General features: G+C 40.8%; 1 protein-coding gene across 1 annotated transcript; it reads right to left on the minus strand.

The window, feature by feature from the left end:
- Nucleotides 1–352: 352 nt before the first annotated feature.
- On the minus strand, nt 353–109,707 carry ANKH (ANKH inorganic pyrophosphate transport regulator). The gene is made up of 12 exons (XM_026121852.2): nt 109,203–109,707; nt 52,857–53,073; nt 45,008–45,126; nt 43,799–43,882; nt 41,086–41,256; nt 40,395–40,529; nt 36,988–37,080; nt 32,994–33,089; nt 14,450–14,579; nt 13,255–13,378; nt 12,564–12,663; nt 353–10,463 (listed from the first exon to the last, which is right to left on the minus strand). Exons 1-12 carry the CDS (start codon nt 109,296–109,298, stop codon nt 10,347–10,349), a joined length of 1,482 nt encoding a protein of 493 aa, XP_025977637.1. The 5' UTR covers nt 109,299–109,707; the 3' UTR covers nt 353–10,346.
- Between the last annotated feature and the right edge of the window lie 4,597 nt (nt 109,708–114,304).

Raw genomic sequence — 114,304 nt, forward strand, 5'->3', positions numbered from 1 at the left:
CTAATGAGAATCATGCTCTCCTTTAACTACAAAGTGTCTGTTTAATGGGAGTGATAAAGGTTTTAGATTTGTTGTGGAAAAAGTACTCTGCCCATGCAAACTGCATGTTAACAAGTCTTGGAGTCTTTGTAGAAATAAAGATCTTGTCTTGCATGGTTTTATGGATACCCTTGGATTTCATTAACTTCAAGTTAAGACCTTGCAGTTGGCAGCATCATGCTCATAATTCAAAACCAACTTGCGTGTTGGATTAATTTCTCTCCAGGAGGTATGTTTTACTTGTTTGCTCCAAATGAGGAGTACTTCAGATCATGTCAGATTATAAGAATTAAGAAAACAGAAGCAATCAAAATCATATGCAAACTCTTAGAACTTTACTTAGAGTAACTAGAGTATGAAAGCTGTTGGACAATATTGGAGCACAAATCCAAAAAATAGTAAAGCATAGATCATTCTTTTTAACAATGCAAAAACATACACATCTCTATGTTAAATACATAATCAGCACGCAATTTTAATGCAACATGTACTTTTATACTTGCTGACCTTATCAGTCATTTAAAAGTAAGACTGTACAAGGTTTTTACCTTGATTGGTTTCTCTAGAGTTTAAGGAAAACCCACATTTAAAGCAAAACGAAGTGTTTGTTTAAAAAAACCCAAACTGATAGCTCTAGCACATGTACAAATTATAGAATGCAACTTTTTTGAAGAGAAATCAACTGGAATTCTACAAATACGACATAACATGATGCATGAGGTAACATTTCTTTTAAAGTCTAGGATCCCTGTACTGTAGTTCCAAATGGTGCTCTGACTTGACACCTACGGTCCTTGGAAAATTGACTTGTTCAAGTAGTCAAGGATTGTTATTAGGCATGCTTCTTTCTAAGAAGACAGCTTTGTCCTGAAATATTGAAAGAATCTGATACTGAAAGATAGTTTGAAAGAAATTTAAAAACAATACCTGGTAGGTGAAATAGACTTTTGCCTAGTTCTCAGATATACTTTTATATTACAGAAATGAACTGAAAAACATGGGGTTCTTTCTCTCTAGGAAGGTGTTAAGAGAATTGCGCTTAATCTTACTGCTAATGCAGCATCCCAAAAGTGTGGCCAGCTACTTCCCTTGCCCCTTTGCATTTAGTAAGTCTGCTGAGAACAGAACAAGACTTTGCCCTGCAGACCACTCTGTGGTCAGAAGGATGAGGTGCTGGAGACACGAGCTCCAAACAGTCCTCCCCCTCTTTCTTGAGCAAGAGTCTTCAGACTTTGTGTTGCCCTTTATTAGGATGCTGCTTCCAGACACTGCTCCCTACCCCTAATTTTTAAAGTATTTCCTTTAAACGAAAAACAAGTCAATTTTAGAGAACCCAAAGGCACAATTAGAACATTTAAATATGAATTCAGTATTTATAGGCATTTCTGTGGCACTGCTCCTTGTAGTATCCAAGCATCTTTCACCAGCATTTGTGAACTTTACAGCACCTCTCTGAGGTTGGAGAGCCTGCTATCCCTGTGTTAATACTTTATAAATGATACAGTCTTTGACTTTGCACAACTTGGTCAAAGGTGTCTTAAGCCTCTGTATTGAAACTGCATCTCCTTCAAGATGCTTTGTGAGGCACTTCTGTACAATCTGTTTTGCCTCCATGAGTTCCTGCTGTGAAGTTAGAACTGGTTCTTGGCTTCTGCTCTGCTGTTTATGTTTTCCTCAGCCTTTACAGTTTGTTTTTAGAGTGACACTGTGGCTGGCCTTGCTCGAGTATGCCAAGATGGAGAGAGTAGGATGGACGAAACTTGCCCCTTTCTCCATTGCAAAGGGTGTGGCAAAGTTTGCTGTCCTTTGTTTTCCTATCGCTATAAAGTCTGGTTTTATCTAGTGCCAGCAATGCTGCCTGATGACCTTTAAAGGTTAGTGAACCTTTCACTAAAGACGATAAACGTAGTAGTCATGGTTCTCTCTGCTAGCTTGTATGGTCCTTGCAGGATAATGCATGCTGTGGGTGCTTGCAAAAGATATTTTAACTCATTCATTTGTGGCCACCCCTCTCTCCCTGTACACACACACAGGCATGCCTGAGTACACACTTGCACACTCACTCCCCCTGCAATGCTCACTTGTTCAGCCATGCTCCCCCTCTCTGGCACTCCCAGAAACTTTCTGGCTGATACAGATGAAACAAGGATTTCTCAAAGCTTAGGAATGCTACTAGGCTCTGCTGCCCAAGTACCATTAAACATATTTTGTCTGTTCTGCCAAGCAGAAAAGAGCCCTTGGTCTCCAGTTCTGACTCCAGTTGGGAATTCCATGACCCATGGTGTTAAGACGCTCTGCCAGGGTCTTGGAACAAGTAACAAAAGCAGCATGGGGGGCTACGCCTCTTACTGCAAACTCGACTCTAAGTCCATCAGCAAAAGGCAAAGGTTTTTTTTCTCTCTCCTCAGAACAACTAGCTTTAGGTAGGATCACTGCTGCCAGCTTACTGATAATGATGGAATGACAAACCATCAAACAACAGTTTGCCAAAGGAGCTTCCCGACTTAAGTCGTGCCCCCACTCGACAGACAAGCTCTAGGGTCTTCCAGCCACGCCTATGTTTTTTATCAAAAACTCTTCATAGGTCCTGAGCTTTGAGATACAAGGCTGAGACGACAACACCAAAATCTGATCTAAAATAGCAGAGTAGCAAGACCAGTGTTCTGAAAAATGAATGCTAGACAGCTGGGTTTGATGTGATTTAAGCTTGGTTACCTTTATAATGGTGGTGGGAGTTTCTGTCCAGTTTAAAACCACAGGTTGAATTTCTCATCTTGTGCGTTTGCTGATTAATAATATACAATATATAGCAGGTAGATTTCTATTACACCTAAAGTAACTGAAGTGCACTTTGAACTACATTACTTGAAAAGTGATTAGATTTATTTTAAAAAGCTTGCTGATGGTAATAAGTAAACATAAGTCATCTACAAAAGTGCATTATGTACCTTCGCCTTTTTGGATGTTTTATTTTTGCAATTGTGTGGCATTTGCAAACTGTATGGACAAAATCAGTTGCTCAAAGTAACCAGTAAATTTATTGCCTGTAGCCTCCTAAGCCTCCTAATTGTTCCATTATAGCTTAGGAAGGATTTTTTGTTTATCTTAGTAGGAAACAATAGTAGAGTTACATTAGTGTTGCCTTGGAGAGCAAACCTCAAAGCTGAGTGATGCATGGTAATTTCAAGCTCTGCTGTTTTCTGAATATGTACATATACTCTGTTTTCCACCCAGAGTTATTTTCATTAAAAGTTAATGCAATTTTTTAATTTTTTAAAAGTTGTAGTTTTTTCTTTGCTTTTCGGTCATGTTTTTGCTGAATTATGGATAAAGCTGTTGCTCCAATTGTAAATTGCATCCTTTCCTAAGAGAGGATTTATATATTTGTAGGTAGGACAAATGGTCCTTACATAAGTGTAAGTATTCACCTTGCATTACTTGGATTACAAAGTAATTTTTTTTTTTTTAGGTGCTGCATGATGAACATGAAGAAAAGGTATCGGAGGAAACATGATGTGTACAATCACTTGCTGGTTTTAGGCTTTTTTAGTTAGAGATTTAACTGAAACAGTGCAATGCAATACTCAAATATTTTGTCAGCAGATACAATAGTTTAATTTTGCTTTGCCCTCATTGTGGGCTTACACCACAGGGTGGGAAGGTGTCTTGCAGCCAGAAAGGTTTGTCACCTGCAAAAGAAGCTGTGAAGCTCAGGTTTTTGTCTAAACATCCACACTGTAGAGCCCCAGTGGGCACTGCCTCTCAACCCTAAACTGAAACCCTGAAAAATGCAATCAATCTCAGGTCCCTAAAGATGACATGAACCTTTGTAGGTTCCTAATCAAATCAGAGAACCACTCAGGTTGGAAGGGGTCTCAGGTAGTCATCTTGTCCAACCCCCTGCTCAAAGCAGGACCAAGTTAGGTATTGGATTAAGTTGCTCATGCCGAGTTGAATTTTGAACTTAACAGACTGTTTCTCTTTGGTTTCTTCAGCGTACTAAGTTATAAATTCAGTTTTGAAATACTTGAAGCCTGGTGTTTCCAAGTGCTTCTAAGCATTCTGTGGTGCTCTGGGGATGCAGAGCTAACTTTGCTGGAAAGGTTAGGGTTGTAGCTCTCATGACTCATTCGGATATCATCAAGCAGTCAATTAGTGAATTTGAATTAATTCTTTTAATTGTTGGTCTTAAATAAAGACACCCACACAATTCCTTCTATTTCTTGACTGTCCTTTTCAGCTTAGCAAATGAAAAGTAAAAAGTCCATCAAAAAAGAATTTTGTTTTAAGCTACTTTTTAATTACTGAATTACTTGACATTCCGTCAACATGAAGATTACATTTTCCTTCTCAAAAAGCTGTCAGACAAGAATAAGGAAAGGTGTGAAGATGCTGAACTAGGAATGAAAGAAAAATTGATGAAGCAATACTAATAAATTGATTTGAGCAGTGACATGGTTTGGTAATGCTAGGGAAACTTTTTCCCTCAAGGCTGCAAAGACAAGAAAGTACCTAAAAACATACCACGGTTTTTGTTTTACTGATTGAGAGTGAATACCTTGATTATGAAATGTTGAGACCTAAGACCACTCTTTAACCATACAACTAGCTTGCACAAACTGCAGACAAAATGCCCTTCTGTTCAAGTATGTGCCCCAAGTTGAAGTTAAAGCTCAGTCACCATGGCCCCTATTTAGTCTTTGGCCTTTTTTTTTTTCAGAAGGTACAAACTATCGACAGGTTTGTTAGTGGTTTTACTGAGGAATGGATCTGCTCACAGAAAACTGAACTCAGATCTCCAAAGTAATTTATACACAAGCTGGCCAAAAAAATATTAGAGCGCTGTGAATGCCTGAGCAGGCTGTTTCCTCCCTCTTCTCTACCATTCTGGTATAATTTAGGCCCACTCTTGGACTGAATCCCTTGCTATTGTAACAGCTCTACCGTATTTCATGGCACTGTATCAGCAGGCAATCAAGGAAATTGCTTTACAGAACCCAGAAATAATTTGGAACTCATCTTGAATTCAATAGATTACTGCTAACTTAACTTATCATCATATGAGAGACAGGGGCATCCTTTTTAATGGGAACTTACTCTGCTTTAAGATATGATTCCACACTTGAATTATAGTAAAAAATCAAACATAAAGAAGGGAAATGGATAATAACATTTTATGGTTAATTCTGTATTTGGGAAATGCCAGTCTGATACCAAAATTGTGATAATTTTGTCTTTGTCTAACTAATGTTCAGGTGGTATTTCCTCAATGCAGTACTGTCAGTTACTTAGAAACAGTAAGCTATGTAATGCCTCTTAGTTGCATGTTATAAAACCTATGTATTGGTTTATTTCTGCTTAAATATTCTGAACTGTTTTCATGCTCATTTCTCAAAACTGATGGCTCCTCTCCTCTCAGAAACCAAAATACTTAAAAGCCACGTTTGACTTAAGTATTACTGATCATCCTTCAGCATTTCTCTAGTGCAGTTAAAAGGAAAATGGCAGCAATCATAGTTCTCCTATTTTCTGCTATGTTTCATGGATCTCCAAGTGATGCTGTTTTCTTTAGGTTGGATATACAATATCCATAAACTTTTCTACATTTTCCCCCTTCCCTACCATTTCAACTTATTGTTCTAAATCATTCTTTATCTTGCTGGCACAACGTCTGTTGAAAGGTCACTTAATTTACTGTTTTATATAGCTTTAAACTGCAATTTTTTTAAACAGCTTAACATTAGTTGCACATTAAGATCATGTTTATGCTTGGATTGTTGTTCCAACAAACTGCACATGGGCAGTAATGAAAATGTGTGTAAACTTGTCTCATACATACGTGTGTGTATAAATACATATATATACATGTACATATACATATGGCTTTCTAATATACTAATGGCCATGGAAACTGAGCTCGGATAACACCCAACTGCATTAAAGGCTGTCCTGATCATGTCATGAGTATAGCATTTCAAGTGGAGACAGAACTGCTGCTGCCACCTTTCAGTCCTCTGCATGGTCCCTCCTGTCTGGAGAGCCCTGCGCAGCACTAGCTGTGGGGTGTCCTTCACCCAGCCCCGCGCAGCACCCCTTGGGCAGGCTCCTGCCCCAGCAGTGCTCCCTGGCCACCTTGCTGCTGAGCGGCTAAATTGTACCTTGCAGCCTAACACAGGACGATGCCTGCAGCCTCTAAAAGCCAGAAGCTGACTGAACGCTTTTGCCTGCCCTTAAAGATGAGGCGCAATCCCACAAAAGGCTAAATTCTTGCTGTCAAATGATTTCTCCTTGTAAATCATGACCCGTCCTGAACATGTGGCATTCATTGTCTCACCCTCTGTTTAGGGCTGTTTTATGCCTGTAAACTGATGCAGTAATTCAGCAAAAAAACGAACAAGAGGTAGATATAAATCTCTCTCATTCAGAGGAAATATTGAACAGCAAAACGAGCAGAAAACAGAAGACTTCTCTGTTACTCACCCAATGCTCTCACTTAGCATAGCTGTATTTAACAACCAGACAACTTAGGGCACTTGCCTTGAGCATCTGTGCAAGAGGGATGGGTGAGCTGAGGGATGCTTGGGAAGCCGGCGATGTGTCTAAATGGTTTCAAATATTGGCTGGAAAACGTAGAGTCTTTTTCATCAAGTCCAATGCTTGGTAAGTATGAGAGGACTGTTTAGGGCAGTCAAAAAAATGCAAATGGAGATGTTTCCTCAATATCCGTAAGTCTGCAAAAGGAAAACTCAGACAAGTTAACACACTTCTATGTATATATTAATCCACTGCCTGTCAGTGTTCTTTTATTCCCTGTTGTGTGATATGTTCTCCCATACTCTAAATTATGATGTAGGATACAAATCAACTTTGCTCCTCTTTTTATTGTAACTTCATTTGTATAATTCAGCAGTTTTCCAAAAAAGCCTGAAAAGGCTAAACCTTCCCACAAAAGTGGAAACTTAACAGGTTTCTATTCAAAAATATTCACCACATAGATAACCATTTCATAAGCAATAACACAACAGAGACGGCTAAGCCATTTTACTAGAACTCAAGAAGGTCCTTTTCGGAAGGAGGCGACGTGGGACAGCATGTTCAGGAGGACTTGCCAGACAGAGACACTTGAACCTGCACCCTTCTGACACATCTGGCTGCGGCTTCAGCTGAGGTGAAGAAGTGGTGTGCCCTTCACCATCCACCACAGAAAACTGGCTATCCACCCCTGAAACACTGCAAGCTATAACCATCTCTAATCTTCACCAACCCAGCTGATTTTGCCACCAAAGGTGAGTCAGAACAGTTAGGTTTCAGGTGTGCACTGAAACTCTTGAAAATGCTGTCCACAGGCAGTACCAAAAGCTCCTGGGGTCCATGGTGCTCTTTGTGGATATGCCTTCAAGTCAAGCCTGCTGACGGCCGTATGGAGTAACTATCCAGTCTGACATGAAGTTCTGATTTGGACTTACTCATTGCAGAAACATCAACGTATTTTGTTAATCCAACAAAGCAATGTAAAGAAATACACAATGCACAGGGAACAGTATTAAAAAGGAAATGTTATGCATGTGTTGTATGTAACTACTTGAATTCTTGCCCAAATCCTACCACTCCATTCAATGTTTTGTAAAGTAAATGTATAAAGGAATATTAAGTATTATCCACACAACTGAAATTTTAACTTTTACAATGCTATTAGTTTAGCTGCGTGACCAATAATTCTGTTTTTGATATTCATTCAGTCTTCTAGCTAAAGCAAAAGCTCTAGTGTTACATTTAAATGGTTTTCAAATTTTTACTTTTGGTGCAATTCTTACCTTGAAACCTGCATCAGTAATGCTCAAAACTTTTCAAAAATACTGCTGCTTAAATTTTAGTCATGTACCAAAAGAAATATTACACAAAAATATTTTCTTGCTTTATCTCTATAGTTCCTGAAAAACTGTGTGTTGTGGGCTTGGATATAAATGTACTGGAGAAAACGCAAGTACATCAATAGAGAAGACCTTAAACGGCCACTATGATCTGTAACAGTCTATATACAAGTTACATACATGACTGTTTGAGAGTCTGTATTCATGAATGCAGATGTGTGCAGTCTACATACTGCACTACGTTAATTTGTCTGAGGGGTTTTCTCTGTGTGTGTGTGTGTGTGTGTGTGTTTTGCTTTTACTGCAATAAGGAATATCGAGTACAACCCTGTGGTGGCATAGAAAACGTGGATTACTGGGTTGAGATTCACCTTTCCAGTGCCACTGCTCATTAACAGTGCACTGATTTTTCAAATCTGTCATTCAACACAATCATATCTAAGTCATTTCTTATTGCATATGTACATGTAACAAATTGATACAAGTGTGTAAAATAAAATGTAAAGTTCATTGATACAATGCCTTTCATTATTAGCCATAACCGGTTGTTAGCCAACTTTGTAGTGTTTTAGAGACATTTTTAGCTGAACTTGGAAAAATAGGAAATGTACTGTAGCTTAAAATAAATGTACATAATATACAGTATATATATTTATACACCTGTGTATGTATATACACACATATATTGATATAACATTTAAAGTAATGTTTAGTTTTGATCGGTTTTTCTGAGGTGTTGGCACTACCTGGTAAATAATCTAGAAACTGAATTTGTCCACAGTTAAATAATCATTTCCAAAACTTAGAAAAATATACTTTCACTAAATAAGGTTTAAATTAACTGATTTCTGTATATAGCATTTAGGATAACAGCTCCCAAACTCTGGCATGAGTACATCTACAAGAACCCAAGCTGCTACAAATTGGTAATGTAAACACTGCCCCGCAGCCAAACACAGAACAGCACAGAAATACAAGCTACTGTTGCAGCCATCACTGGTGGCACCCAAACCATCTCTGGTTTGGTAACCTCTTATATAGGCTTCATTTCAACCTGATACAAATCACCCTTACAACCCTATGCTCTATTATTTAAGGACCACTTAAAACACAAAGTGCCTGTCTTCTTCTCAAAGTACAGCACTTGCTGATTTGAGCAGTGTTTAAACTTCCATGAAACTGTTCTCTTGAGTGCTAGCTTATGCTCAAGGACCCTAATTTAGGACTCGGATGACCATCAGTACTGGAGATTCATTGTATGGATTTTGATCTACTGCATAGGTAAACATAGCAAAACATACATATATGTGTATATATATGTGTGTGTGTGTGTATAAAATTTCATGGACCTACACATCGTACTGTACTATACCATGGTGTCCTGCTAAAGTTATGTTTGTTTGTTTTATTAAATATATAGGCAGCAGAAAAAAGTATCGAGCAAATTGTCCTTCAAAAACTAAAGTTAAATCAAAATAGTGGACAAGAACTTTGGTAAAGTTTGTCAATTCTTTTTTTAATTCAGTCAAACTATTCTACTGGTTGCCATCACTGTCCTCACAAGAAGAAAGTGCTTGCTTCTCTTCCGAAGAAAAAGATATGTAAGGTGGAGATTAGCTAGTCAAGAAAATTCTGAACTAAAAGCTTACAATTTTTCAAATGTTACCTATCTTCAGTGGTGGAATGAAAGCTAAATAGAGTTCTTGTCCTATGTGTATTTTATTGTATACATATATATATACAAATATATATATGTACATGTGTGTGTCTGTAGGTACATGCACACACTTTTTTACAGGGGAGAGGAACCTGTATTTCTCCACTTTCCACATGAAGACTTGCATGTTTCTCCCTATTCTATACCCTGTGCAGTATAAGCCTTGGTGATGAGGCCAAACAAAATGATAATAGTACATCATAGTACATTAAGTTATGTAGCAAAGTCATTTTCAAGCAAGTAAAATAAAGCTGTGTTTTCCAAGCTTCTTGTCTTTAGCATTTCTCATTTTAAAAAAAGGAAGGAAAAAGAAAGAGGGGAGGGAATAGGATTATGGTAGTAGCATTGAGTCAGTGGCATGTGCAAACACATGCACACACACACACATACACACAGAGCAGGGCTTTGGTTGACAAATGCAGATTGTCCAGAGAAGGTGGATGCATAAGTAAGGAAGACACTACAGCGATGCAGTTGTATCTTTTATGTTTGCATGGAGTGAGAAAACTAATTCAATTGAAAAAGAAAAAGCAAAGACCTCTTTTTAGGCCCCTCATCAGTGTGAGCATACTCAGTATGCTAGAGAATTTATCTGAAACCTTTTAAATCAAGGCCTCTTTATTACAAAAATAAAAACAACCAAAAAAAAGTATGAGAGAAGACAAGATGTTGAAGTGTCATTCCAATTGTCCCTGCAGAGAACAATTGTATCCCATCTATTATTCATTCTCTTCTCTCATTTCTACGATGTCCGTCATTTCCTCTGTGTGAGGCATGTCGGTCATGGCAGAGTCTTCACCTTCCGTAGCTGCTTCATTCTCATTCCGCTTCTTTTTCTAGATTGAAACAAGCAATCATAAGCATATGAATAATGATGAGCACAGTCCTGCAAACCCTGGGCACTGCGAGAAGGCAGGTGGGGCTAATTCTTTTTTAGAGTATGTTATTAAGAGCTAGAATATTTGTGTCATTTTCGTGGCTTGTCAGTTAGAAGGTTTGCATAACCTTCCTGGGGCTCAGCTTTCTCCTTTCTAACATGAATGCAGTAATAGAGACTTTTTTGTGCTAAGCAACATCCAAGACAGGCTTCAGCATGGCTGGAGGGAAGAAAGCATCTGGAACCTTTAACATCACAGACTGTTTATTAAAAAAAAAAAAGCAGACAAAGTATCAGAGAAGATAAGTTGCTGTAAAAAGAAAGAGAGAGAGAGAGATGGCATCCTAATTTCTCAAACGTCAAACTTCAGGAATTTTGCAAGATGTGAGCCTGCTGGCTTTTCCTGGTATCGCTGATCCACTGTGGGCCCACATCCGATCAAGGCCAAGGAATATTAGCGTCTATTTTTGGCTAGCAGGAGTAAGAGCGCATTCAAGAGGCCTATGATTCATTCAGGATGTCCTGGATTAATAAAGCTAAGAAGCATTCAGCCCCACTACAAAACAAGTTGAAGCATCTGTTCCTTATTATCCATTTCTCAGCAGGCTGACTAGTCTTACAGAAAACACTTGTAAAACTGACAAAAAAACCCAACCCACAGGTACTATTGATTCAGCTGAGTTGAGCATAGCAAAGTTCAAATTTTCAGCGGTGTCTACACAGCATTTGATCTGCAGCTCTCAAATGGTGTCCACTTAATGCTACTTTAGGTGAAAACAAGTTGATGTATAGAGCTACTAGTTGGCTCTGCCACTGTCACCCTGGCTGTTGAGGAGCTGCTGTCAGTTACATACTAATTCTAGTGAAGGAATAAATTAGGTTGGTGCAGTTATTGCTACTGCTACCTGCAGTCATCACTGCAAAAAATTAAGCACCAGATCCGCAAAGTACTCTAGGAGCTACAATTGTAACATGCAAACAACGAGGAGGTTAGTCTAAACAGAAATAAGTTGTGAAACCACAGGCCAAGAATAGCCATTTCAGAGTCTGCAGACTTTATTCTTTTATTCCTGCTCATGAAAAATATGACAAACTAAGCGTGACAGAGAACAAGGTCTTCCATTTTCTTATGCGTGTTGCATAGTTTGATCTACTGTCATGCTGATCTGCTTGCACTGTTAATAGATTTTTAATTTGTTTCAACACAAGGCTTTTAGGTATTCCATTTTCTGACTTTTTTGCTAAAAACAGAAGCGCTGGGCGTCTTTGCTTTTTCTTTCGTAAGAAGTCTAATAAAAAAAGAGGTAATACATAGATTATGTTTTCTACTCCCATCCTCAGAGTTTTGCTAGAATGACCTAGAGGGACTAACCTACACTCCATGCTATTTCTTTTTGGAACTGCATCTGGTACCTTGTATAGTGCTCTGAACACACACCTGGAATGACACGACCTGCAGGTAAAAAGACTGCTGAGATATACCCAGTTGCCAAGCCAACATTTATAGTCTGTTTGACTTGATTTAGTAGAATATTCTTTGAAATCCATGTACCACTACTGCTTTGCATATGCAGGATTGTAGTCTGTGAGCTAGGCAGAAGTATGCCTATGAGAAATCCTCCCCTCTTTAAATATTTGTAAGTTCTTAGCCTGCACTGCTGGAGGAGAATATCTTGTTTTAAGCCAATTTTTTTAGATGCCAATACAAATAAAGCAACTGTAATTTCTCCATTTTCAGCAGAGCCAGCTTTACATACACACATAAAATTAGCTTGAACGAGTAGTTGTTATGTTTACATAAGCAAGTGATGCTGTGCTATAGTAGCAACTCTACAGTGCAAAGCAGTTGGTGCTGAGAACATGATATCCATGGTGCTTTGAGGAGCAGGAAGTTTACTTCAGACCAGCTCTAGCCTGGTCCCATGGACTGAATGCCCACTAGCGATTGAAGTGCATCTTTCGGTTTTATTTCATCCCAAAGAATTCTCAAGTATATTGCATATATATCCAATATATTCATAAACTGCTTTCATCAGATTCCCCAGAGCCTACTTCTTACCTGTTTCCGATAGACGTAGCAGGCTGCTATTGCAACCATGGTGGATTCTCCTACAAAACCAGCTAGAAGGGATCCTACTCCAAGAGTGGCTCCATGAACTCTGTGAGTAGCATAAAAAAAAAGTAGTCACAGTTGGGTGCAAATCTGTGATTCATAATTTTATTTCCACTGAAATATATAATCAGTCTTTAGAAATATTTGCTTCAAAGACATGATGTACTAGCAAAGAGAAAAAATGGTATTTTACAGGGCTTTTTTTGTTTCTTAATGTGCTTCATTATTTAGTAAGGGTAACATACTGAATCAAATTCTGCACTGAGAAAAGCTGAATACAGAATTTAATATGAAATTAAAGATTGTATAAAATGCTATAGGATAGATTGTTTTCTTTAACCTCATTAACGAGCTGTTCTTCCATTAGCTTCCATAAGGGTGCACTTAACAAAACGCAAATAAATTCCCTCAGGACAAATTTTACCTTTCTGACACTTGTATATTTTTTTCAAAAGGGACTTCACTATCATGCCTCCCTAGAGCAAAGTCACACTCATAAATTTATAAATCATTCTTTTCCAGATATTGCCACTATTCAGGCTTTATATGACAGTTACTTTGTATTTGGGGAAAATGTTCAGATTTATACAACTCAGTGATAGGAAACATCAGCTCTGTGGCGAGGAGAGTGATTTACCCCAAGTAAGGCAGAACAATGAGACTAGCGATGAGGACAATGATCCGCAGCACTGAGCTGGGTGCCAGCACAAATGTCTTCTTTAGAGTCATCAGCCAACCGGTCAAGTGCGCTCTGACCGTCACTGTTCATAAACAGGGGAAGAGGGAGGGGAAGTGAAGAAAGAGAGGAAGAGTAGTAAAACATTTCAGTCATCTCATATGAAGCTTTTTCATGTAGAGAGCCCTGTTCAGAAATGACCATGGTGGACCTTGTTTCTGGTAACTTTGCCCACTGGGAAACCCTCCTACAAATGAAGTAGATCTTGTGTCCATGTTGCTTTAGTACACTGATTTTTGCAAGAAACAATTATAAACAGCAATTCTGCCAGATGAAAGAGATGTTGTCTTATAATCAATTTATTAGAAGTTCTATTCTGTTTTCTTCAATAAAAAAATATCCCCTTCCCTGGACAGAAATAGTACCAAGGAAAACCTTTCACTAAGCTCCTGTACAGTAAATGGTACAACAGCTAGTTACAAAAACTGAAACCTAGATGTACCTGTTCTTGTATGTGGAGTTTACCTTTATTGTGAAATGGTCTTGTTATATTAGCAAGCTTTCAGAAAACACTACATCAAGTAGCATTTGTTTATGAAAGTTTTAAAATTTTTGAGGGGAAACATTTTGATTACTGCTGTAAAACTTACCTGTTTCTTGAAGAGGGGCATTAACTTTTATTCTGTATTGTTTATACTGTGATGATCTCTGCAAGTGCCACTCGGACTGGCAGCAACAGGGGAGGCTAATGGAGTTGACAGTACCATGCAGTTGGTGCTAGATGCTATACCAGTTAATTGCAGTCTTGGCAGAAGAACAACACATGCCCACATGTACCATTAGTGTCATTTATGTGTGTGTTCTTGGGCAACTGCAATAGATACAATTTAGATTTTACTCTTGCTAGTGAGAAATGTAGGTATGGTAAATTTGTCTCTGTTTAATGGCAGACAGCTCTTACTGCAACATTTGTATCTTGAGAACTGATGTAAATGGCCTTGGGCTTCAGTGACAACAGAGCTGCTTTAAAAATGGTGTTGCTCACCCTAGGTATGCATTTGGCCACTCATATGTAGAGACAAGTTGGGCCCCAAGACCACACCTGAAGGTTGATCTGGGTTTTGAAGATGTGGAGTTTTTATTTTCTTGTTTTTACCTGGAACTGGGAAGAAGGAGAAGATGCGCAAAGGAACAACACATAGCTCTGCAAAAGCAAAGTCTACTCCAATTATGTCAACTAAAATCTTCTCTGAGACGTTAGGCGTCCAAAACATCACAAAACAGAGCTGTGAAAGAGAGCCAGAAGGACAACATTAAGAAATGCTTACCTTTCATAAGGGAAGCCACAATAAAAGACAGGCCCTCCTGGTTGAAAAAACATTTGTTCACTCTACTGATGGGGTTTTCTTTTGGTATTAAATGAAGGAAGAAGATGGATACAAATTAACAGTAATAATTTTGCATTTCTACGGTAGTCAGGGAACTGTAGCATGCAAAGATTAAGGTTTTCATCATTACCAAGGCCATAAAGTACATTACCATGTACTTTATGATCACCTTTAATCACCTTCTTTAACTATTATCCTGTGTTTCTGCCTCTTTGCACATACACCAGTGAAAGAAAATAACAAAACTTGCACATTAAACAACAGTCTTGACTCAACAGGTTATGAAGCAGTTGTTGTAGAATAAACAACACACCTATGCAAGTATAACCAAATATTACTTTGCTGTGTTTGAATTCTAACAATTGTAACCAGGAAGAAATTGGAGGGAAGGTTATCCCAAACATCAACAATTCGTGTTGTCTTTAACTTAAATTGAGGATGAGCAACTGCCCAAAAGTCAGGTCCAGCTTTATTGCTCTGCATAAAGAGTGGAAAACAGATTCTCACTTCTCTGAAATCAGTTGAAAATACTGGAAAAGAAAGTATCACAGCAAAGTTCATAAACACACTCAGAATGCCTTTTGCTTTGAGAAAGGTACTCAAATCAATGTTTTGCAGAGATTTAAAGAAGTTTTCAAATATTTAAATGCAATAAGACTCTAGTATACCTACAGCATATTTATACTCAGTTTGCATACAAAAATACACAGAGGACACGAGAAGCATGTTAACTTGAGAAGCAATTCGTACTCTTCAGGATTCCTTACCTACCTGACTCACATATATAAAGACTCACATATATAAAGAATTTCACAGTGCTTGCAAATGGTGGTTCCTGAAAGGTCAAATTGTCGCAAAAACACTAAGAAATGATTTTTATGGCACTCTTTCTAGTAAAGACACCTTTAGTCTTAAAAAAAAAAAAATCATCAAAACTAAAGGTTTAAACTACTGCCAAGACCTAGAGATTTGATCAAAATCTAAGATTAGGAGTTTAATCACACTGCTGTCACTAGTACTATTAACAGTATGTAATATGCCTGATATCAAGGCAAAGATGTTGAGCAGTCATAGCCCTGCAGACATAGCCCTCAGGCACAAGTCTTGTCAGGTCTTGTTATTTTCAAGACCTGTTATGTTATTTATCCCATTTTATGTTGAGACCATACATGAAAGGAAAACTTCAATGAAAAATCTGCAACAAATGGTATTGAGGTGGTACATATTTGTCTTTTTGGTCAGTACTGAGTCCATGCTCCAGTGCGGGCTGAGGGGACACTTGGCAGCTGGCACTAGTTCAGGTCACTCACCGAAGAACTTTACTGATAGTCCTTACAGGACTTTTTTATATATGCAGAGGTGCCACTGTTGCCTTCAAGTATAACTCCCTTCTCTTCGTCATTTAATTTGTTTCTGTCATTTAAAAAGTTATTTTATTCCTGATATTCTCACAGGGAAACAGATGTTAAGGAAGAGAGCTGACTGAATGGAGAACTTGAAACTTGGCATCTTCAGAGCTTGATCCTTCCTCTGTCAGGTTACAAAACCCTGTACCAGGTAAATTCTGAACATCGGCTGTAAACTGATGGCTCTGTAAGACTCTATAACCACTCTCTTATGTTTTAAACTATAAGCAAATTTCATGGTATCTAGCTTTTCTCTTACCCGTTCTCACGTCCATATGTGTTCAGATGGCTTTTAAAGTTAGTTTTCAAAGTCATACCAGCTCCAAGACAGCTGGCATATCACTCTTGTTTGCTTATGTAGCAGAAGTTGTCTTTCTATTTAGCCTACAAGTATCCAGGATCTAGGAGTTGCTCAAGGTTGGTGACTGAGTGCCTGTGGAAGGTCTTGCATTTTGATAGTCTATGCAGTAAACAAACCATTTCATGTTCCCGCAAAAAGGCTAATTTTAAATTTTCTTGTTTTTCACAATTAAACATTTTGCTAGACTAATTTGAAGCCATCTTGCAATGTACCTCCATTGCCTATTCAGAGAATTGTCAGTGGAGGAGGAGAAGAGAGGAAGGCAAGTGAGCTGAGCACTGAGTTTTTTTCTGCTTTAGCCAGCATTTCTTTCCCCTGGCCAAGCTACTTGTACAGGATACAATCGAAGCAGAGCGGACAATCAATAGGAGGGAGGCTTGCATGGTTGATAATCCAGTTATTAAAAAATCACTGTACAGTGATAGTGCAAATTCTTTCACAGTTTCAGACATCATTAGGCAGACTGTAGCGATTTGTATTCTTATTGCAAAATACTTGTAAAGCAATCATTCAGGGAATACTTTGGCAAATGTATCTTCAAAGTTCAATATACAAAATAACGTGCAAACATATCCAGTCTTCAATTGTAATCTGCTGTTTTGGTGAAAATACAGACTTTTATTTTGCTTGCACTGCACAATGCTGTAGGTATCTTACTGACCAGTAGTTACTATTACTGCAAGATTCCACACATTTGTGCTAAACAGCTGAGTTTGGCCATTGCTAGCAAGAGGCAAATACAGTTCTTCAACAGTGTTTGAAACAGTATTCTAGGATGGTTAGTTGGGCAGGCAAGTCGATGACCAAAAGCATTGTTCTCAATCCTATTCTCTTGGAAGTTAAAATTTGTTTCTGGCATTAAGAGGAACAGGGTGATTTTCTATTCAGTCATCAGTGGAGGATGGTCAGTTTGCAAACCCCCGGGTAGAGACTAAAACCCAGGTGGTGTGCAGTCATTCCTCCTCAGCAGTTGCAACCCACATTTGCACACCTCAGTGGAGAGTCAGTGCTGATAAATGGCTTTAAAGAGCACTTCTTACACAGCAGCTGGAGGGTACAGACAGCAGTGACTGCTAAGCTTAAGAGTAGGCAGTCTGAGGAGGTACGGTCTGACAGCAGAAGGCCCTGCTATTCCCATCTCAGTAGGCCTCAGTCTTTTGGTTCCAATATTGATAACTAATTTCACTTTGCTAAGAGGTTCCTCTCTGTCACCTCATGAACAGATGACACTCCCATTGCCCACAGGGTACACAGCTCCAGGAAAAAGTTAATGCTTTGTATCACGTGTTTTGTTTTGCAAGGGTCCAGAGAGGAAAAAAAAAAAAAAAAAGCCTCAGAGATTTAACTTCCTACTCAGGGATTTTCAGTATTATTTCAAAGACAAATCTGCCACATCATAGTACAGCAAACAGGCCCCTCTTCAGGAAAAAAGTAACACTGGAGAAAAACATTCAAATGAGGAAAGGAGTCTTGGTTATTGACCTATTCCAGATGAGGTATACTGAAAATAGGATGAAGCCTTAGCTTTTCATGATGCTGAGTGGTCTGTATGATATTTCTGAATACCCTGGTGGAGGATGGATACTGATCAGAAAGGACTGGCGAAAATGGTAACAACAAAAAAAAAGATATAAGTAGTCCAGTGAAACAGAGAGTGTGGCACATACAGAGATGGGATCTGTTGGAGTAAGCAGTAGTAACTTCACAGGATTCATGTCAGGAAAGATTTTAAGGAAAAGATTTACATACAGTATGTTTCTTATCTTTTTTCAGTTAGACATTCTTTTTTTTTTTTTTTTTTTCCCCTTACATCTTTCTCTATATGTCTGCGGGTTAAAAATAGGCTTGGTTAGGGCAACAGTTATACCTTCATTTAATCTAATCAAAAAAATGTGAAGATGAAACCATAAAAGCTTTGGCATAGACTAGCAACATGCTTGCATACTTCCACGCTGTGCAGCTGCAGGCTGTGACTGCAGCTGAGTGCAATGCTGATATACAGCAATGAATGTTGTACTTAAAAGCCTTGCTAAGGCTTGCAATCCTTCACGCTTTGGGAGTAAGGATTTTGCTCATGGAATTCTAGCAGCAGAATTCACTTGATTTTCTGTTATGCTATCAGTACAACACAGCATGAAAGAGTAGTTTTGTTAAAGCTTTTGATCATTTAAATGGGACTTAACTTACAAATGATGAGCACTTTAAGAATACAAGGAAAGATGAATATACAAAAAGGAGAGCAGAACAGAGAATATATAGGTCTGAATAATGTTGTTATCTCCATATAAACAACGATAACTATCTCTGCAAGCGTTTTAACCACTTGTACTGATCTGAAAGGCTGTGCTATTGGGCAAGGTGTCTTTAACAGATCCACAGTAATGAAATTTGAAAGGCTTCATTTAATGCATCAATAACTTACAGTTGCATAAGAACATGAATACAGTTGTACTAGATCAGATCAACTCTCCCCCTAGCTTAGTACCGTCTCCTTGATAGCAGTCAATGGGGGATGCCTAAAGAAAGGGTTTGAAGAACAGGGTGAATACAGAGTAAGAAATGCCCTTCCCCACTGCATCTGCTGAGCTGCTAGCTGTGTCTGCTTGAGGAATTTCTCATGGAGAAGTTGTATTTGCAGCAGTCTCTTCAGTAGCAATGAATTTATCTCATGAAGCATTAGGTTGTGCAAGCAAAATGTCTCACATGAGTGAACTTTCTTTCGTAATCCAACTGTGCATTTTGTTTAAAACAACAAAAAACAACCCCTCCCGCAAAACCAACCCTCCCCCCAAAATCCCAACCCCTTCACTTATGGCTTAGACAATCTCCAGATGTAGTTTTGCTGTCATTGCATTCTTTCATGTGCAACCTTGCTATTCTCAACCAGTAAATTCAGCATCTATGAAAGACAACGTATCCAACTATTTTTCTGTCAACAAGCCTGAGAGAATGCACCAAATCTTTGTTTCAGTGGGGACAGTATCCCAGTGCTACTGCTCAGTCAAAGGTCCCTTTAATCCCTTCTCTTAAATACACTGCATGCATTTGACTTTAATAAACGATTGTGACAAGAGAGCATTTATGAGCTTTTGTTTCAGATGTGCGTGCGAGTCTGTTTGTTAGCTTTCAAGAACTACTAGCATGCAGCCTTCTTACTGGCCCTGCATCTCCTGGAAGCTATTTCCATTTATTCTGGTTGCTGACAGGGACCTTACATCTCAGAGACCCACTACATAATGAATTATAATATATTAGGCTAACAAAGGCTATTGCCACATGTACAGTAGTCTGCAGGGTGCTAGATGAACTTGTGTTAAACACCTGTAGAATGTTGTGCATCTTTGGGGACATCCACTGATAAATGTACTGCACAAATAACAGTACAGCATTTCTAGAGAACGTCACTGCAACTCCCAGTTTCAGAAAACACTACCTGATGATAAAGACATGATATGGCTCCATGTTTCTGAAAAAGAGGCTATGCAATCTGAAAGGGATGTCTTTAAAAGTGGATTCAATGTATCAGCCTGGATATAGCCATGGCTGTGACAGATTTTACCATGCCAGAAGGGGATGGAACCGTTAACTCCCTAAAGGGCCTTCTATGATGAAATGCAGTTCATATTTTTCTACTGCAAAACAACTCTCAGCAGATATTTATTATCGCTTGTGTTCTATTGTTTGTTGAACTTCATATATTTGCAAAAGTATGCTGTGATATCAAGGTATGGCTGTCCAGGAAAGGTGTTCTACCCTAGAAGATCTAGGTACCCCTATATATCTATGTATCTACCCTAAATTGTTGTATGTATGTACTGAGGATTGCAGCTTTAATTTAACTTATGCCTTGTTCACAACCTCTCTATGCCCATTTATGCTATGTGGCATCCAATGAGGGCAGAAATTTATTTTACACCTTATTACGTATCTAAGCTTTTAATTACACCTCAGAGTTCTGAGAAGGTATCAGCAAGTTTATCACTTTTATTAATATGAAAGAATATAAATCATATGATTTTAATTATTTCGAAGTGTGCAAAAAGCAAATCAAAAGGTATCCTGAATTTTACACTGTCTAATCTCCTGATTTGCCAAACACTGGCCTCTCACTCTCCCATAAGCAGAGCTTCCATAACGTCATCTCCTCTCAGAATTTATATCACACTTTTAGAAGATGATCTTGTAGGTCTGTTTGCAAGTCAGATGCATGCCTTGTTCTAACTTGCAGCAGTGTCCTATTGAAGCATCCTATTTTGCAAGGTGTGTGGAAAACACTGATTTTGTTGAATTTGTTAGTGCTATTCTTAGGTATCTATAGCTTCACTGCACTTCAAAAATTAGTTCTCTAAATGACTGTGTAGTATTGGGGCTTATCTCTCAAAAATTTACTCTAGCATCTTAATACTAAAGCAAAAAAGCATTTCTCTTCTGTATTTTTATGATGAAGAATAAAACTAACAACTGTTTCAAATTGTTAATTACTAGTACAGAAACTGTAGAAATAGTTATTAATTGGTCAAAACCATTTTCAGACTATAATGGAAAGGTGGTTCAGTATTGAATATTTCTGTGCAACAGAATATAATTCCCTAATACCTGCTGAAGCATTCACACCATTAGGCAGTCTCTCAAGCAATTGAACAGCAATAAGGAAAATGTTCAACAGGGTTCTTACAAAGAGAAGAGAACCAATCACTCATTTCAATTTACACAAATAATAAAGGATTTTGCATTCTTTCTGTGGAAAGGGAGATCAAAAAACCTAGGGTTCATAATGAAGACATTATCCTCTGTTGATAGGAAGTCACATGTGAGCTTAAGAAGAAATACTCCAGTGAAAATCTTGTTGCTTTTAAAGACTAAGATAAAATTTAAGCATGCTGCCAAAACCTGTCATAAGGTTATCTGGAGGCTGTGCAGAGATTGCTCAGTGTGGTACCGAATGCCTGATAGGGCAGCAGAGGCCAACATCCCTGCTTGCCTGGAAGCTCACTGCATACCGAACCCAGGCGCACACCAGAAGGCACCTGCAGACTCCCATGCTCTCTTCCTCTGTAAACCATATTAGAGAGTGGTTTTCACTCAGCTACCCAAGTTTCAGCAGTATTAAGAAGCTTTTCATATACAGATTTTTAAGACCAAAATGTTGGCTCAGCTCCAAAGGAGGCCTTTAAATTTGCCCACAGTCTGGCATCCTGTTGGAATATATCATGATGATGTGTTTATGAGTCCTATAACCTCTAAGTGGACAGGAGCCTGGTCCTTCTCTTGTGTGGGAGATGTGAGGTATTCAAGACTAGCCTGGATAAAGGCCTGAGCAACCTGGTCTGACCCTGCTTTGAGCTGGTGGTTGGGCTGGAAGAACTCTTGAGGTTCTTCCAACCTGAATTATCCTGTAATCCTATGAAGCAAAAAAAAAAAAAAAAACACCCCCCCCCCCAACCTCTTGGATCCAGTAAAAATGCCAGACCACAGTCATATTTGAAAGCTGTTTATCTCAATGGTAATGACTTGAATCACAAGAACATTGTCTTACAGCGATTATCCCTCAGGTGCACACAAATCAGTACAGATTTTTGTGAACTTCGTTTTCTGTGAAGGGTGGTGTCAAGCTGAAAACAGCTGTCATGAAATTTGTCAAGCAGCAGGGGGAGCAAAAGAAACCAGAGCTTGCCTGCAGGAAAACTCTGTAACTTCACATTTTATTCTGAAATAATTGGTTTCTACAGATCTAAATCCCCCCAACCCTGACTCTCCTTATAGTTCAAAGTGATGGAGTAGGAAGATCAGTCTGGAGAAATAAAGCCAGGTCCAGCAGCTGCACAATACATTGGCTCTTGGATAGCACTAGCTTGCTGCTGCATTTACGTCCCCACCAGCTGCTGCTGAACATACTTAGGTGGTGTTTTTCAGGCTGGGTTGGGTCGCTAATTTAAGATAGCTATTATATCACCCTGTTCAATCCTGCTTCTTTTTGTTTTTACAGAAGGTAGAATATTTTACAGGGCATAGGCTCACTTTAACAAAGCTTGAATAATGCAAAGCTGGCAGATTCCTAGTCTCTCTGAAAACTTTCACAGCGTCACAGCTTAGCCATTTTCTTCTGTTCATAGTGCTTCTGCCCTGTGTTTTCTGCAGCCCTTGGATTATTCTCATTGAACTATTCTGGACTTTATTTAGCTGCTTCCAATCACGATTATGGTATCTGAGCAGAAACATGCTGCAGCGGCAATTCTTGACCCTTCCTTTTCTGCTTGCTCCAGTCACTCGTACACAACAGACTTCTTGTGTGACACCAGAGCAGTCATGAAGGAGACATCAGTCTCCACCTCACCAAACCAAACAGAATTGCTTTGTTCCAGGACAAAGGATCCATGTGGTACCATGGCCAGAACGTGGAACTCGGCTCACTGGTATGAGGATTTTAGAAAGTCACTCGCTGGTGATCCCACATCCCACCAAGCAGGCAGGTTTGAAATGATCTTTACTGAGCTAAACCTGACCTTCAAGAGGTAAAAACCTTCCTGAGCAACTGGCTGCCAACATGTCATTTCCAAATTTTTGTTTCTGTGCAAGCAACCTGAATATATAAAAAAAAACAATCTGGGAGTTCTAGGACAGGCAAAAATTAATGCAGTGAAAAATGGATCCGCTATGTCCTGCCTTGCATTCATATAATATATGATAGTAAAGTAAAAAGAATGCAAACTTAGTCCTAAAAGTTAATGCTGTTTTCTTTTTAATATAATGGTCCTAGATAGGTCTTGTGACATCTCCTTGACATAATGAGGCTGTAACAAAGGCCATTGAGGAAATAAAGCTGAGGTTGGGGGTAGGGTGGGAGGAAATCTCTTCCCTTTTTTATTTCCTTTCTTTGTGTACTCATTAGGGATCACAACCATGAATTTGGTCACCCTGGAGTTTCAGGTATTGGCATAGTCACGAAATGAGCTTGTGTCCTCTGAGAGGGACCGGTTTCTTAATGTGACCCTTCTTCCAGTGGATTTTACTGCCTCTCAGTTTTATTATTCCGTGACTCTAATGAAGCCCAGCTGTAGCCTTTGACAATAAAGTGATGCAAAGATTTAAAATGAGGACAACCAATAAAAGATAGGAGAAAATGCATGAAACTTGAACACAAGTCCAGTGACCTCAGCAATGGCTTAGACTTTTGGCTGTTTTTTTCCCACTGAATGTCGAATGTATATATGGTGGCAGCAAAAACGTCATTCCTATTCACACTTCCCTTCATTCAGCTCTAAACTTGTCTCTACCTCAATTCTGAAGCAAATGCCCACTTTGTACTGTTTCTTAAACTCAATTGCTAACTTTGCCTAAGCTTTTCTTTGTCATAAGAAGGTAGCTCTGAAAGCAAGAAATAAAACAGAGAGGGGGGAGAACAAATACCAGGAATGGAGGGATACACTGCAGTGGCTACACAGACTTTGAAGCTCTTCAGCACTATCCAGGGGAAAGTAATCATCCTCACAAGCAGAAAAGGAGATATTCAGGGAAAATCTCCTGTTGAGGAGAATTATAAGCATGTCCTGGCGCAGGTGAGGATGAACTACTACTTGAATCTGGATGAACTGAACAACATATTATAAATTACAATTGCTTTATAATTTGTGGAAGGGGAATGAGGATAAACAGTATTAAACTATGATTTGCTATTGTGTGTCTCAATTATTTTTCTAACTCTAAAGTTCCACAATCAATCAGATCTAAAAAAAAGAAAAAAAACACTGAAAAAAATCACATACTCGCTGGTCAGCTTTACAGAAGAACAAAGGCTTGCCCTTGTAACGCAGTTACACAATCCATTTTAGGAAATTTGGCTCCTCTTAGTAATCTCCCATTTGTAAAATTCCAGCACAGTGGCTGGTAACTAATGGGCTGGAACCATAATGCTGCAACTCTGGCTCATGTTCCAGGCCATGTTTACCTAAATGCAAACAAACAGCTCTAAAAATGAAAAGCAGTGATGCCATCAAAAGGCATGTTACCCTCCTCTTCCAGAGTTCAAATTTTTGGTTTCTACAGAATAGTTTAGGCTGTTTTTATTGTTTCCATAAAAATACTGTCAGAATGACGCCTACCTTAGGTGTGGCAAACCTGTTTCTTCTAATAAGGTAGAAAACCTACAGAAGTCAAGACCTCAAGATAGAAAAGATTATTGAGGTTTATAATTGGGCGTCATATTGCAGTCCCTTTTTGCAGAAATTAGGTGTAAAGCACTAAGAGGAATGACCAAATTAAGGACCTCAAAAATCATCACTTTGTTTTGAAAATGCTGTCTTCAGCTTGTGAACTGAAGAACCAGCATCATCAGGCTGGATGTCACTCTCTCCAAACTAGCAGAGCTGTAATAGCTGGGTGACTTTCTCACACAGCCACCCTCTCTCAATACACAGAGGAAAACTGTGGCATCAGATACCAGGAAATCAAAACAGTACCCCTTGATTTTCTGGTATCCCCTTCTTGGCACTTAAGTGACTTCAAATCATGGGGAAGATGGATCAGATGCTTGGTTGAAGGTCCTTCAGTGTGAGACAGATCGTGGAGCAGTGGAGTAAAAGCACTGACAGTCTGTTGCATTGGTCAGAATTTGCAAATCACTTCTTTGTGCTATTCTTGGGTTGATCTTTTCCAAACTTGATCAATTGTGTACACAGAAACCTTCTTACTCTGCTGAAATGTGTTAATGTGAGAGCTTAAACTATAGAATTGCTGTATTTTCTTGGTATCTGACATTCTAATACTGATTTCACAAGAATAGGGTAGCGGTAACTGAGTTTATTTATTTCCTTTAGGAAAGGGGAAAAATGGAACTACATTTTTTTTGTGAAAGGATGCTCACGTAACCGCTTGTGGCACATTCTATTTTAAAAAACTCCCTTGCACGCCCTCTGGCTACAGCGAAACTGCCCAAGGCAGCTAAGAATTAAAGATAATCTCCTGTCAGGTCCTGAACGCAGCTTACTGTCTCTTAGGCCTAGAATAAGACCCTTCAGGTGTTTGGTCTCCAAAGATGTAAATGAAGTGAAGTGCACAATGCTTTTGTAGGGATCTTAACTCCTTACATGCATCTTCACTGACTAAATGTAAATCTGAGTGGGATCCCAGCCATTCGCCCACTGACAAATAACAAGAGATGCATACTGCAGGGAACTGCGCTGCAGTTATGTTACACCATAGACACTCCTCTCTGCCTTCCAAAGGTTTTATGAGTGAAACAGGACCAGGTTTCCTTGGAGTCTTCCAGTATACAAACACAACTCACATTACTATTAACAGAAGCCAAGCATGCCTAGTAAGACAGCAATCATCAGCCTTGCTGCACAGATGAAGGAATTCTACCTCTGTCCTTTATCAACAAGCGTTTTATCGTTTAGCAGCACAGTGTGGCTGGGAACATCAAATAAGCCAGTGACTTATATATGTAAGAGCTTTACTCAGGATACTTTATAACATGGAAAATGAGATAACAGGTAATTGCAGAAAATCATGTGAAATGGCATATTTATTAAAATAAAGATTGAAAATTCAAGAGCGAATGAGCCTACTGCAAACTGGACAGTCTTTGGTGTCCCTCATGGGAAAAATCAGTGCTGATGGTTTGGAAATAACAAGATTTGCTGAGTTCAATTGGAAATTAAACAACTATAGAGCAAAAAAAGTTAGGCAGATGCACAGCATCAGAGCAGGAAGGTGCCAATGAGGCAATGCTCTTGCAATGATGTGTTGAGTTGGTCTTCACACACCTGGGCTCCAATTTTATCTACCAGTGCTAAAATCTCAGGGGCTGGTAGAGCCTTTGCTGATCAACAGGACAGGAGAGCTGGCAGATGGCATCCATTTGGCACTTTGCAGTTCCTAGTTTGGCATAGCCAAATCCAAAGCAGGGTGCAAAAGGTAGGGGGGCATTTGGAGCTGCCTTTTAAACAGACAAGGCTTCTCAGCCTGAATGAAAGATGACTGCTTCTTTTCTGTAGTGACTAGTTCTGACTCTTACAGAATTACCAAAAAAAAAAAAAAAAAAAAAAAAGGAAAGCAGCAACTACTGAGTGAGCCCTGTTCTCTGTGCCTTAATTCTTTAATGTAGGAGATTTCCCCCGTTACACTGGCTTGCTTGTTCTTGATTAGGTTTTTTCTTTTTTTTTCTTGCCTGGTGATTAGTTAGGGAAGATAATGGAGCAGGTGATGACTGAGAGTTAGTCACAGGATGGGATAGCTTGCAGCAAACTGTCATCAAATGGGGCAGAGACTCTCCCCCTCCCCTCTTCACAGCTGAAACTGTGCGATCCTGTCACAGGGACCCAGTAGAGGAAACATGGTGACTCTGGAGCTCTCTCTGCCATTTTAAGACTGTGATGGGGCCACTCTGACACTTGCAAGATCAGTCGAAGAGCCCATGCTCCCCAGTGGTCTGCCCCTCTCCTGCCCATGGTTATCACTGCCATAAAGGTGGGGAGAAGTAAAAGAGGCGCATAGGCAAACACGTGCTTGTGTCTCAGATGCCGCAGCTCATAACCTCTAATAGCTACAATATAGAGATAAACAAACTATATGTAACTATATTTTATATATAAATATATATGTAATAGGTATTTATATATCTATAATTACATACTATATATTAGATGAGATGACTATAACTGCCAACTGATGGCAGTTCATGCTACCACGCTGCGGCCACTTGGAAGCTGACACCATGCCTGCTTGCTGCTCCGCCAAAGGGGTTGATAACTTCCACCGAAGGAAAGCAACAGACAGTTGCCAACAGCAACTCCTTACACTACAGATGCTCATCAGCAGGAGCCCTTAGAAATCAATATGTGTTTTTCCCCTGTCACAAGAACAGGTTCAGACATGAATCTAAATGCATTACTTTCTATTTGGAAAAAAATGCAATATGCCATTACAGAATGTAATAAATGACTTAATACGTCAAGTAATATAATACAGAATGTAATATTATAAGCATTAAGCATTTTAGAGCTACCATTATATTCTTCAAGAGCTTAACTGTAAAAAGTACGACATTGATATTTATTGACACACACATCTACAACTCTCAGGCCCAAACATATGAGCGAGTCAACTGACCATCTGTTTCCTGTTAAATTCATTAAATTTAAACTTCCACTGAGATTTAAATCTAGTGCACATTACCTGGCATTTTTTGAATTTGTTTATCACAACTCAGCTGACGCATGTCAACTTGTTCAGCTTAAGTTCCTGCGTCTTCGTTTTAGTTAAAACTTTGTAGCATTTTTTTCCATCAGGAAAAATCTGTAAGCTCCACATAAAACACACACACACACACACACACACACACACACACACACACACACACACACACACACAGACACACACAGACACACACAGACACACACACGTGAGTGCGAAGGTTAAAAGCTTTCCCTCCATTCTATCTTTCGGTCTCCTCAAACAGGAGCATTCCCTTTTTTTCTGAATGAAAATCAAAGAGTGAACTTTAACAGCTGACTTGTGTTTCTTAAGCAGTGTCCGCTAATTGCACACGGCATAGCATTTACATGCAGCTAGCCGCCCCCTTAATCAGCATGCGCGTTCCTGAATGCTGCTGCTTCCCCTGCTCGTCCTTCAGTACGTGTCCGTCTCAAAGGAAAAACACGAAGCAACGCTGAACTCCCTTTTGTAACAACACTGCTGCTACTATAACTAGCTGGAGAGATCTCTGAGCTAATGAGACAAATGCTAAGGCTGTGGAGGAGTGCCCAGCGCTCCTGCCCTACGTTAACTCAGTGACAGACAGACAGCCGTGGCACGGTGCGCACAGCATGCAACCCTTTAGCCTGCAATACTGGTAGGGGAAAACCTGGCAATACATAGAGTGCCTGAGCGTACAAAGATACGACTGGCCATATGCCCTGCTCACATGTGCCACCACCGGCAGCAGCAGGTGCAGTTCCCAGGCTCCTGCCCGCCAAAGGAGCCCTCTGCTCCCTGCCTGCAAAGAGCAGGCGCTGAAGAGAAGCGAAATCGGCCCGGAAAGCCTCCCAGTTTAGAGGCAGGCGACAAAACGCTCATCATCATGGCCGGCGGCTGCTGGCAGCTTACGCTATTCAGGGAGAAGGACCTCAGCTGACTGCTGGCTCTGTGCTGTCACAGAAGGCCTGCCTTAAGAAAGAGCTCAACTGGGAGATGGGGACAGCATTAAAGAAACAAAAAAAGTAAACCAAGTAGTCTGGCATTAGGTCAGCCCTTCAGGTTACCTTGGAAAAACTCTGAATTCTGCACCACAGCATCAGTGTTGAGGGACACTGCTGCTATTCTGAGAAAAACCATGTTGAATGCTGGCCTAGTTGCTGTTACTACTGCCGTATAAGCCAGGGTTTCCCGAAATAGTGCACTCTGCACAGCCTGCCTCCGAGCACAGCTCAGGGGTGCGGGAGCAAAACTTTGCTGCAATGGAGAAATGCAATGTTTTAGTCCCCTGAAAAACTATTTGGGGATTTCTGTGCTGTACTGAGGCTGATACATCCCCCAACCTAAAGGATGTGTAGTACAAAGGCACCAGTTTTCACTTAGGTTACAACTGTACTTTGACCTAGGGACTGATTTCTAGGGCCACGGCAAGAGGTCTAGCATTGAACCAAAATGTTTTGTTCTTCAACAGCCTTATCTAGTAATGGCAGCAATACTGGTGCATGGAGCAATAGGTCTACTTGTAGAAAGAAGCATTTTTGCCAAAAGTGCCTTAGAAACAACGGTGAAGCAGTCAATAATGGCAAGTGGCACTATGCACACTCCTTGAATTGAGAGTAAATTATCAAACATGACTTACTTATTTGTCTAAAATCAGAACCATTCCCTTAACTGTATGGGAAAAATTTTCAACTGAGTGCCTCCCCTCTGCTATATGAATTTTATGTTCAATTATATACCCACACAAAATAGGACTGTTGGAAGGAGCCACCGCTTACTTATAATCAAAACCATATCAATATGACTAATCACATCAGCTACCTTGCATATTAGGTGTCTAATAGCTGCTATCTACAGCCTTTAAATGAAACAGCTTGTCTAGACTTTTTTCACTAAGCAATACAACTGATTCCCAATTTTTGAGGAAGCAGCTTCAATCCCAGGCTGATGCTTCAAGCTATGAGGCAGTACTTAGGTTCACATTCAGCAGAACACATCTGCATGCTCCCTGGTCAGCCTGGGAAGGCTCTGCTGCACCTGAAATGCTATCAAAGCAAAACCTTCAGATCCTATGAACATTAAGAAAAAAAGTCCTATGAAGATACCATGCTTTTTTTTTTTTTTTTTTTTTTTTTTAACCCTGGACCAATACTGCCACTGTCAACAAGAGTAGAAGTGACTCTGCTGCAGCTGGTTTGGGATGCTTCTTGTGCAAGCACAACTGGTCAGTGAAAAGAGGTAGGGCATTTGCCTTCCAATCCTATGAAATAGTGGGTATTCAGTGACTGGGAGGTTTCCCAGGATTTTATGCTGGGAGGCTACTTTGCAGCATGATTGCTGCTCATATTAAAAGTATGACTATTATTTTTTTCCAGTAGTTAATGGGATTCCTTCATCTCTCTGTCTTCTGGAATCCTTCTATAGAGCATCCAATGGAGAATGGACTCATGTGAGATGTCTACGTATTTCTCTTGTTTTGATCTCTTTTGATTTCTTGGCCAGCTTGGGAGAACTATTTCTCACTCTCTCAGATTGTGAAGAACATGATCTTGCGAACGATGATTTCACTAGTTTGACTGCCATTCACTGCAGCAGAGCCTCTCCAGGAAAACATGAGCAGTCACTGATGATCATGGGAGCTCAGCTAGTTCAGGTGAACTTGTGTGCCAAAGCATTTGCAGGCTCGGGCCCTTGAACCAAACTGAGTCTTTAGAGCTCATGTGTCTTTTTTTCCCCCCTGTCTATTGACAAGCAATCCTAAGAATGTGCCACTAGCAGGCAAAAAATAGAAACAGGACAGAAAAAGCAATGGACCTGGAATTTCAATGCAGATGAAATTTCCTAGGATGAGCTTATGAAAGAACTTGCCTTGCTAAATACTAAGGAGAACTTTTGAAAAAAGTTATAAAACAAAAGCCTATTGCAGTAATTAAAAATAGCTCTGCACAGGGTGGTGCTGGTAACATGAGAAACTCATGATCTATCAGAACTCGAGTAAGCTGAGAAATGCCCAGAAGGGTTAAGAAAATAATCAGTTCAGAGAAAGCTTTGAAATTGAAATAGAATTCTCAGAACAGTTTGTAAAGAGGAAAGTTTTTCCCCTTTGTGGGTCTCCGCAAATACCAACAGATTCAATCGAGGAGAACACGACCTTGGACTGGGAGACCAAGGTGAGCAGCACTAGGGAAAGCCTCAAGGTGTGTGATAGGAAATGACACGAAAATTGCAGAAAGTCTCCAGAGGATGGCAGTGAATGACACACTCACTGAAGACGTACATCTGTCACCATTATGTATTGTAGTGAGTACAAGCTGAGAGTCAGTGCTGCTGGCTTCTAAGCCATGTGGAAAAAGAGTCCAAGCTTAAATTTAGGAAATGAACAGACACCCCGCCCAGCCCCATCTCAGCACAGCCCGGGGTTGTCCCTCCCTGCCCTGGGATGCTGCAGTGGTGCTGTCTGCAGCACAGCCATGGCCTTGCCTGGCCATCTCAGATCTGCTAATAACCATCCTCGACAGAGGTACTGTTGGTCATGCAAGTCCATCCAAAGAGGGAAGATAGTAGCTTGACTCATTCCAAACACTAATGTAAATCCACCCTCTGTAGAAATACGAGTTGTGTTTACCATACTCCTCCACTCCATCATTTGCTATTATCCACAACCCTATGCAAGTTCTTTTTCCACTACTACCCGTCTTTTGCTAAACAGACTTGTGCAGAAAGAAGCTTTCTTAGAAAATGAGTATCATATGCATGCAAGCTCGTCACTTTGTAATGATGTGCGTGCAGCAAGATTTCTTCCTTAGGCTGGAAAATCAAGGAAGCATGAACTGACCTCTGATGAAGCTCTATATGGAACAGATTTGAGTCCCTTAGGCCTAAATACAACACAGGCTTCTGATCTTCAGATGTTTGTAGCTGGTTACTTTCTGAAGTCAAAAAAGAGAAAGCTGAATCTCTTATCAGGACTCACCAGGAGTTTTGTGGAACTTCTATTTTAAAGTGAAAAGACCATCTCTCTCACATCTTGCTTCAGAGCAAAATTCAAAAACCCTCTCGTGATTTTCTTCCCCTTAAATTCCATGGTAAACTCTAATAAACCAGCAACCAATGTTGATTTGAGCTGGAACTATCACTGTATCTTCAGTAATTCATCAGTCTGCTACACTTGCACACAATCACAAACTTGTTCCAGCTCCAGAAAGAGAGGCTATGCAGCTGACTGGAACAATTTTGATGTTCATTACCGTCATTCTAAGCACCTTCATAGATGAATTAAAAAAAAAACAGACTAGCTTCTGTTGATTTCTTACCTCTAATTCTACAAATCTTTGGGTATACAGCACATGACAGACGTAATACTATAGTTTAACCTACTTGAGCTTATATTTTTAATAGCATGTATTACTTTTGACTAGAAATTGGATAGATGAAAAAAATCATGCAATACTATTATGACTTAAAATTATTTAGTTTCTTTTAAAACTGCTTGTTATAAAGGAGGTGTAGTGGTAGGTTTAAAGGAGGACTGAAATGGAAAGATTAATAAATACTCCCTTTGGTATTCAGGGCCCAAGTTACTGTTACGGAATACATCTCTCTTTATGCCTTTTTAATGTTAGAGTAGGTATTTCTAACTAGAATACTGGAATTGGTCTCCCTGGCTGGAGTAAAATCACTCACACAAACCTTGCAGTCTGCAGAACTTAGCTGTCAGTCCTTGCAATTTTTTCCCAGCAATCAAGACTTAATTTTTTTTTTTCCAGTATCAGCACAGTCTCTGAGATTGCCCTTTTTAGCTCATTTTGAGAGTAAACAAAACCAACTTGCATGAAAGTACCCTTAGCATGGAAGACTTGTGCCACATGAGGGAGCAGGCACTTCCAACACACGCTACCTTTTCCATCATTTGCAGTAAATTATGGATGTCAGGGGACAGCCTGTCATTCCAGTCCACATTAGACAAATGTAGTGCTTCATTTTCCTGATAAGCTGGTTATCAGCAATTCTGCTCTTGAAAAAGGAGATAAAAGAAAAAATGGGGATCTCTGATACCTCCTTGCATCTGGAAGCTGACTCAAAATGAGAAGTAGTGAAGGTTTCAGAAACCGCCTGTTGTTTTCATTGAACAATTAAATAAAATAACTCTTGCCTTCAAGATCTCTAGTCTGAGTTACTGCTGACTGATTTTCTTAGTGCTCTAAGCACATTACTTTGGCTGCATTCCCTTTTCCCTGAGAGGAAAGCAAGAGAAAACTCACCTTTCTTGAACTGCTAGTGCTTTAGCATTAGGTACGGAAGATAATTTTCTGCTTTACATGAAAGCCAGAGGGTTGACCAAAGGTTTCTTACCGTTAAGGACAACGCCATGCAGACAAAAGTGAACTTCTTGATATGTGTCGCTGTGACGGTGCTGTTAGTGTTCACCAATTTATTGCTGGGGTTATTCTAGGGCGAGAGAGAGAGAGAGATAACGAGCATTAGCTTGGCTCCAGATTGCTGGGGAGCTGACAGCACCAGGGTCATGTGTTGGATCTGACTCTGCGTGCATGCATGCCCTCGTTTGCTTGTTTGCTTTTTAATCCAGCCTTCTGACTGAGTACTTTGTACCACCGCAGAATATTTTCCACTTAAATTGGCAATAACTGCTCATATGGTCACTGAGGGCTCAGCAATCTCCTTTTCCAAGGGGTAAGTCCTATTTAGCAAATTTCAGCTGGAAAAATGATGTTAACTCATTCTAAGGAAACACTATGTGATTTTTGTTACCTTAGTTTAGAGCTTGTAGCATGTTTTAACAGACAGGAAAAATAGGATTCCTTTCCCTTTTCCCACAGAAGGGTCCAGGATCCATACACCAACGTTAACACCTGCACTGATCCACTCAGCCAAGCAGCTAATATAAACAAAGTTCCAGGAACACCTGGCTCTGTTAATGCAGTTTAATGAACAGAACATAATTAGAACTATTAGGTGTTCCACCTTGAACATGGGCTCTGTGCTCACACGGTAGCAAATCTTTATTTAAAACAACAGCAAAAACTCTCCTTCAAATGCATAATATAGCAAATGATGCTGAAGCTTTAAAACTGACCCCAGGGAACACACTAGGACAAACTAAATGGTCTGTGAAAGGAGAAGAAGGGATATCAAAAGCCGGGTATCTTTAGGTAGCCCTACAGCAATATGCTGTAGGGTCATCTACTGCAATTACCACGGAGCTGTTTGAGATACATGGGTAAGTGCTGAACTGATAAAAATTGTACCATGAGATCTAGTACAAGACTTATTCAAACTTGATGTAATTCAGATAGAACAGCAGTATCTGTCACATGGTCATTTTGCTTTACTGAAGTTACTCGTAAGAGAAACAGAAACTTATATAAACCTATCTTGGGGGTGAACAAAAAGCATGCGAGCTCTGTGAAAGGTACACCATTTCATACACATGAGTAGCTGATGATATTTTGTGATCCAAAGCTTTTGTGGTGATCAGTGCAGCGATGGCACCTGCACAGCCCTGCTGTTCTTGCCTAGATTATCTGCTTAGAAGCTGGACTTCTGCATACAGGCAATTCATATGCTGAAGCAGGAAGCTATTCCCAAGTCTGCCCTTTTTGGGAACGCATTATGAAATCTCTCCACACCATTTTCTTCATAAGCCTATCCTTATTTCTTGTGTTTCTGAAGAAATTCTTTGCTATCATTAGTTTTTATATATGTGAAGGTGGGCTTTGCTTATCCCACTCACCACTGTATAAACAAACTTTGCTGCATGGACCAACTTTCTAATAGGGCTAAAATAACTGAAATGAAAAAAGGCACATCAAAATCCAGCCATGTAAAACAGATGTGAAGAAAGAAGAAGAGCTCTTGTAACTACCTCGGTGGTGCTAACACTGCCCTTGTCCTACTCTGCCTTTGGTCTAACTTTTGACCTTATACTCTTTATTCCTCTCTCTTGCACATTGCTCAGTTCTTAGACTGAAGCACTCGCTGTTCAGTGAATAGACTAAAAAGCCTATCCATTCCCATTTATTCATCAGATAAATAGCACTCACAACTTCTCCCACAGCCTGTGCTGTGGCTGTGAATCACATGGCACAGTCCACTAGGAATACTGGCATTATCACCATGCAGAAGTAGCAAGCAGAGCACAGAATTAGGATATTCCTGTTTTCTTCTTACAAATCAGTAGTAACTCTTATCCTTAGTGCAACTGCTAGGCCATGAAATTGCTCTGGACACAGAGTTGCATAAAAGATTGAAGCTTGACTCTGCATCTCCCTTACAAACGTGAGTAGAGATAACAACTCCCCTTTGAAGACAAGAATCTGTGACTTCTCCTGGTTAGCCACCGAGGAGGGGCATACCTTCTGGATCCCAAATCCCATTTATCAGTTAATGCCACTCATTGTGCTTCTGCAGGCCATAAGCATCACCATCTTTCTGAGTAAGTGACAGACTAAAACTGAGCCCACATGTATGCAAACTGTTTCAACATCTGAAAACTACAGCCAAGGTTTTACAAAGTCTGGAAATAAAAAGAAGTTCTAGCTGGACTTTCCTGAGAAAGCCTTAGCTTAAGAAAACAAAGCTTTTGAAAAGCATGGTGACAAGTGAATCATGTGTGATCAAGAGTAAAACAGTCCTCACAGAGATCCAAGAAAAATAACATGGGTTTCTGTTTTGGTATTTATTGTGTAAAAGGCACAGAGGAGGAATTTGCACTCATGGCTGCCAGGATAAGATACCCTTTATACGGTTGCTACTGTGTTTAGCACATTGTATGCCAAATTGCTCTTAAAACATGGAAGGAAAATCCCTATTCTAGGCTTAATTGGTAATTAGATCAATCATACCTATTTGGGCCTTATGCTAGCTTTTTCTTCCCCAACAGCCATTTGCTCCTTGGAGCTTTAGGAGCAGTCCTTTCATTAAAATAAACAAAGGAAGAAAGCATGGTCTCATCCTGGCACCCCTCAACCTCATAGCACATCTTTTGTCAGCTGAAATGAGACCTGGATTTAGGCCTCTTGATTACCGTTAATTTTGCAGGGCAATAGTTTGAAACAGTTATACACTTGACTGTAGCTCATAACACCTGAGGTTAGCAGGCTCTCTGTTTCCTGTTCCCACCCAATCTAATCTTGCAGTTTATTGGTTTTGTGTTCTACAGCTTCTTTTCAGCAGCATGACCTCCAAGAAAGCCTGTATGTTGTATTTTATCTGACATGACTATTTTAGCTGAATGCAGGCAAGTTAGTTAGGAAATTATGACTGATTTGTCTTTTCTGTGTTTTGTTTTTAAATTCTCCTTGGAAACATGGCGGATTAGATCAAACACGGCTTGCTTCAGCTGAGCCCATCCCTGACCAAGCAAGTATTTTATTTTTTTATTAATTATTTGGAACCATAAAATTCAGGTGACATGACTATTTGGCAAATAAAGAGAAGGAAGGGACTCAATATTTGAATTACAGTGCCACAGAATGCCACTTTTCTTCACACAGCAGGTGTGCCAGCAATTAGCAATTCTAAAACAAAGCAAAAAAGAGTCTAAACAAAACTAACTTGTTTACCTGCTGCACAGTTCTAGGAGCAGTCCTTGCACTCTTATGTAATTAGATGATTTGCCAACAAAAATCTTCATAGTCTTAGTCAGCTAAGTCAGTAACATTAAAATAATGTATGCTATCTTAGTTATTGTCAGTCTGTGAGATATCCTTTGCTAAATACTAATACAAATTAACCCAAACCCATCTCAGAGATACTGCAACATCTAAAGAACAGGCTGGCTCTGAAAGAAAGATGTGAGCTTTTTCACTGTCAGATACTTTGCGAGAATTTATTTCATTAGCTAAGTAGCTGTATCACATTTTAGTAAGTGAGGACTTTTTTTTAAAAAATCCTTAAAAATATGGCATCTATCTATTCAAAAGGTAGCTTAATACCTTGTAACTCAGAGACAAGACTAAATTCAAACTAAACAAAAGCCTGAAGCCACCAAAAACCATTTCATGTCAATGAGAGCTTTAAGAAAACCTTATCAGTGGGACAAGAAAAGATAGGTATCAAAAAGCAGGAGTAAAGAGAAGCAAAATCATAGTTGGCCAATTAAGGCAGCACTAGTTGATCTGTGATTGTTTTATTCTTTTAAAGAATCTACTAGACAGGATTAAGGAGGCATGAATTAACTTTCTTGGTTAATTTGTCTGATAGAAGTTCCTCTGACGTCACCAAAGCTAGCCCTACATTAAAATGTTGTACAAGGGAGAAAGAGGAGGACCACAGATGTGAAACCACACTAAAATGTATTTACCATACTCCTAACATGGGCGCTCACCTTGTCGAAAGCAGGGTATACCGCTCTAATTTCTGTCAGCCAGCCATATGGCATGTGTCCCACAGGATATGTAGCTGTCAGGATTGCCACTGCCTGTGAAAAGAGACAAGGAAACATGAACTTCATACCTTTGAGGAGGATAGTTAAACTAAAGTTGTACGCAATGTCCCATGAAGATTACCACATTGACCTCGATGGAACGGGAAAGCAGGCAGGCAAGCGGGACCTCTTCGTTTCAGGAGCACTGCTGGAGTGGCCGTCCTTCGGCCAAGCATTTTACACTCAGGAAATCATACGTGCCATGAAGCTACACTATGCAGCTCTGCAACTTCGCCATCGCTCCAGTACTTTGGGATAACATCTAATTTAAGCTGGTACGTGCCCCGCAGGAAGCTGAATACCTCCCTCCCATGTTTCTCCTCAGTTTTTTTCTCTAGAGACTCCCAAGTCTCTAGCAGCATTAAAGCTCACCACTAGAGCTCTTATTTGCTTTTTAGCGCATTCCGTAATCTTAATTTTTACACATTTTACTTGGTTAGTCACATGTAAAACAGATTAAAGTACGACAGATTGACTACGAAATAGTTATACCAATATAAATGTTAGGCCCCCGAGACTGACTGACTTCGGGTGTTAAACTGACTGCTCTGGGCTGGGAGGCCCTTAGGAGACTAAAAAAGGTCTCTGCCAGCTTCGGTGCTAATCAACCAAAATCAGACAAAAATAATTCCAGATGGCTGTTTTTAGCATGAGAAACAACTCATTATCTGAAACTTCAAAGTAGGTCTTTTATACTTTCACAAGTACAGTCAAAGATGTACATCAAAGAAGTAAAAAACCTACATATAAGTATGTATAAAAGATTTTGCTGATGTTTCCTGTTTCAGGAGAAAAAATCCAAACACAGGTACCCCAGCAACACATGCCCTCCCGCCCCCTGCAAACGAAGCTCCTTTTCTATAGCAAGTTTGGTACGATTTTCCAAAATATCCTCCCTCCTACACGTAGGAAGGGTGTTTAGGGAGCACTTCCCAAAGGTGATTGGAAATCCACTGCCATCCCAAGTCTCCCTGTTGGCAGAGCTGAAGTGGGCATCAATACCGAGGACAGCCACGACATTGCTGATCCCACACGTCGAAACGGCTGCCTGCCTTTTGCTTTCACAATCAGCTCTATTACGATTCACCTAAATTCAGATTCATTTTACACCTGGCAACTGTAGTGGTAAGAAAGACCCTTTTTAACTACTGCTGTCTCTTTTTCACTGCTAAACTTTCTACATACAGTTTCTTGGTTATCTGACCCCATTTTCCTGTTACAAATGTAATCGCTGCTCCTGCCTGGTGAATGATCTATACAAACACAGGAAAGTGACCATGTAATAAATTAGTTTTTTCCCTATGCTGTTTAAAAAAGGGGAAAAAAGTCATCAAATCCACAGAGTAAACTGGAAGAGAGAGGGGGAAAGATTTTTCTTGTAGCTGAAATCATGTTTATTGTAACTTGAGCAAGCAATTGGTTCAAAGAAAACAAACTGGAATTTTAATACAGTACCCTTTTTAATTGCAACTTTCCCCCCTCATTACTCTATTTTCAGCAGACTTTCCATCCATATGAATCCATATTGGATTAAATCAAATAAAGAATATAAAAGATATTCAAGTTCTGTTTATTTTCATGCTGATGTCCAAAAAGACTGCAAAGACGCAATAAATGCTAAAGAAAATAATACTCCACTACCTCATTCTGTATGCTAGATTCCACTTGGATTAAATTAGTGAATGTTTTAATGCTGAATTTTCTTCCAGTGTTTTTTCCACCGACTGGCTGGATCCCAAAAAACGTTCATGAAAGTTTTCCTAACTGTCTAGGAGTATTTCACAGGGGAAAAATCCTCCGTCAAAATAAACACCAAAAAAGTTATACCAAGCACCATAACGGTGTTGGCAGTCTGAACAGAAGTAGTGCAGGTTAAATCAATGCAAGTGGGCTTGTGTCCTCATGAACATGCCACACGCTAGCCCTTCATGGGGACACCAGGCCCACAGTGATAGGTACTATAGGTGCTAGCTATACTCGTGCTCCAGACACTAATGTTACCTGTGCTGCCAGCACCTCCCTTTTCAGAAGCAATTCTTACATAAATCAAATAAAGCTGAAATATGATAATTCCTGCTAGTATAAAAAGCCCAGCAAACTACCATCTGTGACATGCTAACGATAACAAAATGCAAGAGGCTGGCCACGAAATGTGATGCATCTAAAACCAAAAGTCACCAGGAAATGCAAAACTGATCTCTGCTGACCTGCTCTGGCTCCCATTGTACTGAAAACATTATTAATGCACAGACAGATCCCGGGCTTGCCCATGGAAATGCATTACATTTGCTAAACTCTCTCCCACAGCTGGGAGATTTGCACACAAATTTGCAGCCCCTGGCAACTCCTGAGTGAGTAAAATACACAGTATCATATATGACAAGTTAGCATTGCTGAGAGGACGTTTGTTAGGAATCAGCTACTTGAATTTGCCTTTTCATTTCCTCTCTTATTGTTTCTCCTATAGAAAAAATGTGAGAGATTTGCTAACAACTAAGTGGACCTAGACCTCCTCCCGCTGAAACTGGTGACAAAGGTCCCTCTGACCTCTTAAGAGGATGGGTCGGCTCATGGCAAGCATTTGGCGAAGACTCTGCATTACAACCCAAAGTCCTACGCCCACCAGTTCATCCGCGATGAGACCTCACATGCATGCACTGGTCAGAGACACTCCTTAATAGGTATTCTGGAACAGGACACATTTTTTTAATCACAAGAGCCAACAATTGGGCATGGGATTTCCACTTCTTTTATCTTAGAGAGTGCTGAGAAGTTGCTTGCTAGCAAAACCTGTAGGTGTAATCTGAAATTCCTTGGAGAAACAGGGTACGTTTCACATCTCAACCAGGAGACAGATTTTCTTTACACACTTCCATCTGTCTCTGCCTTATTCAGTGCTATGCACTGGCTTCTAAGAGCAGTACCATTTCACATCAATTTGCATAGCCATAAATATACATGACACAAAACAGTGGAACATGCGATTGCTGATGACTGTCTTGAAATCTCTGGGTTCTGAATGCTCCAGAGCATACCTATACATTGAGCTTGGAAACTTTGGACATGGGAACTGAACACATGATTCAGCGAAAAAATTCTGCTGGTCTAGTTTGGGTGAGCTCCCAGTAGGCCTGGCAGCAGTGCCCATAGTAAGAGTCTGAACAGTCATCTTTTCCAGGATAGAGAGCTCACTAAACAGAAATGTATTTAGGACAATTTTTTTCCTGCCAATATGGCTGAGCAGAGAAAGACAGAGGCAGCTCCAGGTAAATGAAAGTTTGTAGTAAAGCTGAGTCTCACTCTCTTACCTCTGTGGCTGAAGAACTGCCACCTAGGTCCCGCGAGACAAAAAGGTTGACGATGGGCCTACTTATTCGCTGAGTTGCCAAGATTAATGCCAAAGGCCACCAGAAACTCAGCATCTTCCTTATTGTAGCCTCTCCCTGCAACAGGGAGAAAAAAAACCAAAGCAAAAACCAAGTGGCTTTGAAAGCAAACAGGCAGAACTGAACCAAAAGCACAGTGAAAGGATTTTTGCTTTTCCCACTCATTGTCAGTTTGGTACATTCAGTTCAACAGTTTTCAATAGCTGGAGCCTAAAATATTGTCACCCTTGTTAGTAATACTGATTCAAATGCAGCTGTCATGGATGTCAGCAAATAATGTATAGGGTATCTACATAATTTGTTCTGGCTACCAGACAAAGATATGTAAATTCCAAGATGACATTCAAGGAGAAAGACGAATTTTGAGACGTTCTTCCCCAGGAAAAATAAGTGCCCACTTAGCTACCTTACTGCAGCTCATCCTGTGTTGTCTTACAGTATGAGAAGGCGAGAGCTCAGTACAGAGCTGCTAAGCAGAAAGCAAGTACTGTAAAGTACTGCCTCATGGGCGCTGTTGCTGGAACGGTTTCCATCCTGCCTCTTTAAGTGAAAGTGTCTTTTTTTCCTGAGCGACATAGAGGGTAGGCCCTTCATGCACTGTGTTAAGACGTACCCCCATTTCAGGTCCGCTTCTGTCAGGAATGACGTCATGTATGTTCCTGTAGTAACCGAGGCATAACGTGGTACATCGGACCAGTGCTCCCATGTAGAGAGACAAGATTGGGATCAGAAGAGGCTCCCTGCACTCCAAGTGACTGTGAAGCAAAATGGCTACAAAAACGACCTGAAGGGGAAACAAATAAATGATTAGTGATTTGCCTCCCTGTTCTTAAGGGCCCACATTTCTCCTGTCTGACTCCAAGCTAGTCCATTTGAAGCACAACCATGGCCACGTACAGTATCTCCTTTCTAGCCCAGGACACTTTGAAACTTTAATGAGGAACACGCCACCCCCACCCCCATCCCCCTGCATCTGACCATACATGAGAAGACTATGAGTTAATGTCATACAGAAGCTGTGCAAAAAAAAGCACCTGAAGGTAGTAGGCAGGCGTCAATCTAAGAGCCATAAATAGCAGAAAGTTAGCGTGCAAGCCTGGCGAGGTCCAGCAGCAGGCGTGCAGCTGAGTATCGCCCTTCCCAGGAGAATATGCTATTCTGATAAATGGAAGCTGGAGGCATACTTCTGCGGTCAGCGCCTAAGCTCTGCCTTTTTGCGTGTGTGTGCGTGTGTGTGTGTGTGTAATTAAAAGCCAGATGTTTTGAAGCATTCAACTTAGCTGTTAGAAGTAGGAAGTCCCATGTCATCCTGATATTGTACTTTTTGAGTGAAACTTCAGCATATAACCATTTTCTCTACCCAAGTGCCACACTGATGTGACTGAAATGGAAACGTTCAGGCTGAAACCGATGAACAGCTCATAATGCAGTCTCATGTGATTAAATGCTCAATCCAGAAAATGCAAAGGGCTTGATTAATGAGATAGAATTCTCTTCTATTAAGCACATAGCCTGACAGCATGCCTGTTATTCCAAACGTCTTCAGATGGGCAGGCAACTGGGAATCCAACTGCATTTGGTTCTGTGCACAGCAGGATCAAGAATAACCCTACCAGGACATGCTAGCATTCAAGTGAGTTGCACAGAATATAAAAGTCAATGTTCAGGGGTCGATTTTCATTCCTAGTATTCAATACTTCAGAAAAATCACACTGTGCAGATGTTTGCTAGGTAGATCTTGCCCTTTATGAGAATTTGCAAAACAGCTCTTTTGAACTCTACAAAAGGAATTTTTTCAGTAAATAGAAGCCAAGTCAGTCACAGAAATGTGTACATGAAGCTATGCAAGGAGAATTGACTAGTGCCTGTGCACCTACTGCTTGTGTGGGGAGCAGATGCAGGTGTGGGGAGTTCTGGAGCACAGGGAATCTCAACTTCTTGTCCTCTGGATTTGCTCTTGCTCTGTACAAGGATTCTGTCATAGGCTGGAGATAAGATGACAGGTGCCTTATTCTCCATAGCTTTGGCTTGTCACATACCCACTAGTTATTGTGTAAAGGGCATGCGTCTCATGGCCAAAATACAAACTCCAGTTTCTGTATTTAGCTGTATATGACCTGACATGCATCTAGAGTCAGCGAACTTTGTAGGTCGCGCCAGAACAAGAGCAGAGCCTGGGTGTTAAGGTCATTTATTGTAATTGGTATTATCTTCAGGGATTTAATGCAATATCAAGGAGGGGCAGAGTACTCACCAAACATAGGACAGCAGCAGAACTGAATGGTTATACCTGGTTTATGGTTTGCTCATACTTAGTGGGAGGAAAACGCTATGGAGAATTGAACTAAGTGCTGTTGGCTTCATACTTCCTTTGATGTTGTATTATTATTATGCTCTTTCCTCCCAAGTCATGACATCAGCTGGTAATAGGGCAGTACAGTCACTGATTTACAGGTGTTGGGATCTTCCAGTTGATAATGTGTTTACATATACTTAAGAAGAGGGCTCTATATTGGTTCTTAAATGGTATAACACTGGCTATCAACAAGGAGTATGAAAGTTGTCCTATGAGCATGTCTAGTACAAAGCAAAAGGATGTTTAACACCTCCCTCACAAATGGTAGTTCAAACAACATTTGAACTTCTCTGCATCACCCAGGGCTATCAACAAAGTTGGCTTCTGCTGCAGTTCTGAGTCTTCAACTTTTGGCCCAGTAACAGGAACAGTGCTATACTGGCACTCAGAAGATGGCTTACACTACTGCGTTTTACCAGATCAGGCAGCATGTGCAAAACTGACAGGTCAGCTGGAGAATCAAGCCTTCACTTCCCCACCAAAAAGCCCCATTCAGGATTTCAGTGTAACTGTGCAAAGCACCACACAAATGCACATGGTGGAGAAATGTGACTTTCAAAGTACTCAGCCTTCAAACCGATAGCAACCATCAGTCTTTTTGGCTGAGCTCTCTTTTTCTCAGATGTACATGTGTATATAGCTTATTTCTTAGCCATTGTAAAACAGCCTCATGGAGGTGCAGGAGGCACGGCCTTAACCTAAACAGTCCTGCTTCCCTGCTCCTGACATTGCTTAGGGCCTGACTCAAACCAGTCAAATGAGACCAGTCTCAGCAACAACTGTCAACAAAGAGCTTGCACACAGCAGGGAAACTACCGGAGAACGGCACGCTCCTCACACAGGATTGCTGCTTCTGGTGCGTTGCTCATGGCAGAGGGGGAAGGCTGTCCCTATGCAAAAGAGCCACCTCTTAGGAAAGCACTGAGTCCATAATACAACAGAAGCAGTGATTGCTAAGAGCAGTCATTACCTGAGCTATGACATCTGAGATGGAGGCACATCCCACAAGGAAACTGTACTTATGTTTCAGCAGAATGCCAGCATGGGTCCAAGCCTGAAAAGAGCGGAGTTTGGAAAATGACTGTGATATTTGCTAATGATTCCAGATCCCAAAATGCTGTTTTTCGATTGTTACATTACATGTAAACAACTTCTGAAACTCTTTCCCACCCGCGGCATTTGATGGAGCTCAGGAAAATCTTAAGGCAGTAAGGCAGAGAAAGCACTGCCGCATTTAGCTCCTTTTTGCCTGGACTGAGAGGGAGAAAGGGAACAATTTTACAGCTTCTGCAGAATTTTCTGACGTCTAATAAGAAGCTGCCTCTTCTTCATAAAAGGGATGCTGTGCAGGACTGATTAGAATTCTAAAAAATCCAAGAGAAAAAGGTTTCTCTCCATTCACCAGTTTGATGCATCTCTGAAATGTTATACTCATTGGCTTACTGAGTTATACTGAGTCTGGTCTGGAAAAGAAAACCTAATGATCCAACTTCTTTTTATCTCAGCTATCATCAGCAGTTAAAGTGCAGAAAGTGGTAGAGAAAGTGGTGGAGGCACACTGTGAAAAGATTCCCCCTTCTCAGTTTTGTACAGATGCAGAGGAACTACGAGAGCTGCCCTATTTTCATGCTGCGCAGGTAAGCGGTAAGCCAGGTGACCCTGGAGCAGCAGCCCAGCCACACATCTGGCTCCCACATCCATGCATTTGACATATACTGGACTTAGCTGTGCCTGCAAAAACTGATGGTAATGCACAGCTTTTCAACAAACTTGCTTTGAAGAAGTATTCAGCTTACTCCTTGAGAGCTCTGCAAGTGTTCTGGGAATGCGCAGCAAGTCCAACTCCTCCATAATGTATTGGAAGGAGAGAACACTTACAGACAGCTCATCACAAGATGGCCAGTGCCTTCTAGGATGCACGTACACTAACTCTGACATGGCAACTGAGGATTTTACATTTGTCATGATTTCTGGATGTTCCCAAGCCCAGCCAGGTGCATTTTCCAGGTAACAGAGGACAATGTGTCCAGGTATATGCAAAAGTGCTGCTTGCAGAGGACAAGCCCTCCTTCTGCATACCTTCAGTTTCCCATCAGGTAACTGACTTTGTAAACTAAGGTCATCATCAAAAAAAAGAGTACTATTCATATTAAAACTCAGTCCTGAATCAGGTACTCACCATGGCATCCATAAAAGGGAAGGCAGCCAGATAAAGGAAGGCCCTCCGAGTTTTACTTCCCACTGATTCATCCACATGGTGTAGCTTATTAATAATGTAATACCCCAAATCGCTATATGCTGTAGAGATACAAGAATAAGAATAAATAATAAAGCTTATGTATGGATTCTGGGTGAGATATTAAGAAATACCCAAAAGAGCACAATGCCTAGAAGCATGGCATGCATTCACTTAGCAAACAGCTGCAGGGGCTTGAAGGTACTGCAGGCTCCCCAGCTGCTGGTTATTACTGAGGAGGGCTCCACGGTTCTTCTCAAGCAGCCTTTGGCAGAGGAGTGACAACAAGCGGCTGGGCTGGAAGATTGGTACAATAAGTGCCACATCTGTTTGCTAAATGAACATGCTGGTACTCCATAAAATCTACTGCTCTTTCATTAAGCCAAGGCTTTCTTGTAGAAAAGCTGTTTCAACAGACGCTGTGCATTTAATGGAATATAGTACCTTTCAAATCCTGCAACCAGCTATTGTCATAGCAGTCTCACAGTGTTACCTGTAAACCTGCCCAAAGCTGTAAAAGGAAGAATATGAATTGCAAGAGCATGCAATAAATCACCCTCATTATGTCTCCTTACCCTGCCAGATGCTTGCCTCTGCTGGGACTTGCCTGCACACTGTACAACTGTGGGGCAGCCTCAGACAGCTGCTCCTTTCCTGCATCATTTAGAGCTGGCATCTCACGAGCTAGAAAAGGGTGCTCCATGCTACTGGAAATCAGGGGCTTGCTACTTCTAATTGCCAGTGTATTATTTTGCTATCCTGTTTCGATCTAAGATGAGAGGAATTGGTAGTGTCTGGCAAAATACCTCTTGCCAGCTCTCAATTCCCAAGGTGTTAGACTGAAGACAACACAGGTTCAGGACTTCCCATATGGCTCTCTGAAGAACTGCTTAGACATCTCTATACTGTGCTTGCTGGTACCCATCTTATCCAGCTGTTTTACTTATCCAGGAGTCCTCTCCATGATCTGAAATAACGTAAAGCTAGCTAACACTAGTCGTCCAGTCCAATATTTTGTAGTCTAAAACTAGCTCTCATAGTGAACTCAGGAGCGTTCCTGAAGATTAAACAGAATCTGCCTGTGTAATCACAAAACTGCTTTTCCCCCAAAGAGTAAAACATCCTTGCTCTTAAAAAAAAACCCCAAAACCAAAAAAACAGTGTTTGGAAGTAATTAAAGAGGAGTTTAAGTCAGCATTGTTTTGTGATGGTCTAGAGATACAGCAGTTAAACGGTTAACAGGACTGAAAAGATCTCTTTCACATCACAACCAGGCAGTGCAAACAAGCTAGTAAGGAAGAACGAGGCACCATGACAGCACTGGGAACAGAGGTGACAGTCTCATGACAATACAAAATACAGTAAAATGTTAAAATCTTCCCTTCTCCCTGTGTTGGTTCCTATCTATATGTCTTTTATCTGAACTACTATGATTAGACTTGCAGTCTCTCAATTTGCCCAGTAATCCCCAAGCTGCTTAGCTACACTTTTGAGCGACTTCCACACAATCAGACTTTTTTTCTTTCATAGGGTATTGCAGAAGAACTTTAAAATGGGACTGTAACCTTTCCTGAGTTCAGGCATGACAACTTAGTTCTTTAAGTATTCATTCACTTATTGCTAAGTGCAGTCACACATCAGCCACAGCCTTTTTTAATTTTTACGTGACTACCCGTACATCATTTTTCACTCAGTATTTTGAAAACTGTTAGGTACAGATTTCGGTACAGTAGCTTCTTGTAAACAGCTGCTTTTACAGCAGGGCAGCACACCATAGATGTTTCCTAAATAGATTTATCTGAATAAACAAGAACGAGTTTGGAAGGCATGTGAAGCAAACCATCTACGAGGTCGAGATTCACTGAGTTTCTCTTAGGTCCCATTTAAATTACTTTGAACTTCTGCTGCACAAAAAATTAAAAACTGTTGCAGGAAATGTGCTAGTCTTATATGTCCCCCATATGGGGAGAAGCAGAATCCGAGCCTAGGGACTGAGGAACCAGCTCTTGCAGAGGGGCCTCCACCAGCAACCATCACACAGCACACCGCAGAAATCTCCATTCATGCTCACTGTGAACTTCACCCTCTGCTCTCCGCCAGCTTTAAAGGAGACTTTAAAAGTAGTTAGAAAATGGGTAATAAATAATTTTTTTGTCTCTAAAAGCTATTGTGATTTATAAGTTCATTTTATGGAGTGCACTGTTACAGGAAAACCCACAGAATTAGAGGGGTCAGCGGCTGCACTATTCTCACTTTCAGGAATGGCTATTTCACCACAGGATTGTAGGTTGTTGACAGGGCACTCTAGAGGGACTTATATTACCACAGCCTGCAGCACCAAATTTTTAAGATTTCTAGGGAAATCAGCACTGTGTTCTATAAGCTTTAAAATTCTGCTTTCTCTCCACTATCCAAAAAAGTCTAACTGCAATTTTTAATGAGACTTTGATTTTGAAATCCTAATGGCTTAGCTTAAAACCTAGTTTTAAAATAGTAAACTATTTTCTTCCACATGTCATGACATGACAGTGAAAGCACGCGATCGCTTTTGCTGATGTCCATTAATGTTTCCATCCTCCGAAAGAAGGAATCAGCAAGCTGAGATTTACTGACAAATATACAGGCATGTGTCTCGGAGCTGTGAATAAAGCAGTTGCTGATGCAATTAGAACTTAACCTCGGCAAACCTTACGAACTTATTATGAAGCATGGTACAAAATTAATAGCACAAGAGGCAACAGAACTGAAGAGTATTACATGAATATAAAGCAGATGGTTGTTCCCATTCCCTTCCCCATTCCAATTAAAACAGAGAAGTCCAACTCCAAGACAAGCTGCCTGTTTGCTCTTCTGTAACTCATTTATTTTGAATGTCTATGGATTAGTTTTGCTTTTTGTGTAACAGCATTTAAACAGGAATTCTTGCTTTTGTCTTTTCTAGTTGAGTCTCAAAACTCAGAAGCTTAGGCAGTTACACTGAAATACTGTGTACCTAACTCGATCTCATCTTTTCTCTACTGATTTCTCTAATACGCTAATTAGTACTACATATACTTCAGACATCCTTGAAACAAGTGAAGTCACTCTTAATGATGCCAGTAGTCTCAAACAAATAGCTGTATCGTAGTCATTTTGGGCTGTCTACTATCGGGCATGTTATACTTACATCATAAAGAAAACAAACAGAAACTCTCACAGGAGGTCATACCATTTACTTGCAGACACTGAGCCACATATGTCAATATTAGCTTTAGCGGGCGGAAAAAGAACTCCAAAATGTTTTTGGGTTAAAGTGTGTTTTTTAGAAGCATTCCGTATTCATACTTTGGTGTCAGTTTTAAAAATAAACTATTCCTGGAGATTTCAGAAGTAAAGTTCTATTCTGCTGCTTGTCACAAGGATGGCCAAAACTGGTTCTGGTCAGGAGTCTGTTCTCCCAAGTCATTTGGGCAGACAGGAAAATGCTAATTTGTTAAAAAATTGAATTTTTAAAGGCAAACCTTCATTTGGAGATGGCACAGGGTACAGAGATTTCTTTACGTCTTTGATTAGCCTGACTTAATGCAAAAGCAAAAGCCTGTATCCCCCATGTGAAGGACCAAACGATCAGGATGTTTTGGGCTGAGTGTTTCTTTTTTGCTCATAGCAATAAATGAGTAACAGAATCAGCTTAGGAACATCTCAGTGCAGAATGATTGTTGCAATCATCTTTTTCTGTGCTCAGCTCTAGTTTTAAGATTGTACTAGTTGATTTTCCCAAATCTACCAATGTCCATCAGTCTCTGGAGCACTTCTGGATAGGCCAGCATCTCATAAGTCTCAAAAGCAGGCTGTTTTAACTTGGAAAAAAAAAAGTTGCTATCCTATAATCCACAAATGCTTTGCTCAGAGGCTTTCTTCATTCTTCCTTTGCCCTGAATACCTTGCTGGCAAGAAACTACACTTGTTGTGGGAGAAGGGTTGGGAAGCAAGTTACTGCTTTAGCAATGGCGATCTGAAGATGCTGAAGCAGGACACCTTTTCAATAAATAACATCTTATATTAATACCATTTTATCATCTTTTAGTAGGAAGGAAAAAAGAAAGCCTGGATTATATTCTGACTTGTGTTCCTGTGCTATAATCTTTTTTCCAGCACAAAATGTTTAGTACAAAACAATACAGTGGGCATGTCAGAATACAACTGACTGGAAAAAAAAGCTCAGTTTTTCATAAGCCACGCTATAATTCCCAGTCACTAGGAGATTCCAGTAGCGTTACATTGGATTTGGCTGGATTACACGCATGTCTCATTTCTCAAGCAGGTTTTTCGTGTATGTGCAGTGACCGTGCATGTGGGCAGGCCAAGAAAATTAGTGGGATTGCTAGCAACTGCTGATGTGTTCACTCGCACAACTTGTGCAGGGAGGGGCACATGCCTGCTAGCACATCAGTCATAAACGGGCACAAAACAACAGAGCCGCCCACTTGGCTATCCAGTCTGCTATGTGTTTGCCTTGTAACTAAAGTTTCAAAATTTTTTTTTGACAGTGATGACAAATGACTTCTCATCTAATGTCTAAACTGGTAGTGGTGGTGGGCAGCAGTTAAGGGTGTCTACCTAAGCAAAGAGGATGCTTTCCCAAAGTAACATCTGCCTCATCATTTCCAGAGCCTCAGAGAGCTGTAGGAAGCAATATTAATATGCAAAAAGAAATAAACAGCCGCAGTATTCTGTTTCTGCAGCTTGTAACTCCTGCTGGGAGATGGTGAGTATAGCTAGGCAGGCAGTGCCAAGAGAGTGAAGTGGAGAAGGGCTGAACAATGCTATTTGATTGCCAAAGAAAACGTCCATGTCCTTCATGATACTAGTGTTAGAAGAACTCACTTAGTATGGAGGACTTACCAGCAACACCTGTGAAATGCATGATGCTATTATAATGTTATATAAATGAATTCTCTGTCAAGCTGGTAATTTAGTGAGAAGTCATAAATACGCATCTTGAATCCTTTCTCCTACAGCCCAGTATTCCCCCACAAAAGCCAATCTCTGAAGTAGAAGGGAAACTCTTCTAACTAGTGGCAGCAGCTGTCCCCAAAATAGCACCAGGGAAGGAAGGCAGGATACTATTTGCCATTTCCAGATTGCAACTGCAAATGCAAGACCAGTCTACTGACCAAGGGTCTACAGAAGCATTTCAAGTGGGAAGGGAAGGTGGTTTCAATTCCCAGCAGTGTTATAGTGTTATGGAGAGACTGTGGTCAAGTCATTTAGTTTCTTGGTTCTTGCTGCTACCTGCATAGCAGGGCGATAGGGACTGTTGGTGAGGACTCTGCGGGCTGTTCATGGGAACGTGGAGTGGAGATGCCTGAGGCACCATGAGGTCAGAGCTGTGAGTCTGAGTTGTTTGGCTCAGCCCGTCACTCCCACAGTGGACTGCCTTTGCCTCTGTGGGGGAGCGGCACTGGGGAGCCTGGTGCTGAAGCAAGGAAGCATGAGTCAGTTAGGTAAAATGGTCTGTTTTGAGATTGTAAATAAGCAGAGGCAGCTGTTTGTGAGAAGCTGTGTGTGCAGACTGCAAATAGTCTCTATCGCAGTTGGAAATGTGGTGATTCATTGTGGTCACCGTGTTTCTACCATCACTTGTTTTCCTGCTTCTGACTTTCTGTACTCCTTATTTCACGGGGCTTTTTCTTTCCTGTTTCTTCCTGGACTTTGACGGTCCACAGCAGACAGTCATGTCATCTTCCTTAGCCCTGTGCACACCTTATGTGACAGAAATCCAGTTCCCTGAGTTGTGTTTGTTTCTCTTTTCATCTGCTGAGCATCGGTAACCTGGATTTTTGTCTCCTGTAGATAGTCTGCAATAGGCTTGCAGCTGTTGGGGAGTAGCTGCAGGTCCTAGGAGGCTGCCTGCCTGTCGCTAGACTCCTTCTCCTTCTCCTGCTGGGAAGGTTGTGCATCTGTGGGTCAGAAAAGAATAATCAGGATTTGAAACGTGTTCAAAAGAAACTTGAAACATAAAACTTGGCAACATCACCCAGGCAATTGGTGCTAGAATCTGACTAGCTCCATTCACTTGGGCGCTCTGCCAGTCTCTGATGTGGCCTTTGCATATTTCAGGCATAGACAAGTTAAAATACTAAAAAATATTTTGCTGTCTGCTACCATGAGCAGCTGAAAGCTTGTGTGAAGCCCTTTAATTCAGGACTTTAAGGCATGCTAAGTACAGTCCTTGATTTTTTTTTTTTTTTTAATAACCACAGAGAGGGCACTTCAGAGGGTCTGAACTTGGTAGGGCTCTATTTCCAGGCAAAATTTGAACACATGGATGTTTTCAATTTGTAAAATCAGCAACAGGTTAGCCCTGGCAGAGGTTGGTGATGGCTGGTGAGCACAGTACTTTACATGCTGTTGAGTGCTTATTATCATTGTAACATAGGATAAAGGTAGACAGTATAGGGTTACCATGTCAGTGGTGGAATAAAAGACATGATGGTCAAACAAACTAGAGTGCCTGGGAGGCACATAAAGCTGGTGAATAAAGTGGCACCCTGTTGAGGAATAAGAGCAGGGGACCTCCATCCTTACCAGAAGGTTCTTGTAACTGCCCATGCAGGAACTGTATGCTGACTGGCAGCACGTTTGGTACTTGAGATAGCAACAGCCTGATAATGAATAGTATACTACATCCAGCCCACTCTGTAATTCCATGGCAATTCTGGATATTGCTATCACACTTGCTTTTCTCATCCATCTGCAATAGAAAGATCCGCCACCCCAGGTAGCTCCCCCACCTCCTGTAGACACACACCCCTCCACAGGCTGTGGTTCCTCTTCCCTCCCTCTTCCCACTCCTCAGAGCTCCCTGCTTTTAAGATTGTACCTGTTGAATGCAATGCACTCTCTGCTGTTTCCTCCAGTACCTCCTGTTCCTCATGGCTGAGATATACTGGTTTCCACTCTGTGAAACGAGCTAGAAGGTGCAGAGGATCTGGTGCAGTTCTTGAAAAGGACGAAGTTAAAATCTTCCAGGTCACATGGCTCATTATTGTTGTGGTACTTGTTGATGCTTGGGTTGATATCACATTTCTCTAGTCTCTCAGGAACTTGCAAATCCTGTGGTTGCCTTCTTTTTATATTCAGTTCATTTCTGCTTGTGTATTTTCCTTGCTTTAGAGTACATTCAGGGAGCTGGTCTCAGTTTGGCTTAAAATGCTCTTAGCAGCTGTTTCTCCTACAGATTAGTTATTCAGCAGAAGTGGGTGAAGACTAGCACTAGCGGAGAGTAATGCTTGGTATTTTTAATGAGGTTGCTGACATCTGCTTGCTTGGAGTTCTGTACTGTAAGATAACTAGCAAAGGGATAGGCACAGAGGGAATACACCAATAATGCCACCAAGTTTGGACAAACAGCTTTGTCTTACACATCTTGATGTCCTGCTACAAAGTGAGTGGTGAACCCATTCACGCATGTACTGCTGTCACTGCCTACTAAGACTGAGCTATCAGCTTTGTGCAACCTGTTGATGTTGCCGGGCCGACACACCTGACAGCATGAGATAAGCAGCAAATTGAGCAGCTAGGTGGGTGAGCCCTGGAGGTGGAATCTGCCACTTAAGAACCTGTTTAAAAAGTAATAAAAATTGCATGGCTTTGGAATGGCTCCAGCCCAAGAGAGTTCATCTCCTTGGCATTTCCTCTTGCACTTACAAATGAAATCTTAAGCCTACAGATTAATCAGTTCTGAAGAACAGGTGAGGGACAGGAAACAAATTAAGAGATGTATTAGTTAAATGTGAAGTGATCTTACCTATTAATGTATGAAATATAGCAGCTACGGCTCCAGCTACAACCATGCACAAAACTGCTTTGGTCCTGTCTCGCTTGCTGTTCACAAACACCAGACCTACATTTTTGAAGTCACTCATTGGACCTGTGAAGAACTTCATCAGGGAGTACGCCAGCCCATAGCTGGCCAACATTTCCACAGCATCTTCCTTGACAGCAGCGATACCCCTATTCAAGGCCTGTTGAAACAAAGAAAGACAAAGAAAATAATGTAGCACGTGTGCAGGCACGCTGAAAAAATCTTATGCGGCCTGTTTCTGTAGGAACAAGGAAGTTCAACTCATTATTTTTGCCCTAAGTTGGCTTTTATTTCTCTGAGTTCAGAAGCAGAAAATGACTTGTGATGTAGCCAGCATGATAACCTCACATGGACAGTAAAGGAACAGAACTGAATGCAATCTCTGTTTAAGGAACTAAGGTGACTATCTATTTCTAAAGTATCTAATGGAATCCTGCTACAGCAGCAGTCAGTCTCTTTTCTTTTCAGAGTAACTTTATGACATGATTAATACATCATGGATGATACAAGACAATTTAAATGCCACTTTGAGGCCTGAGGCCTGAAACGAACCATGAATAGTCCTTGCAGGCCATCTGCCCAGGTACAAAACTCTGACATATTATGTATTGAAAATTCAGGAGCTAAAACTGTGTTTCAGTCTATTGAGCTTTTCACTACATCTCATGTAATTGTTGCGAAGAACTGGTACCATCCCATGTTTTTATAATGAAACTAGGCCAAATACGCACAGGTCTAAACATATCTGTCCTCCTTCCATGTATTTCACAAGGCCCAGATCCTATATTCATTTATATCTCTTTGTAGCATATTTAAAAAGAAATACAGTGCTTGCACTTCAAGACTTTAATTCAAATAACCTGCCAATTCATTCTAACCCTGTATTTAGGAAATTTCTGCCAATGAATCACCACGAATTAAATTGGTAATTTTTATAACTAAGGTGAACCACAGAAGGAATGCGTAACATTGCTTCAGATTCAAGCCTGCACCAAAATGCTTCTGAAATATTTAATAAAAATGACAGAATGATATATTTTATCTTCAGTGCAATAGCATTGATCATCTCATATATTTAACAAATTGTTAAAATAGGATTAGACCCAAAAAGCAAGAAGGATGAAATATGACTTATTTTCACAAGTATTTAGTTCTTATGAGTCACAGCTGACAAGTGCTGACAGGGCCACAACAACTGGGCCAGCCAGGAACATCTCTCCAATCCATCCTGCAAATCGCAGTCTATCCACTTACACGGCACTTCTAACACTGCTTTTTCTGAATGAAAAAAACACAAACTGAGTATCAGCAGGTAACCAAGATGAAGTCCTTCCATTTTAAATGTAAGTATGGTCTTTTTGTTGTAGGCTGTTGAGATTCTTTTTCTTTTTGCAATGACCATGTACGCATGCAAGTCCCATTGACTTCCAAAGAAACTGCATCTCCATGGCAGAAATTAGCATTTTTCCTACGGCTTTTCTTTTACATTCTTCCTGTAACATGTGCTTAATTTCTTGAGACTAAAGCTGCACCATCAACATAGCAAAAGAAAGTACCAACTTATCCATCACTGATAGTTGCTGAATGGTTTTTTTTGGCCATGTGCTCTGACCTAAATATGTGAGGTTCCACATACTTTCACCCTTCTTGCTCCAGTTTGTTCCTTCCTAGAAAATATTACATCTAAGATCTTGAAGACCTGCTGCTGCTATACACAGTCACTTCTGAGGTACAGATAATTCCACCTATTGCACTGATAAGCATTCAAATTATGTTCTACCTGCAGATGCCAAAAAGATGTCATTCTGTGACACTAATGGATGCATAGAATTATACCCAGACAATCTGTAGAAAAGGCTGTGGCCTGTGAAATGAATAGTCAAACTTAGCTGCCTTTTATGATGGTGCTTGTTATGATGCTGTATTTGATATCGAAGTGTATACTGAGTTATAGTCTTTTCATTTAAATTTTCTAAAGATGTTAGATCTCCCCACAGCTGTTGCCAGTAATGGGGAAACATGGTCTTCAGATTAAGCCATACAGAGGGTTCCTTGGTGGTGGCTTTTTTCCCTCTTTCCTCTTGTCCACAGTGAAAGACTTGAAATATTTGCAGCTACTCCAGTTTTAAGAGAAACAGAAAACCAGTTTCACATGGTCTAGTTTAAATGCTTCCTGTCACCTGCAAACAGCGGAAATCTTTTCAGCACAATTCACAAGCACAAGTGCTTTCCTTCCTAGCTTGGACCACTACCGAGTGTCAGAGTCGACAGGGGAAGATAGTGCCTTGGATAACTGTGGCTTCAAGAAATCAGACTCCGTCCACAGATCCTGCCCTGTAATCTCTCTGTATAGAGACAAACCTTTGCAGATCACAAGTCTCAAGCCGGTGAAACTACCTCTGTGTGGCGCTGGCCCCTTAGAACCTCAGTTTTCCACATAAGTAGGATAGAAATAAAGATCTGAGCACTCCTCCTCCTCTCTGGTTTTACAGGCTGAACTCTGATCTCTTGTGTTTGAACTAATTACAGCCAAGTATATAAATCTGAGTAATTTTCCCCAGACACATGTTGTGTACCGGGTAATGTAAACTGGCAAAACCCAAAAGGGACTTGGTAAAAGAAATGTTGCCATTAATTTATACTCCTGTGGAACAGTTGGCCGATGTGATGAAATACTCTAGAGGAAAGCCCTGGAAAAGCAATGCTCCTAAATGCTTCTTTGGAAGGAGTCTTAGGAAATGAACAGCCAATGGAGCCGTCTACAGATGGTTTAGCTTTTGTAACTTTCTTTTTCCATCTTCACTTTAAGAAGACAGTGCAAAAGACTCATCATTCTCAGTTTCCAAACACTATACAAGCACTTTGTGAGCTTTTCTACCCCAGGCACCTTACTATGTCATTATTACTGAAGCTACTGAGCTCTTATTTGCTTTCCTTAAATCCACAAGAAACCCCATAAACTTGAGAAAGCTGAGTTGGGGTGCAATACGAAAGACAAAGTCAGTTGATTTTTCATGGCATGCCAATCATGCACTTGGTAATCTTCCATTTTAATTTCCTGTTAGGTTTTCAATTAAATCTCTAATGAGGAAAGAAAATTATACACCAAGACAAATCTCCATTTCTTTTTTGTCTGACTGCATTTTATACACATTTTGTGTACACAAAAATCAATTATAAAAATTAGTCAGCAGCACGTGTATTCCATACTTGTTTCACATGCAACAGAGCATTTCTCTACAAAGATTTGTGTGACTTCTCAACTAAATCAGACAGAACTAAGTAGTAATAATAATAACAAGAACAATACTCATACAATAAGTTAGCTCGATCATACATACTTCACTTGTCATCCCACTTTCAGCTGGCTTATCCACACCAACCCTGCTGAGGGAACTAGGAAATGTAAGTGCTTGATGTAAGTGCTTGAAGAAATGCTACTGGTGATGGCACCTTCTCCTGAGTTTTTAATGAACAACTAACCTAATGTGGCAGTAGGTGAAAATTTCACAGTAAATCATTTTTTCGGCAAAAGTGATTAAAACAAAGCCACTGTCATTGTTGACCCTTCTTTCAGAAATAACAAAAGAAACATGGAATACTTCCAGGCTGAGCATGATCTGGTAGGTACATGAACAAGTTAGTCAAAGTAAGTCATATTCCTAAAACACTTCCCCAAAAGGTAGGCACCGAGCTCTATAGCTACTTCTTTGCAATGTCTTGTATAACACATTATTACCAGAAAGATGAAATCTTTACTAGAGGGCATGAGAACAACACCCTGAGTCCTATTCGTGTGACAAATTCTGTGCTGTCTCTAATGTCCACTAAGATCAGAGAAGACCAGAGTTTTTAAATTCTCATGCAAAAGATTCAAGTCAGAAAAACACCAAATAATATACTTAATGACATTTCAAATCAGTAACCACATCTTTAAAATTGCGTACTGCAGCTGGCTTTATCCTCTTAGAGGGAACATATGAGACCTTTATCAAATCTCTAGGCCATGCATAATGGATGAATGCAACAATCTTTTGCATGGAAAGACAGGGCTTTAAAAAGCAACAGTTGTGGAGAAAAATGACAGGGCCCTAGCTTCTCCAATTTTGCATGCCCTTTCAGCACTGTTCACTACTGCTGGCAGAAAAAAAGTTAGGTTCCAATCTACAGCTACACACCTCTGTGGCCAAAGAGTCAAAGTCCCTCCCTTAGGCTGCTTCTGTAAAGTTTAATCACCTCTTACATGATCCCCACCCTCCCAGTGACTGCAGGATGACTAGATTCTTTATTTCGTATTGGATTACAGCTATAAAAGCATGAAAAAAACCACTGGCAATGCCACAGCTGTTATACCACCTCTCTTTTGCTTGTAAAATTGTTTAATACCTACCTAATGCATAGAATTTCAGTAGTTTGTATCTCACTACAAGTGCACACTTTCTACTTCATTTGAAGTTAACTATTGACCATACAGTCAATACTTGACCAGTACATGTGACAGGGTCGAATTTCAAGCAAAAGCAAATAAAATCTGAGAAATAGTAATTCTTGTCACTCCTCAATTTTGCTTATTCTGGAAAAGCAGATCGTGACCTAGAGGTAGCTGTCATGTCCTTACGTCTTGTTCAGTTTGAAACTGGATTTCTGCCTGAGCTGTTTTCAAGTCTATTTTAACTATTTAGTTACCTGAGGATGATACCAGAAACCTGCTAAATTTGGCAGTAACTTGACCAAGGATACCTTTGGCTCAAGGAACATTTGTAGGAACCCTCATCCCCCCAAAACCTTTCTTCCTACCTGCCCTCCCCCAAGAAGATGGGAGAGAGCCAGTTAAAGAGCAAGCTGACGTAGGCGACAGTCTTTCTCCAGCATCCAAAAATCTCTCTCATTATAATTGTTGGCTGAGTTTTCATCTACTAAATCTTGTCACACTGACATCTTCTGTATCAAATTTACTAGTAGGCTCTGGCTGTTCTGCTTTGCACTGTCACAGTCGTACAAACGGCATTGCCAGAAGGGTACGTGACAAATCCAGGACTCTTGAAGCATGATTAAACTATTGGATCAGTGCTCCCAGAGCACTGTGCTGTTTGCATCTCTCTTTCTGGTTTGGGGTTTATTGTAAAGGCAGGAACCACGGGAAAGTAATTGAAGGGAAACTGCTACTGCCCTGACACAGGTCTGCGTAGGACTTCCACAGGCATAGACATGTAAGGGAGAGAAAACGGGGTAAAAATAACACACATTGATTTATTCTGGCTGACGAAGACTGCCAAAGCATTGCGTATGAAGAGACAGCCCCGAAGGGGTAGAGGCAATCTGATCTTTCAGCTAAAAACTCGTGACTGTTCATTATTTTATTGTGCCTTTTCTTTTTTTTTTGCAATGCTTTTATCCTCATTTAGTATCTCTGATTTTGGGTCAGCATCTGCTGCTGGTCATGTGTCAGATGACTGCAATGCTATCCAAGGTCAATTTCTGTTAGTGAACTATTAAAATACATCTCTCCTATTCCCTTACAAAAGCTTGTTTTAAGAACAGACCACTAGTTCAGGCTTTCCCTGTCCACAACGCTGGAAGTGCTGAAAACAGTTCGACACACCAAAATAATCCCCGTCCACAGCCAGAGAGCGCAGCCCTGACCCAAGTCTGAAGGAAGAAGGAGAGATACCCATGCTCGAGGGGGGACAGCTAGATGCCTGCTCAGTATATGGGGTATCTTTGGAAAGGCCGCTCTTGGAAGAGTATTAGTTCTGTCCCGAAAACCAGAACTGACATTTTTCTGTCTCTTGCCTCCTCCTAATTGAAAAGAAGCTGGAGATGCAAGCCAGGTGGCACAACTTTCCCTTGAAAAAACACTAGCGCACTAAAATTTCAATCAAATCTACCCTGCCTACTTAAGTAAGGAGAATATGACCTAGAAGAAAGCCTGTACGCCCTGTGAAACAGCAAGCAATCTATGAAGAACAGAATGCAATCAATAACAATCTTTTTTCCCCATTCACCTTCCTGAGCAGAAATGAAAAGCAAGAATGAACATTTTTGCAAGATTCCTACTCTTATCTGAGTGAGCCTGCCACTCTGTGACCACGATCAGGCTCTCAGTTTTACTTGTTGCTCTCAGAGCAATACATGAGTTTTTTTTGGTTTCCCTGAGAGCTCATCCATGAAGGTAAGCGGCATTTACGTTTATGTCATGGAAGTACAGCTACCTCCAGTCTAAGTTTATTTGTCTTCACATCTTCACTTAGAGACCAGAGACTTATTTTCTCTTAAAAGCTATTTCTGTTGTAAACCTAAGAGTATAGACAAAGAACACTGAGACATAAATCAAGACATACAAAACTGGGAGAAGGTCATCTCGCCGTCTCTTCAAAACGCACTGTGGAATAGCTATCACTTTTTCACCAAGTTCCATTTTGATTCCAGAGAGCACTAGGAAGGATGTAAACTAATATCATATGCATATATACACTTTCCTTTCCTGCAGACTCTACTCTTTCACCGCTCTGCACTACTTCTCCTTGCTGCTTTCTTTCACCAAAGATCTTTTTGCTCTTGTCAATAATTCACCTAATAGTTTCATCTCACTCCATGAAAATACTTAAGTTCCTCTTGCTTTCCAATTGTCATCCTTGCTTTTCGGTTTTCACCTTTCCTTTTCTGCTGTTTTTGGCTTTATCACAGATAGCATTTACCATACCATGTAACACTATTTTTCAGTAATTTAGATGTTCTACTCCTTTCTTTTGCATTTCTAAGTTCATGTATTACATATGAAGCTAGGCCATTGCTTTCTTTTTGCACATTATCAGTAGTTCTCTAAGTGGTATTTTTTCAGATAAGGTTACCTAACACTCCTGATTACAAGTTCCTGTATTTAGTGTGAGTCTATTTTTTTGCCTTAAAAAAATCAGACTATGGCATAGATTCAAATTAAAAAAAAAATTAAACCAAGCAAACATTTTAAGGCATAGCAGAGATTGCCTAGGCTGAAGTGTTTAAGGTATCAGGGGAACAAGGAAGCTCTGTCATTAGCTCACATCAAAAGGGAAAGTGCTTCTCTTTCCATGGACTGAAGAAGCAAAGGAGCAGTACCTCAACAGATTTCTTTCTCTCAGGAATAGGTTTCTTTCTCTCAGGAGCTGTGAGGTGATTTATTCTCCTATCCTGGCACTTGTGGAAAGTCTACTAGAGGCCAGATCAGCAAAGTTTACTTTTACCGCTTCAGCTGTCTTATTCCTGTCCACTTCCTACTCTTTGTTAGTGCTTCAGATCCCATATTCTCCTATCTGGAAGACAAATACCTAAGACAAATAATTGACTACCTACCTAAAACTGACAACTACCTAAGACAAATAATGGACTACATATTGACCAGTATCCCTTTTTGTATGGAATTTATGGGATGTAATAACCATATTTAGCAAACTCTGTGAGAGCCAACAACAGAATACAATACAATACCCAAACACTATCATGTCACCACAAGCGCAATCTTACCACTTCACAGCTGCTTTAGAGGAGACTAACCTGCTACTGCTATCATGTAGGATTACTAATTTTGCCACTGCCAGAGTGGGCAATCAGTTGGGAGGGGAGGATTACTTAGTTGGAGTTTGGCCACGCAAACAGACTTTGGTGTTTGGTGCAACAAAGAAGCGGAAACCTCCTAAAGTGGATCTGCTGCTAGGGAGAGCTTCTGTTAAATCAGCAGCTGATCTGCTTTGGGAAATAAACCCATTTTCAGCTTTAGAAAATGTCAGAATTGTGAGCTGACTACCTTTTGCCCCTCTCTCCCTTGCCCAGTGTGGTTCAAATCCCTCACTGCTAGAAGCAGGCTACTGCTGTCACTGTCAGTGGAGTTTCCCTGCTCTTCAGAGTTCCTTACAAGTCTCGTAACATATGTGCACTAAGCAAAACATGTAATGCAAATGAGTCCCTCCTATTTAATGAACATTACCTGTACATGATAAAAGGCTAAAGCAAACTGAAGCAAGTATCTGCAGATTTTGTTCCTTTAGCTTCGGTCAATGTTGTCTCACTCTCTCACCGGAGACAAAAGAGGTAACAAGCTTGCTGAGCAAATGCACCAAATTCCTGACTTGTCATATGGCTGGGCTTATAAAGAAAGACAAACAACTGGTCTGGGCTTTTATTTTCCTCAGTACTGCACTATGCCAAGAAAAAGAACAATCTGTAAAGTGCATGTCAAAGTTACTATTCTTACAAAAAATGCGTATAACCATGCAATAAGGCTTCTGTCTGACCTGAGGAGTGGAAGGCTGCCCAGCTGTCCCCAAACATGCAGTACAGCACGATGTTTACATTTACTTAGTGCACTGCGCAATTATCTGCTGTCCATTAACTTACTGTTAAAGCATTTATCTCCCCATGTGGCCCAGCAGTGACTTGTTACTAATGTGCTAGGGCTTTGCCCAACCTCTGCTGAGCAGAAGATATTTGAGGTCTGTGATTTTCATCGGCTGCTGTGTCAGGAGCGGGGAGCAGGGCTGGTGAAGGCTCCTTGTTAAACAGCTGCTCCATGCAGCAGGCCACTGGCTATGCAAAGCACAGTTTGTTAGGTGTGAGGGCTGGCGGCTGCGACCAGAGAGCTGCCAGATTAGCTCATGTCTTAATTGCTTAGAAGCGAGAAATAGAGGGCACCCAGAATACCAGCTGAAATCCAAACTTGTCATTTCCACTGCTGGAAACATCCACTGTAAACAAAGTCCGTAACATCAATATGAAAACCTTTCATTTGTATCTGTTTTTCTTTCCCTTTCATTCTTGTCCTTCATACCAGTTTTATTAGCATAAGATTAAAGTTATTTGATTGAACTGGAAACAAACTCTGGATAGTGACAGTGATTTCCTTTCTCTAGGACTGGTGAATTTATTGCAAAACTCACTCTGAAGCAGTTCCAGTTATTACAGCACTTTCCAACACTGCAATTCCCACAGAAAGCAATGGTCCCTCTAAACTTGCAGTTCTGCATCTAGATTTTGACCTAAAATACCTGTCAACAAATGGGAAGTGGGGGGTAGAAGGGTGGAAGTGGAGGAAGACAGAAAGGGTGAACCGGTAAAGTTTCTTCAAAGTAATTTTTTTCTCTTAGGAAACTAATCTTTTATGCCCCCAGCCTAAGTTTTGAGAACCTTGAACTTCTCTCCCAGTTCTTGCAGGTGGTGTTTACAGGATTGGCTAATGTTTCCTTTTAAAAATAACTTGCCTGCCAATGACATGAAGTCAACAACCTAACTCACAATGAAATTACTGCATATATTTTTTTCTGGAGGTGTGTAGGCTGCACAGAAAACTAACAAGTTTCTCTTGAAAACATGCACTTCTTTTGAAAACTACTACCTTTCACAAAAAGAAGCCAAATAGGGTTTCTGCACAAGCATGCTTCTCAAGACAGAGTCAAGTGGTGTCATTCTTAACCCTTCTCTTCTAAAACTGACCATTAGAGTCTTTCAAATTGACACAGCAAAATACAAGAAATTTCCAGACTTATATGTACATTCAAACCTCTGCCCTCTTAAAGGCAATGACTGATGCAAAGGAACTTTCCTAAATTTCTCAGATTTTGTGCAGCTGGGCTTTATTTTACACCAAAGAGAGTAACAGCAGAAAATGGGTAGCTGCTTTCACAGATGTCAGGCTTTGCCACAACATACTCCTCCAATCTCTTTCATAGCAAGGAAACTCCCAATTCCGATACAGCTTTGCAGATCTCACCTGCAGAGAGCCAGCCTATAAGACAGGTGTGACTGCAGCAAATGTGAGAAGAAGGAATTTTCCCAGCAAGACTACATATTTTGGGTTGACAGAAGAACATGAGCAAGCTTGCATTGCATTTCTTCAGCCAAGGAAAACTCTGAAAGATGTGTGCCAAAAGTAGGAGTATTTTGTTTTATTTTGGAAATGCTGAGACACACCGATAATCTTTCTCTTCTGCCCTGAAAAGTAATTGCATGTTTAAAAACAAGTCAAGTTTGACTTTAGAAGCTGTTGAGAAATTTCAGAATGTTTTGTTTGGGCTGAACTATCTGCCTCCATCTCTAACCTGAAAAGCTTTTGCAGAACATAAACTTCTAATCTTTCGCCCAATTCTAGGGCATTGGTCATACACTCATCAGAAGACATTTCATAAGCAGAATGTCTCTTTCTATTTTGGGTCTCAGTTCCTAGGCTGATTTTAATGCATGAAGCTCTGTCATGAAAACTGCTAAAGTCGAATTCTCAAGTTAGGGTGGATGAGAATAATGAGTCAGCAACTGAGGCAAGGGTTGAAAATACCCTCTCTGAGATGGGAGAGTAGGAGGCAGTGGGAGCACTGATTGCTGTTGCTCATGTGATCTCCTGGCAGCTGGCAGCCCAATTGCTGCTGTTATAATAAATGACTTTCCATGTCACTGAAAATCCAGGTAAAATACTAACTGATCTGAAATGCAGTCAGGCTAGATATGATCCTATAGATTTTGATAATGAAGGGGAGAACTGGAGAATGCATCAATGCGTCAAGCTTTTCCTCTGTACCTTTTAGGAACGCATATCTTAAGGAGAGAGACAAAAAAAACCCATTGTTTCTGAATGCACTGGGACAAGCTCTAGAGCCAGGGTTTTCCAGATTAACCTCTAAATGCCTGGCAGTAATTAATCCTGCTACATCTTCACCAGATCCTTGGCTAATGCTTCTACAAGGAATTCCTTAAGTGGTACCTAGGCAGCCTTTCCCTCAGGGAACAGCTGTTAGAAACACCCCCGGGAGCTGTGGCAAGCCTTGCAACTTCTATTTCTCTGTGCCTGGCAGGCACAAATCTTAACTATAACTTCAATCACAAGTGACTTTGTGAGTCTTCTTGCTTATGCTAAGCATGTGGTATAATGTGATGCTTAATCTAATTTCAGAAGTGTCCCTGGGTTCAAAGAATCTGAATTAAAAAAAATATATATATATATATATATTTTAAAAGCTCTTCCACCCTAAAGGGTGATCAAATGTACAGTGGATGGGTTGCTCCACTATTCGAGCAACTGTAAATATTGCCCTAGTAATTCTTAAACAGGGTTTGTTGTCTAATACCATTTATACAGATACCTTCGGCAACAGAGCACCACCTATCATCATATGTTTTATACAATAGCTCAACACTCCTTCAGCCATGTGCCTACATCAGATTTACCTCCAAGCACAAATCTATCTTTACTGGCATCCTTTCTCACTCTTGCTTTCCTTATGCCCTCATGCAATGATCATTTCCTATTAAATGTGATATTGAATAGCAATGAAAATATTTCTGTTAATCCTCTGTCTCTCACTCCTCTCCTTGCATTGGATAGTTAAACCTTATTAGCCTATTTTCATTTGTCTTAAAACATGCACAAGACCCTGACTTGCCAAATTAAGCAAAAACATTGATGGAATTCCAGAAGCTTAAGTAAAGCTAATACTGAAGCATTGTAGCACATCTGATAGTTTTGCCTACTATGTTTTTATGTCTGAGTCACTGATTCTAACTAATGAATTTCCTTACTGCTGTATTTCAAAGTGGTAACAAATGATGAAGACAGACTACGTACCATTCCTTCACATTAGTACTCTGCATGTGCAGAAGGCCTCACTGCGAGAATAGTCTCCAGTCTCCTTGCTCCTGCACCATTCCTGTTCTGCCTTCTCAATTGTTTTACATCCTATTTCCATAAAGTCAGAGGAGATGCAATCTCTTTTCCATCTTCTCCATACTTCAGTTTTTTTCCCCTCTTGCTGATGTGAATGGAAGTGCAAAGGATGTCAAAAGTTAATTCAGCATAGCTAAAATTTATCTCAGAGCTGCTTTAATATGAAATACAAAACTGGCTTTTGATGAGCATCTTGCCAAGATTCTTACTGAGGGGAAGAGAGTCAAGTCGAGTGTTGCACTATTGCAGTTGCAGGGACTGAAAAACTGAGCTGGCCCGATACGATAGTGTAGTATGGAGTATCAGCTAGTTTTATTCAGTGAACTAATAGCTAGTTTTACTCAATGAATTCTTAGCTACATGTCTCTGTCTACAGGAACAACAGATTTAAATCTATCCTTTGCTGAAATCTTCAAAGACAGATGATATAATCCAATATAAGCACAAATCTAAGCCAACAGTATACAGTGATCCTGACTGAACTCTTTTTTTATTTATGTGGTAGAAAAACTGAAAAAAGGATGACCACAGTGACTGCAGAATACCTCTGGAAGGTAAATGCCAGAAAGGCACTGAGATCATTAAGTCTAAAGGACTGTGTAGTTCAGGAACAAATTAGTCTATGCTGATCTTGCAAAGGAATTCTTTTGGTCATTAGGGAAATGAAGTCCTGGAGCAGACTCTGAAGAGGTGTAGTAGGAGCAAACATCTGAAATATTTTGAAGTAGTCTATGCTGGTTGCTGTCTTCCAACACAATCTGGAAGGTATGCTTGCAAGGAAAACTAAAAATTCTTTGAGATAATGCCTCGTTAGTTTTAATTGCTACTCCCTCTGGTCATGTTCCTGCTGATTATCAAATATGTTTGTTTTGAACAAGCTAGAACAAAAGACTTGTTCATACCAGTCGCTGGTCTTGAAGGAAAATTTATAACTGGTGCTAAAATCAGCTTATATTTTGCTGGAATGCAAGAAGTGCTCTAGCTTAGGGACTAGTCTAAGAGCTGAAGGAGTGTTGTGGGATGACCCTCCGTAGCACTGTCATTTCAAAGTGATGATCCTAAAAAGATAGGTGTTCAAAACCAGCTTACTAGAACTGTAAAAGCATTGTTTTCTATTCCAAGTATTTAGAAACTTTAGAAATTCTGCACAGCACACAGCTTTTCTAAACTCTCTATTTCAAATTTTTTGCCCCAAAGAGTAAAAATCTATGGGTAAAGTGAAAGGAGGCGTCATGGCATCTCTGTTGAATAGACTACTGTGAACCTTGGGCAAATGTGGGCTTTGTAATTGCCAGAATCTAGAACAGGCAGCATTATGATTAGGATATGTTATTACTATAAAATTTAAGTAAATCAAGCTTGAGACAGCATAGTCAGCTGGATATGAAGAAACAGCCTGTTTATAAGGTTGTTGCCCCATGCAAGTTTGTTCCTGTTAGGCCTATTGTTTCACTTACACACTCACATGCTCCCCTGGCCAAGTGCTGAGTCAGATCCATAGGGATTCCAGCCATTCTTCGGCCTTGGATCTCAGCACAGATATCTGAATTAGCTTTAAAAGCACTGTAAATTACCTCCTTCCGTGCCGCTGGGCAAGATCAAATTGCGTCAGACCTAAGAAAATGACTCTACTCTCATAAACTTAGAAGCAGAGGAAATAATTTCAGAGGAATTTCTCCTTTGTGTTCATACCTACTCACACGTATTTCCTTATCTATGAGGCATCTCCCTTACTACTTCTGTGCTCTCTTTCTAAGACTTGACTTTATGTTTCAGACTCCCTAATTTTAATGTATGATACCAGGGGGAAATTCTTTGTTGATGTTGAAGTGGAGAACTGTTGCTATCATTTCAAATTTAAGCTGCCAGTGTGCCCTGTTTGTCAACTCCAGGCAAGAGTGTCAAAATCTCATTTTATACTAGGAACTTGGCTGCAATAATTCTGCAAATTGATTAACAATCTCTTAATCAAATACAATAAATGCTGGGTGAAGAATTCAATTTCCTTTTTAACTGTATGACTTACTTCACTCCAAACAAAAGACAGGCCCACTCAACTGCATGTTCAAATATTAGAAATTCTCCTTTGCAGTCAGTAAAAAAGCTGCTGTTGTTGATCAAAGGCTTTAAGGAAAATAAGGTATTCCTTTTTATTCCAGAATGCTCACGATGTCTTTCTCCCAGGAGGCTATCTTGATTCCTTTTAATAAAGATGCCTTTGAGGAAGCAGATGCTTGTCACGGTGGTATATAGCAGATTAAGCCTTTTCTCCCTGAAACGCAGGGGATTTATAGCTGAAAAGGGCCTTGAATTATAGGCACTGAAAAATTAAAAGGCGATTCTACTCTGAAGCTGTGTTGCATGACTATCTTGTAACCTGAATTTTGCAGGACACAGCAGAATAGTTCTACCCTATTTCAGCCATGATTTTTATTTGACCTCCAATTTGAGGATCAAATTTTGAGCCCCAATTTGGGCTAGCAACACTGTGTCCGCTGAGATTTTTGTGTGGTGAGAAAGATCTACAGCACTAATGGAAGCACTGTCAAAGACAGTACAATCCAAAGCTTTCCGCAAACCTCCCGACATGGTGTCGGAATGAGCTGGCACTCTTCACACTCGACGCTTTCATACTGAGATGCACCAATACCAATATTCAGTCTAGAGCGCTTCCAAACCCTGGCCCTACACACTGACATAGCTCTTGCTTCCCATTTCAGTGGCAAAGGACCGGTCCTAACAGAGTTGGTGGCAAGACAGTGTTTAATTCAAATTAGCTGTGAAGTTCAGGGTGTATGAAGGCACATTCTAGTCTATTGACTTACTGCACTAGGATTAATTTCTCAGGAGTGACAGATAACAGGGAGGCCACTCAGCAATGTGCATCTCTGCTGCCTGCAGTGGCAAAGTGCTCACCCTTCCAGTAAATGGGCAGATGCCAACTGATAGAAAGGGTTCTGGAGGGTTTACTAAAGGAACATTAAATATCAAGTCATGTAGTCAGAAACATCTCTGGGAAAAAAAAAAGTCCTATAAAATGAAAAAAAGGGAAAAATTTTTTTTTTTAATTTAGAATTTTATAAACAGCCATGAGGGCTTCTTGAGATGCGGCTCCAACTGATATCAAAATGGTAATAATTTGAAGTACAGGGTGATCCTTGTCACTGTGTAATATCTATTCCATTGTCACAAGCTAGACGGTCAAAGCTGCTCAAAGAATCTTTAAACAAGAGACAGCTTCAGACATTCAAGCCCCTACCTAATGTAATATCATTATGATGAACAAAATTCCTCTGTAAAGAACAACAGTATAATGTCCAGTGACCCTCTGCAATTAGCACAGCATTGAACTTGATTCATTTATACTACATATTTCATGCTGTAACAATCAGCATAGCTCCTATTGAAATAGAAGTTTCCCATACTGTGAAGACTGTGCCACAAAGTAGTGCATGAGTTTTCTTAAACTGTTTCTTTTTTCAAGCTCATGTTTCGTGAACGGAGAATAAATGTATTTAAAATGCTATTTTATGCAAGCAGTAGGACCTGATCCGGTGGCCTCTGGAATCAGTGCAACTCAAAAGTTACATTTCCCTTGAGGAAGCACAAGGTTTTTCCCTTTCTTTCAGGGCCTTTAGTTGAATGATTTTGCTTGCCCAGATATCCCATTAGAGGACATGGAAGGATGCATCGAGTTTTGAGACCTCCTGCTCTGATCTCATCCAACTTCACAACCTAAGCAGGTGAAGCTATACAGGCAAGAAGGCAGGAAATGGTACAGTTCTACATGAAGTGGTGTTGCTCTATTTTGCTTTGTTGAATGTACTATCGCTTTTAATATTCAAAAGGCAGCATCTTTTAAAGGGTGCTATTGACTCTCAACCTTGCTATCTGTGATCATGAAAAAAAGTTGTATGCCCTTTTTGTAAGACTTGGACATGTTTCTGTTACAGCTACCCAGAGAAACATTCCTGAAGTTCCAGTTAAATAAGAGTCTTTGCTTTCTGTCCTAAATTCATATGTTACTTATTTGAGAGCTGTTCACAAAGGTGCCGTAATCTTCCCGGCATGTTTACATTTCAGAGCAATGCTCAGTTGGTGCCTTTCACTGTTGGTGCAGTTCTATGATGAACAATTGCATAAATGGTATTTATTTATTTTTTTAACTTGACAGACTAGTTCAGATTAGGAATACAGTTCTTTTCTGGAGATCTGAAGAACTGAAAGGGCTTAAGCATCCATGAATTTAAGAGACCTTACTGTGTTACCGTATGCTGTATAAAACAACCGGAGGTTCAACAGCTATGCTGTACAGATGCACAGAAGCAGACGCATGTGCCATTGGCAGCTTTGATTTTGAATTCCTTTGCCAAACAGCTTTCAAACCTTTGACTTCAAGCTGGGACTCTCCCTCCTGGTTGTTTGCCTAGAGCAAATTAATAAACTGCAAAACAAGCATACGGTGGAACTATACAAAATATCTCAATCATATTGGTACTAGAGGACATCTCAATAATCTCTCTTTAACCAGAAGTCTTTTCTTTCTCTTGCTCCTAGAGAATCTGATATTAACATCATTGAACATTTATTAGCTATTTCTGTGACAACACTATGCCAGGCCACAGAAGATTATGATTTCCCTTCAGGACAAAGTAGGCTGAAATAAATAGATTGTAAAAGAGGAAAGAGAAACCCAGTTAGTGCAAAAATGGACATTCCATTTGAAGTTGTACATACAGTCTAAGTCGTTAGCCTTCATGATGTGAAGGGCATTTTTGGACCCTAACATTTACTGATTTGGTGACAAGTCAGGAAGTTCTTCAGAATGATCAGCAATATGAATTCAGCACATTTCCTCAACTTACATGATCACCAGTAAGCATGTGATGGGAAAGCAATGAGTTACAATTCGTTGCTACCTGAAGAGCATCTGGGGAAGGCAGCAAAACATTCAGCAACATACATGCAGTCATGCCGGCAACGGCAGAAAAAAAATGGATGGAGAGTACAGATTTGGAAGATGCTATGGGAAAAGTCTTATTAGGCTGACAGAGGAAGGGACTACAAGACTTCAAACAGAAAAATACTTGCAAGTTATGGTTTAGGCAGAGTTTCACTACCTTCCCTTTTTCCACTGCAGTAAAGAGGTATCTCTGTTGATAGCAGTAACGATAGAGGGGACTATGAAGGCAAGTGGGGAAACTAAGCTGCATGCATATCACAAGTGTTGTTTTGACAAGCCTACTCAGTTCCACTTGCACATTTTATTTTCTAGGCAATTGTAGATCTCATCATGGAATGCTACCAAGTCAGTGGGAAGAAGGACTGCTAGTTTCAGCTAATAAAAAACCCCAGTCTACTGTAGATTTCTTTGAACATTTCTGTGGGTGTATTCCTGGAACTGCTATTTTACTGCATTCTGACCAGTTACATACTTTACCCACATGAAGTAAACAACAAAACTTGTACATTATAAGAGTGAAAATAAAAAGGGGGTGAAAATCCTCAAGTGATGATCACTCAGGAGAAAAAATAATGATGAACACTTCAGAAAATGACCACTGAAGTTGAATACTTTCCTCCTCCTATTATTATTTGCAATGTTTCAAACAATTATAAATATCACTTCAAAATTAAATGAATTCCTCACCACAGTATTTTCAACAAATGAAGCAACGCTGAGCATAGGAAAAGCTGAGATAGAAGCTAAACTCAGTAAGCTCAATGTAGGGTCTAGATGACAGCTAGACAGTCCCAAACCTTTGGAAGAACCAGTGCACGAAATTGCAGGGGTTTTAATTAATCTGTCATGCTGGTGTTAGTACAATCTGATTAGATAACAGCATCTAATATGGTATCACATAACAGAAGATTCATCAAACTGAATAATTACATGGATTAGAAGAGGACCTGAAATGCTTATGGGGCTGGCTCAAAGAGAAATGCAATCAGCAGTGATGAAAGGGGACACACGGAGCTCAAAGGAATTTACTGGTGAGGCTCCTTAAGATCAAACTGATCTTCTTTAGTGTTTTCATTAATTTTCATTTACCATATTGCAAAGGGTATGAATATGGAGATTACATATGCCAAGGATGCACATCTCGTTAGCACCATGAGTACAAGAGAGGATTGGATTTCTTAAAAGAGTGAACCAGATGACTTTGAGACTTGTGTAATAAAAATGGGATGAAAAAAGTACAAAACACCACGCTAAATACAGGGGACTAACAACAAGAATTTCTGCCATCAGCCAAGAACTCATCAGCTAGACTGGGTGTATTAACTTGTTGCCAAATGACTGACTGGCAGCGTGATGCAGCCATGGAAAGGTGGTGAGGCATTTCTGGTAGAGACTGAGAAATACTGTTGCTATTTTAAGGCCTTGTTAAGACTACAGCAGGAATAACTCCATAAGTGATCAAGGAAGAAGCTTTCAGAGCAGCCCTAGTTCAGTGCAAGCATCTTCAGTTGACCAAGACGTACAGAGCACCCTGACCATGCATGAGGAACCCGGAAGAGCCTGCTTTCCTTAGCAAAGTCAAGGCTCAGAGTCTGTTCTTTCTCAGCATAACCATGATGGGAAAAAAAAGAAGAAGAGCCATTTAATTTAAAAGACAGTGCTGACATTAGAACAAATAGGGATAAGTAGCACGTGGATACATTTTGGCTGTAGTTTAGAACAAAGTCCTCTAACCACCAAAACGGAAGACTGCCTTCCCTCTACAGGTAACAAGAGCAAAGAGATATATGGCATGATCCCTCTCACAAGTACATAATTTGAGCACCCGAGGGTAACAAAACACAAACTGAAAACCCAAGCAGGTGCCTTCGTCTTATTTTTTTATTTATTTCCATGGGCACTAATGTTCCTTGGATCTCTGGTCCCTTTCATCCCTTGTTCTTTTCACACAATGCCCAAAAGGAGGACCAGGGAACACTCACCAACACCAGCTTTTAACCAAGGGGCCTTGCCTCCTTTGGTGGAGGACCCTCCCAAGGCCAACTTCAGCAGAGGCCTCCACCTTAGGTGCTCCCAGCCCCACACCAGAGGAGCTCTCCTGTCTTTCTCCACTGGTGAAAAAGGGAGACTAGCTTCCTTGGGCTTAAAGTAAACCTGCCTGAATACCCGCCTTGGTCCCCAGAGCCTTTGAACATACTGTTTGCTTCTGTGATCACTGATCGCTGCATAACCCATTTTTTCCCCTCTCTCCCTTTCAGGCATTGAGCTTCTGACACAAGACAGCTGGGCCAGCCTAAGAGGCAGCATGTTGCAGCGCTGCTGAGAGTGTGTGTGCATGTGTGCATAAGAGCTCTGTCTTGTGGGGTTTGTTGTTGAGTTTTTTTAGTAGCTGTGCTTTTTCTGCTTGTCATGCCACGGTATGGTTATAGCTTCCTCTTTCTGCAGCTTCTAGTTTCCTCTTTCCCTTCAACACGTAACAAGGCAAGTTTATAGTCTTTCAAAGGAGGCTTGTAAGAGAGAGGTGGGTCACAACTGCACCACTCCTCTTTCCAACACCAGATTAGTCAGCTGTCCATCAACTACCTGTCACTGCATCTGCTTCTCCTCTGTCCGTACACTCTATTCATGTCGCACCAGCCCGTCAGCAGCAGAGTACTGTATACTTAAGGGTATCTCTTTTTTTGTCTCTTTAATCATTCCAGCTTCAGTTTTTATTAGCCTTGCCACAAGTTATCTCCTTTAGCATCAGTTAAACAAACATTTTATCAGCATCACAGTTTTTACTTTACCGTGTATACAAACAGAACAGATGAATATATATTAAAAGATATAACAGAGATAACTACCTGTGCACAGCAAACCAAGATAATGAGAAATCTGACTAAGGATTTTATGTTGTATTTTTAAAAGCGAGATATCATATGAGCGTTTTGCATTCAATACGGTGCTCAGGCTTGGAATAGTGCAGGCTCAGAACCTTATTTTGGTAAAAGAGGGTGATAGGATATGTGTCCTTCTGCCCCTGTTTAAATCTTGGAAAAACCTTAAGTGGGTACAAAAGGGAGAAGGCATGAGAGATCTGCTGTTACTAGGTGCCTTTCAGAATCATTTAGCTAAAAGTGTAAAAGGGGAAGTCATTTATAGAACTAAGAAGCCTAAATATTTTTGCAGTTAGTGGCATGTTTGCCTCTCATTAGACATAATGACCGAGAATCAGCCTGACATCCTCAGTGGAAGGGCCATCATCAGTTGGTCTAGATACGAATGGTAACACAGGTTTAAGAAAGAGAAAAGAGCACAGGTACAGAGATGCAAGTGAGAACAGCCTGAGACAGCACATTGTAGTTTATAGTCTTAGGTAACTTATTTTTGTCAGTCAGATATGTTTTCCTTGCACAGAAATGGCTTGGAGTCGGATCAGAAAGCATATGGGGGAAGAGAGGCCCGTACCAAGGGCTGCCCTGTGTGAAATGCATGCTCTCATGACTCTAGTTCCAGCAGGGACCTCTTCTGCAAGCCCACCAGCTAGGTATAAGTCAAGTGTGCTGTGCCTCAAAATGATTTGAGGCCTCTTCAAGTATTTTGACTTCTGCCAAAGAAATCTCAGTCCCAAATTCCCCAAAGAGGAACCCGAAGGCATCATTCTCTAGGCAAGGAACTAAAATGGCCCTGGGTAGTTTGGAACCTCACTCCACTGAAAAGAAATGCTTCTTTTCCCTAAAAAAGATTTTTGCCTTCTGTTTTGCTTGACTTTCATTTATTTGCATTATACTTTTTGACCTTCCAGTGCTACAGAGCCTGGCCACCTAAAAACAAGAGTCCTTCCCAATGTGTTTAGGTGTTCTAAAGTATTACTTTCAGAAAACCTAAACACTGAGACAAATTTGGCCAAAATGCCTGATCAGAAAAGCAGCTGCATTTGTTTTCTGGACTAGCTGCCCTGGCTTCCCCAGGGTTAGATCAGAGATGAATCCCAAGTGTCCTTTGGGACTTCACAAGTCACTTTGAACAAACCTTAGCATGAACACAGGTAGAATGAAGTATCAAGGACAATTCTTCATTGCCTTCCACCTTGTATCATTATGTGCATCTGGATAAACTGAAAAGAAGCAAGCTTTCCTCCTGAGGTTATAAGATGGAGGAGAACTGAAATGGAAAATTAAATAAATCATTCTGTTTTGACTTGTGAGTAATAACTGCAGAAGCCAACCTTTCCACACAAAATGCTCTCTTGGTTTATGCGGCCAGGATGTTTTGCCACCAAAATCTAGGTGGAGTCAATTCAAATCTGTCCTGTGGGTTTTGTGGGATATTAATGTGTTTTCTAAATTTAATACACTCCTGGGCAGAAGGCTTGAATTCCTGAAGATAGGAACTCCTGTACTTTTTTCTTTTTTCTTTCTTGCCAAATAGACCTACATGGAAAGGTTTTTTAAAGTTTTAACTTCTTCCTAGCACAGGCTAGTCAATGAACCAAAGTTTATTCACTTTGCCCTTTTGTGAGGAGTGTCCATCCATCTGTCTGCAAGACTGAATGGCTTTCACTGCTAAAGTGAGGATAAAAATCCTATAAATGTGTGCAGGAAGAAAGAGCAATCATGGATAACTTTTGAGTAATTAAAAACTGTGTGCATCACCTTTATTTTTTCAATCTTTTGAAGAAATATGATGAGCTGCGAGCTGTTCATTGGGGAATCAGGAACTTTATTTCACTGCATTCATTGCTGAAAAACTCATCAGCACATGAATAGTTCAAAAAATCATACTAAAAAGTGACAACAGGAAAGGCAGAACTATGATTTGTCTGGCAGTGCATTTCCTGATGACTAAGTATACACAGGACATGAATGGAAAAATCTGATACTACACTTGAAGGCCAGAGGCCATAGTCCAGAAAACCAATCTCCTATAGCAAAGAAAAGGTCATTAGGACTAAGATTTCTTTTCCCCTATGAAAGTGTCTTCAGTTTTTCAGGGGCACGAGGACAGGCATGACTTTAAAGGACAGACCTGAAATTTTCATACAGCAAATTTGGCCGAGAATGAATGAAAACTTATGATCCTATTCCCAAGAGATGTAAAGGCTAAATAGTTTCAAAAGACATCTAATACGGATAAGAGAGTATTCACTCCTTCCAAGTGAATACAATATAATGATCTAAGTAGTAACATAGGTTCTACAGAAAGAAATCACTTTTCCCTATGATTAGGAAAGTTAAGTATTACATTTCATCTAATCAGAGGTGGCACTGTGATGTACTAATAACCAAGCGTGAAAGTGATGAGGGGTGACATAAAAAAAAAAAAGCCATATTTAATTTAAAGTAAAGAATTCACAAACAGAATTTTATTACAGATTCTGACAACAGTTTCAAAGTCCTAGCATGGGAGTCAAACCAAACAGTGGGGCTTGAGGCACTATTCTCAAGTTTTGTTAAAGAAAGGTTGAATCTGAATGGGAACAATATGAGTCACTGCTGAACTGAAAGCAGAGCTGAAATGGAAAATGAGCAGGTTTGTCTCCTTCCCTGGGGAACACTCATACGTTTATAGACCTTCCTGTTAGAGGTGAGCCTCTCAAACCCCTTCTCCCTTATTAGCCAAGCAGCGAGAGGATATGAGCACTCTCCTAAAAAGCAAGTAGCTTTTCAGGTGGGTAAACAGAAAACAACGTACATATACCATCTAACACTAAGAAGCATTGGAAACCAGAGTACAGCCTTACTTATAAGTACTGCAGTGTTTTCTTTTAATCTCCTTGTTCCCGAAGGACCAGCCTTCTTAGGCTAGGGAGTGCCTCTTGTGCGTTTGAACACTGAGTTCCAAGGGCTGATTAGCACCACCACACACAATTATTTTTAAAGAAGACATAAAGATAACTGAAAATACTGTTCCCATTCTTTTCTGCTGATGGCAAGGTGAGGAAATAAACTGAGGGTTGAAGTGCACTGACTGAACTTTGCATTTGTGAGGGTGATGACCCTACAACCAGAGATGTGTGTGAATAGTTTCATATGCACCAGAAGTCTTTTTCAACAGCTATATTCAGTTGAATATATGTTCAGCAGCTGTCGTGACTTTTTATTATTATAAATTGATTTAGACTTATTTACTATTTCGCTCACCTTGAAATACAAACAAAAAGCACTTAGATGAACAAATTGGGACACTACAGCTTCCACAGATGACTCCACTTTTTCAGAAATGTCTATCTGTCACTTATTTACAATCCTATCCTATAGTGAACTGTAACAGATAGCCTGACGTCTCCTACAGGCAGCAATGAATAATTGGGTTCATTTTATCCTTCCACTACTGCACAGTTAAAATAAAGCACAAATAGTTGCTATGTTTAAAGCTTAACACAGAGAGGTGAAGTAGATTTAGAAAGTCCTTCCATGTCAAGTAGTTCTTGAGTCTTAATTGGTTTATAAAGCATTCTGTGCCTAATGTAAAAAGAGGGTACTTGCCAATGAAACTACCATTTTAATTCACCCGTCATTGTTCTCCTATACATCTCTGGTAAAAGGAAAGCTGGAGGCAAGAAAGGGGAAATGAGTTTTTTTTATTGACAAGCTCAGCCGTGCATGGAGGCAATGGTTTTGGCAAGTTTTCTTTCACTTTCTCTTTCAAGGACAGTAGAATCCTTTAACCAGTACTATCTAAAAACCCACCATGCCTCTGAATTACATGCATCAAATAAAGAATATCAAGCCTATTGCTTTAGGAGCACCAAAGCAGTAAGAAAAAAAAAATCTATATCTGACATCAAAATATCCATAGATTAGCCTAAAAACCACAAAGTTTAGATGGTTGGTTTTTTAACCCTTTAAAGTGCATTTTTCACTTTTTAAAACTGAAGAGGGTTGTCAACTTTGGAACACTGAACTGTGGGTGTAATGACAAAATTTAAGAATTATCATTTTACAAAATGTCAAATATTGCAAAATCTGATTACAGTGAATACACAAGTAATATTGAACATAATTTTTTTCCTCCTCTCTCTCAAGCGACCATTTATATAATTTGGGCTAAAACCTCATCCCTGTATAGACAATGACAAATTTGTCATCCTTTAAAACAAAACCCAGACTACATATTTTGTTTGGAAATATGACAGAATTAAATACTTATTTGGTTGGCTATTACTCGTCCACGCGATCAATTGCTATATTGTTTACTTTCTTATTAAGAAAGCATATGTATGGCATACACATATATTAATTTAATGGAATTAATTCATCATATTGCTTCCTTGAAGAGCTGAACTCTATTGCTAGAATAACTTTGTACCGGCTTCCTATGCAAAGGTATGTTGCTTTGGTATTTTTATTTAATTGAATTGGCTCGTTAGTCCTAAGCCAAGTCCTCACGATCTGCACATGAAATGAAAAAGAAAGCATGTGCTCTGATGCTGTTATAGAGTAACTTCATCAGCTGGACACTGGGTTTGGAAAGGAACTTTTCTTCTTCACAGCCTTCAGGTTCATATGCCTTCTTAAGGAGGGGCTAAGCCTTTTAATGGATTTCAAAGCTATCGAACAGCATTTAGGAAATGTGACTTACTGTCTTTTAAGTTGACTCTTGCTATGCTTCTTAGCAGTGTGCTCAACTGGGATCTCTTCATGAGAAATTAATTACTCTTTTTTCTGTTTCTCTTTTTTTTTCTGTTTTCTCTCTTTTCTGTTAACAAACTTAGATGCTTTTTAGAGGCAGCTCATTCGTAACTAACATGGCAGTATCATCACTTTGTGCTGTTGGTTCAAGAGGTGATTTACCTTACCAAAAGAAGCCAGATCCAAGTTCAGAATTATGTGACGTTCATTCCCTTCAGTGAAACGGGCAAAATACAGAGGTTGAAGGGAAGCAGCTTTGGGAAGTGGCAGCCATCCAAATGGCTACCATTGCTGTCCTTTTCAGATTTCTTAAAACTACTGCCATGGTAAAAGGCAATGCCCTGAGCAATCTTTTCAAAGCTTTTGTACGCACTCCATTAGGTATTGTACATCAGATGTCAGTATAGGGGATATAAATTTTCCCTCTGTAAAGAATAAATCTTTCATGAGTAAAGGAGAGAGAAGATATGGTTTCTAAATAAATGATTCATTGTTGGAGGGCACCGTCATGATCTGCTGGAGTTGCTATGATACCACAGCAGCAATGCCAACTTGTGATAGTCCTTAATGCTTTCTAGAAGCTTAACAAGCTGAAAAGGCATTGCTGAGCAAAATTATTTATTTAAACAGGAGGTGCGTATTTACCATGGAGCTTCCTTCAATCTCCCACCTTTCTCCATACATTGGCTTGAAATCAGTCAGCCTTAGCAGCCTTTTTTTACCCCTTTGGTTCTGGGGGACTGAAATAAGTATAAACAGGCAGGCAGTGCGCATTGAGAAAGACGGCAGGATGCCCCCAAAGAGTAATTTAACAAACTCTCTCACTGTGCCTGCCATAACTTGGGTTTGGGCCTTTTCTGGATAAAAAAGAAAAAAATATTCTCAACAACTTTCTGTAGCACCGGAAGCATATGTAGCTTTGCCAATTCATGTTTATCTAGAAAAAGAATGAAAGCATACCATATATATTCTTCGTGAAAAAGCACAGCAAAGATAGATGGGAATAAAGTTAGAATTTCTTTTTAGCATTCCCATGTTTAAAATGGTAACTGTAGTAACAGCAAATCAGTTTTGTATGAGCAGCACAAATATTGCATCTCCCGCAAACTGAAAGGGAACTGCCCTTAATGAAACACTGGAGCACCCTCTTCACTAACAAAAATGGCTAGAGGAGTTGGGAGGGCTCATATAGGCAGGGACAGAGAAATTAATTGCTAGCATATGAATTTCTGATGCAGTGAACTATGGAGAAAATATGGAACTGAATTACTATTGGAGCTGAAAGAAACTTGGCTTTTAGTCGAAGAGCCTGTGACTGTTCTGGGGAGATGAAAACTCTGTAAGAGGAAAGAGTGGTGTCAGATTCTTCTCACAGGCTGCAGACTTTATGAGAAAGTGAAATAACAGCAGTAATTAATTGTCAGAGTCATTTCATAAGGATCACTAACGATGAAAAGATAACAGCCTCTAGATAAACATTACATAAGTACACATTTCTCTTTTCTTGTTACAAAACAAACTTGCTTTTCTGCAAAGAGCCGTAGTGCATGCTGCCTTTTTCTTCTTTCTTTTGAAGTATCGTTAGTCCTCTTAAATCCAGCAGACAGAGAGTACTACAAAAGGGGGAAGTCAAAGAGCGCTGCTATTATAAAGTCTTTTGCTGCTATACCCTGTCCCTGCCAATCACAAAGCACAAAGAAAGAAAGCGTGATAGAAGCCAAGGTAGGAGAATAAAATTGCTCGTGGAGGATGCCTCAGATGGGGGAATGGATACCCAGCCCTTACCAGGTAAATGCAGGAGCTGAAGTGAAATTTCCACTATGAAGATCAGTACTGGCGTATTGCATGCAAATACTTACCAACGTATTACTATTACTATTAATGTGCAAATAATACTCGTGTTTAATTCCATGGGTCATCCTTGGGCCCTCATTTTACTGCATTTTTTTTTCAAAATAAGAGACTTTTCTCCATTTATTGCTATTTCCTACCAGTGACAAGTCATTTAAAAAATCTAATCAAACTGATACGAAATGACCCAACTAAAAGGTATGAAATGCATTACACTGCAAAACTTCTCTAGGTTGTGCTCTGCCTCTGTTTAGGCACAGCCCAATGGAGACGCTTGGGCAAATCCTGAGGGCTAGGCAGAAAAATGACATGAAATGATGAGAGTCTTCTTAGTTAGTCTTCATCCTAAGACTGCTTTCCATCTGGGACAAGAAAAAAAAATGGGAGGGAGCACTGTACATAACAATACAGATACAGAGATGTTTATCACAGTGGTCACTCTGCTGGATTTGTGTTGCAGTCACAGGGACTAAGTGGGGTAAAAGTAAGCCATAACATTTAAAAAGGGTAAATCCTAAGAAGTCATTCCTTCGAGCATGCACAAAAGGCTCCAGGAGGAAAGTAACTCTGAGGCAAGGCTGTGCTGTTGCTACACCATTTTTAACAGAGTTGGGGGGAAAACTGCACGAATATTTTCAGTAGGAGACTTGGTGGACTGCGATGGGAGAAAAGGCGATCTTCCTTCCCTTGCCGCTAGTATTCACAGACTGTACATTGCAATATCCTCCCTTGTTGGCAACCCTCACTGCTCTCCTCTGACAGAAGATTAAATGCGAGTTTGGCACAACATCTGAAAACAGAGGGCAGTGCAGTGACACAGCAAAAGAAAGAAGAAAAAAAGAAAAAAAAAGATCAGGAGCAAAAATGATCCGTCTGCAGCAGCAACTCGAATACAATTTATAATGGAAAAAAACATCAGCTCCTCCCATGCAAACTGCTCTGACTATAGGGTGTATACCTAAAGGTAGCTCAGTCCAAAAATAACTACTACTGGCATTTATTGTGTTCTACCTAGCTTAACAGGAGCGTCCTACGGCAGTAGCAGAGATAGCAATCAATTTTCTTCAGCCCAGCATTTCCATTCAGTCATATCTTGGCTGCCTGCTGAATAAGTTTCATTACTGGGGATATGACAAGGGAGGAGAGAAAATAAATGGCAATAAATGGCAACAACCAGACACTGGAGGATACCTGAGCCTTAGAGGAAAGGGCACCTGTGGCCGCAGCCACCATGCGCTGCGGCAGGCAGAAGCGGCTTCTGGGGGCTGCTGCCCCGAGCAGGTGGCGGTGGGGACCGCAGCAGCCAGCGACTTGTGGTTGACATGAGCTAAAAGCGTTAACACGCCATGTCCTTGTGTTTCCAATCTAAATACTGAATTTCACAAGGGGAACCAGATGCATATTTGCATAAGCTGAATTAGGCCCCATGCGCAGAGGAAGAGTTCCTTATCTAAGCGCTGTTCTCTACTCGAAAGTGACACCGGCGTCTCTTAAATTTAATTTAAATATTATTAAAAAAGGTCAAGGGCTTTGGAGCGCTTCCATTGCTAAGAAAAACCACAGCTCCCAACTAGAGGCTGACAGATCTAATACACAGAGAGAGGCCTATATGCGCAGGAATGCACAGAGTCAGAAGGCAGGAAGAAGTTGCAGAGACTGTTAAAAAGAAAGATCAGCAAGTGACAGTGTCTTGCTGAAGGATGAGCTGTTTTACAGAGAGAAAACATGGCCTGGAGTCTTTAAGGATGTGACCTGAAATAAAGAACGTGGGTCCTGTTTCTGGTCCAACCATGCAGTTGCACAATCTTCATTAAGTCCTATAATAGTGGCTTTGCAATGTGTATGAATAAACCACAGAGTGGAAAATGTAATAGCACTATGGAAATAACACCCAATGCTTTCCTTCACTGTGTGGATTTGGTTAACTAATTTGTATAAGAAAAAACAGTGATTTTCAGAGAATAAGAGGCTTTGTAGACTCCACCCTGTCAGGATAACCTCCTTTTAAAAAGAAGACTGGGTGTGATTTACACACCCCCCCCCCAATACAAGTCACTCCAAGATTCTTTAAAGAAACTGGATGCATCAAATTTACATCTCAATAATAGAAATCTTTTTTTTTTTTCAGAATAAAAGGACATGCATGTCCAGTGGACAACCTACTCCATAATGTCCCTCGGCCCCAGTTTCTGAAGTGACAAATATTAGCAACTTTCAAAAGAAGTTGCTTGTACTAATAATGTAATTTTGCTCCTTGTTCACACCATTTGACAAGCAAAAATAATACTAACCCACCTCAGAGGATATTTACTGATATCTGAGGTGTACTTTGAGACATTTATATGCACAAAGCATAAGCTTAAATTTATGGGAAGTAATCTGTCTTCCGTACAGTTAAGGTATTTAAAGGAGGAAAATCTCTATATGGAATGCTGGTTTGTGTAAAAACAACAGCAAAAACAACAACAAAAAGACAAGTCCAGTGCATTCAGCATTTGCAGGGTTAAAAAATTTTGTAAAAATGGCATTGAGCCATACTCTTACACCTGTAAACCTTCAGATATTTTCTGAGGTGACCAACCACATAATTTCCATGATATGCATATGGAAATGAATAAACTGACTTTGGAAAAGGAATCAAAGTGCACTAATAGAGCTGATTATTTTTTTAATGCATACTCAAGCTGACATTCCAGCCAGTGTTTTTCTTCAATACAATTAGGAAAGAGGGATTTTTTTTTCCCAAAATTCTCCAAAGAATGAGGCACCCAGCTGTCAGTGGCTCTCAGCAGCAGCAGGTAGCCTAAATCCCTCAGCTGACATTAAGTCAGGGTATTACCTTGCCAGGCTTGTTATTATTGCCATGCTGCTGAGCCTGGGTGTTGCAGGTTATTCTCTTTGGCAGGCAGACAGTGCTGGGGTTCTTTCAGTCTCTCCTAAATAACTGACTCACCGTCGCAGTTGCATTGTGTAATTCCAACAGCAAGAGCCATGCCAACACTTGTCAGCTGTGCCAAACCAACCAGCCCTGCTGGGAACCAGGCGGCCACCCGGGCAAGGTAGAGGCTCTGGCACTGCCCATTTGCGGCAGGTGGAACAAAACAAGTGCCTCTTCTGGCCTTTTGGCAGAGGAGGGAAATATTCAAGAGGAGCTTCCAAGCTTTCCCCATTTTTTTTCTCCCTCTTAAGCTCCCAGTATAAATGTTGAGTGGTTTCCCATGGAAAGAGCAGAATACACACAGGCTAAGAAGATTGTGTGGGTAAGCGTGAGGCTGGGGGAAAAAAACATGCCCAGAAAGTTCACAACAAGTTGCTACGTGATAAAAATAAGCTTGAAAAATGAAGCATATGCCAGGGCCTGAGGGGAGAAGAGACATCTTAGAGTTGCCCCGAGAGTGCGGCCTCCACCTGCAGACTCTGTTTTGCTGCGAAACCTATCAGCACAATGCATGAAACCGGACTATACCTACAAATCTCACTGTCAAGGCAGCTGGCTCATAGGGCCTCAGTTATATCGTTCTCATTGGCACTTCAGCCTCTGACAACCCAAAGTCCACTTAAATCAAGAGAAAAATTATTTCAAATAAAAAATTATTGGAATGTGTGTATTTTCTTCTGGAGTGTCTTCTGCATTTGCTTACACCTGAAAAAGTGATTGCAATAAATCTAAATTCAGGTGTGAGAATAATGAGAAGCATGCACAGCTTTCACGTTATGTCAGGCTACAGAAAGGTGCCTCTCCTGACAGCATCAGCATGAAACTGGAGAGAGACGCTGACCCTTAGTACCCTCTCAGTCCAGTGCAAAAGAAGTCCAAGTAAAACAAAGAAAGCGTATGCGGAGGAGGAAAGGAAGTGGTTTGAGATGCAGCATCATAATGTGGACGGTACAATTAATTTTGGTCCAAACTACTCCATGTGTGTGGGGGGAAAGAGCAAGACTGGAAAAACACATTGCAGAATAATGCTATAAAGGATTTGCACTAAATCAATCCTAATGCATTTCTTAAAAATAGTAACCCCAAGTGGCTTGACATACCGATATAAATCACACATACCTGAATAAACAAAAGAAAAATACTTTCAAAGAGGTCACAACTAGCTGTCTTTACCATTTGAAATCATTTAAACTTGCTAATCTTCTAACCTAAGTGGACATAGTTAACCTATTAACATGGTTACATGCTCCTACAGTACTCTTAAGACATATTTATCTTTTCAAAACAATAAGATTAGTAGAACTATAACAATGTTTCAGACTCTCCAAGGGGAAATTATTACTTATTATACAGCTTTAATGATTTAAATGCTGATGTAATAGTCCAGGAATGGAAATACTATTTTCCAGAAAGGTTACAGTGAAGTAGTAATTGTAATCTGCTTGTAATTGCTGATCATCCGAGTTTCATCCAGACTAGTAGGGCGAATGGTTTTCACTGAAGGAAAGAAACTTTGGAGCAGGGAATAGTATCAATTTAACAAAATTCAAATGAACAGCGGCCTGCACTTTCCATCAGGCATTTGAATCCTCTTAGCGTTGGTATAAATAATTGCAGAGGTTCAGCACATGGAGCAAGAGACCCTACCGCTAGAGTAGGGCAAGAGCAAGAATCATGTACTGCTATACATGTAAATAAGGCATTCTCTTACCAGGAAGTTACATTGCAATGTCAACACAAATACTGTAGCTAGAGAAAGGAGAAAAACAAGCAGGACTGTACAGGAAGTCAGCTGGGTATGAGGCCAGGTAGCAGAGTGTTGCACCCAGAGAAGTTTTTGTATGTGCCAAAAAATATTTGAATGATATATGGGATATGCTGCAAAGTAGTGTATGTTAATTTAGGTGCATTTTTCCTACTGATTGTCCTGCTGATTCTCTTTTTTTCCTTTGATAGTATCTGTTTGGAGAAAAGAATGCCTCTTGGAGGAAGTAATAAATACAACATTGATGGGATTTAAATGAGCAGGTGCAGGGTTTCCTGCATAGCAGGCTGAGAGGTCAGGTGCACAGAGTCATCAAATAGTACTGATAAGAAGATACCCTCTGAAAATAGGTAAGATCACAGAGGAAAAATGTTAAAAGAGGAGGCCAAGATAACAGGTGGCTATGATTAACCAGGAAATGAAAAAACAAAATTTGGGAAGGAGACTAGCAAAGGACCAGGTATGCACTAAAGAGAGTGGTGAACTGATATGAACTAAAGGAAAGTAAGAGGAAAGCAAAGGTCCTAAGACTTTGCCTGGGAGTAGTCACTGCAGATGCTGATACTAACTTCAGTAAAATGAAAGGGATGTCTGTAGTGGATTCAAGAGGTTATTCGTGAGCTAATGATGTTAGACAAGTCAGCTGTTGCAAATGAGCAGTTCGGAGCACCAGCAGGCCAACAGCCTGTAAAACAGCTGATACTTCAGGGAAATCAGGAAAGTAAGAGAGAAGTAGATGAAGATGCTGAAGGAAGGTAAAGGGAAACATAGATGAGCAGGAATTATTGTGGGAAAGGCTGTATGGAGTTGCAGGTTCTGTCTGGATATTGTTAAGTTTCTGCTATCATGTCTTCTTCTTCTCACCTGAATAGAGATAATCAATGTTATCAAACATTGGAATTAAAACACCTCACAAATAAGAGCTGCCATGTTCTTGGAGCCAAAACCCTAAGACTATGCTGAATGATGCAATTTTCAGAGCCCTAAGATAATATATAAAGTTGCACAACCTTTCCTGATGGACTTGAGTTCAGCTGGAGCTTCTCCAAAGAGAAAAACACAAACCAAGGTTATACCACAAAAATCAGCTGAAGGTGAGATGGAATAGGAATTAAGGTACAAATGACAATTAAGGTAAAATGGAAAAATTATTGTGGGTAACATCTCTATCTCTTGAAACCAAATCTCACAAGAAGGATAGCAGACTATCTTTAAGTGATCGTAACACCACCTAAAGTCAAGCTATACTAATCATTGGTTTGTTAATTGTTGAGGATGACCTGTTATTTGAACATGTAGGTGTACATACTGGCAAAAGCTAACCTAAAATCTGACTCTGAAACATCAGCAATAAATGATAACACCTGCATGTGAAAGAAAGAAAAAATGAACAAACAGGCATTCAGATTTGGATCTACTTGTTGTCACCCTCAGAGGTCATGCCTGTCCAGTCAGTTTCAATGTATTAAATTTTTTTTAATTAGATAATGATAGAGATTTCTCAAGTTTCCAGAGTTTTATGCTTGCCAGAATGCTGTGTTTGCATTTCAATATGCTGGATCTGTATTTCTTTATTTTCCCTTGGCCTGGGATGGCTCCAGGAGTGAATCTCTTTTACTTCCCCCAGTAACCCTCAGACTTAATTGTTTCACACACATTTAGTGTGTTAACCTACAGTAAAGTAGAACTTCATGGTCCATCTGTCCAGTCATAGAACTATTCCTATCTCTTTCCACCCCCATACCCTTTACATACACACATGTGCAACCATCCCCATTTGCTGAGATACTAGACTTTCTACTTTCTATGCATTTGCTGGTTTGTGGTTTGTAAGTGCAGGTGCAGATAACAACTGAGATATAGCACAGAGATTTTGTAGAAGTTTCTATTACACTTACTTACACAAGAAATGAACAGAATGAGACAAAATAAAAATTGCTGTATGTGTTTCCCAGCTTTGGGAATTTTTCCTTCTGATCATTGTTTGCCAGGGGATTTGTGGGCCTTCAGGGTATTCAGGGACTGTCACTGACATAGCATGGTCTTCTGCATCTCTTCTTCTCTTGAAAACAGCTGGCAAGATAAGTTCTCCCTGATAACCAGAGCTCTTCAAAGTTTAGTGACCTTCCCTGGACGCCCTTGCAACATCACTGCTTGCAACTCCATCCCAGTGTGGATTGTGGATGTGATTAAGACAGCAGAAGGGGCAATTAGGCCCACAATCCAAATAGAGTTTGCTTTACCATAAAGATGTTATACAGAGTTCAAATTCTCCAAAGTGGAGTTCACAAGTTGCATTTTTCCCAAACAGCCACAGGTGAGAAATCCCGTCTCCAGTGTGCAATGGCCAGCATTCATGCTCATAATGAGAAAAGAATGGGGCAATGCTATTTTAATCTGCCATAGTTAGCTTAAGCAATATAAACACAGAGCTTTCCTTTCAGTGTGATGAGCAAAGGGAAAAAGGAGATATTCTACCTCCCGTACTACTTTGCACGTCAGCGGTAACACAAGATGCTGGATGAATACTTCAGCGCTGCTTTATTGTACCCGATTTGGGTCAGGGACTATCTGGACCAGATTTGTAGTAATCGCAGCACAATCAGACCCACAGTTCTGCAGCTCTGTGGGAAGCACACTACTACCTCTAACCATTGCAGCACAGTACAAAGCATATGTTATTTAACTGTAGCATCCACAGAAGGATATGTTTTCAAGGTGGCATGTTTTCTCAACTTACTTTGTTTCTTTCTTTAAGAGGCACTGACTTGAACTTTGGCAAAGGGCAGTTCTTACTAGTTCAGCGAACGGCAGGAGATTGGTTGTCACAAATCATAAAGTGAAACTTAAGGGAAAAAAAGAGGAAATAAGTCTCAAGACTCTCATCTCCTAATGCACTTAAGCACATCTAAAATATCATATTCACATTCTGTCTTTTAACGTTCACTTCTGTTGTCAAATACAGCTTCATTCTGCTTAGCAGCGGCCTGAAATATAAAATGAGCTAAAGGTTGAAGCAGGTCAAATCAATAGCACAGATTTTATCACACATACACAATGACTGGCTAAATTTGCTTCTATGTAACAGCTTGCAGCCCAAATACAGTGTTTACATACTAGTTCTAATTTATTTTTAGATCAGGTAAATATTCACTGAACAGCAGCGACAAAAATCAAGCAAAGTAGCAAATGACTTACATCACTAAATACAATTCCACATATTAGGTAGAAGAGATGAAACAGCAACAGTAAACTACTAACAGTGAAGAAAACTCTGAAAAGAGAGTTCTTAATTGTCATAAACTTTCAGCGGTGAATTAAAATCATCATACATATTTGTTTGCAGTACTCCTGTCTCTAAGTCTCAATACCTTGGCTGATGATCTACCAATTGAACCAACTACTTAAGCAAAAATTAATTTTAACACTAATGAGCTTATTTCTACAGGGAAGGAGCTGCAGGGGCGTGTGCTGTCAGTAAGGCCTCTTTTGTTTGTCACCTGGTTTCCAGATGATCTAAGTTTTGACTGGTTTTGCTGCTGAACTTGTCAGAAGCAGCTTTGGGACCCAGGTGGGAGCAAGACTGTCAGCAGTGTAAACATTACTCAGTGGTTCCTAGAGGTGGATGAGGGAGGGCAGGAGAGAAGGTGAGGTCTCGTGGAATAAGAAATCCTGGGATCTGGAGGGGAAGAGGTGTCTTTGTGGAAGAGAGAATTTCTTTAGGATTGTAAAGTCCTCTGAGGCATGGATTTTCTTCATTTTGCCTCTTAAATGACACCGAACACAAGGTTATGAATTGCCAAAGTGCTGACACCTAACCTGAGACTACGGCAGCAGCCTAACTCCTCAGGGTCCAACAGAAGGAAGCTGTGACTAGGTGACAGCCTCTATAACATCAGGTCAGCTTGATACTGAGAGAATTCATTACATCTCTTATCAAAAGCAGCATGATTCAGATACATGTGATCAAGAGCATCTGCAGAGAACTGGAGGCAGATGTCTGCTGGTACGCAAAGCACAAACTTTAGAAGCAATGAACTTAACTGAAAAGGTCTTCAGGCTTTCGAGGCAATCTTTTTTGACTACTGCTGCAACAGTAAATGAGGGACTACTGTTGCAGTATCACACATTCTAAAAAAACTCAGAAAAAAACAGTTAGTACTTTTCTTTTTAAACTGAAGATGTCCAGTTTTCAGATACTAAGAAACTGCAATCTAGATGATCTATAACGTAACATGGCATTAAGATATGGAATACTGTAACGGAAATAAAACACAGATTCACATTTAAAGCTGGACCAGTGATGCCTAACAAGAGTTTATATTGCAATTCACATTGTCTATATCACAATTAATCTTTGTCAGCTAACCCTCATGTAGCTGTAAAGTAGCTAAGGCCTTTAGAAAGGGAATAATACAGATGTTTTATATGAATATAGTTCAACACATGAATGACAAACTACTCATTGTGATCACTCTTCACAGTATTTACAGTAAATCTATACATCACAATTTCTTCTTTAACTCATGCAGATGTTGCGTAACTTGCAGCAAAGTGATCATACAACTGGAATAGCACATCATGAAAACCAAGGCTGATGCAGGGGAAGGCATATTGCATTTCTGATGAGACTGGGCTACTTTGAATCCCATGCTCCCTGAAATTTCTTCCTCAGAGTTGAACAGATAAAATCTTTCTGCTCAGTAGTACCTATGCAGTACAGGAGTAGATGCCAACCTTCACCTTCCAGCTTTGCTTTGGTGCTTAAGTGCTTTAGTACAGTCTCTAGGATTTCACTACTGTGTTCAGAACGGTTACCTTGCATGCCTCTCTCACTTGGTTCTTCTCTTCTAGATTTCAGGCCTTTTCTTTTACTGTTGAATTGCAGTTTCTGTTAAGTAGTGAACATGCAGACTTATAGACATTAAAGCAAACCTGAACATAAAAATTATTGTGTGCTTATGCAGAGAAAAGGATTATTTCATCATAATATCTTGACTAATTTATTGAGTTTGTGTCCAGAGAATTTAGACTTTGAAGACAGCACAGTTTCTGCATTTAAATAAGCATTTGTGCTTAAGTGTTTGATTTGATCAAAAATTTGTTTTGAATTTGGATGAATCAAGTAAATCACTTGAATTGCATTGTGCATTTTTTTCCCTTTTTTTGAGTGGGACTGTACATTTGTGCAGGGTCATGTCTTCTCATCATCTTCAACTTTTTTCTTTATTCTTTATATCAATTTTTTTTTCTGAAACATAATACTGCAACTGATCCTGTTTGCTCTCCACAGCTTCAATATAGCCTTTCTGCTCTTGAGCTGTTTGAGGTTTGTTCACTACCTTTAGTAATTTTGCCTAGACTAACCCTGTTTGTTTTCTGTTCCTGGTATTGGTTTTTATATATTTTTTATTGAAACAATAAAACACTGAAATGTCATTTCTTTATCCACCTTCAAAAAAGAAGAGGAGCAAAATGAATCTTCTGTAGCTTCAAAGCAGCCTGTGAAAGCTGCCTGTGTCATGGCCCTAACAAGCTTTCCTCCTTTGCTGAACTTCATTAAGAATGGGTATGGTAGAAGCAGTTGTATGTTTTGTTGCTCTTCTTCAGGTAATAAACATTTATCTGTGTAGAAAATTGTGGAAAATAGGACTGGCATCAAAACAGAGAGGAAGCCAGGAGCTTTCATCTTAACGCTCAGCTAGCTCTTAGCACTAAATTCTCCAACTGCTCCAATAATTACATTTACAGCTTTTTTTTGACATAATTGCACGTACTTAGAAAGCTAACATTGAACTGTACATGTTTGCATCAGTTAAACAACTCACTTGTCTGAATTCCTGTTTTAAATCCATGTTAAGTTTTACGGAATTAACATTATGAGGGATTATCTGAGTTGTATTCCCAGGAAGCACCTTATACTGTTGTATACTGAGAATTAGACCTTTCAAGACTTTTGTGCCCCTGTCCCTGAGCTCGTTCTTCCTAGCAGCCTCCATCAAGCTCTGCCAGCAAATGCACCTTCTTCCGATGGAGGCACCACAGATGACACTTCTTGGATACCCAACGAAGGCAGATGCAATGGTTTCCTGATCTCGCTATAATGACAATAATGATTTCTCCAAGAAGTACACCTGAGTTACAAATGAAGACCAGGCTATTACAGCAGTAAAAACAAAGAACATCCTTTACCTTATTTTGTTACTTTCATTAAAATCTGTGAGATTTTGCTGCTCTCTTCTATAATTGACATCCTACAGCCTCACTGGGATTATCTGTTAAGAGCTGATTAGTAAAGATGCCTTTTCACACACTTCTGATATTTTTTTTTCTGTCAGTTATGAGTGCCAGCTAGCTTCTCCTTCATTACTGAGTTCTTGGTCAATGGCCAAAATGTTATGGTGACACAGTCAGTACAAAATACACATATGTTTGAGGTAGTAATACGATGGCAAGCATGTCAACTACTAGCTTGTCTATTCTTTCCTCCTTTTCTCCTCTAAAATACCATTAACATGCAATAGACACTGGGCAGTGATTTCAACTCTACAATACAGGAAATAAAGGATGCTGAATCATGTTATACCAAGAAACACAACCCCCTCACTTTTACTACAGCATTAACTTCTGAAAGAAGGTGCAGAATTGCTGGAGGCTCTGGCTTTGATTTTACATGAAAAACTGTAAGGGAACTGATGGTGTCATGCCCTGTAGGAGAAAAATGGTGGACCTTCATCTTAAATCCACATTGCTCTGAGTGGTTAGCAGACTGCTGTTTGAAGCCTTGCATTTGTTCCTCTCTCCTGATCTTTTCTTTCATTGTTTGAGTAAAGGCAGATTTGCCTATTGGCATATCCCAGGCTCTTGAGTTTTATTCTGCTTTTTACATAATAAGATCTTTGTCCTGAAAGCAAAGAAATGTGATGACTATAGCTTTTGTTCCAAGCTGTGGGCTGAATTTTTGGGCCATTAAGACTCTTTCCAATTGTAAGATCTCATTCCCTCAGGCTTTCTATGTAATGGGTGATAAAGGACTTGGAAAGCAAATTTATTGTCTCTCTTTCTTAAAGGCCTTCCTTTTCATCCTTGACAGTAGTGATGGCACCTTTACCACTGATGCTATTCGGTTTCTCCTGAGTGTCTTATTCTTCGGTGTCACTAACAAGATAAGTTATCCTTTCCTAAATCTCGTCCTCCTGTTCACTTTCAAGGGTCATGTTTTTGCCTGGCTTCAGTGTCAGTGTGCAGAACGTTCCCAGCAAGGACATGGAAACACTACAGAGTGTCTTGGATTAGGAGTGCATTTATCTGTTAGAGATCTTTGGTTATCTCTTTGGTGGGTATCAGATGTTACAGACAACCAAAAAACTTCAGTGAGCCAAAAAGAACTGCAGCCGCTTTTAGGTCGTGTCATGCAATACTCATCTCCTTTCCTCTTCCCAGAGCTCTGCAGCTCTGTTTTCAGCTTGGAAACTCACCCTTGTGCACTATATTCACGTTTCGAGTGAGGATAATTTCCGATCATTTCACAGCTCCATAGTGACACTGAGTAATGGCTGCAATGTCTCCCCACAGGCTGCAGCAACTTCTATTTGCAGACGGTCTTTATTCTGCTTAGTTAACAATGATACAGCAAATTTTCAGGTCACTGCCAGGCAGCACAGAATGCAAAAGATCAGAGTTTCTTTAAAAGAATGAAGAAAAAAAATAAGTTTTCCACAGTCTAAGGACACTGCTATCTACCTGTGGCTATGGGGAGCATAACAACTTTTCAGGGAGGAAATGTATTCAGTGTAATGCCAAATCTGCACCAATTTTCCCAGGCATGTTATTTAGCAATGAAGAGTGATCACTAGAGATAAAAAGGGAATAGCTATGCTGCAGAAAGATTTCAACCTTACTGGGTCTTGGATGCAAACTTAAAGTAAACAGATCTGTCACTTTCTTTGTGGAAGAAAGAACTCTGCTCTGATTAAAAAAAATATAAAGGTCAACAGTCTCCATGTCTCATGGGGGCACAGGCTGAATGCAACTGGAGCCTGATATTTTCCCCCGTGAGACAGAATTTGCACAATTGAGTGCACTATGGGAATTCCTGCTTTCTTCGGAGGCATCCAGAGCTGGAGATGGTTGGAAACAAAGACTACTGCTTTGCAGAAATTTTTAAGTGCCAACACTAATTAATCCCACTGTATTCTGGGGACACGGAATTCACAAATCCAAGAGGCTTGCACACAGGCCAGGGACTACGGCCAGTCCTGCAATACAAATGTCGCTTAACAACAATAAGATCATGGGATTGCAAAAAAATCCTTGGGAACGAGAGTGGCGGTAGGATTCACCTCTCTACTCCTATGGCAGTGGGGAGACTGAGACAAAACTTTTGCCTGACCCTGTCACTGACTTTTCCTCCTCAGGACTGTTAAACAAGCAGTAAGGTCAGATGGTGCCAGCAGGTCCAAGTGGGTGCAACACACCTGATGGTCTATCCACTCGCCTCCACCTACTGTAAGCAGAATAATTAGACTGTGTTCAGTCAGCGCTCTGACACTCGCAAATATGCAATATAACTGCAAAGAATACAGAAACGGCCTAGCCAAATAAAATTCCCTTTTCCATCAAATTTGGTTCAGCTGGATGAAAATGTAAAGTATCTGAGACACAGGAGTGAGCCTCCAAATGTTTCAACATTTACTCTTTTTACAGGATGTCTTATGCCACTCACCTCATAAAACCATTTTAAAATCACATTTTTAATTAGCTACAGCAACACAAATATGGCTTTCTTGGTCACTGCATTTAGGAAGAGGCCAACAAATTGAATACCCTTGCTTCTAAAATGCCGTATTTCTGAACATATCACACCTTACAGAACTTGTGGTAGATTTTTTCTTTAAATGCACCATTACCATAATAGTGGTTGCTTCACTTTCAGAAGGACCAGAGCAGTATAATTAAAATAGACGGTAATATACAGACTGAGATTTTCAAAGTGGCCTACGGGAGCTGGGCATTTCTCTCCCAGTGTCTGGATGCTTTCCCCTCTGACATTCTTTTGGCACTCTTGTATTTTACTATGAATGTACTATTCCAGCAATGTTGAAAAGGATTTTCAAATCACAAAGCTAACCTGCTATTTGGAATTAACCAAAGAGAAAATGGGAAGGTATTTCATGTTTTGAGATTGTCCTAGATCAGGATCAATGGCAACGACAAAGCAAACACTGAAGCTTGGCTTTGATTTAGCATTAGCATGCAAAACAGAAAAAATGAACAGATAAGCTACCCTGTGAATAGTGATAAAAGGGCACTGCCAAACTGTTCCAAATTTTGTTTAACATGTTATCATTAAAAACACTTTCTTTATGAATTGGAATGTATCTTGTCTTCTCTTATTCTATTTTTCCTCATTTGACTGAACAACCTTCATCCCCAAGCTCATCCTTTTTCTGCCACCACCCCCCCACCCCCCGCCCCCCACGCTCATTCTGCTGGAGCATAAAATGAACAGAGCTTCATTTGTTCACCAGTGCCAGCATCAGCAGTAATGTCAGCACAGCAAAAGCAATACCCCTGCCTCCACAGCTCTCGGTGAGAGGACATTTCGCATTTCCGGGGATCACGCATCCTAATTAACTGCTGTTCCTCTGAGGGAACAGCTAGTGGTTTTGTGTAGGTCTAAAGAAAGCGATGATTTTTAAAAAAAGTGCTAAAAATAATATTTAAAAAACACTGCATATTCTACGAGATGAAAGATTTTTCTGTGAGAACAGAAAAGTGTTCAAATTCAGCTTAAACTGTAATAGCAGGGTCTCTTAATCACTGGGACAGCATAATCTGAAGCTAGAGCACTGCATTCTTGTATGTCCACTCAAGTGCTCCCATTCGTAATATATATATAAAATAATAGTTGTCTGTACCAAGTCCTGCTTTCTTTCTTTCTTTCCATCACACAGGGAATGAAAACAACTTTCAAGGGCTTTGGCTTCCATCCTTTGCTGTGTTCCAGGCACGCATGCAATAGAAGTACTTTCATTAACTGATTATGCTCAATCTTAAAACCAGATAGTTTGTCCCTGATCTTTCCAGAGCCTCATTCTTCTGCTAGCCTGGAGCCTTCTTCAATTTCCAGCTTAAAAGTACTCCTGGTCTGTTTACGCTTATATGCTGCTATTCAGTTTGCTCTTGCTCGGAGGTAGGCAGGTATCCTCCCTTATCTGCTTATAGAGAACAGCTTATTCATGCTCAGCCCTTCTTTGCTGGGAGACAGAAATCAAGCTTCTTCAGTTTCTCCTTCTCAGATAGGACGATGAGGAGCGGAGAAACTAATAGCCTCTCTTTGTGCCTGTTCTTTTGAGCAAGCTTGAATTGGTCTCTTAAGTATGTATGGCCAGAACTGTGCAAAGTATCCCAGGTGAAATCTTACTTGAGGCTTGTATTAATATTTCCTTATCTCTGTGGGGAAATAGCTCCAGATAAATCCCCCAATATCTCCAATTTTCTCTCCTTTATGTCATCCTCATGGATTTCATATTGCTCTTCTTCCCCAGAAGACAGAAGCCCTTTGTGATACCACTTCGAGCAGATTGTAGTGCCTAGGTAGGAAAACATCCACTGATATTCCTTTGGAGATGAACCAGCTTTAGTTAACTTCAAATCTGTGATATGAACTCTTGAGAGCACTAGGCAAGCCAGCAGCATTCTGCTTCTGAAGCTGTTATTTCACTAACTTGTTTATTTGGAATATTTTCTCCTGGTTGGATGTTTTGATTCTTTCCATTATACTAGTTTGCTTGTTGCTTCCTTACTCTCCTCCACTCTTTTGCTTCATCTTTTCTTCATTGTCAGCCTCTCTAGAAATGCTACCATCAGTTTCTGTACAGTTATGAGATTTTCATAAAGATTCTTAAGACCACCACTGGCTCAGCACACATTTAATTTAGAATGTGTACTGGGTCTGACTCACACCATACTATTCATGCCATTCATCCTTGGTTTGGAAAAAGTCTTCTGGTTTAGTTATGGGCCTGAAAATGTCTGAAGCAAAATTATACATAGCACTTCAAAGATATTTATAAGGATAAGAATGGTTATAAACATCTCCGAAGTTCCTAGAGATGAAATTTTGATGCATAAATTCAGGAAGAATACATTTCTGCCTGAACCCTACACTGAACACCTACTTGACAACATCTGGAACCCTTTGCACAAAGTATTCATGCACATGTACAAATGATGGAGTTTGACATGCTTCTCCCAGATTTCCTACAAGGATTGTTTTTGAAAGAGCACACCAAAGAGCAGAACAACTCTGTGATCCAAAAGAGGCTTTGCTGAGATTAGACTCTCTCAGCTCTTCACTCCAACATCTTTATCTCTGACCTTGCAGATAGGAAAACATCACTGGTCAGCTACAGCAATGAGACCTATATGGCAGGATGATCAGGCATGTGAAGAATGCAGGCAATGTTATTCTCCTCTCTGATCCACAAATTGGCTTTAAGACTTAGCGAGAGAATAATCACTCTGACCTTCGTTTGCAACATCCTAGAAAAACAGCGAGGACAGCAGGCATTTACCACGTGTCATCAGAGAAGAGCACACAGGGAGAAACATTTTCCTGCTTCCTCAACACAGCAGTATCCTACCAGTGAGGAATTTGAAACAGGCAACGAGGGAGAGAAGGAGAGGGAGCCACAGGCCCCCAGCAGTGGCAGAGCTGTCACGGCCATGTCTCGCCAGCCCTGCAATGTGTCTGCCTGTGGAGAAAAGAAGTATCTATCTGAACTGGACTGACCCAGACCTGGCTCTGACACGATGGGATGTGAAAAGGGGAATAAAGATGGCTGGGCTACAAGTTTCCTGGTACCACTTTTGCATGTTTGGAGGAAGAAGAGGCAAGGCAGGACTGTTCTGCTAGATAAAGTCTTGTAGCTTTACAAGGCACACATGCTTAACTTGAAGCCTGCCTGGCTTCTACTTGTATCAGATAAATACCTGTGCAGCTGCTTAACTCGGGGCTAAATTTAAAGCTCACGAACATCAAAAAGATTTCAAGTTAACCATTTCTCTTGCTGAACCATGACTCTTGTTTACAATGAGGGAATCTCCCAAGGGTGATCCATGTGAACCTTGCTGTCATTATCACAGCGGGCTGTCTGCCTGCAAACATTAATGAAACATGTCCTGGAGGAAGCCCCCAGAAAGACACCAGAAAAGAAAAATTAGATTTAGGAGAGGACAGAAGGGAAGCAAATATCTTAAGATTAAAAATGACCCTGGAGAAAAGGGCAGTGAATCTGTGACACTATCAAAAAAGAGGAGGAAGCAAAGGAGAGGCTGTGCCGAGCGTTCAGGAGCTGTCCAGTGCCAGAAACTGCAGCAGTACGGGACCAGGCTTCACAAGAGTGCTCAAGCCATCACTGAAACCAAACAAGGCAACACAAATTGTATTTTAAATAAATATGTATGAACCAATATAAAGCCAAAAAGAGATGGTAAGAGATGAGCTTTATGAGGCTCAATCCTTTTGGATTCAACTTGGCAGGCTGCAGAAGCCAGACTGTTGGTTATTGTGCTGCATCAGTGTGCTGCCACACTGGGATTCAGCAGAAGGGAAAAAAGGATTGAATTGTGCGCAGCTCCCTATTTTTATATCCTGTTTCTCTCTTTCTCAATGGGACGTTTTATTTCTTTCACAAAGGAATTGCAAAACAAAGGGATATACACAGAAGACTTGAGGATTATAGAATCTTATCTAACCAAAAAAGAAAGAAAAAAGTACAGAGGTATTTGGTACTAAATGTCATGAGATAGAAGCATTATTCTTTATGGAGACCAAATGAGAGTTGCTTATATTTGGAGTCATCTTTGAAACCAACTCCCAGAAGCTCCAATAACAATCTATTGCAAAACAGCTACTAATCCTTTTTTTGTAATTGTTCTAAGCTGTTTGTGCATCCCTCACCCCAAAGCTCTGTCAACAGCAAAGTGAAACAGTGTTTATGGCCTCTAATGCTGTAAGCTTGTTACAGTGAAAAAAAATCCAAATATCCTTTCTTCTGTCTGCAGTCATAACCACTTCCCTGAGCAGCTCTCTGTCTGGACAATTTGCCTTTTTCTTGCCAGAGCACACCATAATCAGAGCTCTCAAAAGATAAGGCCAACTTTTACGGAAATTGTTATACTCACATATAATGGTTCATTTTGAACTGCAGCTGTTAATACTATCTGCTTGAAAAAAGGTCAAGGAGTTGAATGAGTCATGTTTTTCCTCCACTTATTTCTACAGTTCAGTGCAGATTATCCTTTACCACCAGCTGGACTAGTATTACCTTAACATTCTTCTTGGTGCTGGTCACAGAGAACCTGATGGCCACCTTGTTAAGCTAAACTTACACTGGCGTGACACCTGAGTCTACTTTCGACTTCCAGCAGGACAAGTGAGGAAAAGATCTCTAGTTCATTATTCACCAAGATATCAATGATAAAATTATGGCCCTGCAGCCACTTTGTATGCAAGCGTCTCCATCTTTGTGTTGTGGTAAAAAGCTTTCACAACTTGAGACACACATTTGCTTGACATTGGGACTTTCTGGGATGTTCTGGGACTTTTGATGCAAAAGTTCTCAGGCTTTTTCCTTTCATGCAGCTTCCCCCTTGATCTAAACTCTCTCACTTACCACTCCCTTATCCCATTTCTCCCTTTAAATCAGTGGATGTACACAGACTACAACAGACTTCATATCTGCAGATCACTGCAAGCACAACTGAATCTGTGGAGCTTGGGCATAAATATGCCACTTAACATGAGGTTTCCTGAATAAGTCCTGAGGCAGGAATTGGGCCTTTGCTAGCAATTTGCTTTTTAGTGATGCAACCACCCACAATGCGGTAGGAGTTGCAGCTCACAAAAATGGCATGCCGTGATTCCAAAAAGCTAGCCCACAACTATACAGGCCTTTTCAGGACAGGGATTCAAAGATCACCAATAGCTCAAGCCTGTAACAAAAAAGTGGCAAGCAGGCTACCTGCAGCAATTTCTCATAGATTTATTAAAGAGACAAACGTTGGCCTTTGCACAGTATTAGCAGAAAAAGCACACTCCTTATACATTAGAGCGAAAGACATTTCTGGAGAAAGCTCTTCCAAAGCCTATTACAATGCTGGAGCACGTCCTAACCAACAGACGGTTGACTGCATCTCAGAAGGCTCATATAAGAACAAGACGGTGAATGCTGAAAGGTCGTCATGCTTTCATGCACTGAAATAAAAAGCTCTGAAGTAAAATAACTGCCCACAAGTATATAAAGAACACCAGTGCAGTGATCGGGATTGCTGTCAAGGTCACATTTAAAAAAGATGAGATCCATGTACGAAACCATTTGTTCAAAAATAAAACAGCATTTGCACATGCAGTCACCATAATAGCATGAAACCAGCGGTGTCTCAATATGTAAACATCAGGTACACATGCAATTACCTAAATAGTTCCATGCACAGCTCTTGTCCTTCTTCCCTTAACCATTTTGCCCTTGCCTATAAACAAATACATAGTCAAGACAGTACTTGGTGCCACTCAGTGTACAGTTTTGCTGTAAATGCATGCTCTCTGCTCAGACACAATATACTAAATGTGTGTGTGTGTGTGTGTGTGTGTGTGTGTGTGTGTGTGTGTGTGTGTGTGTGTGTAGGTTTTTCACACTACAGAAGAACTTGAAAAATGTATTTACCTGTGGTAAGCAGAAAGCTTTTCTGGATGACTACCTTCAGTATCTTAAGGATCTGAAAAATGTTTTGTGGTTTGGACTTCCTTTCTCTTTAAAAGCAAATGCCTAAGATTATGAAACCATCATGCCTCAGCATGAGCACAGGGGAAGCTGGTAGTGTTGTCATACTAAATTTGTGGCCTGACATTTCCAGTTGTTTTGTACTACTTACTTAAGTGCAGAGAAAAATGACTGGAGATGTCTCTGTGACTGCAACAAAACCAATGAGAACTGGGGTTATTTTGATGGGGCTTCAAAAACCTCTTAACAAGAGTTGGCAAAAATTAGCATTTAATGGAGAGGATGATCCAACTACTCAGATCAGCTGGGAAGCAGACTAGTGAAAGTAAGATCTCCTCCCCACCACCACCTGTGAGACAGCCAAAAGACTGCACAGCAGTGCTAGCAAGTGGGAAAAGTAGCTGTCCTTCTGAGTACATCACATGGTATGTTCAATTCTGGCTGGTCAGTGAGTGGCAGGATTGAGCTCCTTTCCTAAGCAGGCCTCTTGTGCTATGGCGAGTGGATTGTAAATGATCCTAGCGTTCAAACTAATTTCCAAAATGCCACACTGGCTGAGGATGAGGGATGGCCTGATGCAGTAAGTTGCAAGAGCCAATTACAGGAGAAGGCAAAATGGACTGACTGACCAAGGCAGTTGTGATCTGAGCCCACAAGGAAGTCAGGAGTGGGAAGCAGAAGAAAAGCAGGAAAGACGTGTTTGCCCACATGTCCCTTCTAGAGGTTCAGACTGAGACCATGGCTCTGAGCCTTCCTGTTCCTCTGCTGCCAGCACATTAACTGTGAAATCTACTGGCCCAGGGTTTCTTTATGCCCTTAACTGCCTGGGTCATGCAAAAGTTGATAACTACCTGTAATCAATTACAGTAAAGAGCTGTCCTGCAGGTTCCAATTTGGTGACAAGGCCATATGGATGTCTGCATAACTAAACTCCTTCAATATTTAAGAGCCAACCAAGCAAAGCAAATGATACACAGAACTGAACTGAAAAGACAGCCTGGGTGCAGGGCTGGAAGATACTGCACTTTGCTGTGCTTTATGTCATTGCAGGACCTGAAACACCCTTTGTAGCTGCTGAGTCCATAACTGCATTACCCTTCTAGATTGCAATGTGTGTCTTTGAGGAATATACAGTTCCCAAGTTGCTTGTCTCCCTTGCCAGAAGACTTGGTCTTCAGCTGTGACGTACCCTGCACAGTACTTTACATTGACGACAATATTCTTTGCTTTCAGTTATTCACTGAATTTGAACTCACATAAAATGGAACTACCATCTAATGCCATCTAAAGCACAGGATTCTTCATGCCAACATATTTCAAAACTAAGTAATGTATGAGATGGAACAACTCATGCTATTTACTTGCAGAATTATCTGAAAACCTTTCCAGTCTAAACGGTGTTTAATTGTCCCGATCTCTCTTGTTGCTCCTGGCCATGTTCTCCTGCGCAGCACTGACCTAGCTAACACTATTTCCTCTCCAGCATGATTATACTTTTCATATAATTGCAGACAGCTATCAAATTCCCTTTTTGTCCAAGCTACAAATGCTTAATTTTTATAATGTTTCCTCTTACATAACTGAGATTTTTTTCCATGTGAGCAGAATCAAAAATGTGAAGTGTCTTCCAGAGCTGTAATGTTGCTAACTATTCATTTTCTTTTCAAATGTGCTAAACACCTTCTAATTGGTAGATGCTGACAGAGTAAAGATGGACTTGTGCAACACACCGCCTTTCATCTGCAGGATTACAGACTTAAGATCAAAGGCTCTCACGCTCTTGGAACATACTGATACGCTACAGCACGAAAATCTTCACAATAAGGAGGGAACTGCTTGGGGCTGATCACAGCAAGAATCAGCCTAACTGGTCATGGCTATAGAAACAGCAGCTGCTGCTCACTGACAGAGAGGTTATAAAAATATGACACTGGTCACTGATATGTAGCAGAATGAAAGTGAGGTAAACACAGCATGAGTAGGAAGCAAACAGGAAAGCAAGCCTTATAAAATCTAAATATAAATCCTCAATTTTCAGGGAAGTAAATGTCAAATATTGTCATTAAGAAACAGGACAGGAATGGTGGATGCAGTGAAGCTCTGCCCTTTATGTCTACACATGCAAACCATCTGACTCTACTATGGGAAAAAATGAGTCCCAGATGGCATGCATCAACTCTTTCCTAGGCCAGTGTAGGTCAAAGCAGAGCAGTTACACAAATGTAAGAAAATTCAGATATAACCTGCTTCTAACTTTATTCACTAATTTAAGAGCTAAGGAGGCAAGAAGACAGACCTGTTCCTTGCCAACAGCCTTTCAAATATATTTGTCAGGAAACTACTAACATGTGCGTCGGTGCAGTGAGTTTTCAACCCGTGGCTTACAGAACCCTGTACTTGAAGAGCTATTTACAAGGAGTCAGAGAAAGAGGACCAAACAAATGTAAGCTCAAATACGCTATCCAGCTTGTGTGGGTGGGAATTTTTTCTGCATCTCCACTGGAAGGTTTTCTGGGCTCTACAAATTGAAAAAGGTTGGAAACAATTACCTTAGCACTCATCCAATAGCAATGCAAAACAGCCATGTGAAGCAAACTGTTTGAAAATAAGTTGCGTGTTGCAGTTTTTTATGCCACTTCTAACAATCTGGACAAAACACTTGCAACAGTAAAAACTGTAATCTCGCTGAACCACCATTCAGAAAGGGTGCTACATCAGTAAAGAAAACTGCAAATGCTGGGCAACAGCGATCGCCCTTTCTCGAAGAGTGACACTCCCGTCAAACCCGAAACAGAGAATTATTTGTGTAATCTTGGCAAAAGAATTATATATGGTGTGCTTGAGATTTAAAGGTATTGTAACAGTGAATGTATTTTTAAATAACTGCTTTATTTCTCCAGTATTTCTCATCTCTCCTTTTCTAGCTTGCTCTTGAAAAGGGTACAGAAATCAATTATGTTCACAAATAGCAATGCTGTACTTTAACTCTCTTTGGAAGACCAAGGCTTGTTTCCACCTGGAATTATTATTGGTTAACATTTCAGGCAGGCATTTTTATTCTACCGTATATCAGAAAGGAACTAATCAGGGAAAACTGCCTATGCAGACAAACTTTAAGGGTAACAAGGCTCTGTGGAAAATCTTAAACAGAAATGATACCATAGATCAGAGAGAAGCTGGAGAACTGCAGCGCTGTGCTGTTTCAGACACTGAGGTTCATGGGCAATTTAGATCTCTTGTTCTTATGGCAGTTCTTTTTTAATTCTCAGGCCAATTGTTATCTGAAAAAGCAGCAGCAGAGTCTAACGCCACAGCTACAAGAATATCACATCAATAGGAAATCAAGCAAGCGGAAGGAAGCATAATCTGATGATCTAGTTGCACATTAACACCCCGGCTTCCCCTTTCCAAAATCTACAGGTTGCCAAGTACAAATATGATGAGATACCAATAACTAATTCGATTAGCTGGTTAAAATCTTAGGTCAGTACAAATTTTCTATGCAATTTTTGAACAAATACTGATCTTATATGCCACTTAAACCAGAATCTAGCTTAGCAGCAATATATACATTATTTAAAGAAAATCACAGATCTCTGAAAGTTGCTACAAAGCAAAATCTGGCATTGCTCGGTTTTATGCAACAGAGGTTGTTGCATGAGTTGGCAGATATATTTACATTTTCTATTTATACAGCAACTTACACCCATGTTTTACAAACATGAAGGAATAAACTTTTCAACTGCCTTGTGAAACACACCACTATTCCAAAATCAGCAAAACTGATGCAAAGAAAGACATGTATGTCTTGTCTAGAATCAAGATAGAAAGTCACTGCACTTTCAGAGCTGGAGCCTCACTTCTTTGCACATAAACACAACCATTCATCTTCAAACAGTTATAAGTTTGATCATGTCATGTAAGTCTTTGCATACAACCAGTTTCTCTATTCAGCAGCAAAATGAGAAAAGATTATAAAAAATTAGGTTAGACCAAATCAAATACAAGTGGAAGTCAGCTCTCCTGTTGTTGTGAAAATGCAACAAGAAAACACAAACCAAAAAAATCTGAAACAAATTAAATGGTCAGTTCAGCTCAAAACCAGAAGTTTTACTTTTGGCATTTCTTTCCATGATAAGGAATACAGTGGTTCAGTCCCCTTTCAAAGTTCCAGTTTTGAACCCACGGTTTAAAATTAGGTTATGGGTATTTTCAACTTTCCTTACTAACGCTCTTTGGGTTTACTAGATTTTCCCTGGAGCGTGAAGGGGAACCCAGGTCCCTATCTCCAAAGTAAGCAACGTGGCAAGTACAGTGTGATCCTTTTTCAGTCAAGGACCACTTAAGTATTCTAAGCAAACTGGACTATCTCCAGAGAGAGCCCTCCACCATAGAGACTGGGAGCCTGAACTGCCAGGCAGACTTCATAAATACACCTGGCCTCCCACTGCCTCGGGCAATCTTCCGGTGGGGAGAACTGTCTCCACCACACAGACATGAAAGTTTTATTTTGCATCAACCTACTTGGCAAAAATCATATGAATTCATGAACAGTTTTGAGATGAATTGAACTATTTTAATTGTTTTCCCCTTCCTCCCTCCATACCTTCCTGGAAATTGGTTAGTTCTACAGTTAAATAGCTAGCCAGCTACTCCAAACATGCTTAACAGGTAGCATGAGCTACAAAACCTGCCAGTTCTTAACTGTGAAGTGTAAGAAAGTCCAGAGGAGTCATCATGTCAGTGCTGACACAGTCATGGGGAGTGGGAAGGATGAAAGTGGGATGCAGCAAACTGAAGAATTTTGTGAAGGACAGAAAGGGTAGGATGCAAAAAGATAAAGTATTGACAAGTGAGGCACAATGCAGACCTGAGCTGTAGCTTACATATTTTACAATACGGTAACATGGAGCACTGCAAGGGATGGACGTCTCATTCCAAGGTTCATTCTCACAATTTCTCGTACTATCTGAAACCCTCACTAGAATTATAACCCCCACACTCTTTCTTGCCTGTTTATCATATATGTTATAAACTGTAAATATATACTCGTTTAGCTGCTGGGAGTATGTGCCTCTGTAACCTTCTGAGTTAATATATTGCTGAGATTTGGCTTTTAGCTGCTAATATGTCTTATTAGATCTTTGACTTTTTCCCAGACGTCAGTGTACATTGCTTGTTGTGCAACTCCTGTAAATGCTCTGCACGGCTGGTGAATGGACTGTCTGGTGTCTGATGCCTGTTGCAATTAATGCTGACATATAAGCCTAATTAATCGCTCGTGTAGTCTGAAAAATGGGCCATGTGATCTACAGAGCACTTAGCATTGCCATTGCTAGTGCTTGGCAGATGATAATCTAGGAGCTAATGCTGTAGGGCTCAGGCTGCCATGTAAGAGGATGTAAAGGTGCGTTGCTTAGAAGAAGAAAATCTCTGGAGTCAGTGCTGAGGTATAAATCTTGGAAATGACTCCTCTGTTTGTGTGTGGTTCATTTTTTCACTCTGTGTGATACCTTCAGATAAGCTCTCACTTGGATTTTCTCACTCTGGACAGCGAAGTTGAATGTATTTCACTTTTCTTTCTTAGCAGCTTCCCTGACAATATCTGGTTTGCAAATCCTGCAGGAGAAATGAATTCCTTCAAAATACTACCACTGAAATTAAACAAAAAAATCTGTTGATAGTAGACATTGTAGATGTTTGCTTCTTCAGCACAATTTGATCTAAATTTAATTTAAAATTACCATACTAGTTCCATACTAATAATGTGGTGGTGGTAATCACACACAGTCGTAGTCTATACCAGTTATAAGATCTTGTTAGGTTTCCTGTTTATATGGTGCTAAAGTCCTATCTGATTTGATTAAAATGAGTCACTGACCTCTCACAATAGCAATCACAGGAATACTTTGTACTCGTATAGCACCTTTCATCTCAGAGCATTTCTGAAACACTAATTTTCATTACATCCTTGTGACACATAAGTGGGCGTTAATGCACACCAAAGACAGGTGAACTGTGACACAAAGAGGTTATGTAACTTGGCCCAAATCCCATAGGAACAGTTGGGAATATGAGCTCTCCCATTGCTTTTTCTAAACTTCCAGGCAACAACACCTACCCCCAAAATGGTCTTCATAAAGCATTAATCAAAATGTTTAACCTCCTACTAGGTTTGCAAATGCCACGGACAGAAGATAAGCTCCCTAATTCTTTTTGATACATTATTCATGACTTGTTCTGCTTTTCTGGCAACACTTTCTTTCTTAAGAATAAAAGAGAAACCCATTCAAATACAGGGAAAAAAAAGCTGTTTATTTTTCAAGCAATGACTGCAAAAAAAAAATTCCAATCAAAAATAGTTAGCATTGCCTTTATGGCTCACCTGTTTAATCCCAACTACTAACTCGTGTGCAATCTATGGCAATTTCTCTGCAGGACCAAAGCACCCTAGTGATTTCAGGAGAAAGCGGCAGTAGGACTCCGTTCGCTTGGTTTTAGTTTCCAAGGAACTACATGCCACTGAATAAAATTATGTCTGTAGACACAATGGTTATGTTTGCAAATAAAATTGCCCAACCAATGGCTAGTGACACCAATTCAAACTAATAACTCAGGGCCTGGCTATATTACCGCTAAACAGGGAAAAAAACCCTACTGTTCCAGTTGATAATTGAAAAACTACGGCAGACAGGCCACCTAGTGCTGACACTGTTTTCAAAATATTGCTATCTGTCCTTTGTGACTCTGCAAGCAGCAAACAGGGTTATCAGCCATATTCGCAAATTGTATTTAATCCTGCCCGAGGCTGACCACGCACTTCTGAGCAAGTTAGTTAACTGATGTGCACCGCACTTCTCCCCTTTTATAATAATGCTAATACAAATGTACACGTAAATGACAAATTAGGCCACCACAACATACACCAGCAGCTTTGAAATGGTGCTAAAGGAAGAGGGATTTGGATGGTGACGGCTTTTCGAGTGTATGGGTAGGGGTGGTATTATCTGCTGGGTGAGTTTTTTGCGGTTGAGTGAGTTGCTTGAGGTTGCGTGTTGCACTCCATCATGTTTATTTATTTCCAAGCAAACACACTCAACAATTTTTTTCCTGGAAGCTGGGATTTTTGATGCAAACTCTGATCTCCAGCAGATGGCCTCTAAATAAACCACTAATTATAGCGAATCTTGTGATAAAATGTTAAGAATTAAGAATGCTCTCAGCAGCAGAAGGAAAATAAGAATCTTCCTTCCAGTGGCAAATGTTAGGCTCTCTGGATGAAAATGCTGTGCCGTGTGTATGTGTGCATGTGTGCGTGTATAGGTAGAGATAAATAACTAAATACATGTGCACGTACATGCGCGCACACACACACATATTGTGCAAAGAAGGAAAGATGAACCAAAATATTTGGTTCTGTTTTCCTGGAGGCCTTACTCTAAGAAGAAAAATTCATTAAAACTACATAGTATTGTAAATAAATTCTATGAGAAGTGGGCAGTAAAAGGAAATAACAAAAATAGCTTAGAAATGGCTTATTTCTCTTACATTCTGTTAATTTACCTGCTCTATTTGTTTTTAGCAGAACCCAAATTCAGATATTTGTCCAAGAAGATTTTATCAGCTGAACATGAGATCAGCTGACTAGACTGGAGTAACTCTGTAATATAGCTTTGTCTAAAGGGTTATTGGATTAGGGCCTAAAGGCCAACAGAAGACTGACTCTTCATTGACTACAGTGCTTCTGGAACAGACAGCAGGAGATGAGCTTGTTAGTTTTTATGCGCACTGCTCTAGCATTTTTTACTTCCTACAAACTAAACAGAATTGACATAGAAAACATATAATCATACAGGACAAGGACAACTGTCATAAACTATCTTCTACAAATATTCTATATCTTTACCACAAATTCCACATTAGCCATTGGATAAAAGCATTCAAGACTTAGAGAAGCCTTTCAAGCTAAAAAAAAGTTGAGATAATGTTTTCTTCTCGCTTTTCAATCTCAGGCTAGTTTATTAGGTTTTATTAAAAAGGCTGTGATTTGAGCACTCTGCTTCCAAATACTCTGCCTGCTTGAGAAAGCAATGTATGAATAAGACATATCAATGTATGAGTAAGATATATCAAAGCTCATGACTTAAAATATTCCTTAAAAAACCTAAAAATAATCCTTAAAAAGAAGATTTCCCCATTCAGGCAAGGCTCATTCTCCCCTAGTTTTATGCAATGATCTCTTATAGTTGACCTAAAGTTTTTCTTCTGTCTCTTTTACGGTATTGTTCAGAGGTGGTAACTTCATTTCATGTAAATTTGACTAACTTATACTAACGTTCTTAGAAATCTTTCTTATCTGAAGCATACATTCACAAACGGAGGTACTGAAGCCTTCTCAGAGCTATCAGTTGGCACAGCCATTCTTTTACGTTGCCTCCATTCGGCCCTGCTATTAAAATGATTACAATTTTGGAGAGCAAAAAGGTGACTGGCTCAGGAGATCAATGTATTTTCAGCAACACAAGCCTAACTGTAATGTCCTACAAACGCAGCAAATAACTGCACGTATTATAAACAGGAAAGTAAAATTACTATCCTTGTGTCCGTAACAGGATCTCTTCAGACCAGGAGTCTCCTTGTCCCTGCCTCAGTTTCCTGATTCCCATCTAGGTAAGTCTCCCACTAGGCTAGTGCAGAAGGCATCTTTCCAGCTCCCATTTCTGACCCAAGGTTTTCTGCAGAAGTGTCCCTGCTCCCTAGATTTTTCTCTTTTTAATTAGGTACCTCCCCAGCCTGCCAGACAGCAAATAACCCCAACTCCTCTGCAGGGACAATCCCAATCTGTGAGGTGGCTATCATTTAAATTCCCTTTTGCGAGGTATTTTCTCCACAGTGCTGAAAGAGCTGGATAGATATGTGCTTGTAAGTATCATCCCCACAGTGTGACGAGAGACCAGGACACTGGTGCCAGGCCAGACAGAATGGCCCTCATTTACAAAAGTGTAATTTCTTTGTTGAGGGAAGGGCTCCTCTTTTGCTAAGCCACACCGATTTTGAGAGATGCATAATAATTTGCTTACTAATTTTTGAAGCCTGATCCAAAGCATACTGAAGTCAATGGGAACTTTTTAACAGGCTGGCATTGACTTTGAATAAAGATGACCTTGTTTGAAGCAAATTGTATATATGCACCTGTCATACTAAGTTTTCTGAATGAATTGCATTCAATTCAAATTCTGTTGCATGTTAGTTATTAATATTTAAGCTACTTTTCCCTCATCTATCCCCTCTCTATCTTGGGTGGTTTTCTTTTCTTGAGCAGGGTTTAGAGAAGACTGACTTAGTAGGAAAGTATGTAGTCATTAGACAGGGATCCAATCACACCTTTTTAAATATCATGGCTTATCTAAATTTATAGGATTATGAGACTAAAACAACTACGATAAACGTATCAGTAGCATTAACTATTTTTTTCCTACTGTAATGTTTTTCCTTTGATTTTGCTCTTTACCTACAGGTGGAACTATCCACCTAATTTCCCAGTATATTTGCTCAAGGAGCAAGTGCACACTGGTTAGAAAATACCAGCTTCTTGGCAAAACCGAGTGACTTATGACAAGGATAAAAGTGACATGGGATACTTATTGTGGCTGTGCAGCTTAACGCTTGTAAATAAGCATCAGTGTGTACTGCCCTACTAAAAATTTCACTGCAAGGCCCTGTATTGCCGTCCGACACAAACAGCGATCCGAGAGACCAGAGCACTCTCCACATCACAACGTTATGACAAACAAGCATCCCAAATTAAAAGCCCAGGGAGAGAAGAGCGTATGTCAAGTATGCAGGGTATTTCTAGCGCAAATGTCACAAACTGGGATTAGGAAGGAGAAGGGCTGCTGGCGAAGGTGGCTGGCAAGGAGGGTGCCCACGGCTGAGGACAGCCTTGGATGAGGAAGGGCATCTGAGCGGGGCTAAAATGACAATCTGCCTGCTGCACAAGCAGGGGCGGCAGCAGCAGCAGCAGCAGCAGCAGTGCAGCCCTTCTGGCCGCGCCTGCCCTGCCCAGGCTTCCGCAGGGTGCGGAGAGCAGCGCACCTGCCCGCTCCCCACTCCGCGGCTGGGTCGCCCCGGCGGCTCCGCGCAGGGGCTGCGCCGCTTCGGCAGCGCCGCGGGCCGGGCAGGGCGCGGGGTGGCGACGGAGCGCTCCCCAACACGTCGCGCTGACCCGGCCCCGGCCCCGGCCCCGGCCTCGGCCCCGGCCCCGGTTTAAATGCCGCGAGCCGCCGGGCTGACCTGGAAATGGCAATGCGGCTGCTCCCCCTGCGCGGAAGGCGAAAATACTACGCTGTGATTTCACCTGAAAAATCATTTCCAATAGGAGGACGGAAAGCAACAAAAACAAATGCATTATGTAATTTCGGATTATATAATCCTGAAATACAAGGGAAAAACAAAAAAAAAAACCCCAAAACCAAAGCAAGCCAAACCAACCCCCGCGCATCCGAGCAGCCTCCAGCCCGGCCGCGCTGCTGGGACTCACGCTGGAGAGGCGGCGGCAGGCGACGAGCACATCCCCCGCCGCCCGCAGCCGCCGCCCGGCAGCGCAGCTTGCGGGGCCGCGGCCGCCAGGGAGCCCTCCGCGGGGCCGGGGGGGCCTGGGGAGGCGCGGGCGGCGCGTTACCTGCTCCCCGAAGTCGATGGCGATGTTGGTGATGCCCAGGGGGACGAGGAAGCGGATCAGGGGCCAGTAGTTAGTGAGCGCTGGAAATTTCACCATAGTACCAGATGCGCGGCGGGCCCAGGCGCATCTGCCGCGGCGGGAGACGGCGAGGGAGGCCGGCGGCGGGGACGGATGAAAGGGCAAAGGAGGGGTGTGTGCGTGCGGGCGAGAGCGGCGTGCGAGCGAGAGAGGAGGGAGGAAAAAAAGGGAAGAGGAAAAGGGAGCGAGGCAGAGCCCCCTGCGAGCGCGGCGCGGGGGAAGCCGCTGCCTCCCTGCCCTGCCGGCGCGGGCTGTGCGGCGCGGCGCGCTGCGCTGCGCTGCAGCCTTAGCAGGGAAGCCGAAAGCTCAAGTCCATCCCTGCCGCCCTCCTCCCACACAGTAACGAGCCGCCGCCGGAAAAAAAAAGAGGAGGGACAGGGCCGCCAGCGGTGTCTGCGGGCAGCGCGGCCATCCCGGGAGCGCCGCGGGGCCGCCTCCCCCCCCGCCGCCGGCGCAGGCCGCGGTGCGGGGCCGGGGCCGGGCGGTGCGGCGGGCGGCCGGCGGGGCCCAGCTGCTGGCGGCCGCTGCCCGCGCCGGGCTCCCGAGACACGTGGGTTTGACACACGCACGGCGCCCAGGCTGCCTGTCGGGAGCGGAGCGAGGCGAAGGGAAGGGAAAGAAGAGCGGCACCGAGCGGCTCCTCCTAACGGCGGCGGCGGAGCGCGGGGGGGCAACGAGCCGGCTGCTCGCCCCCCCACCCCCCCACCTGCCGGGGGCGTCCGCGGAGCCCCCTCGCAGCGCCGGGCGGTTCTGCGGCCTCCCGCGGGGCGACGCTGTCGGCCATTTTGGGGCGGCTGCCGCGCCCGGTGCTCCGGAGAGGCCCGGGCCCTTAAGCAGTCGTTGAGCGAGAGGTGTCTGACCCAGGGCTTCCCTTCCGCTAGGTCACCCAGAGCAGCGTTTGCCGGTACAACCTGCTCGTTTTTCAAGGGCTGCCCGAGCTGGGGATGCAGGAAGGTGTAATGGGACCCGAGCCTGCTTGCGTGAGGGACCCTTCATAGCTTCTGACCCGTGGCTTGTAAAATTGGGGACTCCCTTTTGGCTTAGGGGATGGGAGGAAGGAAGGGAAAGCAAAGCCCTTCTGGATGCTTTGCAGATGGTCTTTTTAAAAATTACAGGGGAATTTTTGGATTTTGCTGTGATTGAGTTCCTCTGAAGCATTTAGTTTTATGGTGTCACCTGTCACGTCTTGAACAGCATGTGGAAGGGATTATGGTGTGTGATCAAGCAAGGACAACCAGGGAAGGAAGCAGAGCTTAAAAAGGGAAGGTTGACAAGTATTTCCAAAAGCAGAAGTCATGTGAGGAAAAATACATCTGTATCTGGTCCGTAGAGGAGTGACAGCCAGCCTCTGTGGCTCAGAGGCTCATGTACTAAAATGTTCATCTGCCTGAGAGCCGTTCCACATGTTTTGGAGAGTCAAGAGGAGGCAAGCTCTGAAAATGCTTAGCAGGCAGATGACTGGCCATGGGGTGAGGTTGGAGTGGGAGAGCCGCTGGCTCCCATGGTGACTTGGCACAGTCAGCCTCAGCTGTTGCTGGAGACTTTCTCCCTCCTACAGCTGGAGTTTGTCTCACCTGGCAGCACGGCCTTCCTGGTGGACATGTAGGGTCCAGCTGAAAGCACTTATGAGGTTCATGAGCCATATGAGAGTCCAAACCTGCAAGTTGACTGCCTTTGGCCTATAGATCACTTACAATACCGTAGGCACAGAGGGGGCACCAAAGTCATAGGAATAAAGTGGTGGAGCAGTGTAAAACAGGAAAGGATCATAGGCTGAAAAGAGAAGAATGCATCAGTGTCTTTGAGTTAACACTAAATCCTCATGCTCTGAGGGAAGATCCTCCTCATCTTCCTTTGGAGAATAGTGTTTCCCCCCAAGGTATAAACAAAAGAGCAAATCCAAACCTGGGTGCTGCAGCACAACTTGTGGCTGCAGCCGTATGAATGAAGTGTGATTATTTCTCAGGGTGGTATTGGGAAGTGCAAACTAGGTTCCTTTCTAAAGAAACTAAACTGGAAGCTGTACTCCAGGTGTATATCTAATGATCTCCTGTCCCTGTAGGGGGGGCATAAGGCTTTGAACAGGTAATTAGTCCATAGGACTGCTTTGAACCACAGCCATGGTGGGGAACATTCAGTCCGATTGATTTGCTTGTATTGAGCTAATTTACCTGCCAGTTTAGACATAGCCTGCTTGCTTGTACTTCAAAATTAAAGCTTCCTAAATCAAAACACTTGAACACTCAGCATGTGGCTCACAGTGCTAAATATAAGGCATACATAACAATTACTTTGTCAGAAAATTATGTCCGGTCTGGGAAATAAGGAGACACCTGTTTAGTTTAATGGAGTATAACAGAAGCCTACCCATTTGGGGATTTATTATGTATTCTTAAGGTAGTTTACACCTTTTTACTCCAGTAGATACTGGATCAGGCCCCTTATATGTGTAATTAATTTCCATCTGATTACCACTTTAGAGCTCTGATTAACTTTTAATCTTTCTACTGCCTAAAGCAATAGTATACTTTTGTTTTAACAGTAGTTTATATTTGCTTCGTAACCTGCACTGGAATGTCCTGGGAAAATGGTAATGTAATTGATCCTTTCTGAGTCCCATATATTAAAAATATACTGTTAGACTATATTTAAGTTTGTCTGTCTTCCTCTAATTCATGTCTTTTGCTTATGGGAAGAAGGTAATTCTCTTTCAGTCCAGGTCATATTTGCTGTTATAAAAATCAGTCCCTCAAATTCATTACAGAAATTAAATTGTGTTTGGAAGCAAAGAACAAGGATGATTTCTGACATCTTGAAGTCAGTAGTTTGCTCAGCTGATGAGCTGAGTAAATAGGTCATTTTAGCTGTCTTGAGCAAAAAGCAGTGATTAGTAATCGTTTCCTTTCTAGCATATTTTCTGTAACACTACATTTCTTACTCATATACCAAACATTGTCTGTTTGTTTAATGGAGTAATAAAGACACACAGAGGACAGCAGGAAATAATTAGACATCATCTCTCTACTTTTGTTAGAAAAATGAGCTATTCCAGAAACTTGAAGTGATTCAAATCCAATCTTGAGTGGAGGCAATCACCAAAGATGGAAGTCCTTATGGAAGATGTACAATTCTATAATAGGTTTCTCTGCAGTGCATTGTAGTATAGATGATAAAATGTATCAGAAAACTCCCTTGTGTCTGGTAGCCAAATGTGTCTGTAATTGCTGCTTTGGCAAGAAGGGTCAAAGTCTGAAGGTGTCCCACCTGACAGATCCATATCAGGGCAGTGTGAGTTAACTTCACTCATGCTGTCAGAAATCCCACATGCGGATCAGCACATGAGCTTTCACATGTGTTAGAGAGTCCCATTTCCTTCCTGATTTCAAGGCAGGCCCCTCACCGCAAAGCCAGACGATAGAAATATTGTGAGGACCCTGCTGTGCTGTTGCCTTCCTTCAGGAAGATGCCTCTGCTTCCTTGCTGAAGCTACTGCTAGTTACCTACTAGAGTAAAGAAGTCTTGTTTTATTAATCACTATGATTGGTCTTTCCATCCACAGTTGGCTCTTTAGCTGTCAATCCTGCTTTTTAGAGATATTCTTCCAAATCTTTCCCCCTTCTACCTCATTTTTTTTATTGTTATAGTCTAGCTTTTGATAAGCATTCATTCTGTAAGAATTCTGAGCCATTGGTAACAGAATTTGTGAGGCATAAGAGGACAGACAAACTTTTTCCCAAGCTACAGAATGGCCAATGGTTCTGATCTCTGAATGGCCTTGGGCTGGAAGAGAGAGCAGATGGCTACTGCATTTTTCTGTCTCTTATCTGGGAAAGCATCAGTGGAAGGATATCTGTACAGCCATATTCTTCTTTTCATGCAGGGCAGAGGAGAGCTTCTCCGGCCTTCTCTGCCTTCTCTGCTTAGGTATAAACTAGGCCTGTATTACTGCAATTTCTGTAGGCTCATTCTCCTTCCAGAAGGCCCTCATCTCAAAGGCTTGGTGCAACTCCCCTTGTCTTACTCCTTGTGGACCAACATTAGGATCAGTGGGCACTGTTCTTGTGCTGTGTGCCTGGTCTTGTTCATACACCGGCTTGGCTTCTAAGCTATTGCATTTTCTAACTAGGAAAAATACAGAAATGCTGTAGGAAAAGTCTATAGGTTTATGTAACATTTTATTCCATGAAAGGATAGAGCTGAATTAAAGGACCAGAAAACAGCCAAAGGAATGAGGGTTGTCAGTCAGACAAGTGTCTGAGTAATCCAGATGCAATTTAGCCACAAGCTAGGTGAGAAGAATAAAAATGGTCATTACAATCATCCTGTGTCCCCTCCCTGAGGCCAGTCTGCTCTGGTCCCAGCTGACTTGTCAAATTAGATAAAATAGATGGTGCCCCTGCAGGAAGCCCATGTCTTTCTTTTTTTGGCAGGCACAAGTCCCCAGCAGCTTCCAGCAAAGCTGTTTCCCAGTTTATGAGGCAGGGGAAGCTTCCTATTACTACTTAATAGATCAAGATAAAAAGAAAGTCAGTTTTCTGTGGCACAGGGAGGCCTGGATCAGTCAGAAGTGCCTGACTCCTCTCAGATAAGAATCAAAATGCTGTCTCTTGTCATCTGCAGCAGGGGACAACTGCAGAACATGCCTTCTACCACAGGGCATCCAGCAACGTGTGCTCTTTACGCCTTGTCTTCCCAACAGTGTCACTGGATGTCTGCTCCACAGCTTGCTCAAGCTCACAGCCTGGGGCAGTCCCAGCTGTATGCATGAATTGTGGGCCTGGAGTTAATTGCCTTATTTAGCTTTTGGGCTTCTGGTCTGGGTCCAATACTACTTCTTCCTTTGCAGTGCTGTGAGGCATGTGACTCTGCAGCAGTTCTGGACTGAGTGAACTGGTAGGAGCAGCTTGTCTCAAGCTGTAGATGACCAGGGGACATCCCTATCCCAGCTGCAGCACCATTAAAGCCTCATGGAGCCATTTCTTGGAAGATTAATCCCAGCAGCTCCTTTTCGGTTTTATAGTTGC

The sequence above is a fragment of the Dromaius novaehollandiae genome, chromosome 2 (assembly GCF_036370855.1).
Source record: "Dromaius novaehollandiae isolate bDroNov1 chromosome 2, bDroNov1.hap1, whole genome shotgun sequence".
In the NCBI taxonomy this organism is placed as follows: domain Eukaryota; kingdom Metazoa; phylum Chordata; class Aves; order Casuariiformes; family Dromaiidae; genus Dromaius; species Dromaius novaehollandiae.

Bases quoted from the DNA above. Each gene is read 5' to 3' on its own strand.
- ANKH (XM_026121852.2), bottom strand. From the start codon at position 109,298: ATGGTGAAATTTCCAGCGCTCACTAACTACTGGCCCCTGATCCGCTTC. The intron at 40,530-41,085 runs GTACGTCTTAAC...TCCCTGTTGCAG, and splicing joins GAAGCGGACCTGAAATGGGG to GGAGAGGCTACAATAAGGAA. The intron at 13,379-14,449 runs GTAAAAACAAGA...GTTTATGAACAG, and splicing joins CTCCTTCTTCCCAGTTCCAG to TGACGGTCAGAGCGCACTTG.